General features: G+C 36.9%; 5 protein-coding genes, 1 long non-coding RNA gene and 1 pseudogene across 7 annotated transcripts in view; 5 read left to right on the top strand and 2 right to left on the bottom strand.

The window, feature by feature from the left end:
* LOC134661180 (transmembrane protein 198) overlaps positions 1-4,869 on the top strand; it is a 12,509-nt gene extending 7,640 nt beyond the window's left edge. Inside the window, exons 7-9 of the mRNA XM_063517143.1 lie at positions 883-1,019; positions 3,015-3,191; positions 4,563-4,869. Of these exons, the coding sequence (XP_063373213.1) occupies positions 883-1,019; positions 3,015-3,185 (308 nt within the window). The 3' untranslated portion in view covers positions 3,186-3,191; positions 4,563-4,869. The remainder of the gene's footprint in view (positions 1-882; positions 1,020-3,014; positions 3,192-4,562) is intronic.
* A 659-nt stretch (positions 4,870-5,528) lies between these two features.
* LOC134661822 (uncharacterized) lies at positions 5,529-6,393 on the top strand (annotated as a pseudogene).
* Positions 6,394-10,646: 4,253 nt separating this feature from the next.
* LOC134661204 (uncharacterized) lies at positions 10,647-11,204 on the top strand. The gene is made up of 2 exons (XR_010097937.1): positions 10,647-10,749; positions 10,955-11,204. It is a non-coding gene; the product is annotated as an uncharacterized LOC134661204 (long non-coding RNA).
* Positions 11,205-12,745: 1,541 nt separating this feature from the next.
* LOC134661168 (nostrin) lies at positions 12,746-67,981 on the bottom strand. Of its 2 annotated transcripts, XM_063517126.1 has the most exons (14): positions 67,782-67,981; positions 31,075-31,264; positions 21,504-21,589; positions 20,155-20,298; positions 19,828-19,909; positions 19,477-19,607; positions 18,818-19,018; positions 18,061-18,196; positions 17,063-17,227; positions 16,495-16,647; positions 15,792-15,944; positions 15,362-15,647; positions 13,826-13,990; positions 12,746-12,887 (listed from the first exon to the last, which is right to left on the bottom strand). In XM_063517126.1, the coding sequence occupies exons 2-14, from the start codon at positions 31,192-31,194 to the stop codon at positions 12,772-12,774; spliced, it is 1,938 nt and encodes a 645-aa protein (XP_063373196.1). In that variant the 5' UTR covers positions 31,195-31,264; positions 67,782-67,981; the 3' UTR covers positions 12,746-12,771. The 2 variants fall into 2 exon arrangements, with proteins under 2 accessions (XP_063373196.1, XP_063373195.1); XM_063517125.1 differs by lacking the exon at positions 67,782-67,981 and having other exon boundaries at positions 31,075-31,284.
* Positions 67,982-69,686: 1,705 nt separating this feature from the next.
* LOC134661821 (uncharacterized) lies at positions 69,687-87,826 on the top strand. The gene is made up of 20 exons (XM_063518015.1): positions 69,687-70,011; positions 70,996-71,147; positions 71,731-71,917; positions 73,855-74,100; positions 74,911-75,039; positions 75,789-75,918; positions 79,425-79,564; positions 79,902-80,056; positions 80,493-80,677; positions 81,525-81,688; positions 82,192-82,417; positions 82,661-82,772; positions 83,128-83,244; positions 83,717-83,828; positions 84,355-84,482; positions 84,711-84,818; positions 85,616-85,746; positions 86,054-86,114; positions 86,971-87,198; positions 87,706-87,826. Exons 1-20 carry the CDS (start codon positions 69,687-69,689, stop codon positions 87,796-87,798), a joined length of 3,129 nt encoding a protein of 1,042 aa, XP_063374085.1. The 3' UTR covers positions 87,799-87,826.
* A 2,772-nt stretch (positions 87,827-90,598) lies between these two features.
* Positions 90,599-94,889, bottom strand: LOC134661886 (ubiquitin-conjugating enzyme E2 G2). The gene is made up of 5 exons (XM_063518113.1): positions 94,838-94,889; positions 94,502-94,583; positions 93,534-93,652; positions 91,510-91,650; positions 90,599-90,862 (listed from the first exon to the last, which is right to left on the bottom strand). Exons 1-5 carry the CDS (start codon positions 94,878-94,880, stop codon positions 90,741-90,743), a joined length of 507 nt encoding a protein of 168 aa, XP_063374183.1. The 5' UTR covers positions 94,881-94,889; the 3' UTR covers positions 90,599-90,740.
* A 17,201-nt stretch (positions 94,890-112,090) lies between these two features.
* The window catches only part of LOC134661051 (forkhead box protein F2-like), a 20,730-nt gene continuing 1,849 nt past the window's right edge, over positions 112,091-130,971 (top strand). Inside the window, exon 1 of the mRNA XM_063516949.1 lies at positions 112,091-112,956. Within this exon, the coding sequence (XP_063373019.1) occupies positions 112,236-112,956 (721 nt within the window). The 5' untranslated portion in view covers positions 112,091-112,235. The remainder of the gene's footprint in view (positions 112,957-130,971) is intronic.

Raw genomic sequence — 130,971 nt, 5'->3', positions numbered from 1 at the left:
CACATTATTAAATTATACAACGGGACTTAATCGCGTATCTAAGTTTTAAGATTTACCTCCGACGTTTCGAGGACGGCGTTGTCCCCGTGGTCTCGGAGAAGACTGGCTTAAGTTGACATCGGCATCGTCTAACCGCGCGAGTTTTTCGAACTACCCGCACTTGGTCTTGTTTATCCGCTTGAACGTTCAAGCGTAGCAGAGTAAGCTATGTTGTTCGTTGCATACACTTGCACTCAGTGTTGGCCAAAACGTTAATGCAATTGAAAATGTAGGCCATTAACCATTATAAATTGAAGCTTAAACCGTAACGGACGATTACAGTTTACGGTTCAATTTATAATGGTTAATGGCCAACATTTTCAATTGCATTAACGTTTCGGCCAACACTGCTTGCACTATACAATGGGGTCTCCATTTTTCTAATGTTCCTCGCACACTTTTATAAATTAACGTGTATTAAATTACTTCACAGAGAGACTCAATACTCAATATTTTATTGCAATTTCACAAAATAATTGTACAGGTGGTAAACTTATAAGCTAGGTCTTTGTGAACCCTGCAGTTGGGCACTGCAATATACTATTTACAATTCCAAGGAGAGGAGAATTTGTGATTAATTATCTTATTAAACAATAATTATAAGCAAATGTAAAATATAAAAATTATATTTATGTCAAAACTACAGACTGTTCGAGTCGTTTTTTTAAATTTCAATGTAATTTGTCATTTACTCTTCAACACATTAAGTTATTATATTAACTAGAACAAATAATCTATAGATATTATGATTAATCTTTATATAGCTGAAATGATTGAACTATAGACATTATTGAGTCGTCAACGTGCATAACATAACATCCGATAAGTATTATGTTTGTTTAGGTATAGGAGCGCAGAAGCGGCGGCTGAAGGCGCAGCAGACGCGGCCGGTGACGCGCGAGCAGCGCGCCGAGATGAAACAACGCAAATACCGCTACCTGTACCAGGTGCGCACTGCGCACGGTGACGTCATATCCCAGGTACACTACAGCGCATTGCAGGCGTCCAAAGGCTACGGTGACTGCTTACCAGGCGGGCCGAATGCTTGTTTGCCACCGTGGTGTAAAAATATTGTACAAGGTTGCTGTAACATCTTGACTATAAGTGTAAGGCCTGAGTGGACGCTCGAAGCGGAGCGTTCGGCGGGGCGTGCAGCGTGGCGTCGGGCTCACAAGTGATTTGAGCAGCGTGCACTAAGGCCGCTCCTATACGCTTGCATTTGTTTAACATGCACGCCGCACGCCCCGCCTCGCTGCACGCCCGACTCTAGCGTCCACTCAGGCCTTACACTAAGACTCGTAAGAAGTGGATCATTAAAAAAGAAGCGATTTTTTCCTGTTAGAATCATCAATGAGAGAGAGAGAGAGAGAGAGAGAGAGAGAGAGAGAGAGAGAGAGAGAGTGTGAGTGTTATGTGTATCAATTTCATCATTCACTCGGGTCTTTGGTCTTTTCACATTAAAATAAAGTAATAGTCGTTTCACGCCGCCAGTCTGCCAGCCTTATGGTTCTCGCCTCAGATGCCTCCTGGTGATACCTCCTACTTATTTTTACAAAATGTGAAAAATATAGTGTTACATACATTTAATGTCTTATAGGTGAACCAGGATCTATTGAGGGTGCGCCATGTTGCGGAATTTCACTGGAACTAATTTTTTCATACTACACTGAATTGTCACCCTATACATGAGAATAACAGCGCCCTCTTGACAATTATCATATATTACTGGTCAGGCTATACAAAAGTATACGGAGCGAAGGGATGCAATTACTCGACGTTTACAAGTTTTTACTCGTAACTGTTCTTACTGGATGTTGAATTGCAAGGAATATTAGTTATTATTTCTATCTGTCATATGGGAATAGTAAATAATTAAATCAATGAATAATAAAGTTGAACTCATATTATAATCAGTGACAAATGATGTTGATGTCATACATGTTGTTCAGCAATCAACAAAATATGATGCGGCTCGCGCGTTCTCTCTAGACATCGTGACTAATGAAATCCATTTGGCTACCTACATATATTACAACTTGTGGGGCTGCCCCAAAAGTCTAGCTGTATAAAGTTTTAATTTTGCGTTTAACGTAGGTACTTTACAAACGCCTTAGGAACACGACCTAGTTCCGGTTCCGTCTGCGCTGCGTTATACGCGTTTTAATTCCCTTTGTCATAAAATATCTAAACTGTCGATAAAACTCGCGATTACACAGAACACACTAATTCCATGTGTGTGAATGTTCTTTTTAGGGTTCCGTAGCCAAATAGCAAAAAACGGAACCCTTATGGATTCGTCATGTCTGTCTATCTGTCTGTCTGTCTGTCTGTCTGTCTGTCCGTCCGTCCGTATGTCACAGCCACTTTTTTCCGAAACTATAAGAACTATATTGTTGAAACTTGGTAAGTAGATGTATTTTGTGAACCGCATTAAGATTTTCACACAAAAATAAAAAAAAAACAATATTTTGGGGGTTCCCCATACTTAGAACTGAAACTCGAAAAAATTTTTTTCATCAAACATACGGTGTGTGGGGTATCTATGGATAGGTCTTCAAAAATGATATTGAGGTTTCTAATATCATTTTTTTCTTAACTGAATAGTTTGCGCGAGAGACACTTCCAAAGTGGTAAAATGTGTGTCCCCCCCCCTGTAACTTCTAAAATAAGAGAATGATAAAACTAAAAAAAATATATGATGTACATTACCATGCAAACTTCCACCGAAAATTGGTGTGAACGAGATCTAGTATGTAGTTTTTTTTAATACGTCATAAATCCCCTAAATACGGAACCCTTCATGGGCGAGTCCGACTCGCACTTGGCCGCTTTTTTTCGCTCTTAAATTCAACGCAGTTCCGCAAAGGAACCAACCAGTTTTCTGAGTTTGAAAGCAAAGATATAACTTAGAAAGCAATTTATCCTCCAGGCACTCAGTCAGTAAACTTTCATTCAATGAAACATGGTCATTCCAGTCGTACGTGCAAGCGCTGCAGAAGAAGGCTCAGTGTGGGAACTGGAGCGGCGGCGGCGAGTGCAGCACGCTGCAGAGCGACTCCACGCACCTCACCGTGTTGGCGCCGTCCGACCACGCGCCGCCCACCGATTCGGAGGACGACCTCAACCAGATCCGGCCCGCTCACTAGCCGACGGTAAGTTACCGACATAGACTAGGAATCCTCTAGACTGAGCATAGTAACGCTACCCCCTCTGACCCTTATACGGTAGTTTTACTCCATCTTCGAGTCAATCCCGTGCCGTGATTGGTCCGTGTCTTTGAACGGACCAATCACGGCACGAGATTCGCTCACCTCGTCCCCCCGCACCCTCGTATTTTTGGCAGCATCGGTTTCATGAAATAATAGGCTACATTCCTACTAGTCAAATCAGCTTCTTTTTTAGAACTGTCAAAACGATTTTTTAGTATGGAATTTATATGAAAACAAATACAGTGACGTCACGGTAAACTCACCTACTTTTTATATTTCAATCCGATTTATTAAATACAAATTGTGTTTAAAAATAGCTGCTATCTATGTTTTTCTAATAATTATCTGGTGCTTTATTTCGTGCACGGTTTGAAATAATTTATTTTAAGTACAGGAAACATCCCTATTGCTTTAAACTCAGTCTAGAGGATTCCTAGTCTATGGTTACCGACACGGCTGTTGAGCGGTCACAACACTCACGCACCTGACTTGGGCTTGCTCCGACCGTTTTTTTCATCTCATTTTTCTACAGTGTTTTTTTTCTAAGATCACATATTTGACAGTTATGAATTGACCCTTATAATATGACTTTGAGGCTATCAGTTAAACGGTAGATATTAGCTTCATATCTATAAGGGTGAATTCATAACTGTCATATATGTGATCTTAGAAAACAAAACACTAACTAGGTATTTTTTCACATTTTATAACCATTAATTATAAAAGTCGATTTTAATGTAAACTTAACATAATCGGATTTAAACTGTCGTGATACTCGTGAATACTTGCACCATCCCACTAGATATAACCCAGGGTGAGGCGGTTAAACCGTTAACCCAGTGTCAAACTGTAAGGTTAACTCACGTATTTTTAGCCACTCGCGCGACATTTGCAACATAAAGCCTAAACCTAGCATATTTAACAAAATTTTTTTTCTGAAACTTTAAGGTGTTCTCGAGTCCGGCTAAGTTAAAGTTGTGCAACAACTTGAACAATGTGACCAGTGAACTGTTCGTTCACTGAATGTGACGGAGTATTTATTTAATAGAAATTAGTGATGACATTGCAACACTTTGTTAAAATAACAAATGCCATACAGACATAGCTTGGTCCGACTCTACCTGTTTTCCAGTCTGGGTGTCTAGCCAAGATGCCAAGAGATATATTATCGTATCGTTTGCTTCGAATATATCTGTATCACCCTTCCATATTAGTGCGACAGAGACAGTTCACAGTGCGTTTCATTCGCTACGGAGCGTACACGATTGGCATCTTGGCTACGCACCCTGATCAAATTTTGAACGTCTGTTTCAGAACGCTGATGGCAAGCGCACGAGCGAGGTGAGCAATAATTTCCCATTCTATGTATCCAGTATTATTGTGAAGCACTCATATTTATTAGTGGTTATAATTACTAATCGTATTTGTATTTAATGTGACTTTATTATTGTATTATCATAATCAATTACAATTGACATGTATAAGTCAAGGTCAAGGTTCAAGATATTTTGACTTTGATAATAAAATTGTATACCTGTTTTAACAATATACATACAGTTCGCTGACCTGACACTGCCATAGTTTTATGATCAGTACGAAAATAAAATCAATGCAACGCAGTGACAGTAATTCACTTTGTTGCACATGTAGGCAGTAGATACGTACAGCTTTGGCCAAAAGTATAGCGTGTTTAAAAAAAAAGTATATTGAAAATGTAAAAAAAACTTGTTATATTAATTTGACATGGACTTTGAATAATATTTTACAGAAAGGCATCCTATCAACACTTTTATCATAAATCCGCGTTCTTTCTTATTTAGCTAAAGCTTTAATTTTTATTAGGATACGAGGTACTGTTTTAAAATATACTATTGACCAAGGCTGTAAACCTCAACATTACACTTAGAGGAGTGTTTCAAAATATTCCTCATACTTCTATTCTATGATAACACTGATTAACGTGAGTATCAGATATATTGTAAGATCAAACTCGTTTTTGCTATATAAAATGGTTTTGGCAACTGTACTTCGACCGAGGCGACATGAATGCGATAGTGTCTTGAAAGTCATTCCATGAGCTAGGAACCTGTAACAAAAAAACAGGATTAGTTGAAATACTTCTAAATTAATATAATAGGCATTGCGTTTTAACTCACGTATATGTACGTATGTAGTCACTGCCATAAAACCGAGCTTGCGGTTATAATAGGAATATTATAGCATTGTTATGTATTGTTAAGCCCAACCTAAGTTCGTGTACTTATAGGTACATACTTTAGAATGCGACTGTCTTCCAAGCTCGGTACTTGAAGATGTTGACCTAGACTCTCTGAAACATAGTGCACGTAGTGACTAAATTATGATATGTGAATTATTCCGATAATAATAATTATTATTTGTATCTCCTTACCTACGTCTCATGAATAAGCAGGTACATATCGCGGTAACTGAAGACATAAATATTATTTTACTTACAATAATACTTATTTATAATTACTATTCATTATTACAGTTGAACAACTAAAGAGAAAATGGAAAAACCTTAAAGACCTATCGGAAAGAATTAAAAAAAATATCAACTTCGCGCTCAGGGGACCCAGGCACTGGCGACGACTTCACTTCGCAATGGAAATATTTTAATTCAATGTAATTTTTGAAAGATGATATAATGCCGGTGGCAGGAGATTCCAATCTCAACGAAAATGAAGACGAAGACTTGGATGTGTCAACCCTATCAGAAGCACAATCTCCGTCAACACCTTCAGCATCACCTTGGAGAGAAAACGTATCGCCTGTGTCATCAGGACCGCAGCCACCTCGGCCACGAACCGTATCGCCTGCACGCTCAGCGCAAACAGAAACCCCACGCCCCTCCAATAAACGAACTAGACCAAATGACATTCGAGCTGAGTATTTAGAAATTGAGAAAAAGAAGCTCAAATTATTGGAAGACGAAATGGCCAAAAATAATACTATGCATCAAAATACGCCTAATTTAGAGAAAACCGACGATTATCATTATTTTATGAGCATCTTACCTGAAATCCAAAGATTAACTCCCATTCAAAAAATGCGACTGAGGAATAAAATTAATCAGGCTTTAATGGAGGAAATGTATATGGCTAAGTATGAAGATCCATACTAGAGATGCCCCGAATAGTGGTTTTGGCCGAATACCGAATATTCGGCATGAGATGCGAATATTGTGAGTCACAATTATTATGAAAACTGTTCGCTAACAAAACACAACGTTTGCTTTTCAGTAGTTTAACGTAACGGGCTTGAACCCCTATTGTAATATATGGTTGTGTTTGTAAGTTATTTTCCTTAAGTGTAATTTGAAAAGTGACAAGTACGATATCGTTGATTGAGTAAAAGGTGCGTTCGGATTATTACCTAATTTAATATCAGATCAAACTTCACGTTCAAATAAGTGAGGCCTAAATTGTTTCCACAGACAATGTCTAGCATGAACGATATGCTTATGTTGAGATAACTATGCACAAAACTGCTTAATTTGAAGGATAATTCAGATTTTTTTAAGGATTCATAAATATATTACTTTATTATTATAGCAGATATTAAGAATCACTTTATATTTGTTACAATTTTCGCCTTCGTTAAGTTGGCATTTAATTTTTTTTTTCAGCAAATTCTATGTTCAATGGCAGGAATATAGTAAAAAATAAATATGCTTTAACTGTCCATTTTTATAGAAAGAAAGCTTTAATTTTTGTCTTTATTTTTGAAAGCACATTGCGATTTGGATGTGATGAACGGGTAAAACTCTTAAAAGAGTGTAGAATAAGTAAAAGTATGTAATAAAATTATATTTTACACGAAAAAATATGTATAAAATGAATCGGACAATCGTGACACGTTCAGAAACATGTTTGTTATGTTTTAAATATTTATTGGCAATTCATATTTATGTTGGTTAATGCAAAGCATTACACGTAGCGTTGGGCTCCAAGTTCGATGCTCTCAAAATAACCGCAACATTGTCTACAATTACCGGCTGCTGGTGTATTGATCTTTGCTGCCCACCGGTTGAAGTGGCATGTGACCAGTAGCTGTAGCGGTAGCGACCAGGGGCCCGATTTTTGAAATTCGACCGCTCGATTTCGTGTATTTCGTTCAGTAATATCTCCACTACTAGGCATGTAAATTCTACTAATAGAATTGAAAACGAGTGGTCAATACCACTAGATTCCCAATTTCTATCGCTCGTATTTCAATAATCAGCATTTCGCCGTTTTCCACCGATTTTCGAGTGACGAAATCGAGCGATCGAAATTCAAAAATCGGCCCCCAGCTCCATTAGCTTGTGATATCTATATTTTTCGCCAAAGTTTATTTTAGTTGATTTGTTGGTTAAAGCTCAAAAATATTTTTTGATACTGTGGTTATTATATCTCAAAGAGCAACTGATTCGTTTGCAATTGTATTGATTAGTCTGTACATTTAGTTATATCAATATTAATCAACAGTCAAGTAAAATCGAGCTATATCGACTACAGAATAAGAAGTATGTACATAAATATATATTGTATAAGAGATAGAAGTAGCTAGCATTAGGAAAGGTAAGTTGGCGTTTGACGTTCAGTAATTCTTCTATTTAGAACTTTGTCCACTTTATCGCTCAATTTCTAGTCTTATTGTTTAAAATCAACTTTATTAATATTACTTGGTTACAAGGGTTTAAAGCTCTACTTTACAATCTTTTAACTATATAAAGCGTAATATTTTTTTAAGTTTAAGCGTAATTTTAATTATTTATATTACCAGTAAGTATTTCGTTTCTGATCTTGATCACGTGCTTCCGTGCAATTGTTAAATAGTAGTGGAAGTGGCCGAGAGAAATTCGTGGTTACGTTCTGCAAACTTTATTTGTGTGACGGTCACCCGCCGTGATACGGTGACTGTTGGTTTTTGAAATAGTGAGCACTTCACCCGCAGGATAAGGATCGTCCAATACATTTGTCTAATAAATAAAATAATACTAAGTAGACAACGTTAGATTGAAAGAAAAATGTGTTGCTTGTTTGGTGACAGTTAAATTATACTTCCTGCAATTACCATTAAATCATAAATATACTGGAGCTAACTACAAACCTGACGCTAATACAATTCCCACAAGTATTCTAACTACAATGGACACAGAACAAAATGTAAACTAGTGCAATGTTATATGATGTCTCATCTGTGAGATAAAAGGGTACCTAATTTCCCAGTCTAATTTGTTTGAAATTTTAAATTATTAGTTATAGGCTCTATTTGTATTTTATTGTTGTATGTACCTATAGTTTGACTGTTTTGGAAATTTACATTCCTTTTATTTTTAACTATTTGTTTTATTTTAATATTGGATCACCTAACCTGTATCTAGAGTAGTCATTTGTGACGTTCCACGGCAAAAGGTACCTTATGGCAGTTGGCGCTTACGTCGCATAGCGCCGCAATAATAATAGCGCGCGGCGGCGGAGCGGCGTTAATAATAGCGTAAGCGCCAACGGCCATAAGGTACATCCGTGGGACGTCACATTTAAATATAAAATAATATGTCCTACAGTTATCTTGCAATTCTTCTAGTCGGGTTCTGAAATGGATAAAGAGTTATATTGGTCCGATGTATGTATTTTGCCTTCAAATTGCTGAACTACAGATATTTTCGGCGAACCCGACAGTGCCTAGCCGTAACTTACACCTATACACCTAATAATAATAATTACCCATATGTCAATAACCTCTATTTTGGTTATCTGCCTAGCGTAACGTAGTATTTATGCAACTTATCTACAGTGTTATATTCATATTATACGTTAGTTTGCTTTGGTTTCATTGCACCTAACGCCATATAATATTGCCATTGTCATTATTTGTCCTAAATTTCAAAACAATTTAGTGTCAAAACGCTTAAATGGATGAAATTATTATGACACCACGTCAATTTAAAGTTTAGGCATTTTGAGAATGTAGTATTTTGTAAAAAAAATAGGCCTGTGATTCAGCCACATTGACTCTATGCCGTTTTGAGAAGTAGGGATATTGGTGGGTGAAATTAAATCTAGGTGCAATGAAACCAAAGCTGTAGTTTTACCACGAAACAGTATGGAAAGTACATAGGGGTCAAATATCTCGAGTGTAAGGCAAATTGTACGTGTTCTACTGGCTGGGGCCTGTAACAGGAGCCAATATCTTAAATATGTCTCCGTAGACTATCCGCAGTCACCCTCAACATCAAACTAAGAGTCATAAAGGTGCTATAAAGTTATTAAACTTCTTGGTGGTTTATCGAATCCTAAATTACAGCAAGAGACAAGAGACTACATAGTTCGATTGTATGTATTAAACTCCAAAATTTAATTAACCATTGAAGAAAAATGAGGAATAAAATAAATTTGACAAAACATGTGGTACTTTTGCCCAAATAGCTATAAATAATAATTTATTATTGACCGAGCGTTAGCAAAGGTCTCCGTTTCAGTTTGGGCAAAGATGCTTTAGTATTTCCGGATGTTCTCTACTAGATTTTTTGCCGATTAAGTCTTAAGATTTTTGTCAAAATGGCGGAGCAATACATTTATTCAGTTTTAAGTTAATGCTTGCGAAGTCTACAGCTCACAGAACCACGCATAAATAATTATGTTATTGTTAATTACATTTTTGCACATGCTACAGGCCCCATCCTGTCAGTGCAGCCATCGCGATTGCGTAAGTCGTATGTTATGTTTTGTCGCTTTATCTTTAAAACGATTGACAGTTATTACTTATTAAGTACCTACCTTTGAACTATTTCGAAACTATTTACACCTCGATGAAGATGATGTTTTTTTTTACCAAGTATACATGGATTTTATAAAATAAAATGGCTGTTGGCAATAGCAAAGAAGATTGAATAATCATATAAACAAATTGGTCGTTAATATGGAAAACGCACGGGAATCATTTATTATTAATAGTATTATGTAACATACCTATCATTCATAGTTTCTTAGATATATATCTTAAGCAAGAAGCGTGAGCCTAAAGGTTTACCCTAAAAATTATCTTTGACTGCGTAGGCCGGTTTTAAAACGATGTTTGTCGATTGCAATGTCTGATTTCAAGCTAGCGTTAAGCATGTTGTAACTTTTAAGGAAACCGCATGAAATCTAAAGAATTTGTATGGAACCCTTAAACCCTTGGGCCTTACACGAGTCGTTGTCGAGTAAACATGGATTACTTTCAAGTTGCGTGACCATTTTAATTATTGGTTTACAGAGGAATTATTTAAAATTAAAATGATTTTACATCTCATTTTGCTAAATTCAATAAGCTCACAGCTATAAAGACTTGATATTGTCGATATCTTAATATATCTATACTCGGTAAACAGCGCTTTCCTGCGATTTTTTTATTTGGCCTCAAGGGTACGGGGGTTAATAAAATTTATATTTGACAATATGTTGAAGATTATTGACAGGAGAACAAACTAGTTGAAGCTCGTATTGTTGTTGTTGTGTTGTCGTATTGTGTAAGGCCTGAGTGGACGCTCGAGTTGGGCGTGCAGCGGGGCGGGGCGTGCGGCGTGCATGTTAAACAAATGCAAACGTATAGGAGCGGCCTTAGTGCACGCTGCTCATATCACTTGTGAGCCCGACGTCACGCTGCACGCCCCGCCGAACGCTTCGCTTCGAGCGTCCACTCAGGCCTTACACTTAGAGAGCAACGAATGATGACAGCGGAGTTTTACGGTCATTACAGCAGTGACATGCACTTCCACTAGTTTAGTCTCCTGTGTGATATTGTCTTCATCTCAATTCTGTATGATACTGCGTGATGTGATATATCAGAAGATTGTACTAGGTATATATAAGCAAATGTCGGTTTAGTACCGAATCGTGGACTGTGGGTCCCCTCTTGCCAATAATGTAATTTACGAACGTTATTTTAATAAATAATTTGTCGTCGTAATCTCTGAGTTTCTTTTAAGAAATAAATGACGATCCTATAGGTAAGTACGTTTTTTTTTATCATTAGAAAAAAGGTAAACAATCTTGACGTGTCTTTTTCTTGAAGAACGCTTTTTAACCTTTTGGACGTTAATGACCGATATATCCGCACCGTAAGTTCAACGCCAAAGACCGATTAATCGGTCACAGACCACAGAGCAACATAAACCTATGTGCATATGCATAAAGTTCAATTTCAGTTTTGACGCTTCGGTAACGTGGCGTCAGCGTGACAGCTTTTGTGTTTGACACGATGTCGAAAAGGTTAAAGATAAGTTCTTATTACTTATGAAAGCAAAAGGATGTAAAATGATTGGGCATGATTTTGTAATTGTTAAATTTTTGCTGTGACTTATTTTTCAAAAGTATTTTAATAAAAAGACACGTCAAGATCGTTTACCTTCTTTCTAATGCTAAAAACTAAGTTTCAATGTATTCAATTGAAAACAAACAATATTTTGTTTAACAATTTATTATTTTAAGTAATATTAATCAGCACTTTGGTTCATTTTTATTTTACCTAAAATTACATTTTGGATTATTGATATAGTTATACAATGTACATCATCACTACTAATAGTTGAATCTTATAAGAACTATTCTGTATACATAAGTTAAAAACGTCGGGTGCATACATACATCTCCTACTCGTAAACAAATATCAGTACTCTCGTGTAAGTGTATGTATAATGTGCATTTTCAATAAATAATGTGCATTAAGCACTAAACATTAACAAAGGAATAGAAATACCCACAACGTGGAACATTTGTCGTGCTAGATGTTTAAACATCTGAATGAAATGACTCTGCACTGCGCCAAACGAGGTACTCTCGTTTAAAAAACATCTGTTTTTCATTTCTTTTGCCCTTTCGACCGACATATCCGAAATGGGAGAGTTCTAAGACCCCTATTAACCTCAACACGAATGGCGCCATGTACCTAGTCATTTTGTTCAGCTGTCTAGACTCTAATATTTGTGCATTATTCCTTTGTGTATGGTTGCTAAGATTGTGTGTATCGGGTTCATAGACTAAATGATATCACCCACAGACGTCGCTTTACGACGCGTTGACGACGATCGCAAAGTCACCACAGATTGGCGATCTTCTATTTGCAAAATACATCGCCGAGAGCCGCACTATTCAGTTGCAACATGCACTATTTTACTACAAATAGTCCATGTTTTACATAAATTTGTAATTTACATAGGTACTGGACGGATCTGAAATGAGCGGCACACTCTCATCTTCAATGAGGAAGCGCCAATGTGGGGTAACCGGGCATCGTATGTGATCGATTTAGTGGTATCGTCTTGGGTCGTCCCATTCGTTTTTCGTCAAGTTCTTAAATTAGTCCTATTCTGCTTTCGTCACGCATTCTACATTGAAAGCCACCGACGATTGTGACGAATGTAGAATGGGCGACGAAAGCAGAATAGGACTAATTTAAGAACTTGACGAAAAACGAATGGGACGACCCAAGACGATACCGATTTAGTATTAGGTAAGTGGTCAGTCGGGTGTCAGGTTCATATGCAGGTGGTGATCTCCTCGACGTAGGAGGCGGGGAAGATGCCGTAGCGGCCGTCCAGGTCGCCTGCCCACCAGCCGTCCTCCTGCTTCTCGTGGATGTTTATTATATCGCCTGCACAGAAAAAGCATTATCAATCACCGCCAATCACATAACGCGATGCAGATTGTACACGGCGATTATAATTAACCTTTTCAACGCTTTTCGTCTCATGCTAAAATGTGGCTTATACGCCAAATGGTTGCAATATGAAGAGCGAAAATAAACCTTATCTGTCAGCAGGAAAATTGCTTTGACAGCGTCCGTCATAGCACTCATAGCCTTTTTAGTGGCTGTTGGCGTCATGGGCACGACAGCACTCGACCATTTTAGTGGCTCTTGGTGTTGAAAAGGTTAAATAGGTAAAATTGAGTTTCAATAATTTTTAACTGCACCACCCTCACCAGAGGACTTACGCAGTCATGTACCCATGTATAAATAGTAAGTACTGACTTTTGAGTTTGTGCGCGTTACGTCCTTAGATGTCCCACTAGACTATACTTCGTTTTTTTTAGCATTAGAAATAAGATAACCAATCTTGATGTGTCTTTTAATTGAAAAACACATTTTAAAAATAAGTTACGGTAAATATGTACCAATTATGAATCGAATACGATCTTTTATAGTCTTCTGCTTTCATAAGTAATAGTTATTGATTATTAAAAAGTGTTTTTCAATTAAAAGACATGTCAAAATCGCTTACCTTCTTTCAAGTTCTTTCTAATGCTAAAAAAACGAACTATCTAATACCTTTAAACGAGCAATTCTTGTTTATTTATTTATATATATACATATATATATATATTTCGGGGATCTCGGAAGCGGCTCTAACGATTTCGATGAAATTTGCTATACGGGGGTTTTCGGGGGCGAAAAATCGATCTAGCTAGGTCTTATCTCTGGGAAAACGCGCATTTTCGAGTTTTTATATGTTTTCCGAGCGAAGCTCGGTCACCCAGATATTAGACACTAATAATTGACACCAATGTTTGACAAAGGGAGAAGTGATGTACCTGGCGATAGAGTCAGCTCGTCGTTTAGCCTGGCCTCGTAAATGTACAGCGCTCTACATTTGCCGATAGACTTGGTGGGTGTCGCATTGTCGCCGCTCTCGTTCTTCAGCATGTCGGTCAGATCCGTAGAACTGTGAGAACTGTCGCTTTGCGAAGAAAACTCGTCTGCAGAAAAGTATTAAATTAAGTATGGTTAAACGAATTGCCTATTGGTTAACTCTAACTTCCCAAACGATTCGATTCGAATTGATGTGAACAATATCAACTCAAACATTTAATTTCTTTTAGTAATACACTGTATATATCTTGTTTGTAAATAAATGATTATTAATAAAAACTCAAACATATTTATTGTCAAAGATTGTGCGTGAACATTTTTCGATATATATTTGTTAGCTGCATACAAGTTAGGCGACTATGTGTATGTAGGCGGCAGTAAGGGCTCATTTAAACGATGCGAGAATTCGCATGCGAGTTTCATTACATTGCGGGTTTTGATCGGTCGGTTGAAATGGACGTAACCAACAGTCCGCAATGTAACTAAAATCGCATGCGAGTTCGCGCGCCTTGTAATTCAGCCCTAAGTATAGTTTGTAGCTTTCTAATAGAGCCCGAAGGCTAATCCTATTGTCTATTGTTAAGTAAAACCGCTCGTGCCACGTGACACAACCACCTGCATAAAAAATCGGTACTTCGGTTACTGAGTGCCGGCGAGTCGAACGCTACGGAACCAGTCTAAAATGTGTCATCGAGATGCGTAACAAAGACGCGTTATCGGAGAGCGCACCTACACTGGTTTTTTGAGCGTTGGACTAGCCCGCGCTCAGGTGCCAAATAGAATAATTAGGACCTTTTTTTGCAGGTAAGTAGCACGTGCGGTTTTACTGAACAATAGACAATAGGATAAGCCTTCGGGTTTACATAATCAACGTTTGTAATTCCTACATATTTATCTTAAAAATAATAAATCAGTGGGTATAAAAGTCTATTTTTTTATTCGGTAGACTAAAATGACAGTTCATAGTAAGAAATGAATTTTATGTTCATACTATGAACTGTCATTTCAGTCTACCGAATAAAAAAATAGACTTTAGGTATAAAAACTTGTCAAGTGATAACCCCGTGCCGACACTCACAGCTCGGTCATAAAACTGCGGCGCGCAAAGGAGATTCACGGTTCGTGCGCGGTTATAACTTTATAAGTTTCAATTTTGCTTGCAGGCGGCGATATTGGCAAGGTGCGAAGTCGGTGGAGGGGGAAGTGGCGCTGATCGTCACAAACACAGGTAATCTTATGGAATGTCCGCCATTAGTACTAGCGGCAGCCGCTTGAACTAATTTTACTCCATAAGATTTAACGTAGAAAGTCCGCCAAAATGAGGGCAGCACCAGTCGTGCACCTAGCGAATAGGTGTAATTTTATACCTAAATCTGACTTTTGTGAAGGAGTGAATTTTCTGTACGGTAGTGCTATTAGTTATTCTGTGCCTTCGGGCTCTACTAGAAAGCTACAAACTATATAGCAAGTTGACTGACCGAAGTCGCTGTCCTGCTGGTTGGAGAGTCCGTCGCCGGCGCCGCGCTCGCTCCAGTCCAGCGGGCTCTCGGGCGGCGGCGGCGGCGGCGGCGCGGCGGGCGTGTCCGTGCTCCGTCGGAACGACAGGTGCTCTATCCGCAGCTTGCTCGACGCCCTGCTCATTATCGAGTCACGCCTTTCCCTCTCTTCGCCGCCGCCGTTCACGCTTTTAGTTAGCGCCGTGTAATTTGGTTGCAGATTTTTGTTGACTTCGTTCTGATAGTCCTCCTGCAGCCATGGAGGCACCTGTAAAGATTGCCAATAAAGTTATTTGGTGTTCATGTACAATTTTACCGAATTATAAATCCACATCACAGAATAAACAATGATTTTTCACTAGGCTTGACTATTAATGTTTATGTTTTTTTTTTAATTGACCACGACACTGACTTTCAGTACGCTCTGTTGCAGGCCTTGCTTGTCCCTGATGACTTTGATGTGTGTCGCCAGGGGGTGGCTGACGGGCGCCCGGCTGTCGAGTTCGTTCAATGTTGACGTTATTTTGTATCTTACAGCTTCCAAATATGTCAACATTGATTTCATCTGAAAGCAATTTTAAATACATCATTAATTACCTGTCAGTATCGAAGGACCATCCGTTAAATTAAATGCTTCGTCATTTCTAAAAGTACCTATAGCTTCAATTAAAAGAGTACGAATAAGGGAAAAAAAATAGTTATTTTCGATACAAGTGCGAAAAAGAGGAATATCGAAACGAGTGGCGATAAATTAAAACACGACCGAAGGGAGTGTTTTAAATCGACACGAGTTGCGAATTACCTATTCGCACGTGTATTGAACAACGTTTTACAGTACATAAGGCACTTTAAAGTTTCGGCATACGCACGAAAAGTGCTATTTTACGCACTAGTGCGGAAAAGTAGCCCCATATGTACTGTAAATATTGTTTTTCAGTGGGATTCTTCTTCCGCCGTGTCTTATCATTTTATTTACGGCGCCAAGACAGACAGTCGGTCTTGGGTTGTCTGCTCGTCATGTAATAAAACTTTGTTTTTTTTTCTCATTAATCCTGTATAAAGGTGGGAGGTTATAAGAGAGTGGGATTGAAGAGTGTAATTAGCAGAAAGCTTACGTGATATAGTTTGTCGGCGACATTCTGTTGCGAGTCGTCGTTGCCGAAGGTAGGCGTCTGCTTCATGGCCATGGACAGTTTCTCCAAGCCCTGCTTAGACTTGCGCTCTCTATCAATATCTTGTTTTACTAGTTGTAGAATTTTTAGCAGTGCCTGTAAAAATGGAAATATTTTATATACGCTACTGGTAATAATTATCTCGCGTGCGAAATTCTTTTCCTAACAATATTAATTAGGCAGAGACAGGTATGTAGTCTATTTCACTCGCATAATAGCTAGGTACCTATTGTCACGGAGCACTCATGCTAAGGCTCGTACACAGCCGAGTAAGTATAGTGCCCCTCAACGCGCTATAACGCTAATACATATATATGCATAACAGCCATTAGCCATTGGAAAATTCATTCAAAATTGTATATCGTAGTAACTCTCGCTGCGAGAGTCTCGCATAACAAATTGCACGTTCAAACCGGTTTTTCTAAATATGGCTGTTATGTTTATATATGATGGGGCAGTGTCGTTCACTTAACCTCTACACAAAACGTACATTATTAGTGGTGTAGTGTACCTGCTTGCGGCGCTCTTTGTTCATGGCGAGCGTGGTGTGCTCGCAGTAGAAGTCTGGCAGCAGTTGCTCGGTGGCGCCGGCGGGCGCGCTGCGCACGCGCCGCACCACGCGCATGTCCACGTGCGGCTCCGCCTTGCTTATGGGGCCCACTAGGTTGTTAGAAATCTGAAATAAGTATATTTTATTGTAATGTTTTTATAAATGTGTTGATGGCCTGTAATTGAGACTTCCAATTCAATCCGGAATACCAATTAATTTCTCGGAAATTTTTCAGTCACTTTTTTGGTAAAGGAAAACACCATGAGGAAACTTCAAAGGTATATGTATGTGACGTCTCTCTATTTTTTAACCCCCGACGCAAACAAACAATAATTTATTTGGAAAAAAGGGTAACGTTTACAGGACTTAATGTAAGTAAACAGTGGGTTGTTTCACCTTTTCGGCTGTATACAACAGCATGCAAATCCATGAAGCCATCTTAATAATAATTACATTTGAAAACTTAATGACTATAAACAACTTTAACATTTTATTAAAATTATCATATATTATAAGCAAAGAGGGGTGTTATATGGTTGACGCCAATGTCTGTCTGTCTATGGCATCGTAGCTGTCCAACGAATGGACAGATTTCGATGCGATTTTTTTACGTGGAAGCGAGTTTCCTTGCGGTGGTTCTCAGCTATGTTTAATAGAAATCGATCGGCAGTTTGAAGCGTAAGCGTATCAGCTATTTCCAAAATGATTGTACCTAAGGCACAAAATGATTTTTTTTGGCATATAGCGTGGGTTTTTTTTTATATATATTTTTAATATAGATGGTCAAGCAAATCTTGTCAGTAGAAAAAGGCGCGAAATTTTCTATGGGACGATATCCCTTCGCGCCTACATTTTTCAAATTAGCCGCCTTTTTCTACTGACATGATCTGCTTGACCATCTATAGTTATATTTTGATGAAGTCAGTTGTTTTTTGAGGATGAAATGTCAATGGCCGTACCTCAGCTAGCTGCGGAGGCACCGCCGCAGTCAGCCTGAGGTAGCAGTCGGCTGCGGTCTTCAGCTGAGCCAGTCTCTCCTCCTCCAGAGATTCAAGCATGCCAGCGCCTTTCATCACGCTCGATTCCCACTCGAGCCTGAACGAAACAAAGGTCAGTTGGGATCAGTGAACATATGTACAGTCACCACACGGGATTGTCACGCCATTTAGGGTCCTAGCTAAATTGGTTATTCCATACTTACGCTATGGAATTTCCAATTTAGCTAGAACCCTAAATAGGGTAACAATCACAGAGCGTGTGTCTGATAAGACGTGTCTCACGATTGTACATTTTCCTACTTGGTTTTCAGGGCACTTCCACCAGGAGCATATTACCCTACTTCACTGAAAAAAATATTTTTAAAATCAATCTGACACCAATAGATATAAAATAATAACAATTTGTAATGGATTGCAAGCGGCGAGTGACTGAAACGCGCAAAATAGTGTAAAATATTATTCCGTATTTACGGTAACTAGTAGAAAGGGCGCTAAGCACGAAGAATTTCGTACATTGACCCGCCTATTCCTATCTATCGCATGCGCACAATCATATTGCTGTCCCGCCCTTGATGCCAGCGGTCAATGCCACTGCGCGAGCAGGACAACAATATAATCAATGTACTAAATTCTTCCTGTTAAGCGTCTTTACTTTAGCTTATGTGTGATAGACCGGATTGAGTAATAAATACTTACTATATAATATTGATAGGTTTACCTGGCCCTTTCCGCGTGAACACAGACATTGTAATATTCGACTTCAGTCTTTTTAACGGCGTCTTCCGTCTTCCTCTTCTTGACTAGGAGCTTGGCGGCGTCCCGCTCGCTGGCGGCGCCGGCGACGCGGTCGGCGCGCGCCGCGCTCAGGATCGAGTGCGCGTGCGGGATGTGCCCGACGCTGGAGCTGCGCGGCATCCGGCTGCAAACAACATCCAACCTGCTAACTGGTAACATGCTTATTAGCGCTTTTTAGTGGGTAGTGCTTTTTCACGAGCGAAGGAATGGACAATTTCACATTAAGTAATCGTGACAAAACGTATTATGTATAATACCTTAAGGCGGTAGCCGCTTACGCCAATACGATTTCCCAATATAAAAGCTATGATTTGCGATTAACAGCGCTCATAAGGGTCCAATATCCCTCAAAACATCCCTTTACTATTGATGATCACTTGAAATTGCCCGTAACTTATCGCCGACAATAATGTTTTCACATTCGCATGGCATAATATTCACATATACATATAGAGAGACCATCGCATTGCTGACTAAGCGAAGGATCCTTCAATTCGACGACTGAACATCTCGTTTAGTACTACTTTGTCAAAATCATATCGCGATGTTCAGATCGTCGAGTGCATTGCAAAGTAAGCAGACCTAATATCTAACGTAGCATCTTGCAGTTTCTCGTTTTCCCTTGCCGCTGCGTGCGAATTCTTCTTAGATTTAACTTCGTTTGTACGCCACTCGGAGAGAGTCCGCGAAGTTTTATCCACGTTACCCTCGATCTGAAAATAAAACAATGTTATTAGGTTACGTGGTCGACGCAACGCCAATAGGCTTTATATGTATTTTCGTATAAGTACGTTTTTTATCTCACGGAGGCGTTGACCGTAACCCTATTATGTATTATGGTAGCTATTCAAAACTGATTTCGATACAAAACATTCATACAAGAAAAATTAAAAAACCACATATGAACGAGTACAAATTCATATTTCTATTTACCTTTTTTCTCAGCTTTAGTTGATTGTCGATAACAATTTTCATAGGTTTTACTAATTCCTCTGTAAGAGCGTGAGAATATGCCCTGGAACATTCGAAGATACACTTTGGTTATTACGAGTAATAATATTATCCCGTACACAGGATACGTGGCTCGAACATCTTGGGAGCACGCGCGAAACCGAAAACAAGAAGTACTTAAGTAGAGACCCTTTAGACAGTACAATGAAATTTAAGCGATTTAATTATCATCGTTTAGTTTGTTCAACGCGGTTTATCGGTGACTTCAAAAAGGAGGATTTTCTTTTAAAATTGGTAACTAGTTATTACCTATGAATATCTGCTCGTTTCTCCATCTCAGTAGCGACATGTTTCCACGCCTCGGCGCAGGAGCCAATGCTCTCTTTACAAGCTTTGCTCAGCTTAGTGCCCAGTTTCGCTAAACACTTCGAATAATAATTTTCAGCTTCTATCCTGGAAATAATTAATAAAAAAAATTACAATTTTCTGACATGTCATTCAAATGATTCAGAATAAGTAGTTTAGTGATTCATATTTTAGTGTTTGTGCAAGAAGGGTTACCATTTAGTTTCCTGTCTAGGTATGTACCTACTGATTTAGTTTAAATGCCTCGAAACGATAACGTTGTTTAAATATAAACGTGTAAACGAATGGTGTATTTGTGTCGAGTCGCGGCGCGGCCCACTTGGCGGCACCTCGCGACGATCTATTTTCGTTTTTGTTGCCATTGACATGTCACGACGTTTGAACTTTATTCCGAAAATAATGCAATAAAATCATAATCAGTAAATAAACAAGGCGGCGTAGTTACAAATACAAAAGTAACAACCAGTGAAAAGCCTGGCCCATTCATACATGATCAGCAACTTGTGTATATTTAATTTATACAATATCCAATGAATGAGTAATTCAAAGTGGTGAAATACTGAAAATGACCGAATGGCGGTTATGTAGGTAGATTGGTAGCAGTGTAGTACGGTGTTAACAAGTGTTAAACTCAATAATTCATCGTGGCGAGCGCCATGGTTCTGATCGTGCAATTGTCCCGCCAGTGCCGGTGATCATACATGTTTCGTTCGACGCGTTCGATATCATCGTAAACAATAACGTATTGTTTCATACCTGTGTTTCTTCGAAGCGTTTACTTTCTACTGAGAATTTGATAAGATTGCTTATCGTTATCTTAAATGAGTTACTTTTTGCTAAAGGTATGCTTAGTCTCACATCCCACTAGCTTGTACAGTCGACGTCACAGATATGTTTACATTTTTTAAACCTTATTACAAGGGAGTACGGTATAAAAGTGTAAACATATTTTAGACGCCGACTGTACCTAAGTAAAAAGAAGGAACCTATGCAAAACTTTAGAAGTTCAAGGTCTTTAACCAGTGCTAACTAACCAGTTTGTATTTCAGTTTATCAAACCAATTACTCAAGCGTAATTAGAGTTGGTTACGATGTTGCCAGGAAGCTATTGTGTTGGTATTTGGCTTGTTTATTTTGTTTTTTTGTTGATTTTAGTCGCAAGTGGTAGTGTCTCCTACGTATAATTTCTGCAGTGGCCGAATTCGGTTTCAGTCGGAATGACATTAGGACAGTTTACCCTACCTTACTCTTGAATTATTTAAGTAACCATACTTAATCTATGTTAGTATTACCTTTCTTGTAATATGGCAGCAAGTTCTTTGCTGAAATCACCGCCTTGTTTAACGTACAGACGAAGTTCATCGAAGCCGCTAAGCGCCTGAAACAAAATAGAAAAGTAGGTGACAGAGATGCGATTTATTTGAAATACTTCTATTTAAAATGCAAATACAAAATGCAAAATACCTATTTTGTATTTTGCATTTAAATGCCTTTTAGTAAAAACCATTTTGTATTTTATTTGAAATACTTTTCGAGACGTATTTTGCATTTTTAATATTCATTTCAAAATGCAAAATACTTTGTGATTAAGTTTAGCCAACATTACCAGTCAAACAAAATGAAATGAACGAATGACGCTTGTATTGCCGAATTTGACCGATAGAGGCGCCTGCTAGCGCCTGGCGCCAGCGCCAGGAGGCCGATTTTTGAAATTCGACCGCTCGATTTCGTGTATTTCGTTCAGTAATATCTCCACTACTAGGCATGTAAATTCTACTAATAGAATCAAAAACTAGTGGTCAATACCACTAAATTCACAATTTATATCGCTCGTATTTCAAAAATCAGCATCTCGCCGTTTTCCACCGATTTTCGAGTGACGCAATCGAGCGATCGAAATTCAAAAATCGGCCCCCTGGTATTGTTAAAAAGCGTAATAAATAAAAACTGATGTTTTTTTTCACTTTTTAACAATACCAGTCCAGTTGTTATTAATAAAAGAAAAGTGTAATAATAATAAAATAAGAACTAGATGCACAATCAACCGAAATAAATGGCCACACAAGTCACAAAATGGAGCCATGGCTCTCTTTTCGTTAGTCTAGTTTTTTACATTATTTTAAGTGAGTATTATTTCCTTTATTTATTTCTCTTCTTAGGTTGGTTTTTTACAATATGTATATAAAATTCAAAATATAAAAACACTTACAAAAATAATATAAAAAAATATTATAAACACATTATAAAAAACCTAACCTAGGGTGCCGCCAGCAGCGGGGCAGGGCCCAAGCTGCCGGTGGTCAGGGCTGCAGAGAGAGGAACCGACGGACTATTATTAATACCATAACAGAATTTATTGATACGCGTACTGATAAATATGACCAAAATGTCATGCATAAGGTGCCATGCCATGATATTAGACGTTTTTGTTCGGCTCGGCATTGTGTCTCTATTTCTCATGATAAATACCTAAAATAAATAAAAATATCTGAGATTTGCTCAAAAGGTATTTTATTTTGAAAAAGTATTTTGAAAATACCTATTTTGCATTTAGCATTTGAAATACAAAACGCAAAACTATTTGGTATTTTGCATTTGAAATAGTAAATCTGAAAAGTATTTTGCATTTTGTATTTAAATGCTTTTTTAAAACCATTTTGTACATCTCTGGTAGGTGAGCAACTAAAAACTATTTGAAATATTGCTTCCTACAGAACAATGTTCCAAATTGTGCGATTCGGGAACATATTCATCTTCGGATACACTATTTGCCATGTACCTACTTAGAGTTAGACCAAGACAAGTCTGCAACGATTTTAATAAAAGTTAATGATCAAATTGAATGAATAAATGAATGATGCTTAAATGTTAAGTGATAAATTACTTTGAAGTTAAGTGATACATTTTAATGTGCTTAACAATTATTGTAGCATAGTAATCGGTCTTAAATTCTAATTAAACAATGAACACTACCTGCGCGAAGTTAGTAGGGAAGTTAAAAAGTAATAATTTACACTGTGATTTAACGTTTTATTTCAGCGAGGCATACTCTCACATTGGATGCTAAGCTAACTACTCGTACCATTGTTGTATCCTTGTTATAGACGGACGGCGTAGTATAATAACCTCCAATACTTTTTAGGGTTCCGTACCCAAAGGGTAAAAACGGGACCCTATTACTAAGACTCCGCTGTCCGTCCGTCCGTCCGTCCGTCCGTCACCAGGCTGTATCTCACGAACCGTGATAGCTTGACAGTTGAAATTTTCACAGATGATGTATTTCTGTTGCCGCTATAACATCAAATAGGTACTAAAAACAGAATAAAATAAAGATTTAAGGGCTCCCATACAACAAACGTGATTTTTGACCGAAGTTAATAAGCAACGTCGGGCGGGGGTCAGTATTTGGATGGGTGCCCGTTTTTTTGCTTGTTTTGCTCTCTTTATTGTTGATGGTGCGGAACCCTCCGTGCGCGAGTCCGACTCGCACTTGGCCGGTTTTTTGTTGATGGTGCGGAACCCTCCGTGCGCGAGTCCGACTCGCACTTGGCCGGTTTTTTATTGCAGGTTTCCTTTAAAATACGGAAACTGGAACAGTTAAGGAAATGCAATACTCCGTTTAGATAGTACAGTGGTGTAATACACTCATGTTAAATTGTATGTTTGAATTGGAAAGTATGTTGTTAAGTATTCTGCACGCTGATTCAAGTTTATTATGTAAACTACATATACCTACATATGTAAGGTTCGAGTAGCTTTCAACACGTCAAGAATGTTATTTAACTTAAATATAATATCTCTAAATATTCTAAAAGCCAGGCTACAAGTAACACTTATTAGAAACATTCATATGACCAATAACTGGAAGGATGTGGTTTATGTGTCCGATATGATAACTAGACGTCGTTTTTGCGAATCGAAGCGAAAAGTCGAAGTCTAAAATACTGCTGCGAAGAGGGGGTTAATCATGATTAAAATATGATCCATCATGATGAATCATAATGAAAATATTAAAATGTAACGAGGAAAGGTTCTAATTATATCGGGTCGAAGTCTTAACTACGACGTTTCTTGCGTTTAGGAACGAGTTACAGTCAAGAAACATAATTTCTTGGCTCTTTGTAGTTTGTACCTAAATATACCTACACATCGACAAAATTTAGAGGAACGCAAAAAAAAGTTTAGTTACTGCATGTTTAATTATTTAATTAATGCACCTAAAGTAATTTCAAAATTAGTAACTTTTAAACTTTAATTTGCGTTCCTCTAAATTTGTCGATCAGTGTAGTAGCTATGAAAATTAATGAAGCGAATAATGTAATGTGATGTCATTGTCACTGTGACCAGCCCTCGTAGCACGGTCGCATTTTTATCGTTTATCACCATGGCTGTCACGTTCTAACAAGTATGTAAGTGCGAAAGTGACGGGCATAGTGATAGTCGATAAAAATGGAACCGTGCTGAGCCCGCAGGTACCAAATGTTAGTACCTACACAAAGTATAAGTACAATGGTAGTTATATTTGCGTCACTAACTAGCTACGTAGGTATAGTTGGCATGTGGCGTGGGCGCCTGCCGCACATGTCTCACCACATGCTCGTCCCATGACCATGACCAATGGTTACATGTTGACATTCGGTGCATCTTTTTCTTCAGTCTTTACACAGTTTTGATGTTATTGTGTTAAAAATGATAAGTAATATTAAAAAAGTCAGCCCATATGATAAATTACATTAGTTAATGTTATAATATGTACACATTGTGGTATATTAATAGGGTATCTAAAGTTAGACGTTATAATTTTACAACCCCTTTGTTTACCAGTTTTCTCGTAGGTATATAACTAAAAGCCGACAACTTTGTAGGTACCTATGTGAATTTGGTCCATAAATAATCAATGAATCACAATCATATAGGTAACAAACATGGCTTTAGCTTTGTACAAAAATAATTAAACTTATATTCAGCAATTTTAATTTAAGAATTAGTAGTACCTAAGCCAAGATCTTGGCCTATAACTACTACTCGTGCTTGGTAAATGATTAATACCATAATTAAATCAGATGAAAGAATTCAATTACCTGCAAGGTTATCTTATAAATGCCAACACCTACACATATATTAGGTACGTTGGTAACAAATGCTAATTTATGGATTATAATTTTATGTCTTTTGTTACCAATTATTAATATCCATACAAGCCCTTGTGGTAGTCGCGATACTCGAGATCTCTCGATTCTTTCATCTTCTACTTCAAAAGTTCCTCTATGAGTAAATAATTCTTATACAATTAAGAATAAGTATTATCACGGCTAATGCGAATTTATTAACTAATGATTCACAGATTTCTTTCACAGTGTTCAGTATTACCTGCTGACTAGCTTTGTATACATTCTAAATGATAAAACTAGAGTAATTCAGTTTTGTAATAGTCTCACTGAAATACTTTATAATTATTACCTTTACTGTTATATATTTTTTAGATAGTATTCTAAATTGTCAAGCTCCTCCACAGGACAGGCGGTGCCTAGTGTGGAGGTCAGTGTAAAAACTGTACCTTTGTGAATATTCATTAGAAAATAAACATTTTATTATTATTAGTATGAGTATTGAGTAGTTGAGTATGAGTATGAGTATTAATTATTTTATTTTGACATTATACCACAATGATCATTCACAAGTTGCTGACTTCCATTTGTTGGTCTACCTACCTACCTAATGGCAAATTTGGAAGCAGAATGGGTTGCGTAGGCCGTATGAGGGACGATACAGCAAGGTTGAATAGTCAATGGGAATATGCTATTTAAAACTGAATGTTTAAATAATTAGGTACATTTATGGGTAGGTAAAGGATGTCGTTGTGCAACCGGCCGGAATGCCCCTAAGTTAGGAGCGCAGGCGGGAGCGGTCACGGCCTGTACAAGAAAAAGCTGAGGACCTCTCTAAATAAACGCTAAGTCGTATAGGAATAAGGCACCGGTTTATGTAATTTCTTGTGACCATTTTAGAGACATCTCACATCAATCCTCATGGATTACATTAACATCTAGGTATAGGTACCGTAGTACCTATACCTAGATGTTAATGTAATTAAGGTAATATTAGTAAGGTTTTTGACAAACAAATCGATATAATTATTATTTATGGATATATTTTGTAAGATATTTGACGAGTTTCCTCGATATTTACAAGATCCCATCAGATCATAAAAAAAAGAATACTAATCGAGAAACCTCCTCTTTTTGGAGTTACCATGAAGGTATATACAGGCTGTGTAACAACCCTCACCCACGGTTCAGTAGTTTAGCCGTGAGAAGTTAATAGACAGACCGAGGTACATTCGCATTAATAATATTACAAAAAAAAATATCGGACATTATTACACAAATCGACTAAGTCCGTAAGCTCAATAACCGTTATGATGTAGGTAAATAGGTACGTAGACAACGATATATATATATATATATATACTTAAATACCTACATAGAGAACACCCATGACTGAGGAAAAAATATGCTCATCACACAAATAAATGCCCAGACCAGGATATGAACCCGGGTCACCCACTAGGCCATGCAGGTTGTCGTTATATTAGTATCTATGGAGTGTTACGTTATATTGCACAGACAACACTAACTTGAGCGTTTCCGGGTTGGACATTTACAGGTAGCCCACGTTTCCCGTTTCAACCTTCAATAGGATTTCCATCGCAGGTATGGAGCCCGCAGGTGCAATACAACATTTAATAAGTGTACATAATCTTATATCCTAGCAATAAGGTTTAAAATTGGAAACAAGTGTGTATGTCGGTACTTTATGACGAAACATTAACCCGTAACGGAATTTTAACGAATATTTACATCTCTGAGTAGGTACATTACATTACAACATACTGCATTGTTTTTCCTACTGCTAACGAAGACGTTACCGCTTGGCGCCGCCAGCGGTAGTAACCTTACTGAATATTAATGACCTAACATAACCACAGAAGTTATTATATGCGTTAACCTTACCTGATATTCACGAATTATTTAGGGCGTTGTGGACAAAAAATTGAACTACATACATACATTGCGATATTTAGTTTCCGTTCATGCTTTACGTTTTAAATCTTATATAATTCATTTTAAATTTGCTACGTGCAAAATATCGTTTTATCTTGATAAATATATTGTTTAGACATTAATAAGGATTGCAATAAGCTTAAATTTGTGCAGTAATATAGGTTTATATTAGAATTTCGTCAAGTGGACGAAAACTAGCGCAATGACTACGTGAGACACATTACTAGGAACTAGGCCATTGGGGAGTCTATTGGTTACAAGATGATGTTTATAAACATAAATATTCTACAATAGTTATTGGTCTTATAAGTGGGCAACGTTGTTGTTTAATCCCTCGTACCAGAGCCAGATCCAGATCGTACCAGATCTATACAAGAGCAAGTGAAAGATTCCAAAATTGAACCACGACCGTATAGTAAGTGATTCCAAAAGTGGAATCTTGAGTGTTGCGAGGGTTTAAAGGCACGAGAGTCAACAAATTTTGCCACCGAGTGAAACACAAAAATGTTAACCACACTAACGCGAGGAAAATACTCTCTGTAAAACATCAAACCAAATCAATCCTGCACGTTATTAAATATTCATCATTCAAAATCATGTCAATTTCACTTCATAAGGAAACAAATAAAAATTGGCATCAATTTTGAAGTGAAAACTTCTTTAGCGGCGCTGTGCACTTTTTTGTGATGGGGAAAAAATGTTAAACTCGCGAGAGGTAAGATTCGTAAGACGGACACGTGACCTGATCGAAAAACTGTTACAATGTCATTAAGTTGTTCTTTATAGATTTAAATGCCATCTAGTGAGTTTACCTCTAACTGGTACTTATATAACTCGAGTACTAACAGAGATGTGCTTAGGGGTTTCAAGTAATGCGACGAAATAACGCTAGATGGCGTTAACCTCGATTATACATAGTGCTGCAGACATTTTGCACTAGTCATTGAGTTTTCACTTCTGCCGGCACTCCCGGAGTGCAACCCCTTGTTTTTTTTTTTCTTACATTTTGAACAATCAGGTTTACGATATTGAGCCGCTGGGGGCCGATTTTTTAATTTCGATCGCTCGATTTCGTCACTCGAAAATCGGAGGAAAACGGCGAAATTCTGATTTTTGAAATACGAGCGATAGAAATTAGGAATCGAGTGCTATTGACCACTCGTATTCAATTCTATTAGTAGAATTTACATGCCTAGTAGTGGAGATATTACTGAACGAAGTACACGAAATCGAGCGGTCGAATTCCAAAAATCGGCCCCCTGGTCGTCTGTGACTAGTAGCGCTGCAGCGGCCTGAGACTCCTGAGAGGCAAGTGTGGACATTTCGCAAGCCGGTTGATCTACAAGTCGTAATTACTCTGGCGTATTTTAATCGTCTCAATGCATCCATGGATATCTACAATTTTCTAGATGACGCGCTGTGTTTATTCTTTTGTCTGCTTTGTAGGTAGGTATATATTTTGCTGGTTTTCACAACAAATGACATGAAACGGTTTTTTGTGTAGTTTTCAGGGTGTTTGATAATTGCGGGTAGTGGAATTAAATCGAATAATATATAGTTTTAGAATACCAGTAAAATCAGTGGCCCTGTGAGCTGTTAGACCTCGCGAGCATAGGTTAAAACTGAATAAATATATGGCTCCGAAGTTTAGAATAATTTACGAAAACTAAATTGACAAAAAGATACATTTTTTAGGGCAATAGAACCTTGCAAAAATGAAACGAATTGCTTAGCCCATGCTTTGCGCTCGCTTGATCAATCAACAATAAGAAATTTAAATGAAAAAATAATAATAGTAATTTTGTTCCAGCATACAATTACTGGGGATCGAACCTGTGGGACCTGCCTATTTCAAATCGGCTGTTTGCAAACTGGGCCACACTTACCTATCTAAGCTGACGAAATATGGCAACTTTTTCTCTACTTTCATAAAAACGAAATATCTAAATATGGCGGTATTCATGCAGCACTCTGTAAACATGTCTCAAAAAGAAAAAATCTTCCAAAAACCGTATCGTCAAAAAGAAAACTATTTTATCATAGCATCCGGAGTCACAAAATTTCACGAGCATCGATTGAGAATTGTGAGTATGTAGAGGAGAACATCCGGACATACTTAATTACAAAAGCAGATTTCCAGAGTCAAAACGGAGACCTTCGCTAACGCTTCGGTCAATAAAACAACAATATCGCTTTCTAGTAACGTAATCTATCACTTTTAATATCCGTCGTTAACAAAATAATGGTTAAGTAATATGCTTTATGTTGTATTGTTTTCTACGTCAGTTGTATAAATACTTGTGAAAAACGGTTATTGTGTCACTCAGCAGTTGGAAACCTATTTTCTTTTACATAAATAATCTCATGTTTTATTTTATTACTAACTAGGGGTTGGCTTGTGAAAAAGTAGACTTCAAGTTTTTAGTTTAGGTGATGTTTTATAGTTTTAGCAAATACACTTAACATCTCCCTCAATGTGTCGTGATACTCGTGATATTCATGCAAAGTCGTGGTCGAATGTTAACAACTTTTTAATTCGCTGTAAAAGTACGTAATCAAACGTTTTAACGCAATCAAAAATATAAATAAAATGTTAGTAACAAGTACTCGTATTATCAATGAAAATCTTGTAAACATTTGTGTGCGTATACCTATTTAAATTATGTTATAGTGTCCATGATTTTACTAGTGCGATTTTGTAAAATAAAATAGAAATATCATAGGTATACAAGCAAAGCTATAATTGAGAAGTCGTGTCCAAACTACGGCTTCGTTTGTATTTATTATATAATATACATATATCGCTGACAAATTGTGCATTGTCTGCGGGTCACGCGCCGCAACGGTAAACATCAATGGACGTACGAGTAGAATATGCTACCATCGATATGCCGGCGTGTCTAGTTGTATGCAACACGCGATAACTTTCTTTGTAAAGTAACTTTCACTGCAATAAAAATGAAACCTAAAATGCGTGATGGAAGAGTCAGAATGGCGTGAACGTCATACAGAGTTACGTCAATTCAGAAAACGTTTGCCACGAGTTAAATTGTGTCCGACGCACGCTTCCGCCTCTCCGGGAAGCGCGTGAGCAGTCATCGTAAAATAAAAGCGTGTTGGGTTCAAATAGATGACATTAAATTCTACTGTCCTCATCTGTTACTTTATATTTAATAGGAAGAAGTCACTTAGAGCCGACCGGTGCCTGATGCCTGGCAGACTAACAGTAGTCTAGCTTAGCAGAATAGTAGTGGCTTGATTTTGTCAGGAAAAAGTTGTCGGCTCTAAATTAGTATACGAACGTATTGCAGATCCCATACCTATAGGTGCATCTTCGAACTAAGTTGTAATTAATCAAAGTTTCATTCAGGGAAATTCTTTCTAAATGCCCACATCGTTGTATTGTAAGACGACTCGTATCGCAACTTACATAAGATTGGTAGTGGACTTGGCTTGTTACAGTTACCTAGACCTAGGCAAAATAAACGTGGACCCAAATTTGGTTCAGTTCAGTGGTTCCCATGAATCATGATCCTCACTTGTGGATAATGATGATAGGATAGTGATGCTAAAATTCCGTGTTGATTTGTTAGTCTTCTTTATTTTAGAAGTATGTAGCTTTCAAATTGCCTATTGGGTTATCAATCACTATACTTTTTTTCTAGTTTCTTCTGTAAAAAAACTCATAAGACAATGATAAACACGATTAGTCAGGCCTTTCTCTCAGCTTGAGTTACCAATGTTGCCATCACAAATGATGTGCGGCTAGCAGATGTAAGTTCTTCACAGTGTTACTCACCCATGAGGTGTCCTTGAAGGCCTGGTGGTTGTTGGAGGTGCGGAGGTTGATCATGTCCTCGAGAGTGTTCTGCCAGCGGTCCATGCCCGCGGCGATCTTGGTGGAGACGTCGCGGCTCATGGCACCGGCGTCGGCCTCGGCCGCGCGCGCATCCCCGCTGCCAGCCTTGCTGCTGGTCCCGCTGAACGTCCTGCAACAGAGAGAATCCATGGTTCACATCTCAGGTCTCCAGCAAGCGAAAGATGACTTTATATGTCGTTGACATCATTTATGTCATTCACGTAAAGCTTAAGATAATATTTTGAAGTGAAAACTTTAGCGGCGTTGGGCACTTTTTGAGGTGGGGAAAAAATTATAAACTCGAGAGCGTAAGGACCGTAAGGACCACTCAATGACAATTCAATAAAGCTACATCTTGATGAAATCGCTAATAAAAGTGAACTCTAGTACTGGTGAATAAAACTCAAAATACCATGACCAAATATATTTAGATGCGAGGTCTGTAAGGTAACTTTACAATGTCTATTCGAATTTTAAACAATTAACGCTACAATTTTGAATTTTGAATTTTAAACAAGCGTAATTCCCAGGTAATTCCTTATTCGCATGGCAGCTTTATCATCGCGCGTTAAAAAAGCGTTTGAATGATACAAATATATAAGGATACATGTGTATTTATTCACACGACTGCGACTGTGACTGATGATGGCTTGACCGTCTGTGTAAAATAGCGAAAGAAAATGAGTGAGTACTTTATAAATATACTAGATGAAAACCCGGCTTCGCTCGGGTGAAATGTAGATATTTCTGTAGTTATCGGTTACAATGTCATTGAGTTTTCACTTCTGCCGGCACTCCCGGAGTGTAACCCGTTGCTTGTTTTCCATACAAGCGTTCCCGTGATTTTCTCCTCTTGATTTTGGCCCTAGATGTGTATATTTTTATATGAGTTGAATATTACCAGTATCTGTGTCTGTACGTTTTGCTATTTTTGATATTTTTGTTTTTATAAGAACTAGGTTAGGTTAGCCTACTTCAAATAGCGCTAAAAACGGCTATCTAGTTGGAGATATTTAAATTACCGTAGTGTGTTTGTTTACTATACATAATGAATAGGTATGTGTAATGTAACTACAGACAGCATAGAGTAGCTATTTTCTTCCATGACCGGCGTGAGTACTTTTCTCCCTGCCGTAAGAATTGCGACACTCGGTTTTGTTACGTCAATAAACTTTCCATAATTACCTAGGTGCAAACAATCGCAATTATTGCCGAGACCTTTTTATGTCTACATCAGCATTTTATATATTTACCTATTCATCGATTTTCATTCGGTTATTGTACAAAACAAAACTGATTGTCAGGACATCTGTCTGTATTTGGAATAACACCACTGTTATTTTATTTCTAAATAATAATATTAGTATAGTATCAGGTGTTCGCCCTTACTGCCTGGCCACGACATCGCGCGACCAGCGGCAGCGGCGGCGGCGAGCGAAAAGCGAATGTCGCTGCCAGCGGCGAGTGCGGCGACTCGCGCGAATTTACTCAAGCGACCGGCGGCGGCGAGGCGCGGCGCGGCGGGCGGTGGAAACAAAGACACGGGCGCGAGGCACGCGGCCACGACTCACAGCGGCGCATGAATCTAGTAGTCTAAGATCCGGCATATATGGTCGACCTTTACCGATCTGTCTGATGGATGAAACTCACATATTATGAAAGAAAATATGTTCCTGAACATAAATAAATAGGGTTGCCTAAAGAAATATGGTCAAGGCTATTTTTAATTAATTTTTGAAAAATATTTTTTTTCTTCAAAATTCACCGATCTATCTGACAAAAGAAATAAGTTCCAATGGAAAGTATACAACTTGTACAACATAAATTAACTAGGTTGCCTATCTTTTTCCGGTCACTATTATGTGGTTGCCTAGTTTAAACAGGTGAGTTTTTATCGATAATTGCACTTATCTGTCTGACGCTTGAATTATACATCAAAATTATGGTAATTTTATTGCGAATACAGTGGCATAGGGTTGCCTGCGAAAATCCGGTCACAAATAAGGGTTGCCAGGCTTTTAAATAAAATAAGAACTGCGACTGACTTTTAGCGATCACTCATAAACGGCTTAACTTATCAAGTTTGTTTGAATGAGTTTTGTAAGCACTATTTTTATGATTTTTTTCATATTTTTTGGATCGATTTTTCAAAAGTTAGAATGAATAACCGCTTTTTTTTCTTTCTAAATTATTATTTCCGAAATGATTCACTTTATCAAAAAATGTTGTTTGCAGACCCCTATTTATTTTGAAAGACCTATCCAACGACACCCCACACATTTTTTGATAAAGTGAAATTTTCGAAAATAATCGCTTCTAACGATACAAAATGTAGGTGAGCAGTATTTTTTCGTTTCAACCATATGATGTGGGATATCGTTGGATAGGTCTTTTAAAATTATTAGTTAATACGGGTTTTAGAAAAACATTTTTTGATAAAGTGAATATTTTCGGAAATAATCGCTTTAAAAGATACATAATGTGTGTGAAATTTTTTTATCGTTCCAAGCCTATAATGTGGGGTGTCGTTGGATAGGTCTTTAAAAATAAACCACCGAATCGAGTGACTATGAAAATCTTAATAAATGACCTGATATAAAATAAACATCTAATTTGTTGTACCACATTTCACGCAAATAAATATATTTCTATTTCTAAATCTCGTCCAAAACGAAATTTAGTTCATAAATCGATCGGTACCTGTTGCCAACTCTACTTTCCATAAAGGATGACTCACGATAGACCGGGCCGACCGGGCCGTGTCCGGGCCGGAGCTTCCGGAGCTTACTTTTCTATGACAGATGACAGGTGATCAAGTGATGCTTTCCATAGAAAACGAAGTGCCGGAAGCTCCGGCCCGGACACGGCCCGGTCTAACGTGAGGCATCTTTTAATTGCCACATTAATGCACCTGTATCATGAATCGTGATCAAAAGCGTACATATATTTTTTTTTTCATTTACAAAATATATTTATAAATATTTCCACGCGTTAATACACAATTCAAATTCCCGTATTGAATGGCGCTGTTATCATTTCGATTAATGTAATCAAGTTAGGTAATAATTACAGGGAACGGAACCGGTTTTTTGCAAAAACTTAGAAATAACCATATCTTTCGAATTACTTTATACTCGAAATGTAGGACTCAGTTGTGTTTTTAGGTTACGACTTCGTATTATTAGATTGCCCAATTAGAAATGAAGTAATTAGCAAAGAACGAAAAAATACCGTTTCCGTTCCCATACAAAAAATACCGGTATCCGATCCCGATATCAGGTCGTGATATTTAAGATGAGACTTAACAAAATGACCCTGAAACCTGGCAGTAGGTAGGCTTAATGCATCATTACATGGACTCACTGTTACTCATTTAATACATCAATACATGGGTTTACATGTCATTGACTCACAGATACTTAATACATCAATACATGGATTCACATGTCAGTTACTCACTGTTACTCATTTAATACAAAAATACATGGCTTCACATATATCATTGACTCACTGTTATTCATTTACTACATGATTGAAGCTATTCACCGCACCGCTCGCCACATTAGTCTAGGCCTAGGCGACCGGCGGAGCGGCTGGCGGCGCGATAAACGCGAGCGACCGCCAGTCATGCCACGTACTCTCAGTAGCGGGCCGGCCGCCGGCAACTAGGAGCGGCTGGGGCGTAGACGTATTTAAAAACATGTTTTTTTTACAAAAGTGGCACTGCAGTGCCTATGATATAATTTGTTTGTCAATACCAACTTGTACAGGAGAGAAGGGGTGCTTGTGCTTGAACTAAATACAGAGCAAAAATGTCTTTACGGCTGGTAAAATATGCGAAAGTACAGTTAAAATTTGGGTTATTCCCACTAGTTACCACCAAGTTGTTACCAGTGTTAACTACTGGGATTTTTTTTACCACTGGTAACTACTGGGAAAAAATATTCCCAGTAGTTACCACCAACTCGGTTTTTTAATCGAAATTGACAAAAGATTCATATCACATAAGATTATCGAAACTGCTCAACAAAAATTACAAGAATCGGTTGAGATTATACGAAAAATTAAATTATGACATATAGAGAGATATTTAATACGTCCACAGGTGATACCTACTAAATTCAGGATAGGCCATTTTCATTCATGGAATGGGCCACCTGAATGGTGATCAGGATCACTTGATCAGACTTCATAAATAATACGAAGCATTTATTAAGATAATTTTTGTGTTTCATTAAGGTGTCTTGTGTAGTGCCTCTTGTGAAGTGATTCATATGTAGTTCATTTGTTGTTTCCGGTATGGATGCCTAACAGTTTAGTCACTCGGCGCCAAGTAAGTATGATGAGATATTTGCAAACTGCACATTAACACCCCACCGGGAGGATTCGAAGCTAATTATTCAGGGATCGGATACCGGTATTTTTGTATGGGAACGGAAACGGTATTTTTTCGTTCTTTGCTAATTACTTCATTTCTAATTGGGCAATCTAATAATACGAAGTCGTAACCTAAAAACACAACTGAGTCCTACATTTCGAGTATAAAATAATTCGAAAGATATGGTTATTTCTAAGTTTTTGCAAAAAACCGGTTCCTATCCCTGTAATTATTACCTAACTTGATTACATTAATCGAAATGATAACAGCGTCATTCAATACGGGAATTTGAATTGTGTATTAACGCGTGGAAATATTTATAAATGTATTTTGTAAATGAAAAAAAAAAATTATATGTACGCTTTTGATCACGATTCATGATACAGGTGCATTAATGTGGCAATTAAAGGATGCCTCACGTTAGACCGGGCCGTGTCCGGGCCGGAGCTTCCGGCACTTCGTTTTCTATGGAAAGCATCACTTGATCATCTGTCATAGAAAAGTAAGCGCCGGAAGCTCCGGCCCGAACACGGCCCGGTCGGCCCGGTCTATCGTGAGTCATCCTTTATGGAAAGTAGGGTTGGCAACAGGTACCGATCGATTTATGAACTAAGTTTCGTTTTGGACGAGATTTAGAAATAGAAATAGAAATATATTTATTTGTGTGAAATGTGGTACAACAAATTAGATGTTTATTTTATATCAGGTCATTTATTAAGATTTTCATAGTCACTCGATTCGGTGGTGTAAGTAACTACCTACGTAAGTATTTGAGGCGGCCCCTCGGATACGTTAGCAAATAAGATAATGTTACCTACTCGTATCATTACGATCCGTTTTCTATTGGGAAACAGTATGACATTTTGGGGTACAGCAATGCCATTTGGTACGAATGTTATACACGTCCACCTAAGCCCAAAACGCCCGGTAGACAAGTTGAACTCCGTGTCTGGGGGGGGGGGGGGGGGGAGGGGGGCTCAAAATACAGAGCTCCCGGCGGTCAGAAAAAAAATTCTGGCGGATTAATTTGGACCTTTGAGTCAAGTTTGGAGTCGTTTTCGGGTAACTAGATAATCCTCGATTCATTCCCCATACCAGTTTTTTAGGGTTCCTTAGCAAACTATGACGCAATCCTTAAAATAATAAACTTTTAATAGTAACGAAATCCAAACAAACCCTCATATTTTGAAATTTTTGTATTAAACTTGGTTTATAAAAAATATTGTTCGAAAGCCAATGCAGATTATAAAAACATTAACAGTAAATATAAATTTGACTATTTTTAATGTGAAATAAAATACTGAAAGTACTGCGATGTGCGCCAGCGCAGCATAGGGGACGGCAAAAAAACTATAGAAGATCCACTTAATATTATAGTAGCTGCGTCCTGCGGTGTTACTAGCGGATAAAAAGTAATCCAGGGTGTCAGCAACTCCCACAAACACTCACAAACTTTCGCCTTTATAATATTAGTGTGATTTTTAATCATTTTCAATTTATAAACGAAGTCAGGTAACATTGTTAAAAATAAAGACAATAAGTAATAGAACGTTTGTGACGATTTATTTACAACCCCTCCATAATTACATAATTCGGTATATTTGAGCTGGCCTTTGAAGCAATTACACCTGGCGCTGCAAGATTTCTTGCACCGACATCTTATCAATTCTATGTAATAGGCATGCTTGAGCAGCCATAGGACTTTCGGCCGACAGTGGCACCCAAGTGGACTGCACGGTACAGACTGCCGCCAGCTATCGACCATCTCACACATGCTCCACTCCGAGTACGTTTGCCATTCATTCGGCCTAAATTCATATCATACTCCACATCATGCGTTGGAAACCTCATAATATATCTGAAGAAAGATGTTCTAGAGTGCCAAGTAGCGATATTGAGCATGAGCTATCTCAGAATTAAGGAGTTTGTTCTTCTTGCTGCCCTAAGTATAAGCAGCAAGTCTTCGCCAACACCATATCTTAAAAGCGCCAACCTTTGCACATCACACATTTTGAGGCTCCACGTTTTGGTACCATATTGGATTATTGATACTACGAGAACTCGTACCAACCGAGAGCGTCGGTAACTCGGAGTACGTTTGCTCCGTCTGCTACCATTGCTCGTACTTTAGTATTGGAACGGTTGGTTGGTAACTTGGTACTATAAATAGATTAAGATCCCATGTTATGACAAATGAAATATTGATTGATTGATCTTAAGACCTCTCTAGAACTTTGAACTTGAATTTTCTGTAGAAGATCCGCCATTTCGATGTATTTATGGTTTAAGACATTTATTATCTCATTAAGAATTTACAAAATTCACTTACATGAGATACACTTATAAAACAATATTTTTAAGGCTAGCGTGCACTAATTAATTTACATGTAAACAATATTATATAATATACATACTATAATTTTTGTTATGCATGGTAAAGTGGGTAGAAATTGTTTGTAACAAGTATTAATTACCAGCGGCTTAGAGAACAAATATGTAACTTTGACCGTTATGTTTCTTGTTGTTATTCCTGTCAGCCAGTCAACAATAGTACAAGCAAGGATGATGATCGCAACTAGGGATTGCAATCCGGTCCGGCGGATCCGGTAATCCGGCCGGATCCGGCACATTTTTCAAGATACCGGATCCAGCAACTTTCACCGTGTCCGGTGTCGGATCCGGTAAGATGAATCAAAGATATGAAATAAGGCTAAAATTTAAAAGTTCTCGCCAATATTCGAACGTCGCTCGACGCGCGCGATATATATGCGGTGCGGCTGCGACGTTGCCGTTCTATTTTTTCGCTCGCAAACAGCTACACAACAACTTGTTTGTTAGTTGACGCCAGTTTTCTAGCCGATAAATATGTGTCGTCGTAGTGTTGAGATTAACCGTAAGTACTGAATTGTTTTATATTCAATTAATTGTGTTGTTACACTGTAATTAAATGTACGTGTTGTTTCGTTTTATTTTGCATAAACCATTATAGCCCAGTTATAATAAAGTGCTACCTGCATTTAATATATACCTAATGAATAAATATTCAGCAGTTAAGTTAAATGTTTTGTCGAATTAAAAGTAATTAGAGGAATATATGTTGAATTGTTGACTTTTGACGAGCGGTCTGGCCTAGTCGGTAGTGACCCTGCCTGTGAAGCCGCGGCCCTGGGTTCGAATCTCGGTAAGGGCATTTATTTGTTTGATAAGCACAGACATTTACATCGTTGTCTGAGTACCCACAACACAAGCTTTCTTGAGCTTACCGTGGGGCTTATGTAAATATGTCCTATAATGTTTATTTATTATGATGTTATCTTGTTATTATTATATGCTACTAAATAAAGCTGGAAAATATAATGTGTGAATAAATGTTTTAATGTATACTTGTAATAGATATGCACGTTCATTGATTTTGTTTGCTCAAACTAAAATGGTTGAATTGAAAGCACCTTTTTGTGGGAAATGTGGGTTGGGCTATAGATATTTTTAGAGAAAAAGAAGATTTGAATTTGTGACACTGATTATTGTAATAATACTTAGTGGTTAAGTAATAAAAACGTTAGTTTTTGAAACTTAAAACAGCCGTTTTATTAATTGCATTAAAAAATATCCTTAACTTCGCATATAACGCTAAAAAACATAATAAAATACGTGACTTGATGATTTTTTTATCCGCAATACCAATCCGGCCGGATCCGGCCGGATCCCCGGATTGAGGCCAGAATCCTGCCGGATCCGGCCGGATTCTAAATCAGACCGGATTGCAATCCCTAATCGCAACATTAGCTAGTTATATAGTTTAGAATGCTCCCTCATCTTTATTGACGCTGAACACTGAGGATTACTCAGTTACTTTAATCCGCGTGTCCAATAGTTTGTGCAACTGGCTACCTATTCTGTTTCATTTAATAATTGGAATAGCTGATTAATAACACTCAAGGTCACGCCGATTTGGAGAAGGTCATTTGGCCCGCCGAGCGACGCCCGCGCGCCGCCCGCCAACTTCAAATAGGTACGTGCAATAATCATTTTATTAAGCATTAAAAATAGTGAAATGTATATTTAATGTTAATGGTATTATAATGTGTATTAAATGCGCTTTCGGACCGTATTTTTTATAAACCAAGTTTAATACAAAAATATGAAAATATGAGGGTTTGTTTGCATTTCGTTACTCCTAAAAGTTTATTATTTTAAGGATTGCGTCATATTTTGCTACGGAACCCTAAGAAACTGGTATGGGGAATGAATCGGGCATTATCTAGTTACCCGAAAACGACACCAAACTTGACTGAAAGGTCCAAACAAATCCGCCAGATTTTTTTTTCTGACCGTCGCCCCCCCCCCTCCTCCCCCCAGACACGGAGTTCAACTTGTCCGGGCGTTTTGGGCTTAGGTGGATGTGTATAACATTCGTACCAAATGGCATAGCTGTACTCAAAAATGTATACCTCTCCATACAAGCATTCCCAATAGAAAACGGACTAAGTACCATGCGTTTCGCAACGGACGTACTTAATATCATATAAAATGGATTCGCTGGATCTGTGGCGTAGTTTTGATATATGTTTGCGGCTGTATTATATTGGTAAGTATTTTATTTTTAAACTAGTAAGACTTTATAAAATACAATAAGGACTAGAACCAATATTAATCACATGCACATTAATTCCAAAGTGCACATGTGTAAATAAATGTGTATTAGTAAACAAGTTCACGTTCCATAGGTACCTACTCGAATTTATGTCTAGACGGTAGGTAAGTACCATGGGTTGACATTGGTCACCTATTTTTAAACGACTTTAGAATTCCCAAGGATAAGGTTCTCAATTCATCGTGATCTTGTATTTTATGTAGGTATGTTATCGGTAACAGACGGCTGCACAGTTGGTCATCACATTGTCATCATCATCCTTGTCCATTGTCACCTCAGGATCGGCTTATGGGATCCTGGAGACATTGAGGGACCAATTCAAGTGGTATTTATTACAGTCACTTGTGAGTTTGCTCTCGGAAAGCGTCATTTTGTAAAGTGCAACTGGTGATGAACAGCACGGATTTTGACCCTTTATTTTTCCTCGTTCTGTTAGATCTTAGTTGATTATGGATATGATCCTAGTACACGTGAACGAATAAAACGAGAAAAATCTAGTTGATATGTAAGTGTTAATAATACAAGGAATTGATAATCGCAAACGCGTGGAGCGACCGTTATTATGTAACCGTCGCGGAGCCGGCCAGCGGGCACGAGGTGTAACAACTAACCACGTCACTAATCAATGGTACCAACTTACTCATATTTCTATATCTTAAGCCTGTTAGAAAAAAAATGCTCGTCTTTGTGTACTCATCATCATCATCATCATCATCATATCAGCTTTTTATCGCACACTGCTGAGCATAGGCCTCTCCTCGAGTGCGCCACTTGTCCCGGTCCTGAGCCAACGTCATCCAGAAGTCCCCATCTTCCGGATGTCGTCCACCCAACGAGCCAATGGACGCCAGGCACTCCATTCCGTGAACATTTTGGCCCACCTGCCATCACTCTGCCTGGCAACACGTCCCGCCCGTTGTGTACTATCTATATGTATGTACCTACCTAACTCTGCATGGCATTTGCATTGACAAAGTGTGGAAATGTCTTCATTAATGTCAAATTTCTATATTAATATGACATTTATAATGGCACTAAAAAAAAAACAAATAGAAAAGCAAGGTTTCTAAGAAATCAAAATAAAATTGATGTATGAAAATCTTTTTTCGCGGAAAAAATTTGTGCTACTTACCTAAAAACAACGGATAATGTTCCAGTTTTATGATTTACTTACTCTTAATATTTCGATCATTAAATATGCAAATAACGTTAGTTACAAGTATTTTGCATAATTTTCTTCATAATTTAACTGAAATGATTTTAATTATAAGTAAATCTATAATAAATAATGAAGTAATGTAATATTTACGCGATTTCCAATTCCCTAGTAGTTAGATACCCTATGTGACCCTATGTAATTTACGGCCAAATTGAATTAGGAACGTCAATTATATTTCTTTTCGGTGATACAGATCTCTCGATCGATAAACAGTTGTACATACTTAATACATACATAAAATACTAACAATGAGTGTTTGTGGTCGCAAATTTTCATCAAGTAAGTATACATAATATAAGAAACTTGCTTAAGTAAAAGTTATTAGTGTGAAAAATATCATAAAGAAAAGACATCACCTTGTTTGTAGGTATGTATTTGACTCCACCTTTGTCTATGTTCTATGTATGAAGGTAGCACCTATTGCGGCTTGCGGCAAATCAGCAATCATGTTCACTGCCACTATTACCAGCTCACACAGCAAGACACTGTTCGATATGTCATTTGCAACATTTATTAATTATTACCTGTCCGTTTACATTTCGATCTCGACAACAAAAAATGGTTTACATAAGTATAAACACCGGGAAAAGTAATACATAATAAACAATCAATATAATATAGTTTCAAATACAAAGTGTAGATATAGTGTAATATGTCGTATCGCGTAATTTAAACCTTGCATATTAATTTTATAATAGAAGCAATATTAGAAATTTGAGGTGTGCGTTTACGTAACGTGCGCGTGCGCTGATGTTTCACCCATACTCCACCACCGTATTTACATGTGGCTCGCGGCCTTCTATGCAAACAATGCTTTCATGCTCTGCTAATTCTTCAAATATACTTTAGCTGTAAGGAAGTGACGATGACGCCCCAAACATTATGTTTACATAATTTCATACTCATCATGTTTCTAGGTTCTATATGATAACGTAAGTTAATTTATTATTAAGTAAGTATTTAAATTTTGTATACTTACGCTATTTGTTATGAACCATTCTGGCGATCAAATACTTAGTTTTATTTTACAACTGTCGCGGTAACTGCAGACAATACGTACTTATATTTTCAATTGTTATACATGTACCTAAATAAGCGATTAACGTTGCAATCACCTATGCTTTCTGCAGGTTGTTGCGCATGAGAATGCAAGTAACCTACGATAAATGATTATTGATTAGTGCAGTCTGGGCAAAGAGGATTCAGCTGGCCTGTACGTCATCTACAGCCTTTGTGTTTCACTTATATTTTGAGACAGGGCTGTTTGACAGGTCGCTTTTGTGTTAGTTCTGCTAAACGGGCGAAATATATTCACAAGTTAGTCGGCTAAAATCATCAGGCTGCCAGTGACAGGCTCCCCAACAGAGGGAAATCGTACTGAGTGCCGTGCCGGCCTCAGAATGACAATTGATTTGCCGCGACGAAAGTGTTGCAGATTGATGCCTTATGGCTTCGATTTGGCGACTTTCACTAAAGCCAGTGACCGATGTGGCGTCATCGAGATGTCATCTCTGCGATTTATTAAGCAATCAAATCAACATTTGACAGCAATGCGACTGTGTAGCAGGTTTGATTTGGCTTACTTATTCAAACCATTTAAGATAAATATGATATTTAAAATTATATGTTGAAATTACTGAGTCTCTAAGAGAACCCTACTTTTACCCCAAATTACACCTCAGGCCGAAAGTAGGTATGGAAACAACGTCGCGTTGTTTTCTTTAATATATCTACTAATACTATTATCGTATAATATATATTGTGGTATCCAAAAACTTAGTACATTAATTAGGTAACCTCAAAGGATTAAAAGTACCTACATCTTAAGTATTAAAACATTATAATAAAAGCTTCTTTCCATGCTTTCGGCCTGAGGTGTACCTAAAACTGAATATTTAACGAAATAATATAATTTATATAATTTAGAATATTTTTTAGTATTAATAAAAATTACACCAACATTGACGAGATGTCATCAAGGATAATACCCCGCGAGGCCCGCGAAAAAAAAAGTATCGCAGTAAAGATTTTCCTCATGCAGTTAGAATAATAAGTAGATAGCTAGTATTTAATGGATAAGTACAAAGGTACAAGTTTGTACTAAATGGTTGTTATTCTTAATGTTAGACCACTCTTCCTTCCCCTTCTTTTTATAATCATGTGTCGTAGCTCGGGAAATATTAGTAAGTAGGTACCTATGCATTTGATATTAGGCGTTGATCAAACTATCGAGTCTATGAATAACAAGAACACTAGGCGCAGCTCGCTGTTAGGTTTATCCCAAGTTTATCCGATCCGACTATGGCCACCAATTACTACTTATTCATATTTTAGGTTTACCGAGCCTTAATTATTCTCTTTTTTAGGTAATTTAGTATCTTGATGTAAAACGCGTGGGAAACGAAGTATCCAATAACCACCACATAAGTACGGTGATCTCTTCATTAGTTAACCACTCTTTTTTTCTAACGGCCATATCTCGGAATTTAAGCTATTAAAATAAATTACTGGCTAAATCAACCGATAGATAATTTACTTAGCTACAAATTTGCATTCAAGAAATGTTTAATTTCCTTATAGTTTGTACTCGACAAACGTCGTGAGGAAACCGGACTAACCCTATTAAGGCCTAATTTCCCCTGTGGGTGGGAAGTCAGATAACAGTCGCTTTCGTAAAAACTAGTGCCTACGTCAATTCTTGGGGTTAGTTGTCAAGCGGACCTCAGGCTCCCATGAGCCGTGGCAAAACATGCGGGGATAACGCGAGGAAGTTGATTGATTGGTTAATAGTGTCCATCCTATAGTACAGTATTAACCGGCCCCTATTCGACATGTACAACTATCAGATTTCGCGTCCACTTCAATTCAACAGTTGAATGAATGTTCATCACGATATGTCAAACGTCGCTTGTCGAATAAGGCCCCAGGGGGGTTTCTAGAGTTTACCAAATCACATTTAACCAGCATTTAACCACTAATTCGAAAATAACCCCACAAATTTTAAAAATCAATAACGCATCTATAATAACGTACTAAAAGTCATGGAGAATGGAAAATATTTAGAAGTGGAAAAACATTTTCTCTTTTTGTAAGTGGCTAACTGATGAACGGCCGACCCTACGGAAGTTTTTTGTGGTCACGGCCGTTCATATGAAACGCCTCTGACGTGAATTGCCGGTGGCAATCGAGTATAAGGAGTGTATAATAACTACATAGGTATCTATACTCACTTAACATGTCTGTACAACTTAGTCGTGTTCAGGTAATAAATGTGATTAATGATAATTCGTTTCATTCAAAAATATATTTATGAACCAAGTACAAGCTCATGATCGAGCGAAAGCGAAGGTCTTTGTTTCAGTATTCAAAAGTGCTTGTTCTTAGGCCTAACCATATAGGTATATTATAAATATACCTAGGTATATTTTTACAAAATCCAAAAATATAAAAACTTTGGCAAAAATGCTTTCGTACAATCAGCAGACTCGTGACAAAACGGAAACAAAACTTGTGTGCAAAATGATCCACACACGCTCTTGATCTTTGAACAATAAAGTTGTGTTTAGATCATTCTTCTAGTGCAATTTCTGCTGCTGACTTTAATGTATACAAGTCGTATAATTGTTGAGTATTAGAGTTGTGAGGCAGTGGACCGGGAAGACCGCTACATACCTCCGTTAGTGCCGCATTCGGATACGTTTCATTGGAAATGTATATCTATCGTCGTCCGGATACACAGTCTACATGCTACACACCACAAAACATTGTTTACATTTTAAATTTTTGTTAGGACTTGGTGATTCTATTAAATCATTCAGTAAAATTGTTGGGCACTTGTTTTAATAATTACAGTGTTATTATGAGTTTACCTACTTAGTTATCCTCTAGCCGCCCAGAGACCAATAAAAAGGTCTCCTATTCCATTCTAATTTGAACTTTGTGTTGACAAAATAAAATTTCATTTTGTTTGGCAAGGTTTGACGTATGGGCGGCAGGGACCGGAACCGGTTACCTTAACCGGGGTTTTTTATAGGGTTATTTTAGAAGTGGTTATAAAAACCCCTACCATAACGGTAACCGTCTGATAAGGTAACACTTTGATTCGGTAACCGTATCAGATCGAGTTAACCCCTGTTACCGGTAACCGAAATAAAAACCCAGTCTATTCTGTTACCTCATAATAAGGTTTTCAACCAGTTCAAACGATTGTAATCTTTACGCAGACTTAAATTCGACTTATTATTGAATAACCGTGGTTGGCATGGGCGGTCTATGAAGCCTCCAGCACAAACAAGTTTTTTTGCCGGTAACTTCGCTTATTGTCAATTCAAACAATATTGTACTTTGAGTCCTTAAGCTAAAATTGAAAACATAAGTGAGCGATTACAGTATTATTTTCGAGCGTCAGCTGCAGCGCGGCCATTCCTTTGTTTATCTTTATACCTGTGTGTTCCTATTATTTTTGTTAATTTCGGAGCAATTCTAGTTTAGAAATTTTTAGAAAAGGAGTTGCAAGTAAACAACATCATATCCTAGTAATATCTGCTATTATTTAGTTATATTTTATGCTACTTAGATTATTATTTTTATTTTCGGGTTCACACTTGGTACCTACAGATTAAAGACTGATTTAAAGAAAAATTTTCACCTAACTAGTAATTTTACTGGTACCTAGTTAGGTATAATTTATCTTAAGTGATTTAAAAAAATCACTTTGTGATAAAGATACATGCGCTAGCGGATTGTGGTAGATATTTTACCATTGTTAACAAATGACATATGTACTAGTTATTATGAGCTTATTTTATAATAAGCAATTAAAGTCTATTTTTTTATTCGGTAGACTAAAATGACATTTCTTAGTATGAAATGAAATGACACATGATGTTCATACTATGAAATGTCATTTTAGTCTACCGAATAAAAAATAGACTTTAGTTTAAAATGTTTTCAGATGCGGTGAGTTGTATGAGCTAAGTCGTAATTTACCTTGTACCGCTTAATGCAGCGATCAGAAAATATATATCTATAGCAGTTATAAACATATTTTAATACTACAAATCTTTCATTAATACCAGGGGGCTCAGCACGGTTCCATTTTTATCGACTATCACTATGCCCGTCACTTTCGCACTTACATACTTGTTAGAACGTGACAGGCATGGTGATAAACGATAAAAATGCGACCGTGCTACTAGGGCAGAATTCATTATACATATTCATTGGGTATCTATAACATTGGTAGGTGAAATAGTTTTGATTAAATTAAATAGATACATACATACTTAGTAAGCAGTGTTGGGCATTCAAGAATAAAATCATTATTTAAATAAGAATTCCTAAGAATAAAATCATGTAGATTTTATTCCCGTCAAAATTATTCAAATAATTTTGATCGGAAATAATTCGTATGTGAAAAAATGGAATAAGAATAATCTCATTCTTAATCAAATAAATATAATCATGATTTTATATTCTAAATAATATTCCTGGATTAAACATGTAGTCTGCGTGCCGTATAGGCGTTACGTATAGATAGAAGTAAATTAGACAAGAAACTATTATGTTTCTTGACTAATTTATACCTGATTTTATGCAATAAAATCTTACAAATTTAATTTACTGCCGCATAGTCTTGGTATTGGACGATACCCGTATTTATTTTAATGTGATAACTAAATCATCAGGTACAATTCAGCTGCTCTGAACGGATGGTGGATAGCGAAACTCTTCATTGGCTCACTGTGCCTAAATTAATGTAAAAATAAAAAACCGGCCAAGTGCGAGTCTGACTCGCGCAGGAAGGGTTCCGCACCATTTCGCAAAAACCAGCAAATAAATCACGTTTGTTGTATGGGAGCCCCACTTAGATATTTATTATATGCTGTTTTTAGTATTTGTTGTAATAGCAGCAACAGAAATTAATTATTTGTGAAAATTTCAACTGCTATCACGGTTCATGAGATACAGCCTGGTGACAGACAGACGGACAGAGGAGTCTTAGTAATAGGGTCCCGTTTATACCCTTTGGGTACGGAACCCTAAAAAATATGTTTTTAAAGGTAGGATAAGGAATGGCTCGATATGGTGTATTCCTATTTCTCCCCGCCGGGCACAGATGGGAATAGGCGCTTCATTTAAATCATTCCCATATGTCCCCGCCTCATGTATCGCGGCGATCACGTTGGGCAGGAACAAATGGGGAAAATACTCATGATTTTTTTCTGTTTTCGAATTATGTTTATAGTTCGTTTTTTTTTAGCATTAGAAAGAACTTGAAAGAAGGTAAGCGATTTTGACATGTCTTTTAATTGAAAAACACTTTTTTAAAACCATAACTATTACTTATGAAAGCAGAAGACTATAAAAGATCGTATTAGATTCATAATTGTTACATATTTACCGTAACTTATTTTTAAAATGTGCTTTTCAATTAAAAGAGACATCAAGATTGTTTTTACCTTATTTATAATGCTAAAAAAAAATGAACTATAGTATGTGGTTTCAGTATCCGAGTTACTACCAAGACTTATGGTGTTTTTAAAAGCTCTTCTGATATTTAAAATTTGCATTTATTATTTAGACGGAAATTAACAGGTATTAATATCGTTTGACACAACGCTTGCCGCACGTGTTTAGCAAATGCTGACAAAGAATTCACCACGCCACGACTTAATCCTATTGTTATTGCCAATGAGTAATAAATGACGGTCTCAAGTGGAAACACGCCTGCAACTTTCTGCAAATCTATTTAATTATAGTGATAAGCGTAGGACTCTTTTCTTACCTGCAGTAATTTACTATCTCATTCACTTTCCGTAGGTGTGAAAGAGATAGCATACGTAAGACCTCAAGGCTGGTAGGAATAATAAACAAAATACATACTTAATACGCAAAGAAATATACATTGAACCATCATAATTACAATTTCGCAGTTTACTTTCTATGTAGCTTCATTATAAAATTATCATCACCGTTTCGAAGGCTTCAAAAAATTCAAATCAATCCGACCATTGAAAAGAGGGGTGAAATTCATTTTACTATCTATATACATTGTACTACATATAATATGACGTATAATATGACCAAATAAATGCCATTTAACCTTGTTACCACTAACTCATGTATCTACAATTACATCAATTAGTCGTGACACGACAGAGCACTGATAACAATACTGTAGTGTAGTACAATAATAAGGCTTTATTGTTGTCACTATGACTCTCACCGCATTCTGCTTAATCCTAAATATCCTAATACAATAGAAAATACCACGACCTTTAAACATTCGGTGCACTTGCGTTGTAGCGCGTGCCAGCGGAGCGCAGCGTTTCGATTTAAATACGCATGTTGCTTCGCCTGTGTAGGTATATTTATTATCTTCATGTTATTAGGTACTAGGAAGTGCAAATAATTGACTTCATACATGAAAGGTATTTTGCAGATTTTGTTCAATAGTCACCTTCAACAACACGAGAGTAATCTAGAGCAGAGTTGGGCAAAAAATAACTTGAATAAGAATAAGAATAAAAACAGAAATTTCATTCTTATTCCAATCGATTTGAATAAAAATAATTTATTTATTTATTTATTTAAACTTTATTGCACAAAATATATACAACAATGTACAAATGGCGGACTTAATGCCAAATGGTATTCTCTACCAGTCAACCATTCTTGCACTCGTTATTTTAGAATAAAATGAAAGTGAATAAATCATGACACTTTTATTTGAAATAAATAAATTAACAGGTAAATGTACATTTATTTTAAATGAAAAAGACAAAACGGAATATTTATTCCAGATGTAGGATTATACTAAATAACGTTTTATTCAATTAGAATGTTATTCTGAATTAATTTAACTTTTGTAGTTACATACAAGATATATTTTTGCCATTATAATTGTAATAATGTAATATGAAAGAAAAATTATAAAATACCTTGCGCAACGCATTGGTATTGCCGTCCAGCGCGGCAATGCCGCCAGCCTTCTTGGCACCCTGCCCAAAGGCACAGAGCTGGAGCCACTTTTTTATTTATAATTTTAGTTTATGTTTTAGTTGTAGCTTTATATAGTTTTTAATTTTAGTTTATAATTTTTCTTTTTAGTTACTTACTACTTGTTACGTTTACTTTTAAGTTTGTAAGTTTCTAAAATAAATAAAACAAATAAAATAGATAAAACAAATAAAATAAATTATATTATTTACATCTATTTTATTAGTATTGCATTTTAGTTTTTATATAATATTATAAGTATTAGTTTAATTTTTAAGTAATTTAAGTTAATTTTAGTTTAGGTTTTAAATTTTTAATTCATAGTTAGTTGTAATGTTTTTTTACTATTACCTTTTAAGTTAAATAAATGAACTTTATCCTAATAAAATAAATAAGATACATAAAATAAACAAAATAAATAAAATAAATAAAATAAATAAAATAAATAAAATAAGTAAAATAAGTAAAATAAGTAAAATAAGTAAAATAAGTAAAATAAGTAAAATAAGTAAAATAAGTAAAATAAGTAAAATAAGTAAAATAAGTAAAATAAGTAAAATAAGTAAAATAAGTAAAATAAGTAAAATAAGTAAAATAAGTAAAATAAGTAAAATAAGTAAAATAAGTAAAATAAGTAAAATAAGTAAAATAAGTAAAATAAGTAAAATAAGTAAAATAAGTAAAATAAGTAAAATAAGTAAAATAAGTAAAATAAGTAAAATAAGTAAAATAAGTAAAATAAGTAAAATAAGTAAAATAAGTAAAATAAGTAAAATAAGTAAAATAAGTAAAATAAGTAAAATAAGTAAAATAAGTAAAATAAGTAACATAAGTAAAATAAGTAAAATAAGTAAAATAAGTAAAATAAGTAAAATAAGTAAAATAAGTAAAATAAGTAAAATAAGTAAAATAAGTAAAATAAGTAAAATAAGTAAAATAAGTAAAATAAATAAAATAAATAAAATAAAATTTAATAAAATTAATAAAATTAATAAAATTAATAAAATTAATAAAATTAATAAAATTAATAAAATTAATAAAATTAATAAAATTAATAAAATTAATAAAATTAATAAAATTAATAAAATTAATAAAATTAATAAAATATATAAAATATATAAAATATATAAAATATATAAAAAATAAACAAAATAAATTATATAAATAAAATTAACAAAATTAATAACAAATAAAATAAATGAAATAAGTAAAATAAACAAAATAAAAAAATAGACAAAATAAGTAAAATAAACAAAAACATTAAAATAAACAAAAACATTAAAATAAGCAAAATTAAAAAAAAATAACAAAATAAACTATTAGTTCTATTAATAAATTAACTTTTTCTTTTAGTAGGTATTTGACTGACGGCACATCACTAAATACGAATGTAGCAAACCAATAAGCAACCGATAATAAAGGTTACCATAACTGAATAAAAACCGGTTAAAAACCCCTAACAAAAACCCTAACGCGATGGGGTTTTGAGATTAACTCGGTTAAAGGTTAAGGTTACCGTTTCAATAAGCTTACCGTTACAATCAGGTAACAGTATGATAGGGTTACCGAATGATACGGTAACCGAATTGATTGGGTTACCGAATGGATAGGATTAAGCGTAAAGAGGGGTTTTCCGGTCCTTGATGGGCGGCTAGAGGTTAAGAAAATATTACATAACTACCCTTTACGACGTAAGCTGCACGACTCGTACCTATATCGTTAGGGATTAATTAATACACTAGGTACATTAATTAATTCAAACTACGAGTAAATATGGAGTAAGTGTAACGCACACAACACAAACCAACCTTATATCACCTATTAAATATGGAGCGGCCAGGCAACCTTCCATATAAGATTTCACAAGTCGAACATTAATCGACATCGTCGAAGGCCGAGTGGTTCGGTCCTACAGGTTAACTTAAGACTTTTTCTAATTACCTATTCCACCACACGCAAGGTTACCAGCTTTCCCTCTATGAACTGCGGTTTTTCTTTCTTATCTGTTACGTTATTGACATGCCGACACTATCATTATGAACCACCTCCACGACCTTGGTGTCTACTTGTGAATAAGTGACTACAAATAATAAGCGTGCACTGGTATCGCTACGTATTAGCGACATTTGCTGCGCAGGGCACGAATTGGAAAATAAATTGATCATTAAGAGAATTTCGACGAGCTAATAAAGCTAAGTACCTAACTTGATATACCTATCTACTTAATTCTTGATAGCTATCACTATCACTTTTATGATCAAAACAAACATTCGTCACTTTACTTGCAAGCCCCGCAATTACAGGTACGTGCGAGAAAAACGAATGCCTTTACTTCAGTACTGAAGAATATCGTGACCAATTAGGTGAATGAGGGCCGATCCGAACCATTTTACACAACACGGCTGTATGAAGTATGTAAGTAATCGAAACATTCGCATGATGCTGTATCAATTCCGAAATAGTAAAAGTGACCAAATTAAACGACTATCGCATGGCAGGATTCCGACGGATGTGCGGGCGGGCGCAGAGGGCCTACCGCGAACCACGTTCGACGTGTAGCCTCTTTGTCGCACGTGTAAATTCGTACGTAAGTGTGACAGGGAGGTAGCATTTCGAACGTGGTTCGCGGTAGGCCCTCAGGCGACGCGACGCGCCGGTCGAGCGCGCGCGCCGCTCGAGTCGCGTGATGAAAGCTCCGCCGGCCCGAGTGCCCATGGCTGGCCCTATTTTTATTTTTATCTTCCTCTCGTCTCAACACAAGGGCAGCTGCTCTCGATCGATCTCAACGCCGTTCGATTGCGTTATTTTGGAGTTTATTTTCATATTGCAGCAAATATATATGCGATCGGTTCGGCTCGACACTTTTGTGTAAGCACTTAAATCTCTCTATATATTTTTGGTGTGATAATATCTTTTTCCGTTTTAGATACCCCCGTCGGCACTACCCACATACATACACACATTTGCAAATTCACGTCAAGTGTAAATTAGTCTTAATGTAAGGCCTGAGTGGACGCTCGAGATGAGCGTGCAGCGGGGCGGGGCATGCGGCGTGCATGTTAAACAAATGCAAACGTATAGGAGCGGCCTTAGTGCACGCTGCTCAAATCAATTGTGAGCCCGACGCCACGCTGCACGCCCCGCCGAACGCTCCGCTTCGAGCGTCCACTCAGGCCTTAAGTTATGCGCGCACGAGCAACTTAGTCGCCAGGCGATTTATTTGTCTCTTACGACAAATTAATCGCCTCCTCGCCGTGATGCACGCACGAGAGCGACAGCAACACGACTTTTTTCTACGCAGCAGTCATCAACATGGATTTCGAAGAGACGACTGTGGCCGTTGCACTTATACATATTAAAAAGACCGATGAAAACGTCGAAAAAATCAATGTTGGGTGCATCCATTATGACTATGTTGTTTAAGTTAAATAAAGGATTCTACTTAATAAATAATTATTACAAAATATATAGAGGTCTCCATTCCACTTCTTCAATTAGCCTACTATTGTCGATTATCATCTTCTACGACCGGCATTTTACTTAGTATTGAATGCGGGCGCGTATCCGTACACGTACACATACAAGCTCTCGCCGCAGCGGTCGAGTGGCATCAGGCCGGCCGGCGACTTATTTGTCGCCCGTGCGCGCACTAGCATTTATAGGGAAGGAGACAGTTGGGTCGCGGGCTTGTCTCCGAACCCGCGGACAAAAAAGTCTCCCGGGAGTCGCTTCGCTACGTGTGCGCACTTCCATACTAAATTACTAACCCATAGACTTGACGCGAGAGACAAAATAGTCGCGGCGACAAAAGTTGCCCGTGCGCATACCCTTACACTTATGTACAACAGTTATAAATGGGCATTATGGTTACCGAACCATAGCTATTTACATTATGTTTACTTATGCTATGTATTATGTATGAGTATGGTGTTTACTGTAACTATATAACTTTGAGTACTATATAATTATTATTACAAATGTGAAAGTAACCCGTCACGGGCAGAAGCTAATAGTTATATATTTAGATACGGTTATTCGGTTTCCCCAAAAATAAAAATAAATTGTCAACCGGGACATATTTCATACTAAAAGGGGGGTTGCGGCAGGGGGAGGGATTGGTACGCTAGTGTGCATAAAGCACCATACCCAAAGGTATCATACTGCATTCATAAAAGGCTGGCTATAATTTGTTTGTCTTCCCCATATATTAGAACACAACTTAACCGAATCATTTTATTATTAGTTATATTTTGAGCTTATGTAGCTATATTGCTACTTCTGCATTATATGAATTTCTTACCTAATTTAATTTGAATGCAGCTATATAAGTAACGGAAAAAACGAATTACTAAATTAATTCCAAGGTCTATCAGTTGACTGAATGGATTTGATTTCCTGTCTAAAATAACTTATCGCCGCATAGACGTCCATAACAATGTACAAAAATGTCGTAAATGTAGTTTGTTTTCGCAAGTTCCTCCGATGGTTAAGCAACTAAAACTGAGTTTTGTGACAAAACCTGACGCACTATCAGTATTATATAATCACATTTATCGCCAATCCGATCTTCTGTTGCAATTTTTATAAGTCGAATAGGCAGGTTAACAAGTTTCGATTTAAGGTCGCACGTTCTACGTGGATTCGAGTTTCATTTAAACGCAGAGGTAGGTACGGTGTAGTAGGTTTTCGTTTTAATTGTCACGTCCGCAGCACAATGCCAGCTGAACATAATCTGTGACAATGTGGCGGTCAGATGGACTGGCTCCATTGCGTGCGCCGCTCAGTCAGGGACGCGGCTGCAGGCTGCGGGCGACCACTCTGATAGGTTAATTCATTTGTAAGTGAGTATTTAAACTACTTCTTCTTTTTCGGACCCTCATTGCTGAGGATCGCGATCATGTATGCTCCGTCTCCATAGTGAACGATCATAAGCCATATGGGTCACGCACTGCATGTTGCCGCCAACCACCCTCTTCACAACATCAGACCATCTCGTGGGTGCTTTTCCTCCTCCCATCTATTTGACCCAAGATAATCTGCCTTTCTACGTCATGCTTTTTAGACCGCATGCTGATATGACCAAAAAAGCTGAGAAGCTGATAAACTTAACACAATATGTGTGAAAATAAATGATTTTTGAACCTCAGTATCAATTCGTCCAATTAAATGATTCTCTGTATAAAAAAAATATACCCTCATCATCGGGGGTGGCATCGTCACTACTTGATCAAACTCTATTCAGATAAAATAGAGCAGTAAAAATCTAATTTTGTTCTTATTATGATTCAGCCTTGACAAAGCCTGATACGCAGAGGGTGTCTATGTGACAGCAAAAAGGTAGGCAGTTGGTTTTGGCCTTACGAGGAACGGCCTCGCAGGCATCTGATAAAGGCTCCCAAAAAACTAACGATTGTCCAAGAGTCCCAACGTCGACAGGCAATTAAATATTGTAAACGTGACTAAATTCCTTTTTAAAGTTACCTAGGTAGATAGAGAAATATATGTATAATTTTATTGTCGAAGATTATTACATAGGACCTTCAATGTACGTAAGGTTTATGCTTTATGACTGAAAATATCAGACATCCGAATGAAATAATTTCAATATTTGGGTAACATAATAAATCTAAAGCTCGGAGAGCTACTTTCACTATTCTCACCCCACTCCGCGGCCCCAGTTGCATTGTCTCCGACTCATTATGAAATCGAGAATAACATCTACTTTAGGGGAAAGTATTAAATGCAAAGTTAAATGGGTGCAGTCGGCCGTTCGCCAATTATTCGTTATTACAAACAACTTCCGCAGTGTCCGGCTTTTGTGTTATCGTCATGTAAATTAGTTTATACCATTCGTACCTACACAACACAAGGGCAGCATTACGTGAGTAAGCTACATCGGCGAAACCTCAATTAAATTTGCTCTAGGAGGTTAATTAAAAAGTTTCCAGATTTTGATGTATAATTGAAGTAGGGAGGTACTCCACAGGGCAAACATTTGAAGTTGATCGACATTTACCTATAATAATATGTACCTATACTTGTACAGCACAATTAAATTGTGTAAGGTATGTTACTTAAAGATTGATGTCGTTTTTTATTTCGCTCAAAGTAAATCACGACGCGAACAATCGCGCAATTGTACAGGTACCTTTTATGTCCCTAATCACCTGCCAATTGCTCTAATGACCGCATAGCTGTCGACATCGAATCACGCGCATCACTAGCGACGTCGCGAGTCTACCAGTAACGAACGGTCATTTCGTTCTAATAAGTATTACCTCTTTGCAATGTTTTCGTGGTTTGGCCGCGAGTATCATACGTATGTATGATCTAGAGCGCGCACCAACAGCTGTCAATTGACTCCAATTGTGAGGTCGCAATAATTAAATTAGCAATGCACTCCTAATGTGAAAAAGCAAGTTAAGTCGAGATTGCAATCTACTGAGCGGTTGCTACGAGACTAGTACTTAATAACCAGTTGAACCAAGAGGAGGAGAAAGGCTTTTCAAAGTCATTTTACAATAAAGGACTTAGGTTATGGTAAATTTCGGTGATATCAATGTATTTCACGGCGAAATGAAATATCATTGTATTTCACGACGAATGTCGATTTCAGTAATTAGATGGGATTTTAAAAGGTTATAATATGTTATAGGCCGCCAGTACGGTATCAGGTCCCTGATGGCCATGCGGTTACACTATAACTGTACCGGAGTACCGGCGCAGTTGACGGATGGCCGCTGGAGACGCTAATGCCTCGAACGAGGTCAGTGGAGCCTGCGCCGCACTGGCGCACGAAGACCCACTAGATATGTACTTACTCTATTTCAACTTGAACAAATAAAAGTGCCATTTATCAGGCGAACGCTATTAGGACGCGATTATGCTAACCACAAACTGAAAATCTAGGTTAATGTAATTGTAAGTTATGCGGAGTACAGTTCATTGTAAATATTAAAAAATATATCAATAATAGCCTACGAAGCGTCGCTGGTTTATAACAGGCCGTGTTTATTATATCAATATCTGGGTGACCGAGCTTCGCTCGGAAAACATATAATAACTCGGAAATGCGCGTTTTCCCAGAGATAAGACCTAGCTAGATCGATTTTTCGCCCCCGAAAACCCCTATATACCAAATTTCATCGAAATCGTTAGAGCCGTTTCCGAGATCCCCGAAATATATATATATGTATATAAATAAATAAATAAATAAACAAGAATTGCTCGTTTAAAGGTATTAGATGTAATGTGGCAAACATTTTTAAACATAAACACGCACATTTTAAAACTTTTAAAAGTCACAGCTTTAGATGGCTTTTGTTACTAGTTATTGATGTGAGAAACCTTATCATAAATCATAATGTATTAATGTTCCTAATTTTTTATCTCCTAAATGTTGTGTGAAAATAACAACTACTTCCGGATTCCGGTTAAGACAATGTCTGAATAAACGACTACTGACTGACAATGAGTTGGCGAGATAGTATTTCGTAAACAGAAGACGCGGGCAGCCTTGTCGGTGCTGATATCGCATCTTTATTGTTTCCCTCTGGCATCTACCTCGTTCTATGCAGATCTATTAACAACCTTCCATTTGCCACATTATTTTTTTTACAATTTACGACGTTCGGGAGAAATCATGATGACTTTATTATTTTACACTTCACAAACTGTACCTAATGCACTCTATTTTAACGCACCTACGTATAGATTTTTAAAGAAAAAGTCTATACATCTTTGTCCCTAACCAGCTCGCAAAGGCTTTCTTTATTAATTAGAATCGGCGAGCAAGAGTTCATATTATTTTCTCAATGACCAAAGGAAATGCAAAGTTGGACTAGACATAGTTTACCTTACGATGGTGTGGTGAAAAACAAAACACAACATCTAAGTTTTAGAATAACGTGATACATTTACCGATCTTTCGCTAAACTCAGTTTTCAATATATCAAAGAGCTAATAACAACTTTGCAATCTTGCGCAACAAATAAATAACTATGAAGTATCTTCTAATTTATATTGTTGTAAGGTATTTAGATACATTATTAAATTTTACGTTGAACACTTAACTTAAAACCAAATATAAATAAATTGAAATATTACCAGGGCCCCGTAATCTTGTGAATGTGGATTCTCCTATGTACGAGTAGTATCTATACCTACGCCCGTACAACTAATTGATTGGAAAGTAATGGTCTGGGTGAAGTGAAACCAACAGCATTTACTTCAATCAACGATCACGATGTCATTTACTTACTACTCATGATTCCTCGACGTTTGTGGTGAATGGTATAATTTGCTAAGAGATTCAGTGAATTATGTAAATTAAGTGAGGTTATCGAATAGGCACACTTTGTTACTACAACGGTACCAATTAAAATTACTTAAGAGAGTATAGACATGTCGCTAATTGACCTCAAATACATATAAATCATCATGTCAAGTCATGAACATACGAGTAAGTATGTCGCGGATTTTTTCGCTTCTATTTTTAAATTTGTACAAAATACATATAGGTAATATACGCCTGCCGGGCCATAAAACGACTATTCATCATTAATGAAGTTTTTTAAACGCTACGGCAGAATACACGTAAGAAGGATATATAAACATGTCAGTGGCATGGCGGTAATGGATAAGTATACCACTACCACCAGTTTGGCACTGACATAAACGTCATCGAGAACGTAATTTACTTTTTATGCATCTCGTTCGTACTCGTGTATTAGTGCAAGCGAGATGTATAGAAAGTAAATTACGTTCTCGAAAGCGTTTATGTCAGTTTTGACACTGTCAATGACTCATGGTACGGGCTCTAGCGACTATAGTCATTTAAAAAATATCATACTCGTGGGTAAGTAATCCACTGTTATCTATATATATAAATGCAAGTGTCCTGACTGACTGATTCATCAACGCAGAGCCGAAACTACAAAAGCTAGAAAGTTGAAATTTGCACACCAGGTTGCATTTATAAAGTGTACAAGAGATAAGAAGCGATTTTGAAAAATTCAACCCCTAAGAGGGTTAAAAAGGGGATGAAAGGTTGTATGGGGTACAAGTTTTATTTTGAGCTAGGAATTTGAAAGTTAGTAAAAAGATATATTATTAAAATACAAGAATACTAATTTTAGCGTTTTGGAAAATTCATCTCCTAAAGTGGTGAAAAAGGGGTTGAAAGTTTGTATGGAAATTAAAAAAAAAATCGAGCGCGGGACTTGAAACTGTGTGTATGGGAATATTATTATAAGACAGGAAAAGTAATTTTAGCGTTTTTGAAAATTCATCCCCTGACAGGGTTAAAAAGGGGTAGAAAGTTCGAATCCATTACAAATTCTTTGAAACTTCTTAGAAAGGCATAATAGCCATTACAAAAAAAGTAATTGCGACGTTTTAGGAAATTCAACCCCTAAGGAGGTTAAAAAGGGGATGAAAGTTTGTCTTGGGGTTCAAATTTTATTGTAAGCTAGGAACTTGAAACTTCGTAAAAAGGTATTATAATAAAAGATAAGAAAACTAATTTCAGCGTTTTTGAAAATTCATCCCCCAAAGTGGTGAATAAGGGGTTGAAAGTTTGTATGCACATCAATAATTTTTTTGAGTGCGGGACTTGAATCTTTGTATAAGGGCATATTATAAGAATACAAGAAAAGTAATTTCAGCGTTTTTGAAAATTCATCCCCCAAGGTGGTGAAAAAGGGGTTGAAAGTTTGTATGCACATCAAATATTTTTTCGAGTGCGGAACATGAATCTTTGTATAAGGGCATATTATAAGAATACAAAAAAAGTACTTTCAGCGTTTTTGAAAATTGATCCCCCAAGGTGGTGAAAAGGGGGTTGAAAGTTTGTATGCTCATCAAATATTTTTTTGAGTGCGGGACTTGAATCTTTGTATAAGGGCATATTATATGAATACAAGAAAAGTAATTTCAGCGTTTTTGAAAATTCATCCCCCAAGGTGGGAAATAGGGGTTGAAAGTTTGTATGGAGATCAAACATTCTTTTGAGTGCGGGACTTGAATCTTTGTATATAGGTATATTATTACAATACACGAAAAGTAATTTCAGCGTTTTTGAAAATTCATCCCCCAAGGTGGTGAAAAAGGGGTCGAAAGTTTGTATGCACATCAAATATTTTTTTGAGTGCGGGACTTGATTCTTTGTATAAGGGCATATTATAAGAATACAAGAAAAGTGATTTCAGCGTTTTTAAAAATTCATCCCTTTAAAGGATTAAATAGGGGTTGAAAGTTTGTATGGAGATCAAACATTTTTTTGTGTGCGGGACTTGAGTCTTTGTATAAAGGCATATTATTAGAATACAAGAAAAGTAATTTCGACATTTTTGAAAATTCATCCCTCAAGTTGGTAAAATTAAAAGGGGTTGAAAATTTGTAAGGAGTCGAAACATTTATTTGAGTGCGGGACTTGAATCGTTGTATAAAGGCATATTATTAGAATACATGAAAAGTAATTTCAGCTTCTTTAAAAATTTATCCCCTAAAAGGTTTAAGAAGGGGTTGAAAGTTGGTAGAGAGTTCAAATTGTATTTAAAGCTAGGAACTTCAAACTTCGTAGTTAGGTAGTAGGTTTTACTAAATAGTGGACTTGAAAATATGCTGGGGATTGAGAGGGATTATATTGAGAACAATTTTATTCAGTTAGGGGCTTGAAACTTCGTAGCCAGGTTGTGTATAATAATTAATAAATGATTAACAGTCCCTACTGCTATCTTTTGCTGCATAATATTCTAAGCTAATGTAGAATATATAACCACTAATATACAAATCCACGCGTACGAAGTCGTGGGCAACAGCTAGTAAAATATACTTATATTTAGGTAGGTACCTACATCGTATTGCACAGTAGATATTGTTTTTACTAGCTCTTCCTCTGCAGATTACGATAAAAATAATCGGCGCATATTTGAGCCAGACATTAATCTCAGTCCATGCTCCATTTGGTTTCAGTCATGTGGTCATGGACGAGTGCGCCAAATGGAACGAGATATTCTCATCTTTTCTACTTCATCTCTAATTGCGTTTTTCACTGACGATAAAAAGATTCGCTGTCTGGTTGATTTGGGTAGGTACTTATGTGTCAGATAATTGGATCTTTTTGTATAACATCACAAAATAGTGCTAAACTTTCCGTTATTTTAGTCCTTATTTTAGGAGGTTAGAGCTAGAAAGTTGCAATTTGGCGAGGGTATGTACCTCTAAATAAATCACCCTCGACAAAGTGGTAAAAATAAAATTATAAACAAATTGGTACCTACCTTGGACGTAAAATGGGGATGTTTTTAGGGTTCCGTAGCCAAATGGCAAAAAACGGAACCCTTATAGATTCGTCATGTCTGTCTGTCTGTCCGTCTGTCCGTCTGTCCGTCCGTATGTCACAGCCACTTTTCTCCGAAACTATAAGAACTATACTGTTGAAACTTGGTAAGTAGATGTATTCTGTGAACCGCATTAAGATTTTCACACAAAAATAGAAAAAAAACAATAAATTTTTGGGGTTCCCCATACTTCGAACTGAAACTCAAAATTTTTTTTTTCATCAAACCCATACGTGTGGGGTATCTATGGATAGGCCTTCAAAAATGATATTGAGGTTTCTAATATCATTTTTTTCTAAACTGAATAGTTTGCGCGAGAGACACTTCCAAAGTGGTAAAATGTGTGTCCCCCCCCCCTGTAACTTCTAAAATAAGAGAATGATAAAACTAAAAAAAATATATGATGTACATTACCATGTAAACTTCCACCGAAAATTGGTTTGAACGAGATCTAGCAAGTAGTTTTTTTTAATACGTCATAAATCGCCTAAATACGGAACCCTTCATGGGCGATTCCGACTCGCACTTGGCCGCTTTTTTTTACTTCAACCCTATGTTGTGGGGTGTGTCGTTGGATAGGTCGGCCGGTCCCTTAAGATTATTCTGCAGGTTTAAATTTACCTATACGACTATGATAGGCACGTACTACGTATTATAAGTTATCAGCGATCTCATGCATAATTTCTATAGACAGGCAGGGCTTGGGTCAATGAAATTTGTACAAGTGTGCATCAGGTATCGCTAGTGCACGTGGTACGACATAGGAATTTTCTAACATCCATTCTACGAGTAAACAACGGGTTTATAGCAACTACTATCGCGACACACAAAACACTTTTTATAGGTACTTAATATCATGATGCCGCTTCAGTGTGAAAGTTACGAGTTGGTACCAAAGTGTCCATATTTTAAAGACTTGACGCTATTTTGGTGTACTTTATCTTAGTGGACGTTTCATTGATCTATGTCAAAAATGTACGTTTTTGATTTACGTTAATTTAGACCACCAGTTCGTGTCTAATTGTAAAAAAAAGCATCCATCCAGGAATAAAGCAACCTGCTTAGTTTTACCATTAAAGCTAACATGTACCTAACGTTATTGGTTTTACGATAACTTCATACTCATGGTCATGATACCTACGTATCCCATAAAACAAAGTATTAATAAATTCTAATGTGGGACATTAACACTTTATGGGTCCCAACTTTTTAAAGCGACAGAAATGTTCCACATTAAAATTTGTTGTTGTATGTGAGTTCCGAGCATGAAACATTTTCATTCAATAGTGTAAATAGTTATTCAATATAGGTATATCAATTTTCTTCTAGAACACTGGACAAGTTTGGCTTCTTCCTTTCGGTTATTATTTACCTAAAGTTATTTTTACGGGTTCGGTTTTTTTTACTATAGAAAGAACCAGGGAGGTTGCGGATGCAGATTTTTTGACATCCGCGGACGCGGATGCGGATATTTAAAGGCTCACATCCGCGGATGCGGATGCGGATGCGGATGTCAAGATTAGGTACTTAGAAAATGTCAAATATTACATTTTTAGTATTTTTTATTTAAAAAAAAACGAAACGTTTAGTATTTGAGAAAGAATATAGGTGCGTTATATTTAATAAACAGTAACTTGGCCGACTTTTCTGGATTTCGTTATAGTTAATGACGAAATCACCTAGCACTTACGCCGCCGCTAAGACGTTCCTGTACCCACTTGTTCGACATCCGCATCCGCATAAGCTCCGCATCGATTTTATGCGGATGAGGATGCGGATGCGGATGTTGAAAATAATGCGGAAGTTCCGCGGTTGCGGATGCGGATGCGGATGTTCGCAACATCCCTGGAAAGAACTCATGATTTTGAGTTGAAACTAAGTTAGATACAAAACCGTATCTTGAACCAAACCTACATATGTAGGTATTATAAAAAAATCATATCTGGGAGGAGATAGGGGTTGGTTCGTAATTTGATGATAACTGTTAAATTTGAGTCTCTTACTGTTTGTGACGAACTAATAGGAAAAAAGGTGTGTGTGTTTGTGACGAACTAATAGGAAAATGTTTTATCTCGCAAAACGAATAAATAAGTACCTACTTTAGGATGCGATAAGAAAATTCTGGCTCAATGTTAAAAGAAGGTTAAACAAGCTAGTGAAGTAGGTAGGTAGGTAATAATACCACCATATTTATACCTTGTGTTGTGTGATATAACTCTACAATACCTAATTAGAAACATTCCATGAATAACCGTTATCTACATTATTATGGTTTCCATACTGACTGTAGGGCTGTAGTTAGTTCTTACGGCATTCAAAGTGTTTTAAGATTAAAATAAAATTGTTCGTAGCAACGATTATGCACTGTCAATAAACAATACCTAAAAAATACTACGGGTACCTCATCCAGAGTAATGAAACGGGTCACTATGACTAAATTTAACAGTTCTACAATAAAACTGTCTACTCGCGAAGTGTTTACCGGTCTTTATTTAAATTACTTCGTAAGTACAAAATCATGAGTCGGTAGGTAAGTAAGTGTTAAATCTGTTGAGCGAGTCTCCCGCTGCGCCGTGCCAATTATGGAATCATTTCTGGCAGCGGTATCCTAAGTAATAAACTTTCAGTAGCTATTGCATTTATTGATTAATCTACAAACTTAATGGTTACTAGGTCATTGCTAAACACAACTGGTAAACAGTGTAATTAACTACACGTTAAAAGTACCTAATTACTTAAGACGACATTCTGTTGAACAAGTTGAGCAAAGCGAGACGTTTGCCTACTCACATTGGTAAGAAATAAACAAATGTCTTCAAAAGCGAAAAAGCTTCACCTTAAAATTCACCTGATAGTCGGTTGCAAAGACTGCCCTGCATAAAAGTGGACTATCTTATTTAATAACACACTTATGACTTCCAAGATTGGGTTCATATGATTAGATTTGAAGAGTTCAATTTTTTGGGGGCATTATTAATTTATTACGTACAAACGGCAATAAGTAAATGTGTTTTTAAAATGCATTTTTTGGCAGACGCGCCAAGAATTGCCTACTAAAAGTGGCAATAAATGTATAAATCTACATTATACAAATGCGCGCTTTGGTTTTGATACGTTCTAGAGTTTCTAGATAAAAAAATTATAAGTAGGTACTTACCATACTTTTTTTAAATTCAACACTTGGATCTTAAAGGTTTAACAGATTTATATATATTTATTTAGGAGAAGATATTGCTTTCCAAATTATAGAGTTGATACACGTACCTTTTTAAAGAGTTAGGCATCGGATGAAACTGTTTTTGATAAGTACTAAAATCTACTGTCGTTTATTGCGTTCTCCAGGGTATCAAGTTATCAACACCAATACTACAAAGACGAACTTTCCTATCAGATTCTCTCTAATATTTTATCTGTAGGGAGATGGGTGTTATCATGACAGATCGGGGACTCTTACCTTTATCAGTAGGTATCATGTAGTCTAATCTAGAAATAACACGTCAATCATATATACTCTGATACATCTCCCGCTTTTGATAAGCGTTCGTATTAAGCTATTCCAGTAACTACACTCCGGGGTATACTGCCATTACAGGGGAATACAATAATGTATGTACTTGCATGCATCATCAAAAACTGCAGGGCTTTCATAGTATGCTGGCTTAGCTTCAAATTAAACGGACTCGATGACAACTTGCGATCGCGAGCGATAAAAAAGATAAGATACATAAGCCTTTTCTGACAGTAACTATTATGAGGCTATTCTAGAGTTTTAGAGGTTGAATTAGAATAATAAGATGCATCCAGATTTTTTTCTACATCATAACGTATAGCGGAAGATACAAAGGAATACCTACTTTCTTGTTCATTGAGATCATGTTTCTTTCCGAGGCTTCCTGTGCTGCTAAGATAATTTAATCATTGTGTTCTTAACCATGCAAAGTAGGTATAAGTAGGCGGCACAACAATGATCTGACTATAAATCTACACAGAATCTTAAGTTTCCTACGTCCAACCCTTATGAACAAAGCGTGACTAAAACTACCTTTTGTCTGTCTGACGATAGGTCGTTCTCCACTAGGTCATTGTCCACTGTAATCGAATCCAATCTAATAGAAACTAAACATTTCCGGCGAACGGTTCATTATGAACGGAAGTTGGAGAAAAGTGTCGCAATTTTACCTGAATAAGCCCCCTTACTTACTCAACGTGGTTTTGCAATGTCCATGTCCAATTGTTAAGTAGTACAGGAAGGGCTGGTTTCTGTCTATCGGTAGACCTCTTTATTGTTATTTTTTGCACTCAATGCTACCGTGAAAGTACGTATAATTTTTAACAGATGTGTGTTTTTGTTTTAAATTTTGCCGTAAGTATAGCTTATGATCACATCTGTAGTATAACACAGAGGTAAAAAATACGATCCATTGCATTAGTAGAGCTAGTAAAAAGGACTAAAATAACGGAACTAACGGTCTTTCATGCAATCTTTTCAATTACAGAGGCAAAAATGAAGAAAAACACTAAAATCTGAATGTCATTTAAAGAGGTGCCATGTGGGTGCCATAATCTTCCATAATCAGCAGATGCATTTTGGTTCCACTTCCAATGGACCGGCCTTTGGTTGCAATTATTGAGGTTTCCCATTTATACAGGCCCCTATTTCACCACGGTGACAGGTGCGACAATTGTTAAACATCACTGTTGCTGACGTCACAGGCATCCACGGTTACCGCTTACCTACCACCACTTTGGCACTGACATAAACGCTAGTAGCGTGAACGTAAAACGTAATTTACTTTCTATGCATCTTGCTTGTACTGGCATATTAGTGCGAGCGAGATGTATAGATAGCAAATTAGCTTACCTATATGTCAGTGTTGACACTTTCAGTTACTCGTGGTACGGGTACAGGTTTCATTGCACATAACTACATTAGCACAGAGTATCTTATCATATATAACTATATGATATATATTTTAATGGAAGCGAAGGAATCGGTTTAGATTTCTGCGCGGGAGTGTAATAGCGGCTAACAGAGCAGGGTGGCATAATGGCATTTAGCTTCCTCAGCCGCGTGTAAGGGCAGAGAGAGAAATGTGAGAGAGGTGCCTGAGTAAGGACAAAAATTTGTATGGCGAAGGGGATAAACAGTGCTCATTCTACACAATATTTATTTATGATATTACGTTTTTACCGTGACAACGTCTCTAGACACGCTAGATTAGCTAGCTAATAGCTATACCTATAATACATAAAGAGTATTGCGGTTCTTACGTCATTCGCGTCGTGCTATTATACACCTGTCACTCAAATTGCAACAGACAATTCTTGTTTGCTCTGATACTTAATAGTGGCCAGTACATATAGGATTCAACTTAAAGACTAGAGTGACTAGTGATCTCATGCACCTGTGTCATACATATATACCTAATATGCAAGTCAATAGCTAAGCAATGTATTTCTCCTGGCCCCTATTTCACCAAGGTGACAGGTGCGAGAATTGTCGACATCACTGTTGCTGACGTCACAGGCATCCATAGACTACGGTAACAGTTTACCATCGGGCGGGCGGTGTGCTTGTTTGCCACCAACATATTCATTAAAACAAAACTCCATTATATCGTCAATAAATAAGTACTTATTTTGCGAAACTGATGACAATTGTCACAAGAAACACGACAATTGTCACGAAATTCCGATACAGATCTCTTTCTCTCTCAAGAATTACCGAAAGTTCTATCGTGTGACAATTGTCATCATCATCAACATAAACTTCGAAAGAGAAATGCCTGTTTTTTGCCGATATAATAAAGTTTTTTTTTTAATAATACAATGATGGTGGCAAACAGGAATACGGCCCGCCCGATGGTAAGCGGTAACCGTAGCCCATGGATGCCTGTGACGTCAGCAACAGTGACATTTGTCGAATTGTCGCACCTGTCGCCATAGTGAAATAGGGGCCTGGTCTATCCTCCTAAGGCCCAGCCATACAAATGAAAAAACCAAAATTTGCTACTGCAATTTGAACCTATACTGTAGGAAATAGAGTTGATTCTGCTTTGTATAAAAAATTAACGAAACAAAACAAATGCAACGCTGTTCCAATTGGATATGATTTAAATTTCATCAAACTGAATAAGTACTACATATATGTAGGACCTTGGGCCTTACGAGGCTATGACAAACACCTAAATTCCTTACCTACTAACTGCCTACATATCTGAAATATAGAAAAGATCTTACACCTACAGTCACGTCTAATAATATCGATACGGACAAAGTGTCAAAAATATGTATACACTACCTTAATATATGGTCAATAAGGTCGTGTACCTTACTTATAGGTACATATTTTTGTCACTTTGTCCGCACCTACCTATGGATATTTTCAGACGTCACTGTACAATTTCCTCCTTGTACAGTCAAATTCGCAAATAGCTGAATAGTTTGTAAATATAATAGGATAGATTTCACCTTTCAACTGTTGCGACTGAAAAATTATTCAAGTGATTTGGGGGTCAAAGGTACTTTTCATATTGTATCTTTATATACGTTACTAATGATTCATGAAAAATTACTACGTAAGATTGAAATCATATTGTCCAGCTAGGTAGTACAGTCAGCAGCAGAACTTGCTAAGCGGACGAGGTGTTCAAAATGATTTTATGATTTAACGCGACTTTATTGTTAAAAGAATTAATGTCAAAGTAATTATTAACACCACGCCCGCTTGGCAACTTCTGCTGCTGACTATACCTTCTTCAGTGTATCATAAAATACGAGGTAAAATACATAGAACCTATACACAATTTATAAGGTCGCTATGGTGTAATTAAATTACTTCCGAAAAAGGGCTAAGCGGGTGATCTGTTTAAAATAATCTGTTGAAAAGTACTTAAGTAGGTATTATAGGTACTTAGGCCGTTCATAAAAAATATGAAGTAGAACAAAAGTGTGAATCTGCAAATAAATCGTATTACAAGATTCAATTCTTCACTTGTAAAGTTCTAATGTTATTTTGAATAAACAATAACAAATAAGCATGTAGGAACTCACCCGATTGAGGTGGGATCAACAGGACAACAGCTGTGTAAATCCGTGAACTATACCACTCACAACGTGACCGCGGGAGCGTTTTATTACACAATATTTTATTGTGGAGAAACAAAAAATAAACTTTATGGGATGCGGCTGTGTGGACTATACGGACGCAACGCTCACGCGTCTACTCCGACACTACTTCGAAGTGATACTGAGTCGAACGAGTGAGCGAGTGACGAGTGAGTGAGTTCAGTGAGTGAACGCAAACGCGCGCCGCCGGGCAGCGTGACCGCGCTGGCACGGTACCGCAAGGAGTACACAGACCTCCCCACGTACCCAACCCACCCATTCCACCCAGGCATGGGATTCAACGTGCACTGTCTATACACTAGCTAGCTAGTTTTTGATAAAATTTTGGTGGACAGATAGGATTACATAAGCGCAATTTCACTGTACGTCCTACAAGATTTTTCACTGAGTTACGGAAAACGTATGTAATTTTCCGTACTTATATATGTATTTCAATTGGAATTTTCATTAATTTTTAGGGTTCCGTAGTCAACTGGGAACCCTTATAGTTTCTAGGCTGGGACGAGCTGCAATTTGGCATGCGCTACAATAAAATTTAGAAAATATAAAATCTTTTACAGTACATATGGGGTTACTTTTCCGCACTAGTGCGTAAAATAGCACTTTTCGTACGATGTCGAAACTTTAAAGTGCCATATGTACTGTAAAACGTTGTTCGATACACGTGCGAATAGGTCATTCGGAACTCGTGTTCCCTTCGGTCGTGTTTTAATTTATCGCCACTCCTTTCGAATTTCCTCTTTTTCGCACTTGTATCGAAAATAACTATTTTTGGGGTACCTCCCCTACACGTAAAGTGTGGGTGTAATTTTTTTTACAGTACATATGGGCTCTTAAGCGATAAGACCGCCTGTTGTTACCTCTATTGTCTTTGTTTATGTTATTATACATTTATTGTAAACTACGTGTATGTGAGGTGTGCAATAAAGAGTACCTATTGTATTGTATTGTATAGTTATTTTCGATACAAGTGCGAAAAAGAGGAAATTCGAAACGAGTGGCGATAAATTAAAACACGACCGAAGGGAGTGTTTTAAATCGACACGAGTTGCGAATGACCTATTCGCACGTGTATCGAACAACGTTTTACAGTACATTTTAAAGTGCTATTTTACGCACTAGTGCGAAAAAGTAGCCCCATATGTACTGTAAATAACTATTTCGTATCGTTGGATAGGTTTTTCAACACGAATAGGGGTCTTGAACAAATATTTTTTAATAAAGTAAATATTTTTGGAAATAATAAGTAATAAAAAAAAATGTGCCTAACTTTTGAACCATGGGTCCAAAAAATATGAAAAGAAATCGTAGAAACAGAGCTTATGAAAGACATTAAATGAAAACTATAGCGAAAATGATCACTTTAGCCGTTTTTGAGTTATTACAAAAAGCGCTGCGAAAGTACTCCCTTTTGCTTGTAATGTACCTACATGATACTTACTAATAGCCCCCGTTTAGCCTATTCTGACAGAATGGTAACTACGGAACCCTACACTGAGCATGGCCCGACATGCTCTTGGCCAATTTTTTTGTTTATTGTTCAAGTACCCATGTCATTTAATTAAAATACCCACCAATATTGGGACCAACTATTTCCCATTTTGGCCCAATAAGTACGAGTACATCAATCTAAATCGATAACCTACCTCTTTGTAACCGCGTTGACTAACGTACCTATTTGCGTACCTATTATTAAATGGTCGACATGATATATTATATAGACGAGTATGACACAGTGTGACAAATAATGAAGTTTGTCAGTGTAGAAAGTCATCATAAAGTCATACATACCTTGTGATTTATGTTACCATCTTATTCAACCGCAGGAATATGGAAAGCCAGCGAGCCAATTCGGGTTCTAATGTGAACCGTAAACCGTCGAAAACAAAAACAAATACTAAAGTCACGAAAACCACAAAAAATGCTAGCGGAGATTGTAGTGACTTGTCTGAAAGCACTTCTCATACTCAGTTCTTTGTTAAAAGTAAAAACTTTGGAGCATACACGAGAGTTAGAAGGGATAGATATTATGAGATACAAGCTTTTTCATCCTCCGATAGTTTTGGCTGCATTCATGGCCCAGACGGAAAACCTTACACGGAGAGCGAACAGCTAAATAGAGCTTTTCGTCACGATTTGGATCCTGTCCCAGTAGGTAATCGAGAAATTATTGAGTCAGTATATGGTCAAGGAAATAAACCCTTTTATTTGGACAGATAGCGCTTTCCATCACCCACATACCAATTAGTACCGAAGTATCACTTGGTTATGATTTCGCTTGCGTGACTTTGTGTTGACCTACAAAGCTAAATGTCGCTATAAAAATTAACGTGAAGAATTTATACACTAAAATGCACTTTGTTTTCAAAGTGCTTGCTCTACACATTTTTGGTGATTTTCTCGTGTTACCTATTTACTCCATTGTAGAAAACAGGGACTAGAATGTCTATAACCACTTACCAACACTTTAACACTTAAAAAAAAATATTATTAAAGCAAAACTCACAAATAACGTTATTTTGGTATTATTAGCTATTAAAAATTGACTTGCCGCCCTTGCCGGATTCTAATTTGGATCCAAAACTCACTTGATACTATCGCTTTGTACGGCGCGCGAACTCGTATGCGATTTTGGTTACATTGCAAACTATGTTACTTAACAATAGTACCTGTATATAGCTGAGGTATAGTTTTCGAGTAAATACGATACGGACAGATGGATATAATGAAACTAGGGTTCCGTTTTTGACATTTTGGCTACGGATCCCTAATTGGAATTTGTTTTGACTAATGGTACAGACAGAAGTCAGTGTTTGTATATATTGAGTTAAAAGTAAGTACCTATGTAAGTAGTGCGGATTTCGAAAATAATGTCTGTTTGGTATCCAACCAAAGCAGCTTCAGAATTCCCAAGGGTACAGATTCAAAAACGGGCAAATTTTTTTACATTTTTAATGTTTTCAGGGATGCCAATTTTAAAGATGATAATAATCCATTTTATTCCATAAGAGTGCGTATATCGACACTGATGTCTGTTTTGTTCTTAGATTCCGACATGGCGGCAAGGCAAATTAGGTACGAACTTTCCAAAGGAATCCAAAATGAACATAATAATCTAAATCCTTCTGTTGGTCCTCAGAGCAGGCATGGAACTCCACATGTCCCCCGGCGTGCGGTTGGGAGATGGCGCAGAAGTTGCAGTTCCTGGTGACGGACGCGGCGCCCCTCCGACAACTGGACCGACTTAATGCCCATCTACGTGACTTCGCTTCCATTTCTCAACACGGTTATGTATCCTTTGTTATGAGGAATGTGAAACGTAAGATGGGCACAATTATTTTTTTACCTCAGCAGCTCGAACAAGGGTACTTTGCTACTTAAAAACAGTGAGCAAAATCGCATTTTGCGCACTGAGTGAGACAAAATGAGCAAATAGCAATTTTGCTCACTCAGTGAGTAAAATGCGATTTTGCTCACTGTTTTTAACTAGCAAAGTACCCTTGTTCGAGCTGCTGAGATGAAAACTTAATTGTTGGTATACCTTAAGAAAACATGAGTGAATAGGTAAGTGATGAAGAAGGAACACATTTTTCGGGTTCTCTAATATGTTCTCACTGCTGAGGTGAAAAGTTTTGTGAACTACACGAGATCAAAGTTATTTACATCTCGTGCGCTTTTGAGTCCCTTACTACGCTCAGGATTCTAAATTAGATTCACGAGCGTAGCGAGTGAATCTAGTATAGAATCTTTCGCTTGCACGGGACTCAAAATAAGCACTCGAAGAAATATCAAATATCTCTTGTTGTACAAATAACTATTCTTTCAGAGCGATTACTACTTGTATACCTAATAAAATTCCTTATGATGTGTTCAGAGAATTGATGTCCTTGACAGTGTAACCGTAATACTAGACTTTCTGGAGGCAACGTACATGAAAGAACCCAGCTTACGTGAAGGTTTTGTGTTCTTATTGAAAAACATACATCAACCTATTATATTGAACAGAAGCGCAGACCTCGTAAAGTTTTTTGATAATGTGACTAAATATATAGGATTTCTAGGTGAGTGTCTACTGTGTCTAGAACTTATTTCTTATCATATTAATTTAAATGATTGCTCAAACTTAGTTATGTGAGCTGAAAGTTCAAGCTCATCCTATATAGTTCATGCTGAGCCATCGGCAATAGATGCAGATTTTTGTTTGGCCGTCCTAGAGTCGAAGAGTAGGGTAAGTTTTAAAGCCAATAAATGTTTGCATTTTCCATTTATTCATAGTAACATGGTTGTTTTACAAGGGGGCAAACTTGTTGTATAACCCCTCGTGCTAATATTGATATCAGAGAAAGCGAAAGATTCCAAAATGGTTCGAAAAGTGGGGTCTTAAGCGTTGCGAGAACTTCAAGCCACGAGGGTTAAACAAACTTAGCTCCCGAGTGTAACACAAATTTTTTAACCACACCGAGGAAAATTAAAAATACATTTAGTAATGTAAAACATTACAAATCAAATTCAAATGAAAGTTATAAAATATTTATTATTCAAATCATCGCTTTAAAGTCAATTCTATTAGCCAACATGAGCAACTCAAAATTTGCATCAGATTACTTTGCCTCATATTTATGTGGATAAAATGCAACTTATATTACTTATCCGTTTTTAAGTATTTATACAAAGAGAGCCTTTCCGAGGGTGTGTTGAAAAAATTTGTTTAACTTGTTCTAATCGATACTTTCTTTTATACATTCTAAATACCTAGTTATTAAAGTTACTTTGCTTTGTGTTACAACTCTCTTTATTCACGTACCGTTTGAATGAGACCGCGTTTATCAAAGAGGGTTAATGAGGCCAGTGCCACTTGTACTCAGGGGAATATTACTCCTAATTTAGGAGCTCAATCGTTACGATCCATGGGCATGACTGCATTATTTGACTACCAATATTTGACCCGAGGCGGCTATTATATTCAATACATGCAACTCATAGGTACTAGGGCGTCTGGTGATAGTTGTTCAATAAATTTATTGAGTGGTAGCATGTTTATGATTATAATGTATAGTTTGTCTACGGACTGTCTCATTTCAAAGATAGACAGAGACCCAGCACCCAAAAGAAAAGGATGAGTTTAAATTGGTTTAACCGAATATATCTATTTGATATTTATTCAATAGATACTTTTTAAATTGACTCTTTTGTGCCAACATGCCACTTGCACCATTCCACTAACCCGAGGTTAAGCGGTTGAACCGTTAACCCAGTGTCAAATTGTACTGGTAACTCCATGTTTAACTGGTTAACCCGGGTTAGTGGGATGTTGCAAGTGGCCTATAGGCCACAGATTATATAATAGCCTAGGCTGCAAGCGCACCTAAAGTCCGGGTTGCACGACAGTAAGTACCTACATTGTTTTGATTATGGAGCCAAATGGTTAATAAATACCTGGGAGCCGATTTTTGAATTTCGATCGCTCGAAATTCGGTGGAAAACGGCGAAATGATAATTTTTGAAATACGAGCCATACAAATTAGGAATCTAGTGGTATTGACCACTCGATTTCAATTCTATTAGTAGAATTTAGATGCCTAGCAGTGGAGATATTATTTAACGAAATACATGAAATCGAGTGGTCGAAACGAAATTCAAAAATCGGCCCCCTCTGAAGTGACAACAAGGCTAAAGGCAATATTCGGTACTTACCTATTTTGTTTAGCGATCTAACTAATAGATATAACTAATAAATTAAATCTACATATTTATAGGTATATCGCTAAAAAAGTACATACTTAAATCTACATACATTTGTGTGCAAAATCTCTAGTATGAGATTAAGTATGTGCGCGGTCACTAAACTCGCATTTTGTTGTTACCTAACTAATAATAGGGTAATAACTACTCTTATATGTGCCTGTTGTACAAGTTATAATGGTTTTCCACAATAAATCCCATATTTAACTTATACCTTGCGAATGACATTAAATATGCCACTCCTAAATGCTTCAAGGTTGTCTGTTGCTGTGTATGGAAGAGGACGAGCTGTTTGCGGTAGTTGCTGATGCGTTGCTGTGGCACCTGTCGGCGCCGGACGCGCGGCGGCCTGCGAACGCGCTGCGCCGCCGCACGACGCTGCTGGCGGCAGCGCCGGCGCTCTACCACGCGGCCGCCAGGATGCTGGCAGTCGCATCGCCCAACCGCTTCCCCACATTCTTGAAGATGTCTCTATTGTTAGCTGCTGCCTCGCAGGAAAATTGTAAATAAGTATTAAGTATTTAACTTTATAGTAGGTGCCTACTACTTCCTCGAACTTCCCCGCCGGCTGTTGTCGCTTTTTTATGGTTTTTGGACTGTTTTATGGTCTTAACTTACACATGGTTTAATCACTCTAATCGATCTTTATACGCCCGATGAGCAGTCTACAGAAGAGCTTACTGAAAATGTCCTTGTTTCTAACATTAATCTACAGTTTTATTATACAACGGCTAATAACTAAAACAACGTTTTGTATATTTGATTAGTGAATCGATGAGAAATTATCTAGCTATTAAATATAGTCTCATAGATATACTTATTATAAGATTTCTACTTCCGGTGAGGTATCAGGTTTTGCATTAATGATATCAGGTCAGGTCTTAAATTACGTGAATTTAAAGAAACTAGCGTATATTACGTCACGCGTTATTTAATACGGTAAATTATAAATATTCATTAAATTCATGCAAATACATACATTTTACTTGCATAAAATAATGCTAAATGTTACCTAGCCTGGAATCCTACCGCAAACATCGAAAATCGAAACTTCGTTAACTGCCTCTCTATTGATTTGCTTAATTAAGGCAGAAAATGCATTGTCGCTTTTTGATGTTCGCGGTAGAGTCTGTGCGGAAAGAGAAGAGTCGTGCAATGTATGGGGCCCAATACATTTCACGACTCTTCTCTTTCAGCACCTAAGTACCACTTTGACGGTGTCAACAAGGATGATTTCTGATTGCACCAGTCAACGCCATGTTGACAACTATGAAAGTGGTCATTTTGGCTGAGACGTCACAATCGTATCCAGGTGTGGAGCTGGTCAAGGAGAACATATTAGAAAATATATTGTACCGCTTCAACCCATACTTCCCCGAGAGAAAGTTGCCGGAGTACGACATTAATCCAGCCGATCCTCAACACTACAATGTTCAATTGGGTGCGTCACTTTCGAAATTCACTTATGAATTATGGTAATCAGATCAGGTCTCGCCGACGGTTATTAACTGCACCGAATGTTGCACTAATTATATTTCCATTATACCTAATGTAAAATTTAATTGTAAGATTGTAACGGTGTTACCTAGTATAGTCATCTTATACCTTTAAACGAGCAATTCTTGTATATAAAGCTGGTCAACCAAATCTTGTCAGTAAAAAAAGGCGCGAAATTCAAATTTTCTATGGGACAATATCCCTTCGCGCCTACATTTTTCAAATTTGCCGCCTTTTTCTACTGTCAAGATCTGGTTGACCAAGTACCTATATATTTCGGGGATCTCGGAAACGGCTCTAACGATTACGATGAAATTTGCTATACGGGGGTCTTCGGGGGTGAAATATCGATCTCTGGTCTTATCTTTGGGAAAACGCGCATTTCTGAGTTTTTATATTAAAAGTGTGTTAAAAACGATTAAAAATATATTAATTAAAACATTTAAATACCTAAACAAAATAGGCACGTGATACATTTATTAAACCTAGGTACCTATACAAAGTACAACGAGATTCTTATTCTAATTGTACTTTATTGTTATATGCCATTTATTAAACATGCGATATTATGTGTAATACAAGCTCACACTGGCACGAGTGTTAACTTAGCATTTAGTATCGGTTAAGCTGTTAAATGTCTAATTGAGTTTTCCTGGGATTTTTAATGTATCTATGTATATAACTTGCAAGCAGGAGCCAGCAGCGTCCACCTCCACACTACACTCACCTTGCTCCTAGTGCTCGTCAAGGCATTAAAGCAATGTAGCGAGATGAATCCCAAGTTTCAAGAACAGTTACCAGCACCGGATACTTACGCACAAAGGTACAAACAGCAACACTCTTAACTGTCCACCTGTGGACCTTATGCCTTTTGTAATAAGGTTTACCGATGGACAGTTAACAGTGTGGGCGATGGATGAATTCTGTATCGGTAATGTCACTGTCAGTTTTCTGCAAACAATCTCATTATTGGACGAAAAAGGCAGACGATCTTTGACATAGACATAGACATAGAAAAGTTTTATTCAACATCACATGAAGTTGCAGAGTTAACAGATAGTGTAACACATTTTTACAGATAAACCTTAAATTTAGACTTAAAAACTAAGAAATTGAGTTGCACATCTAAGGGAGAAATATTCATGAGTGTTAAATAGGAGCTTGCCTCAGCATAATGTTGCAGTATATTTAATTATTTACTACAACGCTGGTTTTCAGGCAGACCCTTGATACATTATCCCTTACTCGCTGTAGTCGAAAACTAAATGCCTTACAGTTATGTTAACAAAGTGTGAGTGTGAACTGTATATGCTAGAATTTGGAAAGAACAATAGTAGCTAAAAATGGTGTAAACTAAACTGAATGGAAATAAAAGGAAGTATATGATCTTATAAGATGTATAAGATAGATAATGATATGGATGTAAATATACTTAATAGAGGTAAAAAATAAATAAAGACATACGGTGCACAAATATCATTATTTTAAATAATATATGACGGCGTGGCTCTAGTCCCAGGAGGTAGCGTGTTTTGTATTGCTATGAGACGTTGTTTAATCCGCAATTTAAAACTGCTTACTGTGCTTAAGTTTTTGAGGGGTGGAGGTATATTATTCCAGCATTTCGTTGCTGTATATTTGAAGCTACCTCGAAATGCAGCAGTACGGTGACGTGGTAATACTAATTCGTTACAAACCGATCTGATGCCATACAAGCTCGACCTGCTTGCGCGCCATTTGAACTTTTCGAACAGATACTCTGGCTCTGAGGTTTTAAAGACTCCAAACAACAAAGATGACAGGTGCAGCTCTCTACGAAATGTCATTTTGAGAATACCTGCTGAGTTTAAATAAGGTGTCACATGCTCACGTGGCGGAATTCCGAAACAATAACGAGCACATGCATTCTGCACTCTCTGGACTATACGGTCAGTGCGGGCTAGTAATCGTGGACCATAGACTATGTCCGCATAATCAAATTTAGAAAGTACTAATGAATTACAAAGTTTAATTCGCAGATCGACGCTGAGAAAATTCCGAATTCGATAAAGTACTTTGAGTCTATAAAATGCGTTTCTTGTAATCTCCGCAATATGCCCCTCGAAACGCAATGACTCATTCATTAGTAATCCCAGATTGCGTGCCTCCGATACACGTTCTACTTCTTCTCCCGAGATAATAACTGCTGGTTTATGGTGTTCGATCCGCTTGATTTGATTTTTAGAGCCAAATAGCATAACTTTAGATTTAAACCGTAGTATTTCATTTTGGACAATAACAGTTGAGTGTTAATGGCATCAAAAGCACGAGAATAATCAAGAAGAGCCATTATCGTGCCTTGACCTATATTTTGTGCAGATAAGATGTTGTCAATCACATCCAAAAGTGCTGTTGTGGTGCTACGGGACTTGCGGAAACCTGATTGCAGGGCAGGAAGTAGTTTGCTTTTTTCAAGAAAAACTGACAGCTGCATATATACCACCCGTTCTAGTATTTTGGATAAACACGGACTTTGCGACGTAACGAACCGGGAACCCCCTTATTTGACATTTTCATAACTCTGCCCATCAAAATCCATTCGTCCGCGGCTCCGTGATCGTAAGTGCTAAAGAGAGCTGCAATTTGGTATGGAAATATAAGTCATGCAAGGCGACAGAACGGTAAAATAAAAATTATGTTTTTTTTTTTATTATTATACATACTACTCTTTGACCGTTGACCTACCTCCCACAACCATGTTTTAATAAAGTGAATATTTTCGGAAATTTCGCCCCGAAAAAAAAAATATCCCACTTCCTCTAACTTTTAGTTTTCCAAAAAATATGAAAACAAATCGTAAAACAAAAGCTTTTTAATAAATACTTTCAATGAAAACTATGGCGAACATGATCGGTCCAGCTGGTAATTATTGTAGTCTTCTTTTCTTAGTAAAACGACGCGCGACGTACAGTCGACGTCAAAAATATGTTTACACTTTTGCACCTTACTCCTTGGTAATAACTAGTGTCCGACCGAAACATGTTTTTTTGCCGAAACCGAAACCGAAACCGAATGTTCGGCTTTGGCTCTAGTTTCGGCCGAAACCGAAACCGAAACCGAAACTTTTGTAGACTTGTTAAAATCGTTGAAAAAATGTCATAAAACCGCTTTTACACACATATTATGGGGCTGTCAACACCCAATGTCCTTGAAATTGATGTTACTTAAGCAGTTTTTTATGAAAATTACTAGAGTTAGACCAAGATAATTCTGCAACGATTTTGATAAGTTGATAACACACGCAGTGCAAGTGTTATTTTAAACGTCAAAACTTCTATGAAATTATGACGTATAAATAACATTTGCACTAGTTGCACTGCGTATGCTATCAAAATCATTGCAGAATTTTCTTGGTCTAACTCTATTCATTCACCAGTCAAGCTAACATGTAGACACAGGGTCAACCAAAAACGCGAGCGCAGCGAGCGCGAAATTTTTTGTTAACAATATCGCAAGGCCGGGTACCGATCTTCACCTGGGCCGAAAAGTCAAAGCCCTAGCCGTGCTTAAGGCTTCAGGATAAGTAGTTGAGCACAGATTCCAACCAATGTCCATTGGATTCAAAAGCGAGACCGCAGGCCGAGCATGGCGCAGCAAGGCCAAAGGCTAAGCTGAAGTAGAGGACATGTGGAACACAAACCAATGGTAAATTGAGGTAAAAAGTGAGGCTAGTTTTCTTATTATTATCTTGCCCAGGGCCCAGTAACATGCGACAGTGCTATCTCATTCACTTATGTATTGACAGCCTCTTAAGACTGCGTCAACCGTCCAGTGGCGCCCTCATTAGTGGAATTGTGTTTTATAATAAACCAATTAATGTCTGTACCTAATTATAGCCTGACCAGTAATATATGATAATTGTCAAGAGGGCGCTGTTATTCTTATGTATAGGGTGACAATTCCGTGTAGTATGAAAAAATTAGTTCCAGTGAAATTCCGCAACATGGCGCACCCTCAATAGATCCTGGTTCACCTATATACATGAATCAGTATATGTAGGTAATAATATTGTTGTCCTACTTATTCCCCAACTTTTGGTCTTTGTCCGAAGTACCATTTCGTAAGTTTCGGCCCGGACGAAAGGTTCGGCCGTTTTTTGGCCGAAACCGAAACTACAGCCGAAACATGATTTTTTGGCCGAAACTGGCCGAAACCGAAACCGAAACCGAACCTTCGGTCGGACACTAGTAATAACATATCAAAATGTAAACATATCTTTGACGTCGACTGTACATAGTGCTGCGAAGGTACTCCGCTATTTAGTTTCACCGACTGTCTAATTACTTGCAGGTGCTTCATATGGGCGTACAGATATGAGTGCCGCGCGCGCGAACATCAAGCCGAGCGGACTACGCTGACCGTGATCGCATCTGCTCTGCTCCGGTGCTTCGGTGCACGGCTTGAGACTTTTGCCGCGCGTCTGATGCCCGGTTAGTCTAAGTAGGGTAATTCGCCAGGCCACTTTTAGTAACTGGCCGCCCTAAACTAAAAACGAATTCTATTCACCTATAAACATAATTCATTTTAGTATAAGGCGGCTATAGTTATTGAAGGTGGCCAGTTATTGAAACCTTATACTAAAATGAATTCTGTTTATAGGAGAATAGAATTCATTTGGTGGCCAATTACTAAAAGTGGCCAGTTACTGGCGAATTACCCTACTTGTAGTTAAGGACGTCGAGGTACATATGAATGCAAGAGTACAGTTTAATTTATTCCTCCTGTTACAGGACACACCCGGTATATCTCAATGTACTTTGACTTCAGATGTGATGTCGTTGTCGGTGGCGTCGGAACTCCAACTCCGCGGGGGCTGGGCTGCCACCGTAAACATCAACACTTCGCTGCCAGACGTACAATTTAAGAAGGCCCTCATATACCTGAGCGTTGATTGCATTAAAATATTTCCATATAACCGATTTGTAAGTACATAGGTTTTAGGTAAACAGAATATGTACCTAGAGAATAAGACAGAAGGATTTAAGGTACCTACACAGATTTAAAAACCCAGCACGTAGGTCGGGTAAAAAAATAATGAATAAATAAGAATATGTAAGAACTTAATTACTGAAATTCGTAATATACCATATATACTCGACCAATCATAGTTTTATAAGGTTAAGTACATAATTTAAACAGTCACTAGCGTTACTGCGCTATAAAGCTTGACGCTTGCCCTAAAACCAAATTGGTGGAACCAAGCATCCTGCAGTTATTGTGATAAACACCTGTTACTGTATGTTAAGTAAGCTAATGAATTCCTTTTGAATGAGGTTTAATATAAACAGCATTCTAATAATAATAGGAAGCCACTAAATTAATCGAATTAGTTAATGTTATTATATTACTTATTATTAGCTGATAGAATCCCAACATTGGTTTGTCGGGTTGGTGTGTTTGCTGGACCCTGGGCTGACGCAGCTCAGGCCGAAGTGGCCGCAGCCGCTTTACGACGAGCTCAGGCAAACGGCTCTCCAGGCATTGGTGTGCGTTCTTCCGTTGGCACAGACCAATGTGGCTAAAGACTGTGGATTAATAAGGAGGTTGGTATTATACAGTGTGTGGCCTATAACGCGGGAGAATAATTAAAACGTAGATTCTACTCCTCAAACTAGACAATGTTTGTTCAGCAACTTTTAAAAATAACTTGTGGTTTGTATTTTAAAACACTTTAAAATTTAATCGAACACGCAATGTATCACGAAATTGATTATGCCTGTACGGTGACAAGACTGACGGGCGATGTCAATTAGACGGAATTTAAAGTACATTGAAAATATTATTTAGTTTGTTTGAAAAAGGGACAATTTTAAGACTACATAATTTCAAAAAGTTGTCGAACAAAAGTTTTATTGTTTGAGTAGTAGAATCTACGTTTTAATTATTCTCCCGCGTATAGGCCACACACTGTATATGACGCAGCTCGGCCTAAGTGGCCGCAGCCGCTTTACGATTTATGACAAGCTCAGGAAAACGGCTCTCTAGCGATTGTTTGCGTTCGTCCATTGGCACAAACCAATGTCGGTAAAAACTGAGGATTAAGGATTAGGAGAATAAGGAGGTTGGTCTACTCAAATCCAAGTAGCCTCTGCTGCTTTATAACCCTGGTATCCATCCTCATATATCTACCAATTAACGATATTTTGGAGAATATTACTAGAGTATGTTGTTCTTGCGATTTGAATAAGATATGAAAGTTGTCTTATGTTAAACAGGTCCCTAAAGTTACCTGTAACTGTACATATTACTTGTGGAATTTTACCTGATCTCTTTCAAATGTAACAAACTAGAACTACTTATGTAAAAACCAAATTAATTTAACTACAATACTCAAGAATTAGAAGACAACGAAAGTATGAATTTAAAGTTAGTGGTGCTGTTGCGTTGCAGGATAATGTGGTACGTGGAGTGGTACTCGTGGAACCAGTTCGAGCTGAGCGCGTTGTACTGGATCCTGCGGTTGCTAAAAGCAGCCGTGGGCCACCGCGGCTCGCTGCCGCGCCCTCACACCATCAAAGAACTCTTCAACTCGCACGGGATTATCATTCTAATGCGTGAGTGCCTTTACCTATGACTCATAGGGGCGCTATGACCATCCGCTGCCGACCTCTATACCTCATGCTTAGTGCGGAAACATTTTTAAACATACCTACTAGATGTAGATAAATCGATTAGCATGGGGAGGCTTAAACAGCAACGGCTAGAGCTATGTACTTGTACTTACACAGATGCATGCGTTTTGCACACTTGATCATATAATTCATGTATCTGGAGGCACGGCAGTGCCCCCGCCAAATCGAGCAAAACAAAGAGGCCGTACCATCCTTTTTTCGAAGCGATTCAGGCCATTTTAGACCTAGTGTAATTCTGTGCTTGTTTTATTGGCCGTATCTGACAATGATAGTCAAACGGCCATCCCTTAATGATACATTGCAGTCACCTCGTAAGCCAAGGTATCTATGACAAGGTTCTAATTCAGAAGTACCTAATACTCACCTCTAATATAATATTGATTGCGTTTATTTTATTCACTAACAAATTGCTTTCTAATTGACAGACTTATGCTCTACCCTGATTCGGCAGCGAGACCCGCCAGTAGAGATGTGCCAGGTGGTCCTAGCGCTATGCCTGCGGGTGCTGGCGGGCGCCCTCGAGGACCCCTCGAGGGTCAAGTGCGAGGTGTATCCTCAAATCGTGTGGCCTGTTTCCATCAACTCCCTCTCGCGGACCATGATGAATGTTATTATGCATTCGCTTGAACGGAGTTATATTATCAGCGAGAGGTCATTGTTTATTTATATAGTGTCCCGCTCCTTACGTGCATTTATGCTGGTGTATAATAAATAATTATTTGTTGACCAGCCTATAAACACGTGTCGATATAGATAGGTATACATATATATTTACGTAAGTTAACTGTAAATATCTTTCTAAATGGTATTTTATACCATTAAGAAAAATATTTACAGAAAACAAAGGATTGTTTGCTCATACCTATTACTCATATATTTAATGTTTTTCTTCAGGTGGTTAATATCCGTCTTGAATTTTATTTGGGAAGGCATAATATGGAGAGACGAATACAGGAAACAGTTCTTAGCAAACAATGGTGTTTACCAGTTGTTAGATTTAATTACAGTAAGTGGATATTATTTGTTGATCATAAATATATAATTATTACGTACCTACATAAGTATTGCCCGAATGAGGGTGGTGGGTGGTCCTTACATCTCGAATTTCTTATTTTTGCGAGGAACCCTTTATTTGATATTAATAAATATGCCATTTTTCTCAGAACAATGCCTACTAGCTAAACTAAAAATATAGTGTTCCGTTTTCTTTCTTTCATGACAAGGCGAATTTTTTTTCATACCTAATGACGACTTACCTAGGTATGATATTAAAAATTTGAACAGTGTAAAACCAGAGATACAACAGCCTAGAACGTTGGTTTGGAAAAGTAGGTACATATTTATATATATGTGTTCGCCAGATGGTGCACGCGCCGGTGCAGTGCGTGGCGCTGGCGCTGGTGTGCGACGTGACCGTCGCCGGCGGCGCCGTCTCGCAGCTCGTCACCTGGCGCGCCGGCGTCGGTGCTTCTCACGCTGTTAGCATGATCTTGATCATTTCACTCGTATTCGTCACTCATTAAACATTAGTCGGGTTATCTAAACACCCCCACTAACAGTGTCAATATCAATGTTGCATTTTTTACATGATTGCCACCATCCGGTCACCTGCCGACGTTAGAGCGCATCTTACAAGGAATTAAAGAATTTCAACGTTAACTCAGTAGTTACACTAGTTACGTTCGTTTCTTTAACGTAGAACGAACCCGGTGTGTAGTGTGTAGGTACTTTCCTGTACGTACGTACTACGTTCTAAAATACTTGTTAGTTTGATTTTTTTTATTTTAACTTCAATCATTATATTATTCTGTTTGGTCCTATTCTGGTTGACTAGTAGAGAATGCCGCCATTTGTACTTTTTTTTTGATGTGCTATAAAGTTTTAATCTTATAACAAAAATAAATAAATATTAACAACATTCCGTTGCCGCTAAGTTCTCTGAATGTTTAGCACCCTCGCGTCGTACAAACGGGAGCTACCATCGCGACTCTCTTGGCGTCGCTCGTCCGAGACGAATGCCGCACGCTCGGCGTGGACTTGAACGAGGATGGAGTTATACAGGGTAACTAACTACAATACTAAATCCTCCTCCTCATCTGAGCGCTTTGGCTTTACTGGTTGCATCCTGAAGTTATGGGGGCTCGTTCTAGTTTGGCAGCCCAATCTTCGTAATTCAACCCGACATCCATACTATCCATAGTTACCTACTAAACCACCAGCACCAATAAGTTTTAATTCTTTTATTAATAGTTTCCCAGAATAAACTCTAGTACCGAGGAAGGACTATAGGATATAGGAACTATAAATAGATTGAAATCTAATTAATATCGGTCCATTTAAATCCTATAAATGGACCGATATTAGATTTTCTAACTATGTTTTCTTTTAACCTATGAACTCCGTTAATAGGCTGGTAAACATTAATTATTATCATTTATATCAAATAATATTTCTGAAGACCATATATACTTATGCTCCGAACAACTCATTGGTAGGAGCCGTGGTTCAAATTACCTATTAGAACCTTTGATTTAGAATCCGCGCCCCTTATCGACCGCTATAGTAATGTGTCGCGTTTGATTCTGCAGATTTGAATAATCCGTTGAGATCGGCTAGAGTTCGGAAAGCGCTAGAAAATCCTAAATTAAACACGGTTCATCACCGACAGCCTATATGCTATGCTGCTGCTGATTTGGCAGGGTCTCGTATGTCTAAGGTAATCGTCATGTTCATGCTTATATCGAAAAAAAGAGAGGAACTTAAGCGAATCGACTGAGTAACACCGCTCAAGATTTTGACGCTATTCTAGAATCACCAAGGGATTTAATAATTTAATAGGTACTTATTATTGGTAGGTAGTATGTTGTTCAGTAGGTACATACCAACTTAATTTTTGAATGATGTTTTGTTATTTTTGGTTGTAACGTTCCATTTTTTTTTGTAGGCTTACGTCCTTCTACAGATGTTGTCTGAAGACTTGAATGACAAGGTGTCGATAGCGGACGAAGCATATAACCTGTACAAGCACATACATATGGCGCGTCAAGACGAAGTTATCATTTTATTTAATTATTGTATTAATACCTATCTTTATTTCTCTTTTAACTTAGGTTATTTTATAATATGGATCAAAAATAAAATACAAAAGCACGTATCTACAAAAACAATACAAAAAAATACTTATAATCATATTATAAAAAAACCTAACCTAGTGTGCCGGCAGCAGCGGGACAATGTCCAAGCTGCCGGTGGTCCGGGCTTAGGGTTGCCAGATCGAAAGGCGCTATTATCGGGAAAAAATATCAATTTTTCGGGATTTTGAGACTTAAGTCGGGAAAAAATAAACATTCAAATTAAAGTAATTGTATTAAAAACAACGATATTTTACACTATTGGCACTACGTCAGCTACTCTGCCCATAGACGTTTTTATAACGCTGACGCGCTCGAGACGGGTCGCTCTCTCGCTCGACGACAGTTCGGAACTTGATAATCTTGAAATTATTGTTTTATAACGTGCAGCTGTTTTTCGGGACAATTTCTACTTTGTCGGGAATCGGGAACACATGCTAAAAATCGGTAGAATCCCGCCAAATCCCGACCATCTGGCAACCCTATCCGGGCTGCAGAGAGGAACCGCCCCTATCCGCGCCAGTGATGGTAGATCCCAATAGAGCGTGCCACGACCATTTTCGGGAACTGGCGCAGGAGAGTACTTGTAGTACTTCGCGGTCCACAAGGCCGTATAGAAGAGCAGTGCCTGAGTGGCTCTCCGGGACCTATATTGCACACAACTGTAACTATTAATATATTGTTTTGAATAATTAATATTACATATACCTAATTGCAGGTAATTTTAACACTATGTTCACATTACTTGACTGCGAAACTAATGGAAACGTGGATAGAAACACAAATGCAGAGCCCTAACCTCGAGCTTCACGATGCCGATATTCTTGAAGAATTTGTTCACATAAACAAGTATGAGGTTTTAGTATACCTTACCTAAAGCAGATTATTACTACGCTGTTAAAAATTGCCTAAATCTCTTTCACTGTACGGTTAGCTGCAGAGATAAGGTACCACCCCTGCATACAAACTTTTATGCAGGGGTGGGACCTTTTCTCTGTAGCTGACTGTATAATAGATTGAAAGAGCTAGAACGGCTTCACTAGGGTTACCAGCACTCATCTTCTTAGGTGTCTGTCTATTATTCTACTACTTCGCGTATAATTTGTTAGTGCACCGAATCTAATCAATGAATCATGTCATATGTAATAATTTCTAGAGGTTGGAATGTTGAAATAAAGCGTCAACAAGAAGCAATCATCGAAATGGATCGAAAAAAAGTAAGACCCACTCTCTTAATAATACATGGATGAGCTTGTTGTCATGTGTATTGGTCTTGCTTGAAAGTGCTCAGTCCCGCATGAAACTACAGCGATGGCACCGCACCGGGCTTTAGCCAACCACAAAGGGTGAATTACAAAATGTAATCTAAACCGTAAACATTTGAGGTGTTTAGTAGTGTCCGACCGAAAGCTTTCGGTTAATTTTGGTATACTTTCAGCCGAAACCGAAAGTTTTATACATACGTATAGGTACATGTCATAACTGTCATTAAGGTATATGGTTGCTACTTTTATAATAGCAGTCACTATTCTTATTGAAATCGTTCAAAAAGTGGCCATGTACTTTTGCAGCTACGTGTACCTATAGTAAATGGGTAACTACAAAACTACTAATTAGCATTGTCAACAATTTTTGATCTGTGATAATTTTTTGAAGGGGCAATCAACTATTTCTTGTTGTTATTCTGTCCCATCAGCGAGGAGACAATAGTAGCATAAATTGTTAGAAGAACAGATGTACCATGTTCTACTAACATGCTCAGTAGATGTCCCATTATGGAAAGGTCTAATAACTACCATAAAATGCAAGTTTGGTTCATTTAAATACGAAAAACCTAGAATTTTAAGAGTGACTCAGAATACCGTAACCATAGCAACGTGTGACAAGAAAAAGTTGATTAACTAACCTACTTTACAACCCATAGTTACGTAACATACTCACCCGCGTCCTGGGAAACCGCCTATAATTTGACTAGGTTGAGCATTTAAAGGCCAACCAAGAGCAATATGACGGTTCATGTTACCTATCCATGATACCGAAGTATCACTTCAATTCGTCTTCCATCGCTAACAGAAACACGAGGAGGAGCGTTCTTTGTACTCGTTCCTGGCGCGGGTGCGCCTGAACACGGCGCTGGACGCGCTGCGGGAGGTGCGCGCGAGCGCGCGCTCGGCCTCGCGCGGGGAGCTCGTGCGCGCCATGCTGGCGGACGCCGTGGCCGCGCACCACCGCCGCACCATGCAGGCCAATGACCTCGGCGAACCTTTGCTGCGTACCTATCAGCCTTCGCTTGACGATCAGGTACCTACATTGATTTCGTCTCAGCTATACCTACTTAAACGAAGTATAACTCTGCATTGTGTGCGAGTGATTGACACATATTCATTCGCAAAGGCGAAACGAAAATAGGCTCAATATAACGTTCTGACAGTTGTCATACGGCTGATACGGAGCCACGCGAAGGTATGATACCTACTATCAAACAACTTGATTATTGACCCACTGTGAAAACTTTAACATTTACTACCTCATTGGCATTACATTGATTTGAAAAGTAAAATTATATGACACTGTAAAACGTCCTATGGTGGGTCATAAATCAGTTTATTACATTGTACATGTTCATATGTAACGAATTCACAGAGAACTCGCCTAGCGGGTCGCTCGCTGTACACTGAATGTGTTAATCGACACGTCTTGAAAATCACTAATTTCTCTTTTTGGATAAAACTTCATTTTGATAAACACTCAAAGTTGTACGTGTCTCAGATATAATTTTTGATAAAGTACAAACTTCGTATTTTTCAGAACACAATCGCTCAGTATGTGCAAACCTACTGCATCCCGAAAAAGAACAGTAAGGTCGATAGTCGATCTACAACTCCGTACAGCGTGCTTTAATTTCTGTCACGAATTTATTATACCAATAAAATATATTTCTCTAATATAGTTCTTTATATTGGCTACATAAGTAGAGTTAGACCACACTCTGCAACAATTTTGATAGCACAGTGTTAAATAACACTTATACTTGACGTATAAAAATGTGTCATGATTTCATAGAGGTCTGACGTAAAATAACACGTTTTGTTAATATTTATAGCATTAAATTAAAGAATCTTATTTTTTTTTTCATTTTAACCTTTTTATTTAGTAGAAGAATATATTATAACTTCTTATGTAGGTATTATAATTATATAAGTAGTAGGTATTATAACAAATAGTTAAGCAATATTTAAATGTATGAAATATGAACTGTATAAATTGAAATTATAGATTGTCAATAACTTGTATTCAATATAAGTACTTTATAATTTTTTGGCTAAAATGTTATTTTTTCGCAACTCGACTGGACTGCCAGTTAGAGCTATCATATTCAACGACTGCTTCTAAAAGCCTACTTCAAAATTAGAATATAAATATACTAAATTTTATATTAAAGGAAAAAATGGAAAAATTACGCTTCCGGCAGGACTTGAACCCGCAACCTCCGCAATCCGTGCGTTAGCTCTGCCAATTGAGCTACGGAAGCCTACCAGAATCTTGCGAATTTTTCCATTCTTTCCCTCATGCATACACGCCTTTGGGTGGCGTATAGCGACATCTACCGAGAGACGATTACATCTTTTTAACGGCACCGGAGTCTCAAGTTGCATTGAGAATTCACCAGTAACAATGTGCTAACCCGTACTAAATCAATTTTTTAAACATGCAGATTACGTCTGCGAGCGATATTCCAAATTTTATATTAAAGGAAAAAATGGAAAAATTACGCTTCTGGCAGGACTTGAACCCGCAACCTCCGCAATCCGTGCGTTAGCCATACTATACTATACCATTCAAATTTCGAAGCATTAATTCCCAGCAAGCTGGAAATCGTTTTAATGAAAGGGAGGTAAAATTTGTGCACACCTGGATTACGGGAGTTTTCAGAAAATAGTGTACCCAATTAGCGTGAGTTGTTAAGAAAAGTTTACCACTGACAGTTTTGTGATGGTAATTCAGAAAATAACTCCCTTACACGCGTTTAGAACCAAATGAAGGTAGGTACTAAAACGATTTTCAGCTTGCTGGGAATTAATTCCTTAACACATTCATTGCTACCCAGCCAAACAAGGCATCCGCATCAGGCCTCAACAATTTCGTCATATAAAGCTGTACTACTAGATCCCGGCTATCGGGTTGTCCGGCCTGGGAACGAAATCATAAAATACCCGATAGTCGGGTTTTCGACACTGAATGTGTTAACACATTATGCTTCTTTTTATCTAATTAAATTGGCCTAATAGCTACCAATACCATAAATTTCGTTTATTAATTTTACGTAATGTTCATAGAGCAATAAGTAAGCTTAGAGAGCTCATTATATACATAGATATAAACTCATTTTAATAATAAATTTTATACTTATAAGTAATAGAATTTAAGCTTGCTTTAAGTATTAAGTATGTAAGTTTTAAGTGAGTTTAATAATATATTTTTCCATACCTCCCATTCAACTTATTATTTATTAAGTAGGTAGGTAAGGGAACTATTGTATGGTGTGAACCTCGTGTGAACAGACTCTCTCTCTCTCTCTCTCTTTAGCCTTTTTCTACCCTTCGGGTGTAGGCCTCCTTCATTCTTCTCCATTCGTCACGGTTCTGTGCAACCTGGAGCCATCTCATCCCCGCAGCCCTTTTGATGTCGTCTTCCCAACGCATATTGGGTCTACTTGGAGGACGTTCTTCTCCCCATGGTCGCCACTCGAGTATTCTTTTACTCCACGAGTCGGTCTTTCGTGCCATATGACCAGCCCATTCCCACTTCAAACTGGCTACGCGTTTTACAACATCCGTGACCTTGCTCTGCTGTCTCAGCCACTCATTCGTTTTACGGTCTCTCAATGTGATCCCCACCAGTTTTCTCTCTAGCGCCCGCTGGACAACGCTTAGTTTACGTAATATGCCTTTGGTGAAAACCCAGGTTTCAGCTCCATAAGTGAGAACAGACTAAGCTTACTTATTTCGCTATAGTAATATCATACGTCTATCATAGGTCTATTGATTTCTTTCAGTTGATATACATTTAGACATTTTAAAAGGAAATACATGATTATTATTACAAAAACACTTTGAAAATATTAATTCGCCATGCTGTCACGTCAAAAATATAATTCTTCGCTCATGTAGATACCAATATTTACAAACCGACATCGTTCATACTTTTGACGATGCCCTACAAGCCCCTGGTTCAATGGAAGATACCTTAATGTTATAAGTGTTATAACCAATCCCAATACACCATTAACTAGTTTGTATTTTACTGTGTACTACATCCACAAGGATAATTTCGTAGTTGACCAAATGTTTAAGTCATTGCAAGTTGTAGATCAAATACCTATATGTAACATGAATGTCATAAAATTCGCTCTGTGCTTGGCACTACAATCTACATTACTAAAATAAATCAATTTTACAAAAATCATAATTACATGTCCATATGTACCTATATTATAGTAGTTATCAAACAATAAAATTATTCTGCAGTGTTTAAGCTTTGTGCAAATATAATATCGTTCATCATTTAATTAGATTTTTCTGATATTAACATAAATAATTATCTTAAGAGTTGTGGCAACATTACACATCTATTATGTAAACAACCCTAACTATATACTCAGACATACAAGGAGTAAAATATGTAAATTGTTTGCCATGCTCTAGATAACTCTGAGTATACATATATGTATATATACATATTTCCTCCATGTGTAGAAAGATTATGCAAAAAAAATATTTTCACACTAGTTTACAAGCCACCAAATATATTAAAGCTCAGTCAGTAACTTTAGCACATGAATTTTATTGTGTTGGTATTCCTAGCGTGTTCCTGACCAATCTTTCAGCAATCTTGTTAAATTGTTCTCGGTCCTCCCTCCACATTTTTGCTGCGTCAACATTTGCTCCACTCTCGTCATTAGGTTCTGGAAATTATAGCATGGCAATTATCTAAAAAGCCTTTATGCAAGTTTTGTCACATTCAAACGGGATTGTTTTTATGTGAATGGCAAAACTAAAAATTTAAAACATCATACTCAATTGCTTTAATGTTAAAGTTTAATTTTGGTAATTCATAGTTTAGCAGCAAAAGATTTAATCAATAATAAACTTATTATATTTAGTCTATCAATTAACTTTGTCAGTAGAAAAAAAAGCGAAATACAAATTTTCCACGGGATTAACCCTTCGCGCCTACATTTTTGAAAATTGCCGCTTTTTTCCTGGCCGGGCAGACTATATTAAGAAATGGCTTGACAGTCTACATTATGGCTTGACAGACTATACTATATTAAGAATCTATAGACACCAGGATACAGATACAGGAAGAATACAGATAGTGTAGCATAGTTGTGGATATAAAGTTTTATTTAACCTCGTCTGTGGAAGAGGTTTCTTGCTTTGGTGATAACTACTATACTGGGAATGTTTTTCTTAGTTTTTCCCAGTGGTAAGATGTGAAAAAAATTCTCATTTGTTACCACTGGTAACTACTTGGTGGTAAGCAATGGGAATAACCCGTTTTTTCATTAAACTTGTGGGTAATTTTAACATAGACTACAGTTCAACTTACCAGCTAGCATACTGACTACTGACAGCAGTATTTTTTCAACACTTTGAACTGGCGACCACCTCTCAGCGCTGCTCTCATACCCCATGGGATCATCTCCGGGCGCATGGAGAATAGATATGCAGACACGCCCATCGGCATATACTGTAACATGGGAACATAATATTGATATGATGCTCTCAGCAACATTATAGTGACAATGCAACAGACTCAGTTACTTGGTTGGTCCATAAGTTCTGTCACAAAGGTTATTACTGATAAAAAAGTTGCAGGTACAGTCAGCTGCAGACAGGGTTGGGCAGTATTTCAATTACATGTATTTGAAATACAAATTAGTATTTTGTATTTATATTTCAAATACTACCTCAAAAGTATTTTGTATTTGGTATTTCAAATACTGCACTCACATGTATTTAGTATTTTGTATTTCAAATACTTCAAGCTTCAAAATACATTTCTATAAATACATTTTATTAAATTCTATAATCCTAAAATGTCTAATCTCTCGCACAAGCTGTGAGCCGACCGCGAACCTCCGATCCAGCCGAGATACAATTTTCATTGGCTGGATACTGGATCTATATTAGGTCAACTTCTGCGTGGAACTTTTCGTTTAAATCTAGGGGATAGGGTCATTGCAGTAGTTTCCGTCCATGCACTAGTTTTCGACGACTTGACGGATTATCAAATATATATTTAATTTTTAATTTACTACTTTTTGCGAAATCTTCATCTTCCTCGCGTTGTCCCGGCATTTTGCCACGGCTCATGGGAGCCTGGGGTCCGCTTGGAAACTAATCCCAGTAATTGGCGTTGGCACTAGTTTTTACGATAGCGACTGCCATCTGACCTTCCAACCCAGAGGGTAAACTAGGGCCGTAATTGGAATTAGTCCGGTTTCCTCACGATGTTTTCCTTCACCGAAAAGCGACTGGTAAATATCAAATGATATTTCGTACATAGTTCCGAAAAACTCATTGGTTCGAGCCGGGGTTCGAACTCGCGACCTCCGGATTGCAAGTCGCACGCTCTTACCGCTAGGCCACCAGCGCTTCCTTTTTGCGAAATATCATTGTTATATGTAGACAGATATATTGCTTAGACGCCTTAGACATAAGGATTGAAATCAGTCCAAATTTGTGCAGGAATGTAGGTATATATTCAAATTTCGTCAAGTGGACGTAAACTAGAGCTGGACGAAAACTAGCGCAATGACCCTATAAGTTTATATGAAAGGATATTCGTTAACGTTAAAACTAAATGCTAAACAAAAAAATAAATAAAGGTATATTTTGTAATTGAAATACATTATTTTAAACACTGTAATTTGTATTTTGTATTTCAAATACCCGTCACCAAAGTAGTTTGTATTTTGTATTTCAAATACTTTTAAAAATGTATTTTGTAATTTGTATTTCAAATACGTGGAAGCCAGTATTTTGCCCAACCCTGGCTGCAGAGAAAAGGTACCCCCTTTGCATATAAATTTGTATGCGAAGGTGCTCAGCTACTTAAGCTAGTATTGCTGAATTTACATAAAATTTGCAATATAATTGCCATTGGGAGTAAGAACGTTTAAGTTATGTGGTATACTTTAAACTGAATTAGTTTACTGACACTCTTACTAAAATAAAGGTTTAAACATTTAGATTAACCCCTACCCATATTATTGTAAATATCTGGGTGATCGAGCTTCGCTCGGAAAACATATAAAAACTCGAAAATGCGCGTTTTCCCAGAGATAAGACCTAGCTAGATCGATTTCTCGCCCCCGAAACCCCCCATATAGTAAATTTCATCGAAATCGTTAGAGCCGTTTCCGAGATCCCCGAAATATATATATATATATATATAAATAAACAAGAATTACTCGTTTAAAGGTATCAGATATTGTAATTAGGTTGTGTGACCCACTGGAGAAAACTTCTACTGATTAAAATTAGTGGGAGAAACCGCCTGTAACCACAAGGAGTTCAGAGGCACATATAAGGTATTTGGAATGTTTAGTGCATGTGTTTGGCACTTACTGTTTGGATGAAACATTTCGCAAGTGAACTGCATCTTGGGAGGGCTCAGCGGGTAGTCTGGAGGGAACACTAGCTTTGCCGGGAATATGCCACCTTCAAAACATGTCCCTTCTGGTCCCCTGTAGTCACAAAAAATTGTAGTTTAGGGACAAAAATATACTATGCAGACGGCACATTCTACCATACTGTCACTTACAAAGCTGCTTTAGTTATTACACTTATTACTTCCACCAAACCATCTGTCTTTCATAGATCTTTGCTGCTATAATTGTTTCATCAAACAAAAATGAAGAAGAGCATGGCTTAGCTTATAATATAGGTACCTACTTCTTGTTTGTGTAACCCAATATGTTAGAGCAAGTTAGAAATCATAGGTAGCAAAACTGTTGAAACTGGCCATCAAAAACGCAAAGATGTGTGAGCCTTTCAATGACCGAGGCAGAATTTGTTGCAGCCAGCCTTGCATCTCAAACAGTAATATGGCTCAATCGTCTGTATAAAGAAGTGCGAGGATTCGACGTTATACCTACATTGTTTGTGGACAACCAAAGTGCAATCAAGCTAGTCAAAAACCCTGTGTTCCATTTCAATACTAAGCATATAGACACACGGTATAAGTTCGTGCAAGAACTGCACCACCAAAAGAAGGTAGATGTCCTCTATGTGCCATCCACGGAGCAAGTAGCAGATACGTTGACGAAAGCTTCCTCAGAGCACGCACCTTGTTGGGCATGATAAGTAAGCCTGCCCTGATGTAGGGGGAGTGTTGAAACTGGCCATCAGGTACAACTTTTTATGTAACTGCTGTATTTTCAAATATGTGAATTTGACAGACTTCAATAAATATTGTATGCAGGAATATTTGTTTCAATAAAAACTAGCACATTTTGTTATCTAAGAGGTAATAGAATGAACCAGAAGTAAGTACAGACTTCCTTACATGTCCTTGTTTATCATAGATTACTTACGTGATTAGAGCTTCCCATTCGAAGAAATTTTCTTCGTTGATCGGCCCGGCAATGATTCCCTCTGGTGGATTAACTGTAAGCTCTGGAAGTTGGATATAATTATATCATTCCACAATCAGTAAACCGAAACACCTAATTCTAACCTACGAATAGCGAAGAAAAACATTAAGACATTAGCACTGTATACGACTAAAAAATCTTCGTTACAACTAGATCAGATGAGAGAAATCTACTTTTTACTTAAATATAAAATAGATTTATTTCTTGATATCCAATGATATATTAAAACAAAAACATAATACGTAAGCACTAGCTCAACGTAAATATTCCACTTACGTTTATATTCGGCCATAAGCCGTCGCAATGCTGACCCAGCCATTATAAGATTTTAATGCTGCTTTAAATTGTTTTTAAAAACATGAAAACAAGTATCGATCCACTCTGTTTTTTAAATAAAATATAGATCAAAAAATCGAGCTGTGTAGTTGTCGTATAGCAAGAAAATACGTATACGACGTATGTCATACGTTTTGAAACACGATTCGGGAGTTCGTTTCAGAATTTTAACATAATTGTAACATTTACAATTTCGATGTTGGTTATTGATGAAAATTATAGGTAAAACAGTATTATTACTTTCTATTAATTTTGCAATGTCTACAATAATGCTCTATATAAATTCAAAATAGATTTTATAAATATCTTCTCTCTAATCTTATGTTTTGAACGATCTCTATAACGTCATTTTGGCTTTTTTTTTCAATGTTATAGTGCTTTGGCTACAAGGCAACAAGATTATATATATAGATACTTGGTCAACCAGATCTCGACAGTAGAAAAAGGCGGCAAATTTGAAAAATGTAGGCGCGAAAGGATATCGTCCCATAGAAAATTTTAATTTCGCGCCTTTTTTTACTGACAAGATTTGGTTGACCAGCTGGTTAAGCAGATCTTGTCAGTAAAAAAAGGCGCGAAATTCAAATTTTTATGGGACGATATCCCTTTGCGCCTACATTTTTCAAATTTGCCGCCTTTTTCTACTGACAAGATCTGCTTGACCAAGTAAGCCCGTCAAACAAGTTTGTCAGTAGCAAAAGGTGCGAGTTTCAAATTTTCTATGGGACGACTACCCTTCGCGCCTAATTTATTTTTTGTCGCTTTTTTCTTCTGACGGAATTGCTTGACATAAATATACTCTATTTTAAAGTTTTGAGCTTAGCGAATGACTTCTAAGGCACGAGGTGCAAAAATAGTTTCGTCTCGTGTGGCTCATACAACTATAAGCTCATATAACTATAAGCTAAATTAGTCGTTATTCAACTCTCTCAGTCGCACAAAAATCCAAACAGTATGCAATCATTATCCAGGGTCACGTCAATCCACGGTCGTCAAGTTTTTAACAATATCGGGCAGAGTACTTATATAAATAACACGAAGCACACGGTTACGATATTAGAAACCGACTAAAGCCTGATTTAGGGTCGCTAAATGATAAAATAATGTGCCCCACTTCTCATGCACACCGCTCTTCTCATGAACCTATTGTATTTAGGTATGCAAAACAATAGTGGTCAGGTCGCAAATACTTATCAGTGTTTTTATTGTCACTATGCGTCGGCATCATATCAGAGGTGCTAATTTCACAGTATTTTAAAGATAGGAAAAAATAACAATGCTTGCAGCTGCATCTTTGTAAATTATTACATTTACCACCGCAAGCTAATAATTTAAATAAAACAATATAATAAATAACCACGTTTCATTTTTAACACCACACTAAGTATCAAAATAATATGAGTGCCGTATCGCTTCGGGGCGGTCTATCGTCCTACACTACCAAAACGTAATATCTAGAATATCAGTGACATTAAATTTGAACCATAATACTATGACGATACCGGTTGTTTTTCAATATGAATGTTGTACTGGCACGTGCTAAGTCTGGAGCTAGCGGTTTTGCGATAATAGAGACAATGGCCTTTGTTTGAAAGATTAAGGTTTGAAGCGAAAAGTTCACCTCAGAAGGGCCGTACTATACTCATACATGTTTCACCTCGGGGGCCGATTTTTGAATTTCGACCGCTCGAATCGCTCGATTTCGTGTAAGTATTTCGTTCAATAATATCAGATCAGCTTCTGCTGACTGCTAGGCATTTAAATTCTACTAATAGAATTGAAAACGAGTGGTCAATGGTCAATACCACTAGATTCCTAATTTCTATCTATTTCAAAAATTAGTATTTCACCGTTTTCCACACATTTTGGTTTTGTTTCGTGTCGTTTCGTGACGAAATCGAGCGCTTGAAATTCAAAAATCGCGAGAACATAAGTCTCACTCATTGCAAACATAGCCAGAGAGAATCATACTATCTTTTTCTTACACTAGTACTAGTACCCAAAAGAAAAGGATGAGTATAGTTTTCCTGGTTCTTACTGACTGACAAATTGGTTTGATCAACTTTATTAGAAGGTAAAAATACAATGGAAGGAAATTCCCTAAATAAATGTGGCTTTTCATCAGAGGAGGGTCCTTATGCTTTATGTGCAATAATGACCATTCTATCAAAATATCTGTTGGAATTTCAGATAAAATGATCCTTATTCTTAGTTCCATTTTGACTCAACTTTGAAATTTCAATCTAATTTCGAGATCATTTATAATAGTTTAACGTTTCGTTTTATTATATTATACTTGATTCCATAATAATATTGTTATAATTTTTGTATTTATAGCTGGTCAAGCAGATCTTTTGGCGGCAAATTTGAAAAATGTGGGCGCAAAGGGATACCGTCCCGTAGAAAATTTGAATTTCGCGCCTTTTTTAGGGTTCCGTACCTCAAAAGGAAAAAACGGAACCCTTATAGGATCACTCGTGCGTCTGTCTGTCCGTCCGTCTGTCACAGCCTATTTTCTCCGAAATTACTGGACCAATTAAGTTGAAATTTGGCACAGATATGTAAGTATGTGACCCAAAGACGGACATGTAACGTAAACAAATAAATTTTAAATATGGAGGCCACTTTTGGGGGGTAAAAGAGCAAATTAAAAAATAAAGTTTTTCAAACTATATCGTGTTACATATCAAATGAAAGAGCTCATTTTGAGAATCTCAAGTATATTTTATTTATAATTTTAAGATAAATAGTTTAGCAGTTATTCAAGAAAATAGGCAAAAATGATCATTCCCCCCCTTTATCTCTGAAACTACTGGGTCTAAAATTTTGAAAAAATACACTAAATAGTTCTTTACCTATAGATGACAGGAAAACCTATTAGAAATGTGCAGTCAAGCGTGAGTCGGACTTAAGTACTTAGTTTTTGATCCGACCCCTACGGGTTTTTTAAAGTCATTTTCATTTCTCGTGCTCTGAAAGAGGGTCATTGTTGTTCTAAGGTGTGCAGAAAATGATACGTTTCTGCACTAGAGCATTCTATGTTAACGATTAAAAAAAAAAACAATGGGCAATTGAAATTGGGTATAATTTGTTATATAATTTCCATTCTGATATTTAACTCCGCATTCCATAAATAACGATCCGTTTAGCTAAATTGTTAATTGAAAGTACCCTCAGGAAATACTATGAAAATTTGTATTTACTCATGTTTCTAAAAAACACATGCATTTTACTTTCCTCGTATTCGAAATGAAAAGTAGAGTGTTTAACTCAGGTGAAAGGCATCATTTCAGCCTCGGACTATTGGCGCTCTCACTGCGTTCGAGCTACTGCCTCGGCAGAAATGAGTGCCTTTCACCCCTTGGTTAACAATCTACTATTTACTCACTTATCATTAAAAAAACATATTGTTAAAAGTACATCTACTACTACTTCGAAAGGTTGATGAATGAGGAAAATGAATGGAACAGGGTGCTACAGCACAGGCCGATAAATATGGGTGCAGTGAAAGAAATGTGTATGGATGAAGTAAGAACGGCTGTGAGAAGTATGAAAAATGGAAAATCTGTAGGACCAGATGGTATACCAGGAGAGGTATGGAAGTTACTGCGTGAGGATGGATGTAAGTGGTTGACTTTATTCTTCAATAAGTTGTTGCATGAAGAAACCATCCCCGACGAATGGTGCGACAGTCTGCTGGTGCCCATTTTTAAAAACAAAGGGGATGTACAGGAATGCAACAACTATAGAGGAATAAAGCTCATGTCACATAGCATGAAAGTATGGGAAAAAGTGATAGAGAGACGCCTGAGAGATGAGAGTGATATAACACAAAACCAGTTCGGGTTTATGCCGGGGAGAGGAACAACAGACGCCATTTTTGCACTTCGCCATCTGTGCGAAAAATACAGACATGCCAAAAAGAACCTGCATATGGTGTTTGTTGACCTCGAAAAAGCATACGACCGAGTACCCCGAGAGGTTTTGTGGTGGGCTCTGAAAGAGAAATGCGTGCCTGGGAAGTATGTGGAGCTAATCCGGTCAATGTACAACCGATGTTGTACACGCGTCCGGTCAGCTGCTGGCACTACCGACAAGTTCAGTGTCACGGTAGGCTTGCACCAGGGATCGGCTTTAAGTCCTTACCTCTTCCTGCTTGTTATGGACGCTCTATCGTCGGAAATACAGGAGGAGGCACCCTGGTGTATGCTGTTTGCCGATGACATTGTGCTTGTAGGTGAAAACGAACTCGAGGTGCAGAACAGACTTGAGAAGTGGCGGCAAAAATTGGAGAATGTTGGCCTGAAGATCAGCAGATCTAAAACAGAACACATGTTCTGTGATTTTGGCGGTCTCTCCAGTTTTGCTGCCATAAAACTCGACGGCGTTACATTGCCGGTTTGCTCCGACTTCAAGTACCTCGGTTCGCTAGTACAGTGCGATGGCAATATCGATCGTGACGTAAAAAACCGGATTAGCACTGGATGGATGAAATGGCGACAGGTCACGGGAACCATTTGCGATGCCCGAATGCCTCTTCGGTTGAAGGGTAAAATTTATAAATCAGTCATAAGACCTGTCGTCATGTATGGATCAGAGTGTTGGCCCCTAAAGGTGACGGATGAAAAGAGATTGCATGTAGCGGAGATGAGAATGTTAAGGTGGATGTGTGGCGTGACAAGAATGGATAGGATAAGGAATGAGTATATAAGAGGAAGCCTGAAAGTTGCACCCATAACAGAAAAAGTAAGGGCAAACCGCCTAGCCTGGTACGGACATGTGATGCGGAGGGATGAAAGTCATGTGACGAGAAAGGTATTACGAATGAATGTGGAGGGAAGTACAAGGAGAGGAAAACCGAGGAAAAGGTGGATGGACTGTGTGAGAGATGATATGAAACGAACGCAAGTGAATGATGAGATGACGGGTGACAGAGAGGTATGGAAGAGGAAGACATGCTGCGCCGACCCCAAGTAAATGGGACATGGGCAAGAGAATGATGATTGTTAAAAGTACATGTAACGTAAAAAAATGAATTTTAAATATGGAGGCCACTTTTAGGGATAAAACAGCAATGTAACTATATCAGTATCAAATGAAAGAGCTCATTTCATTTCATCATTTCATTTCATTCATCTCAAATATTTTTTTTATAATTTTAAGATAAATAGTTTAGCAGTTATTCGAGAAAATAAGAATAAAATGACCCCCCCCCCCCCTTTATCTCTGAAACTACTGAGTTTACCTGAAGATGACAGGAAAACCTATTAGAAATGTGCAGTTTTTGATGGGTTTTTTAAAAACATTTTACTCCCTTTTCATTAAAAAAAAATGTTGTTAAAAATTGTGTAATGTACGGAACCCTTGGAACGCGAGTCCGACTCGCACTTGGCCGGTTTTTTACTGACAAGATTTGCTTGACCAGCTTTATATGAAATATCCTGCATCCTTTGTAATGTCTTTCTCATACAAATTAATTATCTGCTTGTTTTATATTTTTAGGAACTTAGACTTAAACTGTCAACTATTTAAGTCTAAGTTCTTAAGATACCTACATAAACATAATTAAATACCTACTTCGTTTAGTCGAATCTGTCTGAACAATGATGAGTCGTCACAACATGGTCGGGCCGCGGTCTTAGCGTGTGGGCGCGGCGTGGTTACATTTTGGTCCTCTGTATATTTTGATAGAGCCGCGTATGGCTCGCCAGAGAAAACAAAGAGATGGCCGCGCCGTCTACCCTTTGTTTCGCTTTAGCCTTAAACACCTTTAATAGTTCCTTGTATTAGTTAAGGTTTAAAATAAGAATAGGTACAATTCTCATATACACAAGTACCTATAGGTACAAATATGTTGGCCTTTTATTTGAGTAACTTGACTTCGACTCGTGTCATATGAACTTTTTTAAAGACATCAAGTTATTAAAACAAATACAAGTCAAAATATGTGATGTATCTATTACCATTATAGGATAAGATAGGCTGATGGGGAAACCAATACGTAGATGCCCTTTAGAGACATTAAATGTAATGGTAGGAGTACAGGTATAGTTTGTAGCTTTCTAATAGACCCTGAAGGCTAATCCTATTGTCTATTGTTAAGAAAAACCGCTCGTGCCACGTGCCACAACCGCCTGCATAAAAAATCGGTACTTCGGTTACTGAGTGCCGGCGAGTCGAATGCTACAGTACCAGTCTAAAATGTGTCATTGAGATGCGTAACAAAGGCGCGTTATCGGAGAGCGCACCTACACTGGTTTTTTGAGCGTTGGACTAGCCCGCGCTCAGGTGCCAAATAGAATATTAGGACCCTTTTTTGCGGATGCGTAAACGCATTCCCCACTCCGTCAACAAAAAAAAAAAAAAAAAAGGTAAGTAGCACGTGCGGTTTTACTGAACAATAGACAATAGGATAAGCCTTCGGGGTCTACTAGAAAGCTACAAACTTTACACCGAGCGAATGCTGCCCTTGCCCTTGTCACGGGAAGGAGAAGGATACAGCACCCGCCGGGCAGTAAGCATTGTTAAGGGTTGATGGAATCTGAAATGTACTAGGCTATAAGCTGAAAGTGACGGACTAAATGTAAATACTTTGCTTTATATTTTATTATTGTCTTTATTCAACTTTAGTGTTTTAGTTATCTAAGCTTATCTTATCTTTATTCCATTCCAACACCCATTTCAAAAAAATATTATTGAAGTGAAAACTAGGTACTTTAGCGGCGCTGGGCACTTTTTGAGGTGGGGAAAAAATTATAAACTCGAGACAGCGTAAGGCGATCACGTGACCGTAAGGGGCGTAAGGTGGCCACTCATAATCTAGATGGCATTTAAATCAATAAAGAAAAACTGTTATTTGACATTTATGTTGCGGACTGCTTTTCAAGACTCTACTACTACCAACTACCTATGTTCAAATAATTTGACGTTTTCATGGCAGTATGTAAATAAACATGTCAATGAAAAAGTGTGATCTTATTTTAGAATGGTAATAATATATAATAAATAAATAGAATACCTCCGCTAAACGTATATATATATCGTGTTACCGGGCGTCGGTAACATAGTGAGGTGAATTTTCACTTCTATCGGCACTCCCGGAGCGCAACCGTTGTTGCTTGTTATTTAATTTCATTTCAGTTAATTGCGTTGTTGTTCCGTTGAGGGTGTTCATTTATTTGACTGTATTCATTTTTGCCATGTTGGCCGCAATGCATGCATTGCATGTTTATGCACTTTTTATTTGTTTGCATTCCGTAGAATGCAAACAAATAAAAAGTGCATAAATGGTACAGGTAGGTTAGGTTGATTACCCGATACCCGAAGTATAATTTTAACTCGGGCATACAAAAGTTTACAGTACAAAGCCTACAACTCTAGGTACACGTACCTAAGGCATTCCGCTTGCAAATAAATACGTCTAAGTTTTTATCCGTAGGTACCTTCCTAAATATGCGCAACGACTTTTTTCCGACGAACATGTGGCTGACCCAGGCCTTTATTTTGGTTTACATCCGCTTCTCAAGGGTTAAACGGTAACGTAGATCATATCTACAAAAAACGGGTCCTTTTTAGGGTTCCGTACCCAAAGGGTAAAAACGGGACCCTGTTACTAAGACTCCGCTGTCCGTCCGTCCGTCCGTCCGTTCGTCTGTCACCAGGCTGTATCTCACGAACCGTGATAGCTATACAGTTGAAATTTTACAGATGATGTATTTCTGTTGCCGCTATAACAACAAATACTAAAAACAGAATAAAATAAAGATCTAAGTGGGGCTCCCATACAACAAACGTGATTTTTGACCGAAGTTAAGCAACGTCGGGCGGGGTCAGTACTTGGATGGGTGACCGTTTTTTGCTTGTTTTGTTCTATTTTTTGTTGATGGTGCGGAACCCTCCGTGCGCGAGTCCGACTCGCACTTGGCCGGTTTTTTGTTCCATTCACAAATATTATTAGGTACATAATAAGTAGTTAAGTACCTACCTACATCAAAAGTAGCGGAAATCTACTAATATCTAATTATTAGGTTTTATACAGGTATGTAGTTACTTACATAGGTACCGACATACCTGTATGTAGTACATAATTATATTTTATTAGGTTAACTTGGGAGTACATTAACGATCGCCTGCATAAACGATACTTTCCTAATCGATAATTAAGGTTTGAAACATAATGTTTGGTAAAAAAAAATGTAACATAGTTGACTTTTCTATTTTATTTCCTTTAGTTAAACAGTTAACGTAGGTATAGGTAGGTAGGTAGGTACGTAGGTAGGTAGTAGGCTTAATACTTATATTATATTATAGTTAACTTTGTACACTTATTATTCTTATTAACGTAACATTAATAGTAAAGTAACATAAAGGCTTGGCCTTAACCTTGGCCGCTCCGATATATGTCATATATGTATGTAATTGTTGGCAACTGTACGAGTATATTATATTATCTTGCCAACAATTACATACATATAGCTGGTCAACCAAATCTTGTCAGTAAAAAAAGGCGCGAAATTCGAATTTTCTATGGGACGATATCCCTTCGCGCCACAGATATAGGAAGGAAGGAGATCGGGCATGCCCGGCGATTTGTATTGAATACGCCTGTCGCAAGTTCTCGAACACACACAAAGCACCAGTAATTATAAAGACATCGCACGCAACACCTAAAGTACGCACACACCTAAAGTACGCACATTTGTAGATGGACGCTCCTATTGCACAATACACGCGCATCATTTCAATGTCTGTGTACATGCGAACGACCAGCGAGTCGTGTCATCACGCACGCACACAACGATAATTACGGGAACTGAGCCGGGACACCGTGATATCGATATTTGATCGACTGTCGGAAAGGACTGTGTGTCGATAACTTCATGAACACTATTCAAATATAAATATTCGGAATCATTGTTCTTAATTGCCTATTTATGGAATAAATTTACTTGTTAAAACAAGACATTTGATTTAAGTAGATATTAGTAGTTTATCAAAAAATAAGGAATGTACAGTCACATAAACTTTACGTAACTGTAAATTATTATGCTTAAATTGCTTAATAATGTACAGTTGCATATATTACTTTATCTACACACATATTAAAAAATGTCATATAATGTGTTCAGAAAAAAGCCATTCGAAATTTGATTGCAATAATAACATCGAATTTTTGATTATTAATTTATTATAGAGCAATAAAAAACAATAATTTTCTTATCTGTGCAAATGCACGCGGGTATATTACGTTTAATATTTATAGTCAATTACTGCTCAGTAAAATGAACCCGAGACCTCGTGCACAGTAGGCAGACACTGTAGCAATCTGTAGCATCACTCAAGGAGAGGCTTAAAAAATTGTGGCTTTCCGATACATAAGTAATTCGGTTTTCCTCGATTAGTACTTCTTTAGTTTCCTTTACTTTTCTGGTTCGAGCTCATATCTATTTATTTATGATATATATTGAGTATTTATTTATTTTGTTTAGGTTATATTTATATATATATATATATGCTTTATTTTATTTATTTAAGTATTTCTATTTATGTTTATATATATTATTTGTAGCAATGTGTATTCAAAACTTGCATTTCATTAATTTTAGTGATTGTACACTATTTTTTTTGTTTGTCATTCATCGTTACTTTTGTTTATTCGTTTCCTCAAAGGTTAACTGGAAGAGATCCCATACAGGGATAAGTTCGCCTTTGTTGTATTTAATTTAGTCTGTAACTACGTGTCTCGTTTTTATTTCCATGTGCAATAAAGTATATATATACATACATACATACATACCATTAGGTAACCAATTACACAAAATTTATACTAAATAATATTATAATAATATATTATATTAAAGACAGTAACCATCTTTAAATTTTTAAATTATTTTTAGCGTCTACTAACCCTGGGCTGGTTTTATCGATACGTGTTATAGGTGCCGCACAGCACTATCCAAGCGGAGCACATCGCTGCTGCACTATGAGAAAATTTCTCATTGAGTGAATCGTTTTGTACCCAGTTCATTGCGGCGTAAACACTGTACTTTGCAATCATGTTACTTGTACAGCAGCAATGTATAATGAAACATATTAAATAACAAGCAAGTGTAAGCTTACATGGATACAAGTCGGAATATTACGTTGAATTCGTGGTTTTATTTGAAATAAGTAGTGAAACCTGTGAAAAGTGATCCCATTGGTCTGGAAATTAATCAAATCACTGCGATGTTTACAAGTAATTATTGCACATCTCGGAATTTTGGTAAAAAACAGAAGTTTTTCGGTGAACAGCGCGCGTGCATACTCGGTAACAACGGACGGCGAACTGGCGGCGTTGTATGCTCAATGAGCTAACAACTGCGACACGGCCGCCGGCGGCTTGTCCGCTCTTTAGTATTATATGCTCTGAGCTTCGCGCCTACATTTTTCAATATTTGCCGCCATTTTCTCCTGACAAGATCTGGTTGACCAAGTAAATATGACATATATCGGAGCGGCCAAGGTTAAGGCCAAGGTTTACTCATGAATAACTGACAAAAATTACAGGGCGAAGACCGGATGGCCAGAAAAATTACCAAAATTACCTCGGTCTCTTTAATGGCGCTTAGCACATATTCGACATCACTGAGCGGGAGAGGGACACTGGCAGCCGAGGCGCAATGAAATGGCATCTTGTCTTGCATCTTGTTGCCGAAATTAAGAAATAAAGCCTACTTTGGCGGAAATTAATTTCATACGGTCTTATCCGCATCCGGTATTTTCCCAACATACCTTACCTGAGACACTCATCTGACGTGACGGCTGTACTTACCACTGGTGTTTCAGTAGACGTGAGCGGGGTCAACATTACTGATTCAAAAAAATATTAGCTGTGGCCTATTTTATAAAGCTACAAATTACAATTTACAAGCGGAAGTCTCGTTCTAACACATAGGGTTAGAAAGAGACTTCCAATTGTAAATTGTAACTTGTAGCTTTATAAAATAGGCCACTGGTGTTTAGTACGTATTACGCCGGCTGAGAATACGTTTTTGCCTCCATTTTTGAGCAAAATCGTTTTTTAATGATTTCTAAAATAACAAAAAATATGCTAAGCTTATAATTGACACTAATCGGTTTTTGAAAATTAATATTTTTCAAAAACGTTGTGCCATATCCCCATTTTACTATAGGATAATTACACTCTGTTAACAGAAAATTATCACAAAAGTGTGACATATCCAACACTTTTGTGTCATATCATACATTGTACGTTTAACATTTACTCATCAAAAACGGATATGGCAATAATAATAGTACATTATTGAGAGGCCGGGAAAGGGCAATTCGTGGATGAGTTTCGATTTTGTCGGACGACGCGAAGCGGAGAGATAACATTTTTTAATAGAAATATTTTAAACTGATTTAGGTTTTAAGTTCGAATGTGGTATGGTAGCTATGTACAATTTTAACTTTATCAGTTTTTTAACAATAAAAATAAGTAAAAATAAAATAAAATAAAATAAAAATAAAAATCATTTATTTCAGACCTTGAGTCCATACACTTACAACTACAAACTAAATTTAACTTAAAAACAAAGTTTTGTACGGAACACTAATAGACTAGAACCTACGCCGCCAACGCCCTACGATCCCTTTTTATATCCTCGTCATCCCTCATGTTATCACACACTACATGTCCTAGGTACTTAAATACAGACACCCGTTTTAAAGGCACGCCATTAAGCAATACTGGGGGAAAGTCATCTGAACATTTATTACTAGGCTTAAAAATCATAAATTCACTTTTGGTACAGTTATACTTAAGGCCATGACTAGCAGCATAATGCTCACATACACTCAGCAGTTTCCTAAGCCCTCCTACCGAGGGGCTCAGCAGCACCATATCGTCCGCATAGCTAATGTTATTACTTATTGAAACTAGTGTCTTGTATGCGACAACCAACATGCATGCTGCTGAGCCTCTCGATAAGTGCATTTATATATTATATGTTAAACAATTTAGGGGAAATTAACCCCCCCTGTCTCACCCCACAGTCAAGGCCATATTCATCAGACATTGCATCGCCCCACTTAACAACATTAATTTGACTAGAGTACCAATATCTATTATTTCTTTAGGTACCTTTGCATCATAAAGCTTTTTCCATAAAATCTCATAATTTACTAAATCAAAGGCTTTGGATAAGTCAAGATAGCACGCAAATACAGGGGTTTTTCTACTAGTATAGTATCTAACAGTTTCCTTCATGCAAACTATTGCACTCTCCGTGGACAGACCAGGCCTGAACCCAAACTGAGCACTGTGTAATTGCAGGTAATTATCAAGCTCTGCATTAAGCAAACTGTCAAACACTTTAGACAGAACAGTGGCTACCAGTCACCTAGGGCTAGTGGCTAACAATCACCAAAATATTTTTTTAGGGCTGGGGTTAGCTAAATAAAAGTTTGTAAGGGATCGCTTGCTATACATATATGTACATACAATAGCTAATATGAAAAGTAGGTACGTACTTACTTTGGTTTTAACCCTTTTCATGCTGGCAACGGCAATCTTATAGGATACATGTCTAAAGAGAAGAAAGAGTATTTATTCTGGAATTTTTACAGGATTAGCTAAGTAAAAGAGTAAAGTTAATTAATATATCCACTACTAGGCATTTAAATTCTACTAATAGAATTGAAATCGAGTGGTCAATACCAATAGATTCCAAATTTCGATCGCTCGTATTTCAAAAACTAGCATTTCGCCGTTTTCCACCGATTTTCGAGTGACGAAATTGAGCGATCGAAATTCAAAAATCGGCCCCGGTTCGATGTATTTGAGGTTAAGAGTATACTCTATTATATTGCAAGGCTATATTATGTATAGGTACTTACTCCCCCATTTTCCCCTTTGGATATTGTCATTATGGAATATATTTACCGAATTTGATGTAGAACTTAATCATTGAATGAATGAATGAATGAAATCGTTTATTCACAATGAACATATGGTAAAAATAGGATCTTAATTTAAATACATTGCTTCCCATTATACATTCAGTCAATATAGACATGTGAAAATATTTGTCAGTGATCTATAGTCACTCAGTCATTTGCAGTAGGTATGTTCTGTTTTCCGTTAAATCATGTAGTCAGTTGCAGTCAGAGCCGGGCGGATCCGTCCGCGCCGCTTCCCGTAGCCGCTGTCGACGGACGCTGCGCACATGGCTACGTTCATAAAATATAATTTACTACCACGCTCGAGTTGCCTGCGCGAACGCGTGAACTCGACGTACTTTCAATAAAAAAATCGGTAGATTAGTCGGCCATTGAATAATTATTATTTAATTATTTACAGTCAAACCGTCGGTGAGTAAATCTGCTCATTGCCAAAACCATGTAGGTAAATATGATATAAACAGTTTTACTAATTTACTACCGGTTTACAGTATACATGCACCGTCCCATTTATCTCCTCTTGAATACGGGCTGATATTTACTCTTTTGAACCCTTTTCCTCTAAACATTAAAAGAAGTTTATCTTATCACAAATTTCATGTTAAAATACGTATATATATAATCTGCTGATAACTAAAATGTAGGTATACCTATGTCTAAAAATAAACCGTTTTCGGTCTGTAAGATGCTTTTAAAAGTACCTAACATAAGGATGCAATTAAGAACGACACTTCGACCAACGACAATGTGGATGACCTGTTGATAATAATCGTCTCAATGAGCGGCTTATCTCTAGATTACAGAGGTGTCGGGTGTTATAAAGGGACGGCAAAGGCGGTTGCCGACGCGCTCAGATTATTATTGTGCTTACATCAGTTAGCAGGAACACATTTAATATAACCGCTACATACATACCCATGCAACATAGTAATTGGTACTCGTACTGGTAAGTGCTGAATGTAAATATTAAATTAAACTCAAAATCTTATTACTAAGTACATTAGCGCAACTTGTACCATTCACCAACCCGGGGTCAACCGGTTAAACCTGGAGTTACCATGGTTACAAGTACAATTTGACACTGGGTTAACGGTTTAACCTCTTAACCCCGGGTTAAAGGGATGGTGCAAGTGTCATAGAGACAATGCAAATAGAGACAATTTAAATTGAAAATAAATAGTGGTTGACAAAATTAATAAGTAGTTAAAAGGAACCTATCTGATAACTGATAACAAATAAAAACATTTTGCTAATACTTAAGTAAGTATGTAGTTATTGTGTGAATAATAATATATTCTAAATATCATACGAGCAAAAAATCTTAGATGAGTATATTTACTTAAGTGTAAAAACGTTAATCTTGATCCCCACGATTTCCATACAAAACCACTGAGGCTGGCAGGCTGAGGGAATCCGTCATACAGAAAGAGGGCTTTGAGAGAAATTGTTTCCATTGCATTCCATTGTAAGTAAAATGTATAAAAAACATTAAAAGAAATATTGACTGCCTACTTAATTACTATTATTTTCTCTGTAGGAACTATCAGTGTTATTCTCATATTTACACAATTATTTATAGTGACATATAGTTAATAGGTGTTCATCAAGTGCTCATATTATAATTCAGGAGTCAAGCTATATCAATTTGATTGAAAAAATCTAAAAATAAGCGAAGAAGGGTTGAAGTTTGGCGCAGCAGCGCTCATGACAGCGGCGCGGCGGCGGTGCGCGCTACGCTGTGCTACGCGCCATCTTGTGGGCGGCGCTACGTAGCGCTTCAGCACGCCATCTCTCTCAAACCATCTTACATGTGTAACGGTCATGAAAAGGAGAGAATGTCGCTGTTAATTTTTTGTATCGTACTACTGATCTATAATTAAGGCTACGTAAAAACTTTAGTACATACTTTTCATTAATTTTTCAGCCAGGTGCCACGAAATCATGACTGGCGTTGTCTTTTAGATTATGCAGGATTATGTATAGGTGAACCAGGGTCTATTGAGGGTGCGCCATGTTGCGGAATTTCACTGGAACTAATTTTTTCATTCTACACTGAATTGTCACCCTATACATGAGAATAACAGCGCCCTCTTGACAATTATCATATAAAACTGGTCAGGCTATACTTTAATAGTTCACATCTTAATTAGTTGGCTTAGTAGTATTAGTTATATAGTGACGTGGTCTTAGAAGTGTTAACTAGTTTTGTATAGTTTGTGCTCGAAATGTTTATGATAGCGATCAGCAACCCGGCGCGGAAACGTCTGCGATAGGGTTGCCAGATGGTCGGGATTTGGCGGAATTCTCCCGATTTTTAGCATGTGTTCCCGATTACCGACAAAGTGAAAATTGTCCCGAAAAACAGCTTCACGTTAAATAGTGAAAAAGGCGAAAAAATTGTAAAATCGGCAAAAAGTAACATAAAATGTGGCAAGGGCAAACTAAGAAATAAATTAGTTATACATATTTTTTTTGATTATTGATACCTAATAAGTATATATAACTATGATAAATGATAATATAGGCAGATAATGAGAAGACATTTTTATTTGTTTGTTCAACATCTCAAATAATTTATACTATTTTTATATAAAAAGGTCTATGGGCAGAGCAGCTGACGTAGTGCCAATAATGTAAAATATCGTTGTTTTTGATACAATTACTTTAATTTTAATGTTTTTTTTCCCGAATTAAATCCCAACATCGGCAACATCCCGAAAAATTTATATGAATTCCCGATAATAGCGCCTTTCGATCTGGCAACCCTAGTCTGCGACAGCGTAGCGCGGCGCGTTTGTTGTTCAACATGACCTAGACGCTGATTCGAACTAACAAAGTAATGTCAATTTGTTCTCATTTTGTTTTGTTATTTGCCTGTGTCATTTCCTCTCTCGCTCTGCTCGCACCAATGTAGTGCTGACAGCTGCTATATATCAATAATAAATAAATCAAGAAAAGTCCTATTAATCCCGCTTCTACGAACTTTATAATCCTGTAAATCGTTTTCTCTCCTTTACTCGGAAATTAATTTGCTTTATTAATTAATTATCAATTTATATTACCCATGTACATTTAACACCAAACACTCATTTTACCATTGTCAAAAAACTTGTAAATAAGACAGACAGACGATCATTATATAGTAAATTACGCAATATCTGATCCAGCATCAAGCGTTTTGTATTACATCTTTGTAGCCACTTTATCCAAGAAGCATTATGATTGTATTAGTCAAGGTTTTGAATGGAGGTATACTTATTGCAAAGGCGTACCTAAGTACACTTTTCGAATACTTTCCTAATCGTAATTACAAAAGTGTAGTAATTAATAAGATTAAATGCTAATTCTAGGATGATATAAAGGTTCCTGACGAGGTAGACCGATCTAGGTTAGCTGATGGGAAGTAAACTATAAAGGAAGGCAGGGTACAACCCGAAAAACCAATTGTTGTGGAGCGCCTGGCCCCTGTAGCCTCTCCTTTCCTTCTCAGTTGAAATAATGATGGCGAGGTATGTTTGTTATGTTTTCTTATATACTTAATTGCATAACGTAACAATATTTTATGACAGAAAGCCACGATAGTAAACGTACAATGTTTAGACGCTTATCGACACTGTACGTAATAATTACACTGAGACCAAGATACGACCTTAAAATGCTATCTTAATGCGCCGTAATATGGACTATAATCTAATGACTTGTTGCTGTAAACGAGCTTGAGTAAATAAATCCAACAAGTTTAATGCAAAAGTTTTGGTTTACGCTTTATGGTAAATATTTGGTGTACGTCGTATAGCCGTTTTATAGATCTAGTAAAATGTTTGGTTTAATTGTGCTAGGTCAAGAGCGGGCGTTCGACAGGCGTCCTTGCGACGGGTAAATATTATTGTCTAAGCGGGTTTTCCACTGTTTAGTGTTTGTGGAGTCATGGGTGCTGCTACCTCCGGCGGCTGGCGGTCGGGTGCGACGACCGCACCAGCCAGCTCACAGTTTTACCACTCCGGCTATGCACTTATGGATAAGTACATACCTTTTCAAACGTTGTTGACAGGTTAGTTATCTTTATGTAGGTATACAATCACACAATCAGTCTATACCGTGCTACATTAGTGAAATATGATAATTAAGGACACAATCCTTATAAGTACCTAGATAGATACAGAGAATATTTTTGAATGCAGAGATTTTAAAATGGTAATATAATAATGATTTATTGGATAAGTAACCACGTTGGTAAGTGTAGTTTAGCAAATAATATAATGAGAATAGGCCGTTGTGGGAGTGGTAGTGGTGTGGGGCGCGGCGATAGGCGGCGCGGACGGCGCGGTGCGCGGGCGCCGCGCGGTGGGCGGGCGCACTGTAGCCCTGCACGCGGCCCGGCGCGCACGCACGCATGAAGATCGAGGAGCAAGCCACGGAGGAGGCGGCCCGCCGACCGCCGGCCACCCGACGACAAGAAAAACCACCCTACTCTTACATAGCCCTCATAGTCATGGCGATCAGACACTCTCCAAACAAAAGGCTGACCCTTAGCGAAATTTACAGTTATCTTCAACAAACATTTCCATTTTTCCGAAGTTCATATCAGGGTTGGAAGAACTCTGTGCGTCACAATTTAAGCCTAAACGAATGTTTCGTGAAGCTCCCGAAGGGGCTCGGGAGGCCGGGGAAGGGGCACTATTGGACTATCGACCCTTCCTCAGAGTTCATGTTCGAAGAGGGATCGTTCAGGAGGCGACCTCGAGGATTCCGCCGGAAGTGCCAGGCTCTTAAGCCTCAGTTTGGGAGCGGTGGATACCTGTGCGGAGGCGGGGTTACCGCACTGCCGCCGGCACAGCCCGCCGGCTACGAGTTAGCCGGCAGCAGTGGGGCCGGCACGAGCAACGCGAGTTCCATCGACTACGGAGCCTGTGCCTACTCGCACACCAGCTCGTCGGGCCAGCAGTTGCCCTACGGTAGCGACTACTGCACATACGGCAGCATGGGCGAGCGCGAGTGGCCGCTTCCCTACGGGTCGGTGGACACCAGCTATCGCCCGCCGCCGCCTTCCCCGCCGCCGCACCACGACCTTCCAGATCTCATACCCAATTACCAATATGTAACCAATGACCATGGTGAGTTTCATTTCTTTGTTTTGTTTGAATAATTATTGTCTATTGTTAGAATTATTACAAACCTAGCATGCATTTGGGCATTAAAGCAATCCATAATATAGCGGCCAGCGTGGTCGCTACTTCTTTCTCTAGGCTAGGCGAGTGTATTCAGATCCATCACGTCTATATCTACTATCCGTGTCCGTGTTTATTAGGGATCTGATTTAGAATAGTGAAACGCAGACATACTCGTATTATTATGACATCACTTATTGCAGCAGAACATGCATCAGAACTATAGCCTATATCCCCTATATGCAGTAAAACAATTAAGAACTAAAGGAGTCTAAGGAAGTTATAAGACCTAGTTAAATAAAATGGCTTAAAAAGAAATTGCATATTTTTTTAAATATTTTTATTTTATTTTCTGGTCTTTTTCAGTGACTTAGTTACAAATAAAATAAAAAACCATAGCCATTTTTAGGGTTCCGTAGCCAAATGGCAAAAAACGGAACCCTTATAGATTCGTTATGTCTGTCTGTCTGTCTGTCTGTCTGTCTGTCTGTCCGTCTGTCTGTCCGTCCGTATGTCACAGCCACTTTTCTCCGAAACTATAAGAACTATACTGTTGAAACTTGGTAAGTAGATGTATTCTGTGAACCGCATTAAGATTTTCACACAAAAATAGAAAAAAAACAATAAATTTTTGGGGTTCCCCATACTTCGAACTGAAACTAATAAGAGAATGATAAAACTAAAAAAAATATGTGATGTACATTACCATGTAAACTTCCACCGAAAATTGGTTTGAACGAGATCTAGCAAGTAGTTTTTTTTAATACGTCATAAATCGCCTAAATACGGAACCCTTCATGGGCGAGTCCGACTCGCACTTGGCCGCTTTTTTATTATTAAGTACATAACAATTGTCTTACATATATACCTACAACTATATTCCTCGCCAACAAACTGGGATTGCAGTTTGTTGGCGAGATAGCGCTCTTTATCTAATCTAATACCTTTAAACGAGCAATTCTTGTTTATATATATATATATATATATATATATATATATATATATATATATATATATATATTTCGGGGATCTCGGAAACGGCTCTAACGATTTCGATGAAATTTTTTTGGGGGCGAAAAATCAATCTGGCTCTGGGAAAACGCGCATTTTCGAGTTTTTTTATGTTCGCTCGGTCACCCAGATATTTACATTTAATTGTAGATTGTTAACCAAGGGATGAATAGTAATAAGGCACTCATATCTTGGGAGTGGGAGGAGAAGGGGAGTGAAATATCAGAATGAAAATAATATAACAAATCCATTTAAACCCAGATTTCAATTGCTTATCGTAAAAAAAAAAATCGTACTTGAAACGTAAAATGCTCTAGTGCAGAAACGTATAATTTTCTGCACGCCTTTTAGAATAACAAAACTGATCCTCTTTCAGAGCATGAGAAATGAAAACATTTATGATATGCACTATGCCGTAAATACTAACCTTAGATTTATATGCCTGTGTTTATATGTGTGTGTATGTCTAAAAGTAAAAAGCGTACATGCATGGCGATATTTTATGAAGATAGGTAGCGAATAAAACATTTTTTTAAATAATAACCCTTGATAATTTAACAACAAATTTAGGTAAATATTAGAGTTCAGTTTTAATATAATATTAATAATATTAGGGTTCCAATAAAGTATTATTTAACTTTTTTTTTAATTGAGCTGTACAACATTTATTTTCTTTCCATAGCCAGTTAATTTCGTTGCAAAATTCTTTTGACTATAGTGTAATGCCTCTTCTTACCGTTTACTTTTTTTCTGTATAATCAAAGCCATATATTTCTTAGAATAGGCGCTTACGGCGGATCAGAGTTAGAACATTTCAACCCTGTGTTGTGTTCTTCAAGGACAAATGAAACTAAACGGCTAGCAATTTGCTAATTTTAATTACCTGTGGCTCCAGTACTAACGTAGATTTAAGTACATATTTTAAATTCCCGGTGTTCCATAAATACAGGGTGATTTATGAGACATCACCAAGACCAACCCTAAACACTCAGTAAATATTAATGGATCGTTCACCATCGTACCCATGTAATTAAAACAATCATACCTTTTTCCTGTTTTTAACTTTTTTGGTAAGGACAATAGTTTTTTGTTTTACAAGGGGGCAAATTTTATGTTTAAGCCCTCGTGCTAATATTAATACCCGCTTTCATGAAAATATTAATAGAGTGAGCGGTGCATAGATAACTAATCGGAACATGTCTTCTTTATAAGCAACTAGCGACCCGCCCCGGCTTTGCACGGGTTAACAAATTATACATAAACCTTCCTCTTGAATCACTCTATCTATTAAAAAAACCGCATCAAAATCCGTTGCGTAATTTTAAAGATCTAAGCACACAGACAGATAGACAGACAGACAGCGGGAAGCGACTTTGTTTTATACTATGTAGTGATAGTGATAGTGATGCGACATACCTACATAAATATTTGTGTTAGTTGTGATATCACAACTTACTAAAAAACACGTTATTGAGACACCCTTGATTATCATGCTCGTACCCCCGCTTCATGTTACATTAATATGACGTTAATTCAATGTTGACAGTAGTTTGATGTTTATCATTATTTTAATATTTTATTATTTTAATGAACGTCTAAACATCAATAAATCACATACCATTACACCGTTTCGTAATAAAAAAAAATCTACAATAGCCTTAAAGGTACACAAACCTGCAAACGGATTTATTTTGGTGTTTTGCAGTTTTATTCCTTATCATCACGGTTATTATCAAATTCCATTAAAATAAAGGGGGGCATCAAAGTACCTAACCGCAATATCGATATAAACTTGATCATCATCATCAAGTTATTTTGTTTCAAGAGATACTTACCTACACCCAACACTAATATGACTAACAATAAAAAAAAAATCACCTCAGCAGTTCGAACAAGGGTACTTTGATTCTTAAAAACAGTGAGCAAAATGCGATTTTGCTCACTGAGTGAGACAAAATGACATTCAAGTGACCTTTATAGTCAAATGTCATTTCAACATGCGGGGTCTAATAAAAGTTCGAAATACTTGGGTTCTATTATCTCTGTCCCTTTCACACTGTTAGCAAAAAGAAACAGACAAAAAAAAGTTAAAACGACATTCAACAGTATATTCACGGTTTATAATAGACCCCCGAAAAACTTCAGACCGCATCGTTCCAAACCACGTACGAGTATGAATTCTTAATAATTAATAAATAAAAATAAAGTTTAAGATTTGATAAAAACTGATAAAATATATTTTAGGTATTTTATTGTACAATTAAAATAACGAACTCAAAAAATACACAGATCATCACGCAAAATTAATTATTTTACTTTTAAGAATTTCTACCATAGTTGACAAATAGTACGTATCCGCAATTCGGACCGTATCTTACAAAGATTTTTTTACAAAAAAAAGTTGTCGATTGAAGTGTCAGTTAATGTTTGTTATTTCTATATTATTTTAATGGAATTTATTATTACGTTTTGTTTTTGTGTTCCATTGCGGTAATTAAACTTAATTGTTTGTATATCTTAAGAAAACAAGAGTGCAGGTATTAAGTGATGAAGAAGGATTACATTTTTCAAGTTGTCTAATAGGTATGTTCTCACTGCGCTGAGGTGAAAAATGTTGTGTACTACACGAGATCAAAGTTATTTACATCTCGTGCGCTTTTGAGTCCCTTACTACGCTCAAGATTCTAAATTAGATTCACTTGCTACGCTCGTGAATCTATTATAGAATCTTTCGCTTGCACGGGACTCAAAATAAGCACTCGAAGAAATATCAAACTTTGATCACTTGTTGTACAAATAACTATTTCATTGGTGAAATCGAGATCCATTTAAAGTTTATATTCTGAGATATAAACACTACCTACTCAAAATTTCGAATTTGATCAAAGTAGGTACCATTCTACGGTATTTAAAAAGCTTTATTTTCTTCTTTGTATGGATTGCCTCCCATATATGTTTTCTTTTTAGGGTTCCGTACCCAAAGGGTAAAAACGGGACCCTATTACTAAGACTCCGCTGTCCGTCCGTCCGTCCGTCTGTCACCAGGCTGTATCTCACGAACCGTGATAGCTAGACAGTTGAAATTTTCACAGATGATGTATTTCTGTTGCCGCTATAACAACAAATACTAAAAATAGAATAAAATAAAGATTTAAGTGGGGCTCCCATACAACAAACGTGATTTTTGACCGAAGTTAAGCAACGTCGGGCGGGGTCAGTACTTGGATGGGTGACCGTTTTTTTTGCTTGTTTTTTTTTTCTTGTTTTGCTCTATTTTATGTTGATGGTGCGGAACCCTCCGTGCGCGAGTCCGACTCGCATTTGGCCGGTTTTATTTCTATGTTTAGTAGAGGCTCACAAGATACATGTAAATGTATGTTCGTAATTTCATTAAAATACAGCTTATAATTTTCGGGTAAAATGACTCTTACATTAGGATAGACGGACGTGGCGAAACTATACTTAAGGGTTCCGTTTATGCCATTTTGAAACCTAAAAATACAGCCACACTTTACTCGTAGGTACTCCATTGCTTCGTTAATACATAACCACAAATAATGTACCTTCACGTATGTACCTACTACTTGTAAGTAAAATATAGTTAACTATCTGAAATACCTATATGAGATACACTTAAATCCAATGACGATTAAGAATAAGAATAAGAATAAGAATAAGAAACCATTTATTGCAACACAAAAAGCATACAGGTTACAAAACATAAGGATTGAAAAAATAAGAATAATTGTGCGGCAAAAGGAACGGGCTCAGCATACGCTGCGTCAGTCATTTCATTACAAATTGCCTGCGCAGCGCTGATTTTCAGTCCGTCCCCTTCACTGAACCACATTGACATTTATGCGGGTTAAAAAAAAAAAAAAAAAATTCTAAACAAAAAACCACTACAAAGATCTCTATTTAAAGTAGGTAATAATAGTTTAAGTCTTGTTATTGGATAAGTCTTATCTTAATTTTACAGTTTGCAATTTATCAGAAATAAGTACTTTTTTACAGTTAGAAAAACAAAAAAAAACCGACATTATTATTAGAAGTATGTTAAAAATCGTTTTGCAGGACTATTTCTATCTATTAATGTAGACATGAAACAGATGCACCAAAGGTGATCGGCAAATCACCAAGGCGCGTACATAGATGGCTAATAAATGCCCCAGGCACACTGGCACAGGCAGCGCAGAGCCGGATAATCGCCGGTTTATAGCCGCCCATGTGCGCTTGCGCCCGTTTCTGAGAAGCCCGAGCACTCCCTTACGACCGTCGTAAAAGCTGCGGTAACATGTGCAATGGCAGCGCGCATCGACGATCGAAGGGATTGGCTCTGACGATCTGCGCTGAGCGCTGACGATCAGAAAAGCCATCAAAGATAACAGTTTTCAGCTCTTTCGGACTTTCTTATACCATCTTTTTATTGTATAATCAGCTTTGAAGGGAAGGAAAGCGGTCGCAATCTATCCGTCGGATTACTGCATTAGATTTAGAAATATAGAAGTTTCACAACATAATTAACGGGTTAAAGTCTATCAATTTAAACAAATATTTACAGTGGTAATATTGGTTTATGTCCATCAAACATACTCGTACCTACATAGCAAACTCCCAACATTTAGAAAATTTTACAAAAACTGAATCAGCAAAAACACTTTATAGGATACATCAAACATACATTTTCACGACAATGCGTTGAGAAATGCGACATGTAAAGAGGAAAGTGTGTATGTACGGCAATGGCCGTCGTGCTTTTTAAGAACAATTTTACCATATTTGAAACCGTCCATAGCACGCAGGCGTGGGATTCGGACTGACTCGACCCTGCAACCCCAACGTCCCCAACCCCTCAACCACCAATCCTTGACCACTCAACCTCAGACCCCTTAGCTCCCAACCCTTGACCCCTCAACCCCCAATCCTCATCCCCTCAACTCCCAACCTCTGGACCCATCAGCTCACCGTATCCTCAACCCCCCAGCCCCTCAAGCCCTGACCCGTCAAGCCCCAACCCCTCAACCCACAACTTCATACCTACCCCTCAAGCACCACCCTTTGTCTTCATTTCCCACACCTACCCCTCACCTCTTAGTCTCGTTAATTGCCACTACATTACTACCTACATCCAAGATCATAATAATACACCCACTGTTATGACTCTCATGTAGGTAACTCCCGCATATCATCTGTAGTCTTGGTCATCAGGTCCACTCCATCAAATTGGTGGTTTCCGAGAGGAAATGCTAGAGTTGCTTAAGAAAACACCCACACCACCACACAAATGTGGCTTTAAAAATTGAGGAGTGGCCTCAATTCCTCAGGGACCCCATAATTAGGTTAAAACCAAATGAATATGGGACCACCTTGGATGTAACTCCTCTCAAACAAATAAAAATATTCAAATCGGACCACGGAGCTCGTAATAATCGAGGTTAAGTTTAACATACATTTAAAAAATAGACAACCGAATACAGAACCTCCTCCTTCTTGCATTGAAGTCGATAATAAAATGGCCCGCGTCGCCTAGGTCTAGGTACAGTCACCTGCAATAATTGTTACTCTTCGAAGGCCGCAAATATATCTGACATGCTCATAATGGCTCTACAAATAAGATCGTGTCATATATTTTTGCGGCCTTCGTTGTGTAACATATTATTGCAGGTGAGTGTTAGAGCAGCAGCGGCTAAGAGTGGGCTAAAGGAATTTTACAATTCCCAAGCATTGATTACTTCGTAGAGTTTCCTGGTTTATATGATGCGATGGTTGGTTGTTCAGACAAGTAATACTAAAAGGGTAATATGTATAGCCCGCTAAATAAAGGACTCACCACTGCTACTCATAAAGTAAGGTACCTAATACGTCAGAAATAAGAACAATCGTAAGCTTCCTTTTTCAGACGAACTTTATTATTTGGTAACGTATGGGACTTGGTCTATTCTATATGCCATTTACCTTTCTTTCGCAATGACACTTCCTTTCCTTTATTTCAAAGAATAAATTAGTATAATAATACGAATATACACATATCTATGTACCTAGGTGCAAATTCTACTTGTAAAACGTTCTACATGGCTCGAAACTAAGTCGAACGGTTAAAAGGTAAATTAGACACACGCAGAAAGAGCTTTTATCTCGTTTATAAATAATATAATACCAGTGGTGGTCGGTTAAACCTTGGGTTTGCCCTCTTGTGTATGGAGCCTCATTGTGAGGTAAGTACCTAATATTATAATAATGATTTTAAAATCCATTAGGTACCAGTATGGTATTTAATTATTAATGTTAATGAGTGCATCGGCAAATTATCCAGATAACTTCAAAAACCGGTATTTGTTTGAGTCGCCTGCTTTGAGAACATCATGGTTAATTTTATAACCCCGAATAATGAAACTATGTTAGAAAATATTTTAGTAGAGTATAACGATGTGATGTATTTGAGTTGAGTATATACGTGGTGCTGCGTACGTCGCGCCGCGCCGCGCCTCGCAGGCCGGGGAGCGAGCGTAGTGGGTATGATCTGTTTACATGAACGCCCGTTTGTTCCAAGCGTTTGATCTTTATAAATGCAATAGGTATTTCGAGAATAACGTCGACGGCGAGTTACTGTAACGCACGTTCGCTTTAATAAAAAAAAATCAGGAATGATTTTAAGAAAGACAACCTTGATGTTTTGTTTATTCGTTCATAGGTGCTCCGTTTATGAGCATTTTTGATTAGACATCTGACGTCTGTTTAAGAAAACTAATTTTGTGATTCACCATCACTGCTCTAGAAGTGCGATAGGTCCCTTTTCATATTTAACGTCATATTTAAATTGCATTTAGTAGTATATTTATTTATTATGATTACAAGTAATTGTACATTAAAAAAAATTGCATTTAAGTAGTTGAATTAGCGTGTAGGGGCGAAACTTATGGAAATGATATTTCAAGATTTTATTTTCACACTTTAAGCATATGCCTCATACTTACTTACCTTAGCCAAATCCAGCTTTCTGGTAAAAAGAGTTGATACCGTAAAACGGGGTGAGTAGGTTTCACGGGGAGAGGTGGGTTATGAATGGGGAGAGAAGGTTTGAGAGGGGGGTGAGAAGGGATTTTAAGGCTACTGCTACAAAAATAATGTATTCCAATTTAAAATGGAGCTATAGTAATTCGCATAATAAAAAAATATCGATCTAACAATCTTCCAAAATCACCTTTGTATGAAAACCCCTCTCACCCCAAATACGAGGCACTACGGGGTGAGGTGGGTTTTCCTCTTTATCGTCAAAGTTATGAAATGGAACTACCCAAAATAAAATAAAAACTAAAATACAAACGTCCGGAACACTTATTATATACACCATTCAGTTTTCATATGTAAAAATAAAATGTTATCGAGGTTTGAATTTCAGTTTTCATCCTACTCACCCCATTTTACGGTACCTATTATTCTTCGTTAACCTTAAATATGTAAATCGGTGTGAACATTTTTATGCATGTAAATGAAATGTTTTGTCTTTAAAGTCCGTTCCTAAGGATAGGTAAATTTTCTATATTTCTCTCAATAAATATTTCTATGAAAATATAGAATTTATGATTATTTTGGTCCCAACTGCACTTGATGTAAACAAAAAAGTTAATTCTGTCTCATTCTACCTCTTTTTAATGTCAGTTTAAATATAGAACTGGTTAAAATTAACTGAGTAATTGACACTGAGATCGATCCATTTGCCGCAATGTGTGCGGTCTGGGTGGAGGCATGCAGTCGGTCCGTTACAGGCATTGGATCCCCAGGTTAAACTGGGTTATTAAAAACACTAAACAAACCTAATGCGTGAAAACGCTATAGGCGCAACGCTGCAAAAAATGTTCACCCTTTTACAACCCTGATCCCTTGTTTACACAACCAGTTTTTATGAAACAGATTTGCGTATGGTGCTGTATGACACATTTTTTTTAATAATTTACGTGTGTACCTACATGTTGTTGAGGATGTTGTCTTGTCGTTAATTATTTTTTTAAACATTTTTTCCGCAGTTAAGGTTTTAATCTACTTAATTGCGATTGCTTAAACCCGAGTGTCTGCACAAGCATAAATTATGTTTTTGTTTGAAGAAACGTCACTTTTGACGCTGACATAATCTAATCCATATCGTATCTAGGCGTAATATTGGACGTACCTATGTTAAAGTTTGAATCAGGTCGATAGTCATTAAAGGAGATCAGCGTTGCCTATGTATTTTAAAAATAATAATGAAATAATAGTTAGGTACTCTTCTGGACATCTTCTGTTTCAAAAAAATAACAAGCAGTGATCGTGAATTTTGCATATGTTTCGTTCAAATAATTATAGTCGAGTAGGTAAATATAATTGGTATTCGTATATGTAATAATGAAACTTAACTGATCTTTTCAATTTAAATATGCAACGAAACTGATACAAAATTTACGATTATGTGTGAAGGTTCTTCTAGTATGGTTACTCTACTATTAATAATACAACAATGGAGGTACTTGCAGGTACTCTGATCTGACCAATCCTTCACGATGTGTCCTCCTTGACTGCCTCGACCCAAGTGAACGAACTGCACGAGCCTGTCCAACTGGCCTCGTGTCCCCACTACCTACCATGTTGCCAGTAGTATAATGTTATTTTCCCAATTACCCCTGTATTAATCGGGGTAACGCAATAATATTGCCACATTAAAATTATTATTTAACTGCTATCTTTAATGTAAACATAAATAAATCATGACATTCGGCCATCCGACTTCGTGCATGACTCCGGCGCACGACCCTTATCACCAAAAGTTAGTTCCGTTTTATATGTTCCGCCAATCATTAAAAATTAAAAAAAAGTTTAGGAACTGTAAATTTAAAACGTAACTTATCACAATTGATACATTTACCTGATCAGCAAAATGTTTAAATAAAATTATGATGTATATCCACTTGAAAATAATATCATGACATTCGGTCTTCTGTTTTGTTTATCTTTACTTATATAACTAATTAATTCCCCTCTCTGTTTCTCATTACTACATATTATATACTGTAAGTCCAAAATTTTCACTTATGTTGTAACACTCGTTTTTTTTTGTGTACGTAACGTTTAATCCATACTAGACAATAAAATTTCATAATACCTGTTATTAATTTCGTATAATAACTATAAAAATATATAAATAACAAGGCTCAGTTTTTATTATGCATAGGTACTTTGTTTTGTTTTCTCATACATCTAAACATTACTTATGTCCGTTAAAGCATACGTGCATGGCTTTTATTTAATTCAGTACTTTTTTTTCAAAAATTGTTCGATTACTACGTTTCCCAGTTTTACATATTTTAATATTCACTTCTTGTCTGACCCAATATTATATTAGGTATATTGAATTAATGTAGACTTCCTTTTAATACATTCATGTATTAATCGTTACAGCTAAAATATAATATTTCACCCCTAAAGTTAGGCGTTTGCGTTACAATTTTCAAGACCATCAGTTTTGTGTTCAGCTCAAAACTATTACGTTCAGTTTCAAATTTACACATCTACCATGTATGTCTCTGAATCCGTAATGTATAATAAAAAACATGATCACAACTTGCCAGTGACAATCCTTTTTCTAATTCCTCTGATCTTTAATAGCTAACAAAACTTTGCTACTCATCTCATGATTGGTATTTTTACTACAATATCACACGAAAATTTCTTTCTCAGTGAAAAAAAAAAAAAAAACAATAATTGTAATCAATCAAATTTCACTTTGAATAACATTGCTTTCGCTGATTATAATTCAATATACTAATGTCTACATATAGTGATACTAAAGTTGCCTTATGCGCTCCACTCAGAATCAGTATAATGTCATTATTCATTACTTCAAAAATAAACTAGTTTAATAACTTCTTTATCTTCTGTCATTCTTTTTGTGATTTCTGATTCCATCATTTCCATCAATTCACTGTCAATATAGTAAGGTTATTTCAATGTGTCATTACATTGTTATAACTCCAATACTGAAGCAAAATATAAATAGTTACTAAAGTTAAAATAGATATTTAAACTACTTAACTACATTACTTGCCGTCATTCCTTCATGCTAATCCCTACACTATCGCTAAAAATGTAATTTCTTCAGAGTAATGTCACTATGCAGGCCCGTATTAAGATAATAACATTTAGTGCCTTGTAACTTCGAAAGATATCAATGGGTAGGTACCTACTAATTCTCAAGAAAGTAAAGTTTTCAAATCATATCAATAATTTGTTAAAATTATAATTTATTTAATATTCGCCAAACATAAGATGTCTGAATTAGTATACATATGTAAATCACTGCTAGATACGCCTTTACGTTAATGTAAGATATCGAGTATCATCACTCATCACTGAAGTCTTAACTTTATTTAATTTCAGCAATGATTGAGACTGCTTAATCAAATCAAGTCTTAATTATCAAGCCGAATAAAATCCTTTTTTTTTATAATCTTTCTCTAAAACTAGGTATTACATATTTCTATGACATACTTAGCGAAACGAGGAGACGGGCTGACTGGGGAACAGACTGGGTTCATTGCTCCAAGTCCACATTTTGTAACCTTTGCCAGCTTTTATTTTTCACGTCCATTAACTTTTGTTACTTTTCTAAAAATATATATTTTAATAGCTTGCAAACCATAATTATCTCTTCTTTTTTTTTTTAACACAGTCACTATTCATATCAAATTCTGTCAAGGTGTCTAGTATTTGAGCGTAATGGTGATGATCGTCAGGTAAATATAGTCTGTCAAGCCGGATATGTCAGTAGCAATGTAAATCAAACTAAAGTATGGTATCCCTAGGAAACGAACAAAAAGCAGCAATGTACATCGAACATCGATGAAATGTAAACAAAACAGTTCCACAGATATGACACGCGATTTTCGAATAATTTAAACGTAGTGTTGCTAACCCGCGATTTTTCAAATCTGCCGCCTTTTTCTACTGACAAGATTTGCTTGAACGAGTATATTAACTAAAGTAACTAACTAACTTAACAAAGCTTAAGAAGTATAATTTATTTATTATTTTACTTTACTCTGTACATACGTCACATAGTTATCTAGGTCTGTACATTTCTCATAATTCCAGTCTTTTACTACTTCCACATTTCGATTATTATAATATCCCAATTACATAGGTACTTAATTCTCAAAAACTACGTAGGAAAGATAAACGCTTTTAGGATATCTGAATCATAATTATTTACTTTTATATACTTTCAACCTTAAAGTCTTATAACCAAGTTCTTTCGCGTTTAACTCAATTTTGTCTGAATTATTACTCCCTTCTCTCCCCTATTCCTCTACATAATCTATAGGTATTTAGGGCATTGCCACCATATACACTCAAGTGCTTACTTTTTTTCACTTGCTAACATTTGTCACAAATCCCATGAATACAGCAAATCGTTTACCGTACGTTCGATCTGTTGTTCACTTTCCATTCTCGACTACTCAAAAGTTTATTACCAGAGATGCCTTTGTACTGTCTATAAAGTCTACTCTGAACTATATTCGTGTTCTATGTTTAAGTCGTACAGTCAACATATTTCATACATTAGGTGTTTTATGGTATCGACATAAGTATGTGTAGGTATCTATTATCCTGTTGTTCATTAGCACTTAATCACTTTACGTTGCATTCATCTGTTTTATTTAACGGAATATCTTGTTTAGTTCATGATAACTACCTCTGTTCTTTTATTTACAGCACTTCTATATTTGACAAATTTTTAATAAAATAATGAATATGCTCATTGCAAACTCATGATAGCTAGAACTTGGTGTGCTTAAAACTCTTCAATATCTTGATAATGAAATATCAAATCATTTCTAATCCATCGAAACATGAAAATAATTAAAAATTATTTAAAATTTCGCCTATAACAAGGAATTTTTTCGAATACTGATCATCAACAACACAGCATCTAGGATAAGAAAAATTTAATCCATTTCACAAACCCACTGTCACAAAAGGTTGCGACTTAAAAGTAGGTATTCACTCAAAAAAAAACTAAAAGATCAAGTCAATATAAGATATCAACCTGATATCACAATTTCATTTAAATATTTGAAATACTGTCAAATTCAACTTAGAAGTAGTCAACTTCAATAGTTAAAAAGAAGCTTCAACTCCCACACATGTATCTTTCATCATGACTGCGTATATAGTCAACTCTGTTGCTCTAAATAGGTTAAATTGAACAGATTATTTTTACATCTATAAAGCGCTAAGTAAACTATCCATCCAAAATAATATTTAATCTAATAGTTAGGTTTGGCTTTCATTTCCTTTAATGAACTCGTCAACTTAAAGTAACTTGAGTCAGTGAATTGTGAAAGATATCTCTTTTGAGTATTTGATAGAACACAGACCGCACAGTTCTTTTTACTCGAATGCGTCTTTCTATTCCCAAATTTCGTTTAGTCTTCCTCTCGATAGTAATAATGAAACAGCTGTGTCTTATAAAATATTCAATATTCTTCTCTATTGTTTTTGTCTACTTTCAATGACTTCGACTAAGAATTCTCTCTTTTTTTTCTAACTCCTCAACCTCTCAACACCAAATATCTCCGAAATCGTGTAAGCCTATCACTTTCAAAACAAACGAATTCATTATAAAATAAGTATTTCTTTCGCAAACTAACTAACACAGCAAAGAAACAAACAAAGCTATCATCTGGCACTGACAAAAATACAATAATTCTATAGAGTTGTATAAAACTAACTCCCATTACTCGCTCTCATGTAAATAAATATATTATTTATTTTTGCCATGCAAAGGCTTGGGTTAACTTTTCTTAACTTATCTTCGCTTATGTTAAGCTACCACAATGCTCTCTCACATTGTTATTATACTTACATCATGTATCTACATAGCTTCGAATCATACTAGTAGATCATATCGGATAGTAATGTTACACAAACTTATGTATACCTATACAATTATCATAAATTCTTTCAAAGTTCTTTATTGTCATTAAATACTAGTAAGAAATTTAGAATCAACGCATTTCAATTTACACACGCTCGTGTAAGTATAATATATCAAAATGCATTATCACGTACATAATAGTGTCATTTTTCATTTATTATTTAACAGTACCCTTATACTGTTGTACATATCGGCTCTATCAGGTCCTCTTCTATATAGTTAGTGTCATTTAACCCATTTAAATTATTTCATTAATATCTCTTACATATACTTATGTAAATTTACTATAGGTAACGCACTCTGAACGTCATGACACTCATGACGAACTATCATCTTCTAATGTACATACTCTCATGTAAATTCACCATAATGTACGCTCACATTATGAAGTACTATCATTACTATCATCATCTAATTTACACACGCTCATGTAAATTTACCATAATGCACGCTCACATTATGAAGTACTCTCGTCATCTAATTTACACACGCTCATGTAAATTTACCATAATGCACGCTCACATTATGAAGTACTCTCGTCATCTAATTTACACACGCTCATGTAAATTTACCATAATGCACGCTCACATTATGAAGTACTCTCGTCATCTAATTTACACACGCTCATGTAAATTTACCATAATGCACGCTCACATTATGAAGTACTCTCATCATCTAATTTACACACGCTCATGTAAATTTACCATAATGCACGCTCACATTATGAAGTACTCTCGTCATCTAATTTACACACGCTCATGTAAATTTACCATAATGCACGCTCACATTATGAAGTACTCTCGTCATCTAATTTACACACGCTCATGTAAATTTACCATAATGCACGCTCACATTATGAAGTACTCTCATCATCTAATTTACACACGCTCATGTAAATTTACCATAATGCACGCTCACATTATGAAGTACTCTCATCATCTAATTTACACACGCTCATGTAAATTTACCATAATGCACGCTCACATTATGAATCTGATATTTTATTTTTCTCAATCAATCGACATACTCTCAAGTCCAAACTCTTAATATTACCTAATATTCATGTTATTAAAACTTCATATTATGTAAACAAACTGTATGACTAATAGTCCTATTATACTATACTGTAAGTATGCTAATCCTCTTTCAACGGTATGATTTTTATTAACATAAACTACGAGTCTCGTAAAATTTTAGCTGATAAATAATAATAACAAATAACTGTAATATTGCATGCCAAAATTGAGAAACTTATCAAAGATTCAGTCTGTACTAATTTGTCAATAAAATATTTCTATTATAATCTAATAATGTAATTTTATCACCTCTAAATCTTAAACTGCTCTGGTCTATCGAGTATCTTTATCCCGTCAAATGACAATTAATTTCTGTTATAATTGTCGATCATAATAAAACATAAAGTTTATATTTCACAATATTTCTATCACGTTAGGATATATGTATTAGGTATGAACAAATCAAAGAAAATATTGGTCGCATTCTCGGGACTAAACAAACATCCGTCGCGTTGTCGCGACCTCGCATAGTCAGATCAGGTCCTTTGAAACTACTAGTCATACGACACTTTAAAATGTATCAGTTGCATGTTCGCATTAAATAATTCTCAATTTCAATGACGCACACTCACGTCAAAAATAAATATTAGTTTCACCCAATTCTCAACTACCTCGACATACGCTCATGTCAAACAAAAATCAACCTTACCGGTTGTCTAAAAATCGGTCTTATAGTGTCATCAAAAATGGCGTTTACTTATTTATCATAAACTCATGGTCACAATAATGGATGATACACAACCTTTAAATAAATATCAATTCATCTCTAAAGCGGATTTTTTTTTAAACTATTTTAACGTTAATACATCATTACGCTGTAGTCACCTACTCGTATGTTAATAATTGTTATAATCACGTCTTTTCTAAGTTAAACGTTCGAAGATCCACATGAACCTTTCTTTCTGCATCATCTAATATCTGACAAAAGGGCTTTTTAAAACACACTATAGGATACTGATACCGGATGGACTATGGGACTATGGGGTCCATAACATAACGTAACCTCTATAGTCGTTAATCCTTAATTTTCTTAATCAAAATAGCAAAAATGCACATTAATTAAAATTCAGTTGCTAACGATGGAGCAATATGAGATACTTTTAATGACTATTATTTACTCGGGAGTTTTAAAGCTACCTGCACCTTCATCATGCATTCTTTTTGAAATTTTCTTATAAATATGTAGGTAGTTATGTACTTACAAGCAATCACCAAAACTTATATCTGAAACATGTAATCGTCCCAAACTCATGAAATAAAATACTTTTTAATTCTATAACTTACGTTTCATAAAACGTAGGATTCAAGATAAACCTTAAAATCCCATTGTGGGTTAGTGGTACGTTAACACTTCTGATTTGTGAAGGTTCTTCTAGTATGGTTACTCTACTATTAATAATACAACAATGGAGGTACTTGCAGGTACTCTGATCTGACCAATCCTTCACGATGTGTCCTCCTTGACTGCCTCGACCCAAGTGAACGAACTGCACGAGCCTGTCCAACTGGCCTCGTGTCCCCACTACCTACCATGTTGCCAGTAGTATAATGTTATTTTCCCAATTACCCCTGTATTAATCGGGGTAACGCAATAATATTGCCACATTAAAATTATTATTTAACTGCTATCTTTAATGTAAACATAAATAAATCATGACATATGATATTATATACGTGTACTTATATACAATAAAAAATAGATTTCTAGATTGTCACATAACTATTTTCCTTGATTTAGGATGGATCGGAGGCGCAATACCAGATTATCAACGAATGAGCACTTCGTGTGTAACCTGATAATGTAGATGACGTAAATGATCTACATTATTACTTTGTATCAGGTATAGAGAAATATAGGGTCAAACAGATTACTGTGTTATCTTCTTTCCTGTAGACATACACAATAGTTAAGGGCTATAAAAGTTAATTTTCTTATTTAACCCTTATCCACGTGAAAATGTCCTCCTTTTATTTAGAGAACTATGATAAAATCATTACTTACATGCCCACAAGCTGTTAACTATTGCCCACAGGAGAGAAAAATGTACAGTTAGCGCTAACACACTAGTTTTCTCTCCTGTGGGCAATAGTTAACAGCTTGTGGGAATGTAAGTAATGATTTTATCATAGTTCTCTAAATAAAAGGAGGACCTTTTCACGTGGATAAGGGTTAAATAAGAAAATTAACCTTTATAGCCCTTAACTCTTGTGTATGTCTACAGGAAAGACGATAACACAGTAATCTGTTTGACCTAATTACACATTACCTTCCTACATAGTGTTACGACATTTATGGCGAATTCATGTTTTTAAATGTGTTTCTCAAATTTACGTGTGAAATTTATTTGAATACCTACCTAACTTACACAAGGGTGCAATCATAACCTGAAAATAGATTTATCTATTTAAGATAAATCGAATTACTCGTCACACGCTTAATTTGATATATGCATATTATTGTTTGTTTCATATTCTGGAATATTGCGTCCCCGTGAATCCTTAATGCGAATTCTGACGTCACCCGATGTTCGGTGAACCTGCCAACTCAGAATCCGTTTCAACATTTAATGATCGATCATTGAGCACAAGCGAGAATAATTATATGTATATCATTAACGACTGTAATTTCTTGTACCGATTTATAAAGTTTGTTGGCAGATTTCCGGCATTCAGGATTCACAGTATTATATTGCTGGCGAAATTATTTATGCGATAATCATAATTAAAAAAAAAACAAGTGTAACAAGGTGCTGGCAGTCTACTCTCAAGAGTAAAAAAATCGGGTAGGTATATTTTGTATATTAAAGTTGACGCAGGCTTCAACCTTCAGCTGCTGTCTTTTGTTCCTCGTATCAACATGTTGTATCAGCATTAGTCATCTTTATTGTAGAGGTAACTTCCCACAGC

Source organism: Cydia amplana, chromosome Z (assembly GCF_948474715.1).
Source record: "Cydia amplana chromosome Z, ilCydAmpl1.1, whole genome shotgun sequence".
NCBI classification, from domain to species: domain Eukaryota; kingdom Metazoa; phylum Arthropoda; class Insecta; order Lepidoptera; family Tortricidae; genus Cydia; species Cydia amplana.
Note: the sequence above shows the minus strand (reverse complement) of the source record. Positions and strands in the feature narration are given on the sequence as shown.

Excerpts from the sequence above, each read along its gene's own strand:
- LOC134661168 (XM_063517125.1), bottom strand. The coding sequence starts at position 31,284 with ATGGATTCTCTCTGTTGCAGGACGTTCAGCGGGACCAGCAGCAAGGCT. Across the intron at positions 19,019-19,476 it reads GATGCTACGTTAGATATTAG|CCGGATGCCGCGCAGCTCCA; the intron begins GTCTGCTTACTT and ends TGTTGTTTGCAG. Across the intron at positions 13,991-15,361 it reads CCAGCAGGACAGCGACTTCG|ACGAGTTTTCTTCGCAAAGC; the intron begins GTCAGTCAACTT and ends ACTTTTCTGCAG.
- LOC134661886 (XM_063518113.1), bottom strand. The coding sequence starts at position 94,880 with ATGGCTGGGTCAGCATTGCGACGGCTTATGGCCGAATATAAAC. Across the intron at positions 91,651-93,533 it reads CGAAATGTTTCATCCAAACA|TATATGCCGATGGGCGTGTC; the intron begins GTAAGTGCCAAA and ends CCCATGTTACAG. Across the intron at positions 90,863-91,509 it reads AGTAGTCAGTATGCTAGCTG|AACCTAATGACGAGAGTGGA; the intron begins GTAAGTTGAACT and ends TATAATTTCCAG.
- LOC134661821 (XM_063518015.1), top strand. The coding sequence starts at position 69,687 with ATGGAAAGCCAGCGAGCCAATTCGGGTTCTAATGTGAACCGTAAACCG. Across the intron at positions 80,057-80,492 it reads TATTTCCATATAACCGATTT|CTGATAGAATCCCAACATTG; the intron begins GTAAGTACATAG and ends ACTTATTATTAG. Across the intron at positions 84,483-84,710 it reads CAGGGTCTCGTATGTCTAAG|GCTTACGTCCTTCTACAGAT; the intron begins GTAATCGTCATG and ends TTTTTTTTGTAG.